Source organism: Pempheris klunzingeri, chromosome 12 (assembly GCF_042242105.1).
Source record: "Pempheris klunzingeri isolate RE-2024b chromosome 12, fPemKlu1.hap1, whole genome shotgun sequence".
Lineage (NCBI taxonomy): Eukaryota > Metazoa > Chordata > Actinopteri > Acropomatiformes > Pempheridae > Pempheris > Pempheris klunzingeri.
In genome coordinates, this window is record NC_092023.1 from 14,285,615 (window position 1) to 14,404,673 (window position 119,059).

At 40.7% G+C, this 119,059-nt stretch overlaps 8 protein-coding genes across 10 annotated transcripts; 6 read left to right on the forward strand and 2 right to left on the reverse strand.

Moving 5' to 3' along the window:
- Positions 1-20,467: 20,467 nt before the first annotated feature.
- mcm8 (minichromosome maintenance 8 homologous recombination repair factor) lies at positions 20,468-29,112 on the forward strand. Its single transcript, XM_070841012.1, has 21 exons — positions 20,468-20,504; positions 20,604-20,852; positions 21,132-21,197; positions 21,337-21,419; positions 21,547-21,696; positions 21,961-22,058; positions 22,157-22,355; positions 22,498-22,583; positions 23,431-23,576; positions 23,714-23,788; positions 23,897-24,032; positions 24,394-24,424; positions 24,612-24,749; positions 24,951-25,011; positions 25,109-25,189; positions 25,459-25,654; positions 25,790-26,003; positions 26,089-26,298; positions 26,456-26,532; positions 27,206-27,395; positions 28,025-29,112. The coding sequence occupies exons 1-21, from the start codon at positions 20,468-20,470 to the stop codon at positions 28,115-28,117; spliced, it is 2,616 nt and encodes an 871-aa protein (XP_070697113.1). The 3' UTR covers positions 28,118-29,112.
- Positions 29,113-29,644: 532 nt separating this feature from the next.
- On the forward strand, positions 29,645-35,045 carry crls1 (cardiolipin synthase 1). The gene is made up of 7 exons (XM_070841552.1): positions 29,645-30,235; positions 30,787-30,924; positions 31,970-32,099; positions 32,290-32,375; positions 32,571-32,639; positions 33,433-33,524; positions 34,461-35,045. Exons 1-7 carry the CDS (start codon positions 29,774-29,776, stop codon positions 34,552-34,554), a joined length of 1,071 nt encoding a protein of 356 aa, XP_070697653.1. The 5' UTR covers positions 29,645-29,773; the 3' UTR covers positions 34,555-35,045.
- Positions 35,046-44,522: 9,477 nt separating this feature from the next.
- Positions 44,523-70,469, forward strand: plcb1 (phospholipase C beta 1). The gene is made up of 32 exons (XM_070840626.1): positions 44,523-44,621; positions 47,515-47,592; positions 49,051-49,119; positions 50,274-50,414; positions 50,493-50,572; positions 51,708-51,761; positions 52,398-52,473; positions 53,064-53,164; positions 53,814-53,977; positions 55,385-55,531; positions 56,296-56,453; positions 57,816-57,898; positions 58,017-58,101; positions 58,227-58,392; positions 59,739-59,794; positions 61,053-61,149; positions 61,616-61,700; positions 62,070-62,194; positions 63,202-63,356; positions 63,728-63,895; positions 64,157-64,256; positions 65,000-65,104; positions 65,875-65,987; positions 66,070-66,220; positions 66,374-66,427; positions 66,823-67,000; positions 67,167-67,299; positions 67,695-67,771; positions 69,295-69,384; positions 69,544-69,601; positions 69,736-69,822; positions 70,317-70,469. The coding sequence occupies exons 1-32, from the start codon at positions 44,523-44,525 to the stop codon at positions 70,467-70,469; spliced, it is 3,486 nt and encodes a 1,161-aa protein (XP_070696727.1).
- A 3,958-nt stretch (positions 70,470-74,427) lies between these two features.
- Positions 74,428-82,685, forward strand: napba (N-ethylmaleimide-sensitive factor attachment protein, beta a). The gene is made up of 10 exons (XM_070841036.1): positions 74,428-74,595; positions 77,708-77,787; positions 78,338-78,454; positions 80,301-80,347; positions 80,439-80,516; positions 80,632-80,687; positions 81,256-81,340; positions 81,713-81,817; positions 82,071-82,139; positions 82,533-82,685. Exons 1-10 carry the CDS (start codon positions 74,498-74,500, stop codon positions 82,683-82,685), a joined length of 888 nt encoding a protein of 295 aa, XP_070697137.1. The 5' UTR covers positions 74,428-74,497.
- Positions 82,686-84,912: 2,227 nt separating this feature from the next.
- cdc5l (CDC5 cell division cycle 5-like (S. pombe)) lies at positions 84,913-91,597 on the forward strand. The gene is made up of 19 exons (XM_070841352.1): positions 84,913-85,107; positions 85,549-85,652; positions 86,003-86,164; positions 86,401-86,528; positions 86,798-86,897; positions 87,053-87,179; positions 87,301-87,392; positions 87,687-87,831; positions 87,969-88,160; positions 88,307-88,455; positions 88,538-88,709; positions 88,934-89,098; positions 89,276-89,356; positions 89,619-89,870; positions 89,978-90,085; positions 90,187-90,276; positions 90,385-90,516; positions 90,793-90,873; positions 91,185-91,597. Exons 1-19 carry the CDS (start codon positions 85,063-85,065, stop codon positions 91,296-91,298), a joined length of 2,439 nt encoding a protein of 812 aa, XP_070697453.1. The 5' UTR covers positions 84,913-85,062; the 3' UTR covers positions 91,299-91,597.
- Positions 91,598-91,650: 53 nt separating this feature from the next.
- On the reverse strand, positions 91,651-99,414 carry supt3h (SPT3 homolog, SAGA and STAGA complex component). Of its 3 annotated transcripts, none has more exons than XM_070841002.1 (12): positions 99,354-99,414; positions 98,401-98,492; positions 96,219-96,303; positions 95,198-95,284; positions 94,979-95,075; positions 94,674-94,819; positions 94,473-94,548; positions 94,098-94,210; positions 93,866-93,970; positions 92,792-92,920; positions 92,375-92,464; positions 91,651-91,755 (listed from the first exon to the last, which is right to left on the reverse strand). In XM_070841002.1, exons 2-12 carry the CDS (start codon positions 98,478-98,480, stop codon positions 91,714-91,716), a joined length of 1,050 nt encoding a protein of 349 aa, XP_070697103.1. In that variant the 5' UTR covers positions 98,481-98,492; positions 99,354-99,414; the 3' UTR covers positions 91,651-91,713. The 3 variants fall into 3 exon arrangements, with proteins under 3 accessions (XP_070697103.1, XP_070697101.1, XP_070697100.1); XM_070841000.1 differs by having other exon boundaries at positions 94,674-94,831; XM_070840999.1 differs by having other exon boundaries at positions 94,674-94,855.
- On the forward strand, positions 98,303-102,031 carry runx2a (RUNX family transcription factor 2a). Its single transcript, XM_070841003.1, has 6 exons — positions 98,303-98,351; positions 100,027-100,217; positions 100,352-100,511; positions 100,908-101,012; positions 101,103-101,168; positions 101,682-102,031. The coding sequence occupies exons 1-6, from the start codon at positions 98,303-98,305 to the stop codon at positions 102,029-102,031; spliced, it is 921 nt and encodes a 306-aa protein (XP_070697104.1).
- Positions 102,032-102,635: 604 nt separating this feature from the next.
- Positions 102,636-109,998, reverse strand: LOC139211076 (follistatin-related protein 1-like). The gene is made up of 11 exons (XM_070841333.1): positions 109,960-109,998; positions 109,599-109,673; positions 106,276-106,365; positions 106,034-106,163; positions 105,058-105,087; positions 104,797-104,927; positions 104,554-104,672; positions 103,577-103,689; positions 103,336-103,446; positions 103,098-103,198; positions 102,636-102,719 (listed from the first exon to the last, which is right to left on the reverse strand). The coding sequence occupies exons 2-11, from the start codon at positions 109,671-109,673 to the stop codon at positions 102,696-102,698; spliced, it is 924 nt and encodes a 307-aa protein (XP_070697434.1). The 5' UTR covers positions 109,960-109,998; the 3' UTR covers positions 102,636-102,695.
- Between the last annotated feature and the right edge of the window lie 9,061 nt (positions 109,999-119,059).

Below are 119,059 nucleotides of genomic sequence, written 5' to 3' on the forward strand. Positions count from 1 at the left end.
AAGGGGAGTTTTAGATATGTTTTTATCACTCCATAAATGAGAAAAAATCAGGAATCAAACTCTCATCACTCTCATCAACCTTGTTTTCCAGCCAAAGCAGGCGGCTGTGACTCCCCACGGGACAAATAACACGACATTCAGAATCACAGTCCATGACAGCGTACAGGACACAGGCACACCATCATATAAGACCAGTGTGTCAGTAAGACTCAGGAGAATACAGGTCTTCACTACAACCAAATAATACAGCAGGTGATTTCACGCTTTACTTGCGCCTTTGGTTAAGACTTAATGTCAACATAATGTAACAGCAAATAAGCTCACAGAACCTCCTTTCTGTGGAGAAGAGGTATTTTTGGCAGAGCAAGGGAAAGCAACACAGCTCCTGCTTTCTTCTCCGCACAGCGCAACATGATTTGACAAATATCCCATGATGCAAAGAGTGAAGATAGAACTGGGTTTGTTCTCTCACAAAAAAAGACCAGAGCAGAAGAGAGCAATGGAAGAATCGAAAAAAAACCCGGTTTCCAGGAAAAGCCCATTGCCATTGCATCTCATGAAAGTATGCCTGGAGCGCCAAAATGCAGAAGCCTGCAAAAGCTGCCCTGCAGCGCTGCTCCCCAGATGCCAGCTAGTAATGTGCCACCTGTTTAAAGCTGCAAATTTGACATCCGTGAGCAGAGCGCTCGGATTCCCTGTTTTAGCCAAAGCCTTTATCCACAGGAAACCACTAGCTTAGTGGAAAAGAGTGACCACCAAGGACGAGCTCTCAGGCCTCAAACACTTTACACTCCTCCTCCTCCTCGTCTTCTTCTTGATGTGTCTCCTATCTGCCAGTGTTTTCTTTTTTTCTTCTTTTTAGATCACAGGCCAACCAGCTGTGCACAAGCCAGTACACAGCTGGTTGGTCGGGCTTTAAGGAATTACCCACGTTACCTTGCCAGGTGGAGTCCAGCCTGTTGAGGAGCGAGAGCTGTAACATCTTTATCTCCGTCTCTCTCTCTCTCTCTCTCTCTCTAAATCTCACTGTCATTTCAACTTATGTCCTCACTCTCTATCACCTCGGCAAATAACACTCTGTTATAACACTGTTTTTGTGTTTTGCTCCATCACACACACAAAATGGAAATAAAGCACTCCATTTTTTATCAGACTGTTGTCTCCATTCTGCTCCCCTCTTCTCCTCTACTTCGTCTTCTCTTCATTTTCGCTGCTCTGGCAAATTCAAATTAGCATTTGCGATATGACTGCAACAAATAAACAAACACTAATCCAGCATGGTAAAATATTGAATGAAACTACTATCACAGAAGTCACTGCATCTTCTCTAATCTCCTCTCGCTCAAATCTCTCTCCTTCATTTCTCCCCGGCGTCCCTCGTTTCTACTTTCATCTCCCCCCATTCCCTCCTTCCTTGCTTTGCTTCCTTCCCATCCTTCTCTTTTCTCAGCAGGGTGGCTATTGGCAAATCGAGCGAGGCAGGATTAATTGTAATTCAATGTCTATTACCACTAGTGCTGCTTAGTTCAAACCAGCGCTGTAGGTGAAGAGAAGAAAGATAGGGGGAAAGAAGCAAAGAGAGGGAGGGAGTGGTGAGATAGGGGGGATACAGGAGGTAGAGATACAGATGATAGAGTGAGAATGGGAATTAGGGATGGAAAAACAGGACCGGAGAGGATAGGAGGCAGGTGCCAGATGTATGAAGGGGGGGGGGCAAGACACTGTACAGTGAGAGACATAAACAGATTGCACCCTGCTGTCAGCCACGATGTCCAGACTGTCCGTGCCCCTGACATTTCCCCCTTGTCTCAGCACAATCTCAGGCCTCCTGCTGAACAGCAACCCCCCCCCTTCCCATCACACACAAGCACATTCCTACACGCCAGTGTGACGAGAGTTACGCACCAAGGGCGAAACCTCTACAAACCTCCAGAGTCTGATCAAGACAAGCCATCATCTTCTTAAAAATATATATGGATGGATGGATGGATGGTGGCTGATTGGTCATGCAGTGTGCAAACCACAACAAGTTCAAGTTCAAGCTGTGCAGTGTGAACAGTACAGCAGTCTGACAACTTATTTGCCCGACCTGAAGCTCTTAGCTCACAGTCCTCAACGAACTGTCAAGCTGAGTTTCCAAGCCAACGTGGACGAGAAGTCCTAAAAGTTCCGTGAGCTGTTTCACAAATAAAACTTCAAGCTTGATGCCATACAAAAATTGTGCTTTGACACAAACCACAGGTGCCATGATGTGAGACGACCATACTTGAAATAATGTTTCACCAATAAAAATCAAGAAATAAACCATAAACTAGAGCACAGCATGTTGAAAAAATTGTATTTGATAAGATGTATCGAACATAAACTACACTGTGTGTATTAGGAAGCAGGAATATGTTTTCAACAAACACCTAAATATTCAGCTTCTTTGAAACAACAACAGTAAATGTATTTTACCATCCACTTTCAGTAATCTTCCTATAAAGCATTTAAGTCTGTAGAGTCATGAAGTGAAACGCAGGGAGAAATCAGGTGATAATAGTTGCATCTTAAGTTATTGCTCCTGGGATCTGCAGCCTGCCTTGACAGATTCTCACTCCTGCTGCGATCCAGGAAAGAACGCACAGGTTGTGCTGTCACCTGGTGCTATCAGGACCAAAATGGTCACACCACAGAGCACTGCTGAGTAATGACTGCTACCCAGGGAGTGAACCCTCACCATTGAATTACCCTTAAGATTAATGTGGATGTAAACTGCACCCAAAGCAATAAGAAAACAGGGAAGCAGTTGGAAATAGGAACAAAATTGACTGTGTGGAAGAAGACTGCCGAGCTCACTACTGAACCATCTACAGGCAAATATCTTCGAAAAAGTTTCAAAAAATGTGACTGGAATACAAGATGCAGAGGCAAATAAGTGGCTGCTCTTTGCATCCCACTCTCTGTCCATTTTATTTGTTGGCCTGTCTCATATTGATACATAAATGTAACTGCAAAGGCCACAACAGCTAACCATAGAGACCAGGAGACTCTGCTTGGCTTCATTACCTTTGGCGGTTCTGGGCAAGAAAAATGGATCAGAAAACAACCTAGGGCACAGGCTGAAGAGGTGGGAAATGTTAGCTCCAAACATCCAGCAGGAAGACAAAAAGCCCATCTCACACAAACCACTGTGTCAACAGGAAATGCATCAACAAAAAAATGTAAGAACGATTAGAGGCATAAGCTCAGAGACAGTGTCTTCCTTTAAGAGCCAATTGTGAGTAACACCAAGCAAAATTGATTGAATAAACATGTGGGTACTGTTACTGTACTCCAATTGTAGTATGTCAATGGTGAAAGACAGAGAGAAATTTGTTGTAGCAAGTAGAACATAGTCAGAGACAAACTTGTCAACATTTATTTCAAAATTCAAGGATGAACCACAAGACAGAGGCACCGTCACCGCCGAAATTGTAACTACGTTGTCCGAGTGCAAGTGAAGGCAACACTGCAGCAGTTGCTGCCCAAACTCAGAGACGGACAGTGGAAGTCCAACCAGACTACCAACAGGTAAGTCAGTCAAACAGTACTTACTTTTAGAACAAATAGTATGTGTTTGGTAAACTGTGTCTGTGCTGAACCTCCTGCTGGCTGCTCTCCGTTACTGAGCATCTCATTAGCTTGTGTTAAGGATCACCAGCACCTGTGCCGTGATGCTACGGCAATGTTCAGACAATGAAGAGAAAGTCTACGGACATCTCTTCCATACGTGTGATGATGCAGGCCAAGATAACACCGCTGAGCAAACCCATGAACAGACAGGGACAGGGACAGAGACAGAGACAGAGCAGGTTCAGGCAGCGACAGGTCCAGAGAACAGGGAAGAAGTAAGGCAGCAGGTCAGGCAGGACACAGCTGGTCATCCTACTGCTGGACCAACAGGTGAGCTGAGAACAGGGACCCTCATGAGGAAATGAATGGCAAGAGAGTAACTTCACCTGGATAAACGTGTGGTAACAAGGTGTCAACACTGAGTTATGAATCCTGGTGCAACAACAGAAAGCTTCTTATTCATGTTTACTGGTAGATGAGTTTGAACAGTCAGAACAGAACTGACTGTGGGTCCATAATACAACTGTAATCTGGGAATACTATGGACAGCTACTCATGTTATTACTGTTGTTTTTGCTGCTGCTATTTTAAATTCAGAGTAACTTATCTTCCTCATGTTTCATCACAGATATTTCCCAGTCCAAACAGCAGCATCTCAAGTTTTTCCCTCGTACTCTTCAAGGGGGCAGAAGACGAGGCTTCAAGAAACACTGGTACAGTGTGCACACACATGGCTAGAATACTTTCAGAGCTATGGTCAAATGTCTACTGTCAAAGACAATGCTTTTGTGGACATAGTCTGTTACATGTTTACAGCAGAATAAAGCTGTATTGAAAATAATCAAAGGCCTCTGTGTGGTGCTTTGAAACTTGAGTAGACTTGTTCCCTGTTACTGTTTAGTTCATTACATGAATGTACTCCCTAATAGTAAAGCTGTGTAATACAACTACCCTATTAGAACAATGTATTTCCTAACTCATAAATAAACCAACACTTAATAAAACAGGCTTGTACTGTATTAGTCCATGTACATCTAAGTAACATTAACTGTACAATTAGAAAGTAGTACTTGATTCCTTAACTCTCATACAGACACTAATCTTGACTAGCCTCAATACTTACAACAGATTTTCTTCTTGAAATTCCGTTATTGTTTTTGGTTTTGGTGTGCCACCCCAGGATTTTCACTGGCCCTATCTGGCCCCCCCTGTGAAAAATTTCTGGGGGCACCCCTGCAGTAAGAAGGCCACTTTGTTAGCTTTTCGAGAAGAGTACGGAACAGATGAAGTCACACAAGACGTAAGTTAAGTTACACAAGTGATGTAACTTAGATCAGTTAAAATAAGTCAGCGTTGACTTGTCTCACGGGACATGGACAGCAGTCTCCTGAATGAAGAGCCTTTGCTTGACCCAACTGTCCACCAGCCCTGCATGGACTTTGTCACTCTTTCTACTGCGTCACCTGACATCCCATCACAGTTCACTAGAGGTCACCTATGTCAACACTGGTTGTTTTATCCCTCTTGATAAAAAAAATAACCGCTGTTATCATTTTCAGTATGAAAACAGACATTTGGTGTGAGAGGCCTCAGTAGTTCAGTCCGTAGGGAGAGCTGGAGGGTCACCCGTTCAAGTGTTTTGAGATAATTGCTTCTTTATTCAGCCTGTGTATTGATGTCAGTATCTACAGTGACAGAATTGAACGGTTGTTGTATCTGATTATAATGTTCATAATTCATCTGCAGCTTATTGACGCACATCATTACATGTGGAGACAAACGATTAGAAAACATGGGTTCTTTTTCTTCTCAAGGCAACTGTTTCAACTTGGCTGAACTAACAGAGAGAGAGAGTGACAGAGAAATAAACACGAACAGGAGGGTCGAGAAAGGTGAAGACAGAAGAGGTGGACATGGGAGGTCAAGGAAAGAAAGACCAGAAAACAGAAAGAGAAATCAAGGTGCACAGAAAGAGGTGGAATTGGGGATACTGAGGAAAGGAGTGGAGTGGGGGGTAGTTTAGGTAAAATGAGAACAGGAGACTGATTGAAAGACAGTAAAAGAGAGAGAGAGAGAGAAATAAAGGTATAGTGGAGGCAGTGAAAGCACGGCTGCGCAGGTCCGCGGTTTGTTAAATAGCTTTTTGATGGAATTGGTAAAGCAGTGAAGCCTGTGACACTGTTAGCTGGCACACCACAGAGAGGGGGATAGAGGGAGAGAGAGAGAGAGGTCAAGAAAGAAAGAACGAACAATAGATGCAGGTCGATGGTGGGGCGTAAAAAGAAGAAATCAGAGAGTGAAAGTGAAGGAGAAAATATTTAAATGTAAAATTTTGGACTTTACTGTGGAGTCATTCTGCCCTCAAGAGGTGATGGGTGTTACAACAGCTCTGCTTCACCTGTGTGTGTGTGTGTGTGTGTGTGAGAGAGAGAGAGAGAGAGAGAGAGAGAGAGAGAGAGAGAGGTTTCTTGTTGTTGTCCTTTTTTGTTGATTATTAGTATTATATCCTATGTTGTTCTCTGCTCTCATTACAGAGTCATTACAGTACAGTAATGGTTCACTTAAGTCTTATTTTAGTGCATCTTCCCCCAGAAACCCACTGCTCTGTTATAAAAAGTTTCCAGAACAATACAAAGGATGTTATTGGCGCTGTAAATCTCTAACCATGCACCCAACAGATGCTTTCTCTTAGCACACTGTCTTTTGTGTAGCTGTATTTTAAAGACTGAAATCCATCAGGAGGTGATCAGGGTGCAGCACCTCATCTCTGCCCTACCTCTCTTTCTATTGATTAAAACATCATGTTTAGATCATAGGCCTTCATCAGATGAACATAGATACACATGCAGTTATTTAAGACAAGCTAATCTGAATAAATATCCTCCTACTGACATAATACACTTTTCCATCTGCTCTTTTATATAATGTACACACAGTAACTGATATTTTTTACTTGTCTGGGATACACAGAGGGAGAACTGGCTTGTTATCCTGGGCGATTATAACAACTGTGGCTGCACAGATGAGCAGAAAACAGCATCACCTTTATAAACTCACTGTTCATCAAAAGAGAATAATATGAAGCTAAAAAAGATATCACAGTTGCACACACACTGTTAAATGATGTCCAGAGACATCCAGAGGTTGTGTACACATAGCTGCTGTGAAACTGAAATTTACAAAGGTTTCACATCTGTTTCATGTCAGCTGTCAATGGCGCAGACAGCAGCAGGACTTGTATTTTACAGACCTAAATGAACTCTTTCCAAGAAAAGACTTTGACATGAATTTGTTAGAGGGTCCGAGCAGTTTGAGCTTTACAAAGAAAACAAATAGGCTGGAAGCTGTCAGTCACACAAAGTACTGCAAGACACTTAATGGAATTTGTCTTGTGCATGAAAAAGCACAAAATCTTTTATCTGAATAGATTTAAACTTTGTGAAAGGACCCTGAATGCAGCCTTTTCTAATTGCTCTCTGCTGCTGCTGCTGCTGCTGCTGCTGCTGCTGCTGCTTCCCCACCATAACACACAAAAAACCAACCCAATATGACTCGCACATACACGCATTTAAAAATTCATACATACGTAAGCTTCTGCTCTTTTCTGCTCCAAAGGGTAAACTTTGATTTCACCCCAAAACGCTCCTGACAAAATAACACATCACAGCATCAAAGCACTATAAAGAAGTCTATTTCTGTGATTTTTCCAATTCCCCCTACTTCTCTGTTCCAGATCGATTTGTTTCTTTGAAGACGGATTGTGAGAAGAAAACAGAACGGCTCAATCCATCATTCTGTCTGCCTGAGGCCCTGTGCCATAAACAATACATTACTGGTGGTATCTGAAAGCGCCTGTAGGAGCCTGGCACAGTTCAAAGCTATAACCACAAACAAACAGAATGGAACCACGCAACTTATTTCAGATAATTCATACTGTTATCCACCTCTGTGTACGCTTCCTCTGCTTCACACCACTTAGGCTCACACTGTGAAACATTTAGCACGTGCATTTATCTGAAACTCTTAATGCGGAACAAGAGGAGACTTAGCCGGCGTTCATGATTCGGCGTGCAGCCCAAACAAGCTGTTGTGCCTCTGCTCAATCACAGGGGGAATGAGGGAAGCCTGCAGAACAAAACAGGGACAGGTGAAGCATGGAGGATTACAGCTTCAAAAGATTTCAGACTTTAAGGCTCTGATGTTCATCTGCACAAAGGTAAGTGTTCAAAATATTGTCAACATTTTGAATGTATTTAAAGGATAAAGCTGTGTGATATTCTATATTTTTGTTATTGTCTACAAAACCAATAAAAAGACCAAAACTATATAAAAAATTGCTCTTTGCACCGTCTCCCTCTGTAGTGGTGGTGTGTCTTCCTCAAGCTCGGGCCCTCTATCAGAGGCCTGGGAGTTTGAGCCGTCTGCGCAGTATCTGTTCCTAGGATTGTGCTCTTCTGGACAAAGACCTCAGATGTTGTACCTGGAATCTGCTGGAGCCACTCTCCCAGTTGGTGGGTCACAGCCCCCAGTGCACCGATCACCACTGGCACCCCCGTTGCCTTTATTCCCCACATCTATCCTAGCTCCTCCATCAGCCCTTGGTATTTTTTTCGAGCTTCTCATGTTCCTTCTTCCTGATGTTGCTGTTGCTCAGGATTTCTACATCTATGACCTCTGCCTTCTTCTGTTGTTTGTCAGTCAGCACAATGTCAGGTTGGTTAGCCATCACCAGTCTGTCAGTCTGGATCTGGAAGTCCCACGGGATCTTAGCTCGGTCATTCTCAACCACTTTGGGAGGTGTCTTCCACTCTGACCGGAGGACTTCCAGCCCATACTCAGTGCAGATGTTCCTGTACACTTGTACACTATGCCAGCCTTTTGGTTATGGTGTCCCTTGTACACTGTTCCTGTCTGCATCTTACACCCTGCCATTATGTGCTGTGACTGTTTCAGGAGCTTATATATATGCCTTGTTCTGAAACAGATATTTGTCTGAAAAAAACAATGAAACCTGGTGGAGCAGCTGCCTGCTTCTTATTGAGGTGCCAGGTTGGACAAATTACAATGGACTTTTTTCGGATTTTTTTCACCATCATGCAATAGAGAATATTTGCTTATGATAGCAACATTATGTCATCTCTGGTATAAACAGTATCTTTCTCACCCAAATGGTGTCTTTGGTCAAATGAGAATGAGAAACTTCCTCATTTAAATGCAGGCCCTGGTGCTTTCCACAAAGCATCAGCATCCTAAACTAAATGTATTTAAATCATATTTATGATTTAAAGTTCTATTAAATAGTAAAAGGATAGCTCCAGTATTTTTTTTAACATATTTTGGATTTGAAATGACATGTAGGTACAAAAAGTTCTGGAATTGGTCCTGTAGATCGCCTCAGCCGGCAGCCAAGGACTTTTAATGAACAAGCTACGATAACTGTAATGTAATCATTTATTTCAAAGTATGTCCACTAACAGTGCTTGTTTTTGCCACTGACAGGCTCAAAGCCACCAGACTCCACTGACAAAAACAATAACTTAGCTCAGTAGCTGTTGGTCTACTGCTGTCTGGATCATTTAGTTTGTTTGCGCTGTTGTGTCTTTGGTGTTAAAAGAGTTAGTTCGGATTGAACACAGTATTTGTTTAACATTTAGTAACTAACTGATCAGGGTAGCAGGAGACTAGCCATTCCTGTATTCTCCAAGGTAAAATTACTGTTTTTGTCAATAGAGTCTGGTGGCTTTGAATAGTGCAGTACAACAAATGTTTCTGGTTCAACAAAAATGATCTAACATGTCTGTCTCTGTAGGGTGAGGCAATTTACTGGATCCACTCCAAAAGCTTTTGTACCTACCAGTTATTTAAAACCCAATGTAACCCACCCAAAATAGCCTATGATTAATTTATAAAGTTATTTAGTTTTTTCTTATCTGTGATAGCTATTGTAGTCTAGCTGAGGGCAGTAATGGTGCTGCATAGAGAGCAGAAGAACCACGAAGAATAGAAAGTATAAACACAAGATAAGAAGTCAGTTTAAAGGCTCTTCTGAATCGAATTTGTTCCAAATTGGGTTACAAGGAGTAACTGGACGACATTCTGTTATTGTGTTTTACAACAATGGCAATTTCTTGATAAGGAATTCACAAAAAAAACAATCAGAACAGCGCTTCAGTTAAATAAACTAAAGCTTATTGTAAAGGAATAAAGGAAAATGTTGGTGATGTTGCTGTGTGGTTTACTAGGGCCAGAGTTTTACATGTTCAGCAGCTGAGAGGATCGAATATATGTGTAGTCATTTTGAGGGTAATAATTTAGATTTTAGAGTTTTCAAGTGATATTAGTTCAAGATCTGGTAATATTTTCATTTTAAGAGAGTCATCAAATGTTGCCCTGATTGTGCAGGTTGGGGGTCTTTGTACCTGATGATTTGTGAGAGAAAGAGAGAAAATCACAGACAGTTTTTATTTCATCTGGCTTGTTATTTTCTCAGAGCTCTGAATTGATATTTTGTTTGTTTTCTCCTCAACCTGAGTTGGTTGAAAGGGCAAGGAAAAAACTCTTTTTCCCCCCCAAAATTAAAAGATAGTGTAAAGGAAACAAAACAAGAACTAAACTGATTAACAAACTGAACCTACCTCAAACTATTTTGACTAAGGAAGAAATTCTATTTTCTTTCAAAAACTGGTTATTCAATTGTACTAAAGGAAAACTAAGACCTGTATTATGTTCAGTGTTGCTGTTGAATGAGTTCATGTTGTCTGAAGGAAGTGCTTACACCCGAAAACGTGAAAATAGGGCCCAAGTCTAAAAATACCAGTTATCCTATATTTATTTCAGGAAATGTTCAGCCAACTTTCCAATACCAAAGTACAACACCAAGAAGGTTCCAGACATACAAAACACAATTTCTCAGCCTTACACATGAGGTCATTTCACATTTATTGTATCATAACACTGTACAGTGGATGCAACGATTTACAGTGCTGTTGTCTCTGTAAAGCCTGTTACCAAACTAATGGCTTGGTGCTTTGAGTGAAATTGGCTCTAGAAAAGTGAACTATGCTGTCACACTCCTCCACAAAGGACCCTCTGGTTAGAGGCCGGGATCAGCGCCGGTCCACAGGCTCATTAACCAGCAGCAATCCTGCCCTATTAGCTGTAATAGAAAAGGTCCCTGAAGGCGGCAGTCCAGTTACTCTCTTGTCCCAGAGACAAAAAGGCAACTATTTTCACACTTTCACACACACTGATCCACTGAGGGCTCCCTGGTCTGGTTAGCTGGCAAAGAGGGAGGGCTAGTAGCTGCTAGTATTTTTAATGGAAGCAGGTTAGTTGTATCAGACACCGTCACTGAGTGTGTCAATGCTGGTGCTTGCCTTTCCCCCAGTTATACGAACAATAAAGATGTCTGCTTCTCTGTCACCAAGACAAAAACATGCCCCTCCGCTTTCAAGGCCATAAGCAGAGACATATTCTTTCTGTTCCTGGAACAAACCACCCACTATATGTTTACCTTCAACTAACAGGCAGCAAGGTTTCCAGACGCAGAGAGCAGTTTGCAGTTTGCAGTTTGCAGTTGGTGTTTGTTTTAACAAAGGCTTTCATCGCCAAAGTGCAGGAGCTGACAAGTTTAGACCGTCAAGAAGGAGACAAGAGAGGGCCGCTAGAAATCACCACACAAATACACACACAGTGTATTCAGCCACTCGTATACACACACACACACACACAAATAGCTCCATGGAAAGACAAGTACCTCCTCAGGTACGGCCCATCTTCTGTCGTTCTCTCTCTCTTACACACATACACACACTCACTCACACAACGCACAAACACTACACACACAGCACACAGTGGTGAGTCATGGATGGACACTCACATTAAGCTACATGCAGGATGGGACCCATGATGTGTGTGGAGGACTGCATTATGGTACAAATCTGTTTTATTAGCCAGGTTTCTACTGAAATTTTAAACAACTTTTCAGCAAATCATCAGAAGAAAATTCAAATTTGCATGTTTCCATCAACTACTGTGATGCAAACATTGGGTTGGTTGGATGAGATGGGCAGTGGGTGGAGGCGCAATGTGATGATGTAGCTAAACAAGTGCCAGTCAAACCTCAAATGGTGGAGAAAATGTAAAAAACACGGTGGAAATATGACATTTCAGTTTGTGTCATGTATTAGTTTGAGCAAGGTAACAGTCTCCTCATCACTCCACACAGATTTGATGTTTTCATCCGCTGACATTTTTCATCTCTTCATTGGAAGTTTTAGTCACATGCTTAATGTATGCCAAGAGTTAGTCACTAAATCCGTTTTCAGTGCACTTTGGAACATTTTCTTTTTATTGATACACCAGCTTTACCACTTCCCCCAAGCGTAAAAACTTCTTTACGATTTTTCTGCATTTCCTCTCAGGGTTTTTGTATGCACCAATGACAGAAATGAAAGTGAAAGCTTAAAAGTAGGTGGATGGAAACCTCCCGATTGTTACTCAGCCAAAAAGTGTGTGACAAGGCCGTTTCCAGGCTGTCATTAGTGTCAGAGGGAGTTCCTAAGCAGAGGCATTTGGCAAAAAAAAGTTGGACCTGGCTCAACTTTTGAGAGGCTACTCAGCACCATCTCACAAGGTTCCGTGTTGGCCAATCCAATTCATGCAACTGCATATGCCTAGTAGATTACTTTGCTATATGAATGCCACATGTTGTTTCCATTTAGACCAATGCATCAAAAAATGAGGTAGTTGCTGTTGTGATAACTTTCCAAAGTTGCTGAATTCTGCCTCAGGGTATTATAAACTTTTTAAACCAGGGTAACTTAAACCAAATGGGGATTTTTTTTACCCCTAACAAGTTGTTTTTGTGCCAAAACATAACCAAACCATAACCGTAGCAGTGGAAGATGAGAAAATGCTAATATGAGTCTCTCCTTAACTGTGATTTGTAGCAGTTTTGGCAGCCACTGACAGATCACGTCATCCCGCTAACAGGCCTGTCAGATCAGAAAATGCTAATGGGGTCTCGTGCTCTTCATAAATAGAGGTTTTTATTCCTAGGAGGTAACAGAACGCAGGTGATCTCAGGTCTTCTCTCAGTATGGGAAATCGGTGCAGCAGCACATCTTAGGAAGCCAGACAGTGAACCTCTTTAACAGCCTGACAAGAAGTATTTACAGTATTGATATGTTGGTTTCACACATGGTCCTGGCTTTGCTTCCCACTGTGCAGCAATCAAAGTGATTAGAGGGATTATCTCCAGAATGATACAGAAAATTGAAAAACATTTTTCAGTGGTGCATTACATTAGCTTCTTTAGCCATAACTTAGACTTCCATTACTGTTTGATAATACTTCTACTGTCAGTCTTGCAGTGTTGTGAGAAATGTGCTGTATAGATATTCTTGGCGTGATCTGAAGTGATGGAAGCTGTCGTGTACTCGGCGAGGAGATGTGATTGAACGGGTCATTTGGTGGAAGCTGAGAGGTCTGAGTGATGGACTGTACACGATGTTGGACTCAGAGACTGCATGAGCAGACAGTTGGCTTTTTGTCCTCTCCATTTCACTCCTCTGGAGTGTTTCTTGCTTTCTGGCTCACAGCCTCCTCTTGATGCATTTCTTAACAATTTCAAACAAACTGTCACTGTGGTTTGTTGTTTTTTTCTTGTGTTATTTTGGAACTCCGAGTCCTAATATGGTTGATATATTTTTAGTTTTCAGTTTCTTGGCCTTTTTGTCTCCTGCGAGATGGCTTGAAGCAGCATCTACTAAAACACATGCATACAATCATTCACCATTACACGTGGGGACAAACTGATTCCCTACTCACTACTTTCTATTGAGCTGACTTGATGTAAAGGCCATGCTAGTTACATTCTTCCTGCTGTTGTCTGCATGGTGGAAGTGCAGGAGAAGAAAACAGCGTTCATTTATCCGAGCTTCAGAGGGAAGTCATTTATTCTTGTGAAGTGTGAAAAACAATTTCCACAGATTGAAAATTGCCCTGGCTCAATAATCCATCGCACCACACAAGCAGCACTAATTTAGTTTTGTCAAAGTTTTTGTTTAATCATTATTTCATTGCGCCCATGTTGAGCATTTTCATATCAGTGTGTGGATTAAGTTCAGCTCTGCTTAGTGTCAATCACCTGACACCCACAGGGGGAAATGAAAAGAAAATAATCCTCAAAACCGCACACACTCTCTGTCACTTCCATGCACTCACAATGAGCTCAGAGAAAGAGCATGGGGTGTTTTTGTCTTCAACAACACAATATATTCTTGTTAAGAGTCTTGCTTCCATTTAATCACTTACATCTAGTTTTTCCTTATAATTGTATATCATTTTAACTTCCCCCGAAGAACCTGTGCTTTCAGACAGCATGTGCTCCATTGTTTCCAGTGTGAAGTTGATGATGGCTGATCTTTTTTTTTTTTTATTATTTTGCTTTTGGTGTAACCATGGCAACCAGAGAAACCACACAAAGACAAAACAACGCAGTAATTTCACTGGTTTCTGAATTCCCTGTATTACACACCTCTCAATCAGGAATGAACAAAAAACATCTTTGAGCAACATCAGCTTTAGAGTTATCAATGTTTGTGATGCTAATTGCTCTAAACTTGCAATATTAATGTCATTTCAAGCTGCAACCCACTATATTTAGCTGTGTATTTTGGTTGGAGTAGGAGAATAGTTGGATGGATGTTTTCACTGAAACCCAAGACTCTATATGCCGTTTCATAAAGCGCAAATATTCTAGAGGTGACGCATATCTTTTCAGACACCTTTCCCACGTTTCTCCGACAAAACTGATAACTTGGTGAAAAAAGTGGGACCTCCACTAGACTTTAGAATCATTTTCAGCTGTGCCGAACAGCAGCGGGGTGCAGTCACCTTCTGTCTTATTGTCACAGAGCAGTTGGCAGGTTTGGTACCAGCGCAGACAGAGAACAATACTAGAGTCTGTCTTGCGGGCCATCTACACCAAGAAAGATGTACTATCTTTGTCACGACTATAACGATAACTAAATACATTGTTTTAAAAATCTTTTTAACAGAAATGGATGGCAGAGTACAAACCACCAATTATAACGAAGATAGTGCTTTTATGAACGATGTCATACATTTTCCTATGCTGCTACAAAAACATGTTAACATGTGGGAAAGCTTGTTTTCAAACTTCGGAGAAAGTCAGATTTCTTTCCCAGTTTATCTTTGGCATCCTTCCACATATTTTCCCACACTCCTTAGCCAACATTGTCTAGTAAAGAGTTCATTCAGAACTCTAATCGAAATTCAAATAACAAACTCATTAATGGGGAACGATTACCATGAGTAACATGTTTACGTTTCCCTCCAAAATCTATACAATGCAATGCTAATTGAACATTTAATTCCAGCTCTACAATTGTAATCAGGGTCTTGTAAAGTGGCACTTGTTGGGAGCTAATTGTTGCCTCTTGGGAAATATAAAAATCTAATTGAATGACTTAAGCAGGGGCTCATTTCGTAAATTCAGTTAAAACCAATCTATCCTCACCGCTTGAAACTGATGATTTGAAAGCAGCTCTTTTGCTAAGTCGACATGCGCGCGCACACACACACACACACACACACACACATTCCCCAACCACCCATACAAACATATGCACACATACACAATGCAACTGCTACAACTTTGTGTGTGTGTCTGTTTTTCATAATAGTCCATTAGTGTGCAGTAAAAACACAAATTAGTTGAGATGAAGAAACAGACCCACTGAGGTTCAGAGTTAATATGCAGTCATAAAACACACACACACACACAAACACACTCATACGGTTTGTCAATAAAGACGTTTAACTAAAATATTACTCAGGTCTTGCTCAGCAATCTTAAACATTCAATTTTCTTTCATAAGTGCTTTTCTTTATGTGTGAGTGTGTGTGTGTGTCTGTGTGTGTCTGTGTGTCTGTGTGTTAGGTTGGTAGGGTTACAGTACTGTCTTTAAGATGTGCGCTTGTGTGTGTACGTGCAGTTTGTATTTGTGTGTGTGTGTATATGTGTGTGTGCGTGTAACTGTGTACACCACAGAGTAATGAAGGATGGTGAAAGGAAAAAATGCAAAGTAAGAGGGGAGAAAAAAAAGTTTGACAGATATCGTTTCACCTTTTGCATCCCTGAAAGACAGAGAGAGACAGGGGAGGTGGAGAGAGGAGACAGAGGTCATTAATTGCTCTTTTTTCACTCCTCGGAGTGAAAAGGAGAGATGATTACTCGTCTCTCCTTTAAAGACAGGCATTGAGAGAAAAGCAGGGAGCAAAGAAGTGTCACAGAGTCATTTTATGTTTAAATTGCAGAGAGCTGGAGGGAAAGAAAAAAAAATCTTGTTTGCGCAATCCTTGACAGTTAAACTAAGAAAAGAGCTGCTGCTCACAGAGGGCCATAGGAGGCAGGTTCCTGTGTTTCTGAGTCACTGCTGGTGTCCTCATGCATATGTTATTCTCAGATAACAGCTGAAATGCCTCCATCTGTAATTGTAGTCTGGTGGCCTGCAGAGAAGACAGAAATGTCAGCAGGGCTCGGCTGCAAATTGCCAGAGAAGTTTTGTTTTTTTTCCAGATTGTGCGTGTGGGTTGGGTTGATATTTTTATTTTCGTGTGTGCTTATGTTTATTTGGAGGTTATTTTACATTTAATGGTGTGTGTGTGTGTGTGCAAGATAGAAGTGCAGACTGAACCTATCCTGTTGTTTTTGGACAGCTGTCTAACTGGGGACAAAACCATGGCTCTCCGTTTGGTTTTCATATTGCAGTTCCATTCAGCACCTGCAATTCATTGGGGATGCATTTAGAAACAATGCCACAGAGGATGATAAATCCAGATTAGACCATGGTGTATTTAGCCTGGAGTCGGGTAATGACTGAAAAATGTTGGCTGTATTCAATAAGTCATATAGCATCCACCAACTCCAAGCCTTGTTTCCATGAAGTGTTGTACGCTGAAAAGTTACAGAGAACTTAGCAGTTAAAACCATAATGTTTAGGATTGGACCATAGTGGTATTATCAAAAAAAGACAACATGGAACTCTCCATTGTTCTCACCAATTTATACTGTAATCGTGTCATTTTCCACAAAAAAAACGTATTCCATCAGATTAATTTGAAATATGTTTATAAGAGAATCTAGAACCTGCTTTTTGCTGTTTGATATCCACTCCCCCTGATAGCTCTATTCTGCTGTCTGTCAACTCCTGAGTGAAACAACTAGATCTTAAGCTGCCAAGTAGGCCTACTCCTATCTTTTGCCAGTTAGTTGCCAATTTTATTGATTAGAGTATTGAGCAGGCAGACACCTGTAGTTGGTTATTGTGGCTTTTTCACACAAAAAAGAAAGAAAACTGCAGGAGTACATTTAACTGAACTTAACTTACTAGCCTCCATCCAGGCGTCTCGATCCTCCCAGCTTTCAGGAATGAACTGCCTTGACTCTGACTGTTGCATAGCTGTAGTATGGCTGTGTTTTCCCAACAATCTGCAGCCCCTTCTCCCAGTTAGTCTCCACCATGGGCACCTAGTTATTGTTAAAAGGGGGGTGGGTGTAATTAATGACAGGCAAGGGAAGGTATATCAAAACAAATTTTCATGTAATTAATACCTGAAAATGCCATTTCCTACAACACAGAGCCTTCAATAATGACCATCTGCTCTGCCTGCTCCATTGCTCAGGCGCCTATGGTCTCCACACACAGAGAAAGATGTTAAAAACAATGAAGAAAAAGGTGTGACAGCTCAATTTCTCTTTGCTGCAAACAGGTGACGCCCGCCTGCCAGCACCTATCGACCTGTGCTGCAGCTCCCGGAGCGACAATTGATCACAGTGCAATGCGATACTTGTGGGGGGGCATCTTGTACCCATTGCTTGGATATTGTAATCCACATATTATTGCTTTCGTTGGCTCTTTTTCAACTACAAACCCAGTAAGGAACTACAAATACATGGTGGGCTAGCGCTATCACAAACTCAAACTCCAGGTGAGAAACTGATTGAATCATTGAGAGGAAGCATCTTCAAACAGTTCTAGAGAGGCTGACTTTATACAGAGCTTCCCTAACACACACATAAGTAATGAAGTCTCATCCTGTCACTGAGGCTCATTTAAAACATATCGATGCTCTTGTCATGTCACAACCCACCTGCAGTGATCCACGGCCTGCTTAACTTTGGGGTCACGAACACTGGCTGAAAGACAAACCGCATTGAGAAATGATCTGTTCTTGTTTGCTAAATCACCTCGAATTCTCAATCGATTTTGTGAGACGTCTGCTGTTGATTCGGGCTGAGATTAAATGCTTTGCTAAGTGGCACAGATTCTCATTGTCTCTGCATCCATCTCTGTTTGGCTCTCCTCGAGCCCTTCACTTTCTCCGTCTCTCTCTCTCTCTCCGCAAAACATCAGTTATCATCACAAAGATAACGCCACCGAGACAACTGCATGTGGAGAGATGAGAGAGAACACACACACACACACACACACACACACACACACGCACATACACACACAGAAAACAGAGGAGTCGTGATTTCATTACTCAGCATTATAAATATAACGATAAGTGGGAGAATAAGGAGAAATAGCTTTCGCTCTGCCTTTATTTCTGTTTGCCTCACAAGAGCTGTTTTTGACCTTACCAACACTCGGTGTGTGAGTGTCTTTGTGTGCGTGTGTGTGAATGAGAGTGTGTTTGTGTGCATCCATCCCTCTCAGCCCTCTGCTATGACCACTAACTACTCCAGGCCACAGTAGTTCAGGTATTGATTTTACTCCTTGTTCGTTCTATCTTTCTGTCCCCTCCAAACCACTCCCTTGAGAAGGTGTGTGTGTCTAGGTGTGTATGTTTAAGTGTGTGTTGGTGTGTGTGCTCTCATACGTTCAACTTTAAATGGACCAATTTCAGAGTCTTCGCACTTTCTGGTTAGATGCTAAACTGCATTTTGTTTTAACAGCACCCACTTTGTGCAACAACAACACAGTTAATCTTGAGCCCATTTATGTCAGTGAGGGTCCTCACAAATGTGTGTGCATGTGTGTGAGAGAGAGGAGAGAGAAAGCAGTGAAGCCACTCAACCTTCTTCTGCCCCCAACAACCCTGGAGTGTGTGTGTGTGTGTGTTTCCTCTACACTGGCCCACAGGCATCATCTGCGTTGGTCTGTGAAGAAATAAAAGCTAAACAACTGTAATGACAGAATATATCCAGAAGATGGCGGTAGATGATTGTGTCAAATTTATTTTTTTGTGAAGATCATTGTCATTAAGTTTAATGCAGCAAACATCCTTTAAATATCCCTCAGTGTTGGGTTTTATCGATTGTTAAAGACTCATGTGGTTACCTGATGAGTCAAATGGCTTTCCAGAGGTCATTGTAATGTTTTTGATTGTGAGATACAGACATTAGTTTACAATGGCTGATACACTTGTCAAGATAGCAGGTCTTTAGTGTTAAATTGCTTAACAAATGATATACCTTAAGTCGTTGATTTGTCTTACATTAGACGCCTTAAAAGTTGTGGCAGATATGTTGTGTTGGATTGCATTGAAACAGCACAGGTGAACCAAAACAACTAGCAGTAGTATTATTATTAGTGTTGTTATTAGTAGTAGTAGTCTTAGTAGTATTGTTGTTGTTGTTGTTGGTGTTGTTGTCATAATAAAATATCATATTATTTTATATTACCATATTATCATTAGAGTTGCATAACTAGAGCTGGTACATGAATTAACCACCAGGTCTATTTTCTTTAAACACTGGAGGAAAACACAAGGGAATTGTTATTATATTATATTATATTATATTATATTATATTATATTATAAATATATTATATTATTATATGTAGTACCTGTGATGTCCTCCAGGGGGCAGTAAGGGTCTGAGAAGCTACCGTGTTGGACTTAATAGCAGAAGAAGAAGCTTTACAGTCAGTGGAGGGAAGTTTGACAGGCTGGTAAGAGTTAACAACATTCACAAATCTGTGACATTTTGAGTTATAATGTAGGTCAAAAACGTGTTATTGTCTTCAACTGTTCTTCAAAAGGCCAAACGAAAGGTCTGTATCCGCCTAACTATTTCTATCAAAAGGTTTCAACGGAACATTAGATTAGTGAACTATCACCAATAACAGACATACTAGCTAACAACGACAAACGATGTCAAAACAAACCGCAAAGCAGAGTTGAACTGAGCACAATGTAGGACATGTTTCACTGTCACGGGGTCCTTTAGAAAATTCGGCATTAGTTTGCTAATTCAGTAAACCACGCAGAACTGTGTCTTAATAAACACAGTGTTTGTACATGTGTTGTTTAGTCCTGTGAAATTAAAGGGGTAGTAGCTAAAAGTACGAACAGACGCATCATAAATGTTGGAAATTTGATGATATAAACTTATTTGTGTGCCGAAACTTTAAGGGTTTAGTTCAGTCTGTTGAGTTGACACTAAATTCACAGTTTTTTAAACGGAGTTCGCAATGGTGAAAAGGGAATTGGGAGAAAGCTGCACGACCGTTTAAGCGAATGTTACTCAGAGGTACAAACAGTTTAAAAAAGCATTCAAATGTTGTCAAACATGAAGATAAAGGCGAGTACTGAAAACGGGCTAATGGTTTATTTTGACACTTGTTACAAACGAGTGCTACGTGGTTTTCAGCATCTGTGTGCTTGTCAAAGATCCACCTGTGTTCTGACGTTGCTCTGATGTGCTTGGCTGATAAAATACATGTAGCTGATGAATGTTTGACTAAAAGGAGAAACTATCTTTCTTTGTACTTTGCTATCATTCTCACTAATTCATGTTTTGTCACTTCTCCTTGTTTTGTCCTAGGAAAGAAATGAGTGGAGAGGAATCCAGGAGAGGCTCATGGAGGGGTGGGAGAGGAGGAGGAGGTGGTGGTGGTGGAGGGGTTAGAGGAGGAGGAGGAGGACGAGGGGGAGGAGGAGGTAGTGGAGGGGGGAGAGGAGAAGGAGGAGGTGGAGGTGGTGGTAGCGGTGGATGGAGAGGAGGTGGGGGAGGATGGAGAGGAGGAGGAGGCAGTGGATGGAGAGGGGGTGGTGGTGGAGGATGGAGAGGGGGTGGTGGTGGAGGATGGAGGGGCAGACCGTGGAGAGGAGGATCAGCAGGTGGAGGAAGAGGCTCAGGGGGAGCAATAGGAGGAGGAAGGTGGAGAGGTGGTGGGGGAGGAGGATCAGGAAACCATAACTTTAGCACTCAGAGAGGTGAGTTTAATTTGCTTTTCCATTTCAGAATGATGAACTCTTATATGATTATATCTGCAAACGTAATTACAATTTTTTAACAAAAAGGATTTATGTTATTTCTGTTCTGTTTTCATTTGCTGCATAATAAGAGAAAGGGGGAGAAAAACATTTTACATGAGCCGAAGACAAATATTAGCATCTCATGTTCTTACAGTTTACCCTGCGAAAATGAAATTGTTCATGAAAAGCTGCGGCATGTTATATTGTTCAATCCTGACTGCCTGTCTGCTTCTTCAGTCCCAGTCCAGACTACTCTAGACAGACTGTGTCCATACAAAGGATGGGCGCTCTACTTCACAGAAGGTACACGTGTGTGTTTATAGCTCTGTTTCACACGATGCTATGCATGCTGTGGACACAGGTCACATATTGTGCTCATGATAATGATAATGTGGCTTTTGCTACGCGTCTGTGATGTGTGTGTCTAAATGTTTATGTTCAGGCTTCATAGAGAGCTCACCTAGTGTGGAGAAGATCAAAGTGTTCGAGAAATATTTCACATCCAAGATTCACCTGTATGACAAGGTCAGTCTGTCTGTCTGTCTGTCTGTGTATCTTTCTGTTTAATAAACCTATGAAGGGCTCACCATCTTTCATTTCTGTCTCGTTTCCAGTGTCAGCTAAAGAACAATTTTTGTGTGTTTGTGCACAGGATGAGATTGAGCGTCAGGGCAGCATTCTTGTGGATCATGCAGACTTGATAGGAGACAAAAAAGTGCGTCAAGCTCTTCCTGATCTGACCACAGAGCTGAGGGAACAGCCCGAGGTGTTACTCAACTGTTTGGGATTGGCTATTCACCAGGTGTGTGCACACAGTTGCTGCAGTAGTTGTTACCTGCAAGACACAGCCTTTCAGAATTATACCATGTATGTCCATAGTTTATTTAATACTTTTAATAAATGAATATTTCATGTGAAAATGTATTCTTGGCATGTTATTTTTCACATTATCCGCCATTATGAGCAGTTCTTTCTAAATGTAAAAACTACAGAGCTGAAGCTTCGATATATGAGACCTCTGCTGAGAGATATATATCTGTGTGTGTGTGTGTGTGTGTGTGTTCAGGTGTTGACTAAAGATTTGGAGAAACAGGCTGCTGAGCTGCAAGGGGAAGAGCTCCCTGTCTCTACACCAATCATCAACATCCCTCACATTAGCGCAAGGTAATGCGCAAAGTGAAGAGCAATCAGTTGTTTACTTGGCACGTGTTCAGCTGCTGATCGTGACCGGAGGCGACTTTATTTGCGTGAATCATCCACAGGCTGTATAACTACGAACCGTTGACTCCGTTGCGGACGTTGCGGGCCAGTGTGTTTGGGCGTCTGGTGTGCGTGAAGGGGACGGTGGTCAGAGTGAGCAGTATCAGACCTCTGTGTACCAGGATGGCCTTCAGGTGTCTGGGCTGCTCGCAAACACTGTCTCTGCCACTGCAGCATGGGAAGTATGCTACACCCACCAAGGTACACCACAGCTCAGTGTGCACCAGTAATACTGCATGCACACATAAAATTTCCTCTCAGCTTACACGCATAACATCATTGACATCAGATTTACGGATTAACTTCGCAATTTCAATTTGTGTTTGTGTCTTTTATCACCTAGTGTATCCAACCTGACTGTCGCAGTCGCTCCTTCACCCCCAACCGCAGTTCTCCTCTTACTCACACTGTAGACTGGCAGATCATCAAGTAAGTATGTCATAAGCCAATGTGCACAAATAAATGATCAGTGGTGACAAGCTGTGGCAAGACGAGGCTGATTAAAATCCTTGTTGCAATTGTCAGTTCAGGGCTAGAGAGAATGTAATGTATTGGCTCCAGCACTGGTCTCAGAGAGGTGTTATTAAGTTATTCTTTCTGATCATAAGTAAGATGTGACACCATTTATACGTAGGCAAGAGCAAGGTCTCTTAAATGAAAATAATAAAAATCAAAACAGGGAAAATACATTTAGATGAGCTGTTTTTCTGATAAGAAAGTGTGAGTGGGGAAGACATTGCCTGAATTACAGGAGCATGTGGTATGTGACCTATAAGGGGTAATGTACAGGTCACTGTTGCAAAACAAACCCCTACAGGGTGAAGCAGGACTAAAATCATCCTGAAGGGGTTAGTTTTGCATAGTGACGGCCACGTGCTGGACATTATCGTGCTTCATACTAAAGAATTCAACAGTTTGACACAAAACACTTAAGATCTTTTATTGAGTTAAAAATGATTTCATGGCCTCTGCTATCAGCGCCCACAGCAACGTATGTCATACAGAAATAACAGACTGTAAGCTGCTGTAATTAACCAATCAGAATCAATCTTCAACAAAGCGATGTAATAATTAGAAATAACTTCTGCATCAGTGTGGATGCTACTGAATCCGGTCTGGCTTTATAAACTAGCAGATGGCGGGCTGTCTCAACTAAAAAGTGGAATATTGTGGAAAAAGTTTCAGCTTTTCTCAGGATGTACTCGAATGCAAAAATGCAGCAATCATTTCCAATGCCGAGTCACCATTCACGTACTTGTGTTTTGTGCTACTTCAGGGTGCAGGAGTTGATAGGAGGGGAGCAGCGGGAGACTGGGCGAATCCCGCGGACCGTGGAGTGTCACCTGACGGCTGACCTCTGCGACAGCTGCGTCCCTGGAGACACGGTCACAGTGACGGGGATAGTGAGAGTCACTGACGATGGTACGAACACACTGAAACACACATTCTGAACAGGGTGGGAGGTTAAGTTTGGAGTAAACTTTAGCCTTTAACTGGTAGTAAGTGACCTTTATAAGTTAAAAATGCTGACGCACTAAACACTTGTTATTTCGATGCAGGTACTTCTCGGGGAACTAAGGATCAGTGCATGTTCCTCCTCTACCTTGACGCCACTTCCGTCAGTAACACTAAAGGTATTAAAGCTTGTGCATTTTTTGTAAGCTGGACTTGAATTGGACAACAGTTCCATATTTTGTTTGGTTTAACAGAGCATTAAGATGTTGTTTCTTCTCAACATGTAGGTCAGCAGTCCCAGTCAGGTCCGGGGTCTCGAGGGTCATTTGAAGATCACTGTGGAGGAGAGGAGTTCAGTCTGAAGGAGCTGTATGCCATCCAGGAGATCCAGTCACAGCCTGACCTGCTGAGACTTGTAGTACAGTAAGATATTCATTACTTACCTTATTTTCCTGTTTTTCCTTCAGTTTAATTTATTCCTCTGTGCTGCACAGCTGAGCTCAAACACACCTGGAGCTGAAGGAAATACAGCTAAGACTGGTGAAATTTGAGTCCAGCCAGAATTTGTAGAGCTGAGCCTACAAGCTGACTCCATGTCCCAAAAATGGTCTCTGTCTAGAGGATAAAACCTATTGATGTAGGTGACAAAATGGCTTCTGGCACCACCTCAGGTCAAACTAGACATTTTTGCCCCATCTAATGATACAGATCTTGTATCTTTGAATTTGCCATTCCATTTTCAGTACCATGGCATATTATACTCTGATCTTCTTGCCTCTTTCAGCTCTTTGTGTCCTGTCATCTACGGCCACCTGGTGAGTTGTGAGATGCACTGCACTTTTATAACAAGATTAAGACCACCAACAGCATTTTCATCACTTACGATTTGGTTAATCACAGCAATGTCACTCACACGTGGTAAAAAGGATATTTTTTCTCATCTTGACGTGTCAATGATTATAAAAGTTGGACTTAGCATCCTGTATTCTCCTGTGTCCTCAGCTGGTGAAAGCTGCTCTAGCCTTGGTGTTGTTTGGAGGCCGACAGAAACAGATGGGCAAGAACAGCGTCCCAGTCAGAGGAGACCCACACATGCTGATGGTGGGAGACCCTGGACTGGGCAAAAGTCAGATGTTACAGGTAAAACAGAAAACACATTTAACACTTTGAATAGGGCAGTAATATGTGGTAAAAAGAAAAAAAAAGGTCAACGCGTGCTTTTGTTACTCTTTATCTGAGGTTGTAATGTTTATGTTTTGAAGCATGTGATATGTTAGTCTTAGAGTCAGTGTCAGTGTGTAAATGTAAACTTGCATATTCATGTATGCTCTGTGTGTGTAGGCGGTGTGTAATGTGGCTCCTAGAGGAATCTATGTGTGTGGCAACAGCACAAGCACAACAGGTAAATTGTCTTCAAGTTCTACTCTTCCTTAATGTGTTATTCACACCTGTTACAACATAAACAAATGAATACTTACTGTGTTTTTTGTTTTTTTAAGGACTAACAGTGACTCTGTCCCGAGAGGCAGGAACAGGGGATTATGCTCTAGAGGCTGGAGCCTTGGTGCTGGCTGACCAAGGTAGAAAGAAAGATAGTGGAAACATTTCAACATTTAAAACATGCATTTGTTCCTGTCTTGTGCATACAATGTTTATTGATTTATTATGGTGGTCTTTGGGTCCTCTCACCAGTCATAAGTATTAGTCTGAAGTCATCTCTGCCCGAATAATACACTAGAAATTTACTTTTGGCCACTGATGGAAAATACCTGCCTCTTTCAAAAATACTGAAAATATCTTTTCTCTTGGCCTTATTCTCTTTGCTACTTTCTTTCCCTGTTCTCTTCAGGCATTTGCTGCATTGATGAGTTTGATAAGTTGGGACACCAGCAGCAGGCTCTGTTAGAAGCCATGGAGCAGCAGTCTGTGAGTCTGGCTAAGGCAGGAATAGTTTCCTCTCTGCCTGCCAGAACGTCAGTCATAGCTGCTGCGAACCCCATCGGAGGACATTACAACAGAGGCAAGACTGTTTCTGAAAATCTGAAGTAAGTTCGTCAACAATCAATCCGTAAATGAATTGTGGTTTTTAACAACTGCTGGGGGGTATTCCTGTAGACCTGTGTAAATGTACATATACATGTGAGTGACTTGTATTTTCACTTGTGCATTCTTGTCTTTAGAATGGGCTCAGCTCTTCTCTCTCGATTCGATGTCATCTTCCTCCTCCTGGACATCCCAGATGAGTCACACGACCGCCGTCTGTCAGAACACGTCATGGCAAACAGGGCAGGAAAAAGCACAACCAGCAGCGCCATAGTAACTAGGACTAACAGTGAATTAGAGACCTCTGTCCTACTGGAACACTCAGACATGCCACTGTCTGAACGTTTGCAGGTAGAAAATGAACCATTACTGTTACATATTACATATCTTTGACAAATCATTTGAATCTAAGTGATATGTGTGTATCTTTGTCAAGATCTCTGCAGGTGAAAGTGTTGACCCCATTCCAGCATGTTTGTTAAGGAAGTATATCAGCTATGCCCGTCAGTATGTCCATCCATCGCTCTCTCATGAAGCAGCACAGACAATTCAGGATTTCTACCTGTCACTGAGATCTCAGGCACACTCTGCTGATTCCACACCCATCACCACACGTCAGCTCGAGTCTTTGATTAGACTAACTGAGGTAGGTTTCTATATGTTTGGTTTAGTCAGTGTATTCACCCACCAGCAACATCTTCTTTTTCTGCTGTAGTTTCAGGCGACAGCAAACTAAATGTGTCTAACCTTTGTGTGTGTGTGTGTCCCAGTACTTTGGTGTTTGACTGTGTGTTTTTATGCAGGCGAGAGCCAGGTTGGAGCTCAGAGAGACAGCTACCAAGAGTGATGCTGAGGATGTGGTGGAAATCATGAAACACAGGTGATATTACAGGAGTCTGTGTGTGTATCAGGGCAGCCACTAACAAATACTTTCAGTACTGAACAACCTATGAATCGTTTGGTCTATAAATTGTCAGGCTATACAGAATGATGCTCATCACAATTTCCTAAAGCCTGATGTTATGCCTTCAAATAGCTTGTTCTGATAGACCAACACTTCACAACTTAAAGATATTCAGTTTAGGGAACATTTGCACTAAAATATGGCCGAAATTATATACATCAATTATCAATGACAAAATTATTTTTGTCAAATGACAAATCCATTCATTGTTATATCTCTAGTGAATGTATTATCTCAAATAGATTTAAAGAATCAGAGGTTACAGTTGTCCACATGTTGTGCTCTTATCTGTGGTAGCTGTTTGTGTGTATTGAGTTCAATTTAGTCCTCTATAAAAGATGATAAAAAGTCTTAATTTTTAATAATAATAATAATCTTAATTTCATACTATATAGATTTTACTTTTAAATACTAGCACAGATAACTATATATTACTACAAAACTATTACAGAACTGATAACTGTGATGACATCTAGTAAGAGATTTTATTTTAGTCGTGCTGGCCTGGAGTTGGATTTACTGTCCTGACATTTCTCTCTCTCTCCCTCCCTTTGTGTGTGTGTGTGTGTGTGTGTGTTTTCCTTTACAGTCTGGCTGATACATACTCAGATGGTGTGGGCAATCTGGACTTTGAGCGCTCTCAGTTTGGGTCAGGCATGAGTCAGCGCAGCGCTGCAAAACGACTGGTCAACGCACTGCACTTGCATGCTCAGAGGACCAATCAGAAGCAGTTTGACCTACAGATGCTTCGATCTGTGGCAGACAAATTGAACATCAAGGTGAAAGCATTCACATGCAGTGAAATACACAAGCGCCAGATTTACAGACATGCAGGCACAAACACCTCCATGTAATTTAGTCTCACAGTCTGTGAGGAATTATCTACTTAAGCAGGGCATAATCAAATTTTGCAAATGAGGCAGAGCTCAAAAGGGCCCCAGATCAGTTTAAGACATTGCATTATTCAAGGTTGCGTGTCAAATCCACCAGAGAAAAACTGTGATTTCCATTTACCTCAGAATTTTGAAGTCAGAGCTGGGATGTCGGGGCTGGTGAAGAGTCTGAAATCCCACTTCAGGGGGCGTTCCTGTTAAAATTTCTGACTGGGAACTTGCAAATTCTGTCAAGTTCCCAGCTCTGACTTCCAAGGTAAATGGAAATCGCCATGGTTATTTGGCTATGACTCATACACTTAATGCAATAGGAGCCTCTGAAGCAAACCTGAAGGAAATGAGAAAAAAGAAGATTTCTCTGGGTTGAAATGTCTCTCCCAGCACGAACGTTCTCAGTAATTCAGGCCATTAGTTATTGTTTTATACATGCAGTAAAAAATGATGCTACACTAAAAACACTATCATTGTGTGCATGCTACATTATTTATTCAGTATCTTTGTTTGATTCCTTCCAGGTGATGGATTTTGAAGGTCTGGTGAGTTCCCTGAATGAACAGGGATTCCTGCTGAAGAAAGGAGCCAAGCTGTACCAGCTGCAGACTGTCTGATCACTGACAAGTGCGAGAGACTTAGAAAACACACCTGTTCCTTCCTGCAGACCTCACTACAAGGTCAGTGATTGGGATGTACGAAAAGGATGTCTTTTTATTGGAACAAACTTGTGGGTAACCCAACATCCACCCTAACAACCACAACAACTGACAAAGATGGGACAGATGAACTCCTCTGTCTTACAGCAGCCACAGCTTCCTGAATGAACACAAACTTCCTGCTAAAAAGAAGAACTAAACTACACTGACTCCAGTGCACACACATCTCTGCTGAAATGTTCTGTAATTATTAACTCAAAAACACGGTATGATTGGCACTGTCTGTCACTTGGCTGCACTTCATCAGTCAAGTAGGACTTCAGACATTACTTAAGACTTGAGGCAAATGTAATTTAGTGCTGCACCTCGATACTGACGAGGTGTGTCACAGATGTCAATATCTTAATAACGATGTAAAAGCTTTTTCCAAATATATGCTTGTGTGTTATTTTTACAGTATATGGTGACAATCAACAACACTAGTCACTGAATGTGGGTAATTGAGGTTGTACTTAAACAGTACACTGAACATCTGAGAAAAACAGTGATGCATTTGCATGTGACAAATAATTAATAGATGATAATACTGTCTCACTGTTATGAATTGTTTTATACATTTTGTTTACCACACAGATGATTGTTCTCAAAAAACTTATATGAATGTAGTTAAAATTTGCTATATTTTAGACGTTATTATTATTTATATGTATATAAAATTACATGTATATATTTATGTATGAATTTATGGGGTTTAGTGGCTTGGTAGAGATCAGTTTAATTGATATAGCTGCCTGTAGTGATGCAGCTTGTCCTCACTCTGTAGAGAAGCTTCTGTGTTTCAGCTGGACTCAGCTTTTGGTGGCATCTCACTGCTACTTAAATGTTGACACAGTGAACATTCACAGTGCTGATATTACCTTCCCTATAATGCAGACCTGTTCTGATGTGGCATTAAGCTGCCAGTATATTGTTATCAAATTTTTTAATGTTCACAAAAATATTGATTTTGGAATTGGCTTCAGGAATCCAGAAGTGTTCAAGGAAAAGCATGTTGATCTAAAATCCTGCATATATACAGTATTTGCCTCATATCTTTATGTTAATGTTGTCAATGTTCTGTATTGTATACCGTTTCTGGTTTCTATTTATATGGTTTGAACTTAAGTAGTTAACATTAAACATTCAGTTAATAAATAATTTAATTTCCTGTAAATTTCAACATATTGTTTTTACACTGTTACAAAAAATGCAGTTGAAACTTTCAAATTAAAATACCGCAATACATGAAATATTTACTTTTTTTTAAAATCAACAACAAAGCTCTAAAACCTTTTGATTACGGGTCATTTTTACTTGCTATCTTAAAAACCTACCTCTGACGCTTTTCTTTTGCTGATATAAAGTTACAGCATCATCTGTTTTCAAAATAAAAGCCTCGTTAGCCAAAGTGTCATTTTACGACATGGTGTCCGGTATCCGTTTACGGCAACATGGCAGCCCGCTGTCTCGAGCTGGGACTCAGTCGGCTCTGACTACCAAACTTCACCATGAAGACGAGTACCGGCGGCACCAGACCAGCAGGTCGGCAATGAAGGGCCGGTGAGGAGGAAGAAGATGATGAAGATGATGTGTCTTCGGAGGATTTCCGCTCCGTTGTGCCGCAACGCAGCCAATGTCCGCTGTCTGTCGTCCTCGAGGCGTGCGGATGTGTGCTGGCTCGAGCCTGCGTCATGGCGGCGAAGACACACACCTGTCACCGAGTGCGCGAGGCTGAAGCAGTCCCCGCTCAGCGGCTCGTGGCTCCTCAGACTCAAAGGGACGGACAGCAGCGCCGCGTGCTGCCGTGGGATCCTCCAGCAGCTCAAAGGGACACCCCGGCACGAGCAGGCAGCCCTGCTCCCGGTGGCCCGCGGAGGTCACGAGAGGTTGGTGCCGAGTTTCCGGTCTCTACTGTGCCCCACAGCTCGTGGGCTTTGCAGCGGAAACGCGAAGGAGACACCGGAGAGCCCCACGGCGGCGGACCGGAGTGAAGCCAGTGCGGTACCGGGACAAGGACTGTTCAAGTTCAAAGAGCTGGTGAGTGCAGAGCTGAGGGGCTGCAGGTACCTGTAGGAGTGAGGGGTGTGTGCAGGTACACTCACGTGACTGTTAGTGCACCTAAGATATATTATTTATTAAAGGATAGTGTAGGATTTACACTGATTCATAATCCATAAACATGGTGCAAATATTTGTATGTAAAATCTGATGTAAAACAGTATCTAGTAGCAGTGGCTGTCCATATATGAAATGGAGCAAGTAAATACATTATATCATTCTTAATGTGGGCTATAGTAGAAGTATAAAGTACCATAAAATGGGTGTATGTAAGTGAAGTAGCTAGTACAAAGTCTAGCTATAGCTAAACTGATAAGTGGGACTGACATGATGGCTAATATTGGCCCTAATGTTGTTGTTTTTCCCTGGTGGATTGGGAACTTTTCATAGAGTATCATTATTGGTGAATGAAGGGAGGCAGAGAGTCAGAACCCCTCTCTGGTTGTTCTCTCATTATTAAATGTTTCTGACTTATTTAACTTGCTGTTGATCTATGGAGTAACGCACGTGTCTGATGTGTTTTCCTGCAGTATGAGAACCCATGGACAATCCCCAACTTTTTGTGTGTGTGTCGGATTGTGTTGGCGCCATTCCTGGGTCACCTGATCATCCAGCAGCACTTTCACCTCAGTCTGTCTCTGTTCGTACTGGCCGGAGCTACAGACCTGGTAATGCAGACACACACACTGACGGACCATTTTTCATCTGTTGAGAATTTCAAATGTCTCAAAGATTCAAATGGTTGTGGATATTTTACACATGCAAACTATGTCAAAATGAAATTCTGTATAAACACATAATACCCACACTAAGACAGTTGTTAGAAAAACAGGACTCATTTGGCACTGATGTCTGTCTCAACCCTTTTTAGACTGAGCTGACTTGGATTAAAAAGACTAGACGTCATCCTGCCAGAGAACATTACCTTACATTAGCCGGCATCATTTCTGTCCTGATGTAACAGGGTCAATTATACAGAAGCAATGTGTACATATATTATAGATTTGTTATTGTTTAATTACGCAAAACCTGTGTTACCTTAAGTTTATTTTATTTATATTTAATTTAGTTAACACCTGACAGGTTGGGCCTCCGAGTCAGTATGTGGAACTTCAGTTTTAGTTTGTACCCCTACGTTCTTGTTGTGATGTGACACTGCCCCCTATGACAAGGGTTCCCGCGCTTTTACCTCGGCCCTTTTTGTTCTTGGTCTCCGTGGGAGAGGGGCATGTTTCTGTGAAGACTGACCGGAGGATTTTGTATATACGTTGCTGTCGCCAGGAGCTGCAAATAAAGCAGAGACGGCCTTCAAAAGTTATCGGCGCCCGAGTCCCTGTCTCATACACAACGCAGAGTCAGACACCACCGGTTACACTGACATCACTCAGAGTGACAAATCGGCTCATTCAACCAGCCACATTACAAGACAGCCCACAAAATGATGTTCATTAAACATGTTTGATAATGATCAAGACATCCCAGGCTCAGTAGATCAGCATGGATATTAAGGAGGGGATGTGCCGACCCTCTCACTGCACACAACAAGGCAACAAGGCTGAAATTCAGTTGGGAGTTGGGTATCTTTGACTCCAGACTAATATCACTGTCCGATGTGTGAATTTCAGTGCTGTCACCAATATTGAAACATGATTTTTCAGACCTTTTAAAAAGCATTTATTAATGTCACCATCTCCTTTTTTTTTTTAAACTCAGTTGGATGGTTACATTGCCAGAACATGGCCCACTCAGAAGTCGGCTCTGGGCAGCGCTCTCGACCCATTGGCTGATAAGATTCTCATCAGTATTTTATATGTCAGTCTCACCTATGCTGACCTTATACCAGGTATTTGACTCTGTGTGTGTTTGTTGTTGTTGCTCCCTCCTTATATCTTCTTGATTTCAGTGTGTAAGAGAGCAAAAAATGACTGACAGTTGTCCAGCTGTTGTGTTTCCATCTTATTGTATTTCATGTGACTGATCGAACAGTGATTACACTGTACACTTACAAGATTATCTGTTGTCCTCTGTTTTAGCTCCACTGACGGCTCTGGTGATTTTCAGAGACATCGGTTTGATAGCTGCTGTCTTCTGGGTCCGATACAAGACCGTACCTCCACCGGTGAGACACACAATCCAGTCTGAACAAGCTCACTATGACAACATTTGTTAAATAGAATTTGCACACTGAGACTGTAACGTACATTTGGTGCAGGACCAAGGAGGTATAAAGTACAAACAGTCTGGATTACAATAAGTGCTATAGTGGAGTAAGGAAATGAATATACTTTGAAATCTCTCTCTCTTTTTCCTCCAGGTGACCTTTAGTAAGTTTTTTAACCCCTGCTACACCACAGCACAGCTCAAGCCGACACTCTTCAGCAAGGTGACCCACACACACACACACACACACTCCCACCCACACACACTAACACAAACCAGCCTCCCACTCTTACTGTGCACTGAACTTTGAACATTTTGTACATTTCTGTTGTAGAGTGGAGGTTTAGCATCAATGGGGTCTTAAAGAGCAGGAGTTAATGTGATTTTAAGTGATTATTTTGTTGAAATGTTTTCTGGCTCTTTACAATTAGTTGACGACAGTCACCAGAATCTCCACACAGACGTTTGTTTATGCAGCCAGACGACTGATTCATTTTAAAATTCAAACCGTGTTGTTCCTGAATTTACAGATGTATAAAAAAAGCAAATATCACCATCAAATCAAATTTTACAGTTTGATCATTCCCAGTTGAATTGTTGTCGCTGCACATGTGAATATGTTGGCTTGTAAACAGTTCAGTCAGGAAAGACACCAAATCTACAGAGCTGACACTCAGACGTCAGTAATTCCTTTAAATGTTGAAAACCCTTCATACTTGGTCCATAATACTTAAACTCTTTGGCTCCACCACAAATAATTACCATAATTTATTATGGTACATTTGATTAGGTAGAATATGGGTGGCAGGAGTATTTTTGTTTGTTTATTTTTTGCTGCCAAAAACTGTTGTTTTGTTCCTTGAAACCAGCCACAACTCCTGCACAGCATGTTTTCCCCAAAAATAATGAGCCAAATTCCATTAGTTGGAGAGGCAGGTGAAATGTTTTAGTGCTTTTTTTTTTTTTAAATAATATTTTCGTTCTGAATTTGTATTTATTTATTTATTTATTGTCAGGTGAACACAGCCATCCAGCTCCTTCTGGTAGCAGCATCTCTGGCTGCTCCAGTCTTCCAGTATACAGACAGTGTCCTGCTGCAGTGCCTATGGTAAGCCACATACTCTAGATTACAGATGCACACACACGCAGGTCTCTTCCTCTTGACTTTATTATCCATAATGCCCTTTTGTTTTCAGTGTAGTGGTTACAACAAAAAGCGCTCATTGTGCAAAGGGTTTTCGAATGCAAACGGTTTCATCTCTGTCAAGCACATAAATGCTGTTTGTTCCAGCAAAGTGTTGGGGTTAAGTGCGCTGACTCATTTCGATGTACAACTCTGAGTGAGTTGGAGTACAGATCCAAATCGAGACACACAATTTATTTTGTCACAGTGACACAGATTTTTAACATATTCAGCAAACTGTTGATTTGGTCTACAAAACAACAGGCATCCCTGTTTTCGTAGCTCAGTTGTTGGCATGATATTTCAGAGGTTTATGACCAACCAGGAAAGCTTCAGTAACCAACTTGTAGCATGAACATCCAAACTAATTAGTTTTTAGCTACAAGTTAATCCCAAGTTTGCTATCGAAATGAATGTAGGCTTTTAACAAAACAATGTGTAAACGTGATGTGATTAAAGTTCTGTTTAACTGATGCAGTTTAAAAAACAAAACAAAATTGTAGTTGAATAAAACAGGAAGAAAAAAACTGTAAAATGTTTCAAAACGCTTAATATTCTATGTTATACCATTTAGTATCAAGCTTCTACTGCAGTGTCTTTCTTGATACTACCACTGGGGGCACTGAATTTCATTGCACTTTCATTTCAAGTATAATAATCCAATACATTGATTTTAGATGCATCAGTTAAATAATCAACTATAACTGGCTACTGGAGGATGGCTACTATTTCCTCACATAACACAATCATAACTATATCAATGGGAAAATGATGCATTAGAAACAAACTAATTTGGGAAGCTTTATAGAAGCTGCTGTTTGAATTACAGTATTGTACATCAGGTGTTGTTTTACATTGCAGGTATGTTACAGCTGTGACAACAGCAGCATCAGGCTATAGCTACTGGCACTACGGCCGCAAGACTGTCCAGGTGCTAAACACCAGATCACCATGACAACCACACCAGGAAATGCCCAGAAAGCAGAACAAAAGCAGCGAACGGCCGTGGCAGAGACAATGATTAGATGTGGCAAAAGTCGGACAGACAGATGGACAATCGCCAGGAGCTCTGAAACCAAGTAGCTGCGACAACCATTTATAAGTCGCCATGGCAATGACACAGGGAAACCAACCAAGGCTGCAGACGGTTTAATGCAACACTACAGAAATGCCTACCAGCCGCTCTGCCTCTGGACTGGCGGTGGACGACACACACACACACACATGCACACAGAATATAGACCACCAAAGCCCCCACACACACACTCAAACACACTCACACACACACACACACACACACACACACACTCATATACACACTTCAAGTGTTTAAGTGATCTGGCCAGAGCTTCTATTTTTTCTTAGTTTTTCAATCAAGAGCTTACAACGTCAACAAAATCATTGTCACATGATTGTCTGTTTTGTAGACCGATGATTTATGATTAAAAGAAAAAAAGGAAATGTGCTTTGATTTGTCTCTGTGTGGGTTTGCATGTGATGGGGCTGATTTTTCTTTGAGGGGGAAAAAAAAATGCGTGTTTAATCTTATAAGACACAAATCTGAAATCAGCAATCAGAGGATTAAAGATGGGCAGAAAAAAGCAGCTGCATACTACCAGTGTCGCACTGGACCAGCATGCCCTCTTGGCCCTGATATGTTTGGTGGTTCTCAGCCCTAAAAACATCATCTTAATGCTAGCGCCTTATTCAGCAGGGCAGAAATAATTATTCTGTTGATTGAGTGTAATTCTGATAATCACTTGAGTGAATTATCAAGCAAAATACTTTACATTTACTTGTTCCAGCTTCCTTTCCATTTGAAGACCTCACCTGGGATCTGTGAAACTGTGAGAATCATTGTCGCTATTCTCTGAAACTTTATACCCTGAAAATAAATGACAGATTGATCAATAGTGAGGATAATCAATATTCTGTAGTTATATTTTATTTTAAGTAAACACTGGGAGTAGTGAAAAATGCCTATTAACATCAACTAGCCTGGGAATGAAAAGTTCTAGACTAAATCCGAATTCTTTTCTTCACATTGATGTTAAATGAAATGTGCTGCCTCTGATAACCAAAGTAAAGAGTCAAAGGCGGCATGTCTTAACTTGACAACCAGTCAGTGTTTTATAAATGATGTAAAATTAGTAATTGTTGTCAGTTTTCTCTAATTGATTCAGCACTGCTTTATGTCTATTGCTCAGGTGCACTGCTCATATCTGAATCCTCTACCTATTCCCCTGCTCACTTCTTAAAAAGAACCACAGATGCTGCAGCGCCTCCTTTCAAGTTCTTCCACTCTGAAGATCAATAAACCCAATAAGCCAGAGGTTATTTGGAGACTTGGGTAGAACACCAGATACTACTGGACAGTTTTTTCTTGGAACTCCTCTGGCAGTTTTTTTCTGACTCTTGCCGCTTCAAGAAAACTAGCGCGATGAGGGAAACGTGGCTGTGTAACCTTGTCAACTCCTCCACTTATTTCCCAGCAATTTTCTGCACCGCTTGGGTGATGCTGTTTCATTAGCGAGCGTGTGCCGATGACTGCCAGGCTTGGGTGAGTTGTTTTCGTGGCCTTGTGTGGGATGTCTGCTCATTATCTCCTCGCTGAATAATTTAAAAGAGTCTCCTTCTAACATGAGATATCCATCACTGGGAACAAATTGATACATACGCTCATTAAATGAGTGTTTAAAGACGTTCTGGTGCTTTTATTTATTTATTTTCTTTATTGATTTTTTTTTTTTTTTTTTTTTCAGAGAAGAGTAACTTAAGTCCATATTTGAAAACACAGAGTGGAAGTGTATAATTTGAAAGTGCTAGATGATGCCCCACAGGCTTTTATGTAATGTTTGGGGAAAGCTTTTTAATTAGTAGTGCCTCAGAGATGAAAGCTTGGGCTCTTTTCTTTGCAAGCTCTCGTGGTGAACGTAACTTGTACTGTAGCAGGCTGCATGCGATCATGTTTGACAAATATTGGCAGCTTTTATTCATACACTTTTGGTTCAGTCCCAGTAAAGTCATTTGTTTGGAAAGTACAACATTTTTGAATTTACTTGAATATGAACTGCAGCTGGAAAATAAATAAATGTATTTCAAACTTTTTAATGCAAACACGTTTCCCATAAGATTCAGTATTTCACTTTTAGAAAACATCTGATAGGCCCGTTTAATTCAAGTGAAATGTACAACTTTCACTGGTCATAAATTAGCAGCTGCCGACCAAAACGCATGCAGATCTGACATTTTCTGCTCCTCTTGCCTCTTCTGAAAGCCATCAGTCAGAACGGCACATTCTGAAATCATATTTGGTTATTTTAATAGGACTCCATTAGCCTAAAACTGTGCTGATGATGTTCTTTTCCGGTGTTCTTCAAAAAGAATTTATGCCCTCATCTCTGGAAATGACTCCCACTCGCCTTTTTATATTTGAGTAGATTGAATGTGAAATGGAAATATTTCCTGGTCCAAAACTATTGTAGGTTACAGGGTGTCCGATCAGGCAGCATTGCACTTCACTCATATTCAGTATTTGCAAAAATGACATTTTTGTGTACAGGATACATTCATAAGAGAAAAGACATACAATGAGGTGAAGTTAAGCTTAATTAGCATATGATTAATAGTGTGTCATTGGACTGGTGAGTTCCTCCAGTGTATAATAGAAGCCTAATTCACCCTCACCTTTGCTTTCATTGTGGAGGAAATCATATCATGGCATTAATCTTGTGTAATGATGTTATAATGTTATTAAATTAATATTGGATTTAGTCATATTCCATCACCAGTATTAAGGTTTCTATCTTGCCACAGCTTCATAGCAACAGTTTAGAAATCAATAAAATATCATTTTGTCAGCAAATTTAGCAGCAAAACTTTGTTGAATCTGTCTTGATTTATCTCTGATGTCCAGAGACCTTTACAACACAGTGGGATGAAAATGTGATTGTTACTGATGCACACAATCCCTGTTTTTTGTATTGAGTTTATGTTTGTATCAGTGACTGGCAGTTTCAGAGTAACACTTGTGCTGTCAGTCAGTATTGCATAATGTGCCTTATTGACTTGACTGAAATGCTTCCAAACTGCTATTTAGTGAGAAAAGCTGCAGAAAAACATGTTTGTCTAACCACAAAGAGGCTGCAGAAAGGAATCGAGACAACCTAAAGGTGGAAATTATGTTAATTTGGCCAAAAATCAGTCTTCAAAACTGTTTTCCAAAACCATATGATTATTTCTTGTTTTTAAATGTATTATAAATGTCTTTTGTCTATTTTCATACATTTCTAATTATGTTTCATTTCACTTCATGGTCCTGTGTTGGTATCATGTAACGTAATTGTTTTTCCATTTTCGACAAGGCGCACTTTGGAGGAAAAAAAAGATTTAGATCTCTCCAGAGACCGTCCTTGTTTTGGGAACAGGAGACAAGATTTTGAAGCGGCTTCAAGAGCCAGTTGGGTAAGACACTTTTACAGATGATTTAGTGATGGAGGCGAGAGCAGCCAGTGTGTGCCTTCACACTTCACAGCCCTGCTCTCCAGAACCCACAGACAGGCTGAATCACACTAACAAGGACAAACTTTGGATCTGTATGCTTATGTCAGCACGGCCCTCGGGCTACCATTCACTGTTACAGTCAGTCCTGCATCAAGTGAGAGAATCCTGTCTCCTCCAGCGCTAAAGTGAGCTTATCTCCTGCTCAGCTACATCCCAGGATGGACTCTTTGTTATCCCTCTCATGTTTCTGAGCAGGATATATAATTAATTTGACACAAGCACTTGCAGAAATGCTTTATTTTGCTGCTGTACATTGTTACACAAGAAGCTTAGCCAAAGCTCAGTCAGGTAGAATGCTTTACATATACCTCTGCTCTATTGTTTCTACATTATTACTTCTTACCAAAAGCTGACTTGTTTTCTTCGAAGAAACCAAACATTCTGCACACTGTTGATCTCTTTATCTTGTAGCCACACTTCATCTTACCTGAAGACTATAATACTCAATGTGAGGGATTTCGGGTTCTTTTTTCCTTGGTCCTACACACAGAACGCCTTTGATGATTTTTTGTCTTAGTCAGAAATCGAAACCATCCCTTATATTACCACGGCGATGCCTTGGTTTGCTCTGTTGCCTCGCAGCAACGCGGTTATGGGTTTGAACCCGCCAGCCAGCTGTTGCCTTTCTGTGTGGAGTTTGCATGTATGGGTTCTCTCCGTGTGCTTCGGCTTCCTCCCACAGGCTGTAGACACGCATTAATGGTGACTCTAAATTGTCCATGTGTGTGAGCGTGAGTGGTTGTCTGTATCTATGCGTCGGCCCTGCAATTGACCGGCGATCAATCCAGAGTGTGTCTCACCTCTCGTCCGATGTCAGCAGGGACTGGCTCCAGCTACCCAGTGGGCCTCTAAGGACAGGTCATATAGATAATGGATGTCCTGGTCAGTATTTAAAACCATTCCTTACCATTTCAGTCCTCAAATGATACTCCAGCATTCATCAGAGACAACACCCAGGTGTTATCCAGCTCTCAGTCCAAACTTCGGCACCAACGTGTCTTTTCAGAGGCTCTTACTCGAAACACGCTTTGGACAGTTTCTTCAGGGGCTATTTTGAAACAGCCCCTTAATACGTTTCCCAGAGATCAAATTTAGACAGATTCAGGGAGGCTTTTTTTTTGGAAGAAGACTGCGATTAAAAGAAAGCTTTGGAAAGGCTGTTATCAGAGCTGTGAGGGAGAGGATGCTGCTGCCACAACATCCGCATGCACTTGACATGTCTGTGGCTACAACAAGTAAACATGTAGGCAGTTTACAGTTGCTATGCAGCTCATCGGGATGGCTGCTTTTTAAATGTGTGTGCAGGCACCTCCGGGGTGTGACTGAACGCGTCGTAGGCACAGAGACTCTCCGAGCTGCCAGAGGTTCTGAGCCAAACTTCACTTCAAACTTGACTGGTTATGAAATCCACTGAATCAGAGTCCTTGTGGTCCTTACAGCAGGCCTACACACACACAGCAGCACCAATACAAATCCATATGGATACGATAGCTGTACACACACACACACACGCACACACTTACGTCTTTTCTGGTCCTGAAATAGCTTTCAGCCTCCCACTCTCCCTTATATAAGCTCCCAGCACGGAGATCTGCTGGTGAAGACTGGGGTGTGTGCAAGTGAGCGGTGTGTGTGTGTGTGTGTGTTAGTGCATGTGCCTGTTTATGTTTGTGCAAGCGTGCGCCCCTGTCTGTGTGAGTGCCAGTGTGTGGGCAGTAGGAGTGTCTTGAGTCTTGTGTGTAAGTAAATGTGTGTGTGGAAACATTTGTATGTGTTCCTGTCAGTGGGTCTATGATGGAAAAGCTGTGTACGGCAAATTAGAAAACAATTTCTCGAGGGTAAACATGCCTTTTTTTGTCATTTTGTCCATCGACTGTTACGATACCACTGAGATTTGGGACATCACCAGAATAAAGTCTGTCAAGAAGAGCAGCAGATTCAGACAGACAATGATACAGGCCCCTGACAGTTATCTAAACCAAATTGTTCGGAACCGAAAAAGACAGGAATAACTCTCACACATTCGTCCTTTACACTGCAACAAGTTCTGCTGGTTAAAATCTCTGTAAAATCAAAGTGTAATTAAATAGGACTCATGATTTTCTGCGTTTGTTTAAAAGGAAAAAAAAAAAACAGGGATTTTTTTTAGCTTTAAAACAAACAAATGAATAAATAAATAAATAAAATCCAGATGTAAAAAAATGCTAGTTGCAGTAAAGTCAGTCTGTAGTTTAGCTGTTCTACAGAGGGACTCTGGTGCATACCTGTCTCTTTGTATTATCCCAGACGTATTCTGAGCTGTCTTTGTTGCAAAAGGACCTTGATTCTTGACAACTGTTGTAACCAGTGTCTTCTTGTAGACAGAAATGCAACAAATCTTGTACATTAGCATATAAAGAACAAGTGAAAATCAGTTTTATCCAATCTGCTCATTTTAGAATAATTCTTTGTTAAAGGAGGCAAAAATAAAAAAGAATGATTAATTATATGATAAAATTTGGGACTTGACTTACTGAACATCCGCAAGACATTGCAATTAAATTATTAAAGTATTTTTATATAAAAGGAGTCTTTGCTCCAAAACTGCCATAAACAGGCAGCATTTGATTATCAATGCTGTATGTGAACCGGCTTTTCTAAACTAAGCAGGAAAATCCTGAACTGAATCCACCTGAGACTAAACCTCCCTCCTCTGCTGTGGGAGCGCCTCAAAGCCTCCGTCTCACCTCACTGGGGGGCAACACAGAGCACCTTAACTGCTCTTTTGTGCTGACAGCCATAAAACTGTTCAGTGCCTCCCCAGTATTCACTGAAGCAAAGCCCCTGATGCGTTGATGTGAACAACACTGGATTGTTATCTTGGACTCAACAGCGTTTTTGTTCTGTCTCTGCTCTGTGAGTGAGCTTCATGTTTGGTCTGATGGTGACAGATGTGCCTGCGCTCATCTTCTTCTCTTTTTCTATGCATCCATCTCTTGGTGTCGTGCCAAGTTTGTTTTAAAGAATATATTCATTTTGGATGCTTGCCTTTGGCTCTGGTACTGACAAACAGTATCAGGTACAAACTCACACTGTCATGGCAACATGGGTCTCTGCACGTGTCTTTTTATGCATTTAAGTGTGAGCGTGTAGGAGGCTTCAGCCCGATAATGTGGGCCTTAAAAGAGTGTGTATCAAAGAAGTGATGCATTATGTTTGTGTGCATGGCAGTGTGTAGGTTACGGGGTCATACTGACACTGGCAGAATGCTGTATGTTCTTGTGTCTTCCTGCATGCTGGTTCATAGGTACGTGTGTTAAGGCAAACAGCTATAGGTTGGTTAGCAGTGTGTTTGGTCTCTAATGACACTTAAAGATGCTTTAATCGATTTCAAAAGGTGACTGAAAAAGAAAGAGGGGTGAAAACATAGTACATAGTACATAGTACTTTTCATCATAGAATGAGGTAGTGCTGAAATGATCAGTCAAAGTCAGTTCAGTAACAATCTCGGCAATATAATAATCGTTTCAGCCATTTATCGAGCAGAAACACATTCTCCGTTTGCAGCTCTGCTGATCTGAAAAATTGCTTTTTTTCTCAGTTTTATATCACTGTAAGTTGAATATCTCTGGGTTTTTGTTAGTCATACAGAAACAACCCATTCAGAGACATCAACTTGGGCTCTTGCAGATTGTAATGAGATTTTTCTCACCATTTTATGGCATTATTCTGGCACAATGTTAAACCATATAATCAAAAACATAACAACAGACAGAGGGTTAATTATTTCTGTACTGGTATCTCACCATGCAGAGTTCGTTGCTGAGTTTTTGTCTTATTTGCTCAGCATTTCTTTCCCTGAGATTTCTGCATACACTACAATACAGCACACCTCCACTGTGGAGCTGAATGCTGATGAATTTGTGGTTCTTTCAGTATTGAAAAATGACAATTAGAAAATTCAACAGCAACATCTTCTTACAGAAAGAAAATGCATGCTAGATTAAACATTTATGACACAGACCAAATTATGAAATGTGAAATCCAATTTATAATCCACAGACCGCACTGTGAACACTTTATACAAAAAATTGTTCTAATGAAAATTGCATGCTGTGAATAATGATTTGTGAATTAGTTGCGTCCCTTTAAAGAAAGATAAATGCATCAGCTAACAGACTTTTCCACAGATGTCTCTGTGGCATCAGTGAGGACGCATTGTCATGAGCGTTTTATTGTACTCATGTATCCTCTTTCTGTCATCCGCGCTGCAAATGCTTAACGACATGTTTTGCTGGGATTGCTTTACAGAAAATACGACTGGATTTGACTCCACTGCTTTTTATTAAACACAACGCGCAGATATTACACTCATTCACAGGGTCGTGTCCTCAGATGTCCTTATTTGTCTCTTGATCCACTGAATCATAACATACATACTCACACTCCAACTCTCCCATTTACTGGACTCTTCATGCATCAAAACTGCCAATATCCGATTCTTCATTTGGAGGCTGAGATGCTTCGTTATCGCTTTCTGCCCGTTTGTCATTGACTGTTTTTTTTTTCTTTCTTTTTTTTTTTTAACAATATTGTTCCAATATTCAATTATTCAATCTCCACTGCCTCGCCCACTCGCCTCCTTCCTCTGTTATAATTAGTCTGTAAACATAAAAAATCGAATTCCAACTCCACGTATTTTTTAGGTTGTTTGTCATGAATTGAACTAAGCCTCACAATGCTGATTAAGGATAACATAATTTTTACAGCATTAGATTATATTTTAAACAATAGTGTACTTAGAACTTCATGTCAACAGTTTAGAGAAGGCCCTTTCTTATTTCAGCATAATGATTCATTGGGGTGGGTGATAACACAAAATTTGGTTTTGATCCAACACCAAGTAACACAATGGACAGAATCAACATTATCAACAGTAATTCTGATATGTATCTGGCTTTTTCTGATATGATACACATGTCTAATATTTTATTATGTAGGGGGAAGCCATGTGTTATGAATTATTAAGAGGTGAAAGCATCATTAACTTCCCAATACATTTTCATTACCACCAGTTGATGTGCCAGACATGAATATTCCTTTTTGCGATTTTCTGTAATCAGATGCATTTTAAAACCCAAGACAGGTTTTCAATAGTAGTACAGTAGTTCAATAGTAAACAAGGTGACGACTGCTCTCACGCAAAACATCAGCAGCAAAGACGTGAAGAGTATGCGAACTACAAAGATCGTCATGTGACCAGAAAATGATCTGATGTGGGACGGATTCCCTTTGACACTAGCATCAATGTCCAAAACGAGACCTGGTGTCTGTAGCATCAGCCCCCACAACCCTAAAGGGATGAAAACCTCTTTCCAGTTCGGTCTGAAACAACCTCACTGGCCTGCAAAGACCTCAAATGCATCACACCAACTCTGACAGCACGCCAGGTTTTATGGTCCAACATCAGTGCCAAATCACACTAATGCTGACCAACAGCAAATCCCTGCAGCCAGGTTCCAAAATCAGATGGAAAGACTGAGACCAGTAGAGTGGAGGCTGTTATAGCAGCAGATTGGTTTAGGAATCACAAAGGGGTGTAATGTTCATAGTCCACATACTTTTGGCAACGTAGTTTATATTCAAAAGTGGCCTCATTTGACCGTGATCCTAGTTAAGGTTGATTCACCCTCCACTAAATCGCCCACTCTCTTTCCCTTTTCTCCCACTAGCTCTTCATTCGCTCCCCTCTTCTTTCCCTTCCTTCCTCTTCATCCCTCTTCATTTCTCTCCATCTCTCCCACTCTCTCCTTTCTTTCTCTCCATCTCTGCCTGTCGCTCCTGCTCTCCCTCTCTCATCCCTCCCCCATCTGTGGGAAGCTGCCGTTGTGCGCATGTCGCAGATGAGTCAATTTGTGGAGGCAGTGCACGCGTGCACACATACACACGCGCGCAAACACACACACACACACACACACACGCATCCTGTCTCCCACGAAGGCATCTGTTTCAGTCTGTCTCTGTGAGATGCAGCACCAACAGAGGAGAGAGGGGGAGACAAACAGAGGGAGGGAGGGAGAGGAGGAAAAGAGGGAGGGATAAGAAAAGAGAAGAGAGAGGAAGGAGACACAGACCACAGAGAAAGAGGAGAGAGAGGAAGAAGGACTGACATTAAAAAGAGTGAACAGAGAGAAGGGGAAGTGCCGCCAAGACAGGACAAAATCTGAAGAGGAGGAGAGGATGCTGCTGCAGCTGAGCTCCTCTGTCTGACTTCTGAGGAGTTTGGGCTCGGACATGACAGAGATGCAGCATCCAAGTGTCTGAGTCTGAGCATCTCCAGTTTGTGTGTGTGTGTGAGAGTGAGTTAATGTGTGTGAAGCCATGGCGAGCGCTCAGCCGGGGGTCCACGCATTGAAACTCCAGCCTCCCTCCGTCTCTCACACACTGAGGAACGGAAGCAACTTCATTAAATGGGATGAGGTAAAGAGACAGATTCTCTTAATGCAAAATGCAGATGCTCTAACCAAAGATCTTTATCATTTTTTGCTTTTTGATTTTATTTCATTGGAGGTTTATTTTTATTTTTGTAATTAATATATACATATGTTTTAGCAATGTCGAAATATTGTCATTATTGTGTCCATCGAACTGGAGTGAGAGAAATGGAGGAGGAAGAGGAGGAAATGTGCCATGTTGTCAGATGTGTTTACTATTCATTTGTTGATTGAGCTTTGGCAGTAAGTACCTGTAGATCAGTTGCCAACAAGGCAGAGACGAGAGTAACAGTGTGTGTGTGTGTGTGTGTGTGTGTGTGTGTGCGTGCACGGATGAGAAACGCAATTGTGGTCAGTTTCTCTGTTGCCACCTGTTGGTGTGAAACACATTAGAATCCATTGCTATGCATTTGCTGTACTGTGTGTGTGTGTTTCTTTGAATGTGTATAAAACACAAGCATGCAGTACTCCAGTGCTGTCATGTGCACAGTCAAACACATAATTGTAGGTATTTGTGGAGCGTGTGTGTGTGTGTGTGTGTGTGTGTGTGTGTGTGTGTGTGTGTGTGTGTGTGTGTGTGTGTGTGTGTGTGTGTGTGTGTGTGTGTGTGTGTGTGTGTGTGTGTGTGTGTGTGTGTGTGTGTGTTGGTATGCTGAAGTACAGGCCCTGAGTATGAGAAACGTGCTGTCCGGTTGCCATGGTAACTGGCATGGTTACCACCACCTAAACAGATCTGATGTGTGTGAGAAAGAATGGATGTTTGTTTGGCAGTGTGTGTGTGTGTGTGTGTGTGTGTGTGTAAATCAATGTATTGAGCCATATGATATCATAAATCATACTCACGGAAGAGCTAATCCAATATACTGTTGAATCTATGCACCATGATTGAACCTTTTGTATGTGTGTGTCTGTGTGATGTTTGAATTTCTCGAACATGTAGTGCTGAGCTTTATGAAAAATAGAATTGGTTGCCATGCCAACAAGTGACAACCGGGGATCTAGTTTACCATCTTCTGAGCGTTTTTCCTCTAGTTTTTATTCTTTTGAGTGTCGGCTGCGCTATTATGCGCAAAGCAGCTGAATCCATGACCTTTTCAAAAAACTTTATAAGCACTGGCAGCTATAGAAATATTTTAGTAGGCTATTTCAAGAGATCCTGAGATCCTCCATTAAATGACGACTGGAGTCCTAAAGCTGGTTACCATAATATGCAGTTTTCATGTGTTTTTATCTCTTTCATAGAAACTGTAGATTTATTTGTAATTTCTAAATAATCCAGAAGTGAATTGAAAAACTCTGTCGTCTTCTCTACACAGTCCATAAACAGCATTTTATGTAGAATGAGATGTGCTTTCCCTCTAATGTTTAGAATGACTGTTCCAACAGCTTGTTTATGTTCAGAGCTAAAACAGAAAGTAGAGACCCTGGCTCACATCCCCTCTCCCCTCAGTTGTCAACATGGTTTTCCGTTAATTATGACAACAATCTTTCCATAACCATAACTTTACCTTAACAGTTATTTATTTGTTATGACAATTATCTTTCACTAGCCTTACTAGGTTAGTGTAATTTCCCAATATAAGCTCACAGGATCAGAACAGATGTAGACAGGTTGTTAACTTTTTATCTTTGCCCTGGACATTGACCTTGGGAGCATGTGTTTGCTTATTTTTTGTTTGAAATAGCTATAATATAACCATCAGTCTTTTTGGAAAGATCATTTTTTTGGCATTTTCTACATTTATTTTGTAGTGACAGTGGAGGCACTCCATTATCTGTTCATTTTGACTTCAATGTGGCTGCACTGCCCGATTCCTGCCGCAACCAATTACAAACTGTCATGGTGGGTTACTATAGCAACTGAGACACCAGCTGGATGTCATGACAACTTTAGTCTGTTGAGCTCATGGGACTTGGTTTTACAATCCTATATTATAATTAGCAATCATTCCTCGAGTCGGGCTAGTGGTAATCGCTTCTCTGGGGTCATCAGGTGAGCCCTGATCCCTTCTTGGTGTTTCGTTGAGAGGCCGACAACACCTCCACAGGGCTCAACACTGACCCTCTCCTTTTCAGTAATGTTCATTCTGCGGTTCCAGCTCTTGTTCTTTCTTTTCAGCCAGAGTCAGTCACTGCTTCGCTCTGCAGCATCTACCAGTGAGTTTGCCACAGGGCCTGCCCTTGGTCTCCCATCCCTTTCAGCAGCCTGGTGGTTGACATGTCCACGAAACCACTGCAGCCGACCTCCACAAGGCGCACCTTTTTTTCTCCAGCCCTTTGCCCTGCTTCAGTTGCTAGCTCAGAGTACTTTTTACATTTGTATGCTTCACCAGCTGCATCCTCCCAGGGCACTGTGAGTTCTGTTATGAACAGGACCTATTGCGAGGCAGGATCGGATCAGGTCTGAGACTGGTTGTAACGATCTCTGGTGGAGAGGTGAGCTTCTGGTCTAGATCAGCCTTCATCCTCCAGTCCTGGACTATGTCCTGTGGGCTTGATTTATTTTTTTGCAGGTGTACCTTTCCTGCTGGCACAAAAGCCATGGTGTTAGGCGGCTGAGGGAAGGGGTCGCTCTGTAGCATGTAAGAGTTACACATCTAAAATCGCCCCCTTGTTCATTCACTCATTGCTCCCTGTTTGATTAGCACATTTAAAAGTGGACTAAGAAAATTAGGTTTTGGACATTTATGAATCATCATCTTTTGAACCACCACTGATTTTATGATCTTATTTTTAGTCTAAAGTAGTACTTTCTATTTTTTTGATATATTGTCGGAATTTTTGCAATCTGCTATCATGTTTGCCATTTGAAAGCTGTTGTCATGATTTTTGTGCTTTCTGACTGTTTTCACCGTTTTCACTGTGTCTTGTTTGCTCAGGATCTGTCTACCGTGACTCCAGTGACTCTACACGTGGATCCACATGGATTTTACCTCTACTGGATTGACCAAAATAAGGTTGAGCACACATGCACTGTATTCAGTTGCCTCTGCATGTTGGCCTATACTCTTAAGTAGTAGAAGCTGAGGAACCCATTTACTGTAGCTTTATGCTGAAGTTATTTGAGTCCAAATTTGATTCATCAATATTTAAATCTGAGTAGTCAAGTCATCAAAAATGGGACATGAGTCAGACACAATTCTGAGTCAAGGACTAATTACATCAGTTGAAATATTCCTCTCTCCCTGCCCTCTTCTTTTATGCACTCTTTCCTAAATTAATTGACATTTGAAGAGTGCAGGTTGCTATTTTAGTGATATCTCTCCATTTTAAATGAGACATAGCCAAATAGCCTCTGAATCATTTTCCACTTTCATATTTTAACTAATTACAATCATCCATCATCCCATCCATTTTCTGACACATATCCATATGTAACAGTGGCAGCACGCTAAAAAAGATAGTCCAAACCTGCCTTTCCCTACCGATGTTTTCCAGCTCCTACTGGGAGAACCCAAGTTGCTCCTACTCCAGATTAGATATATTATCTCTCCAGTGTCTCTGGGTCTACCTGGAGGGCTCCTACCAGTTGAACTTGCCTGGAAAACCTCCAAAGGAAGGTGCCCAGGAGGCATCCTGGTCAGGTGCCCGAACCACCTCAACTGGCTCCTGTTAATGTGAAAGAGCAGTGGCTCTGCTCCGAGCTCCCTCTGGATGTCTGAGCTCCTCATCGTATCATCTCTAAGGCTGAGCCATACTCTCCCAGATGGCAGTGCACCTGACCCCACTGTCTATCCCTGCAGGTAGTGGGTCCACAGGGCTGTAGCTCCACGCCGCTTATCGGCGAGCTTTCCTCTCAGGTCTAGCTCCATCATGGGGCCATGCAGGTTCTAAGAATCGCTCTTAGTTTTGGAACCGGCTTTCCTTAGCCAAGAGCTATTACCCCCGACTACAGTGTCACAAGGATAAGCAAAGGATATGCAAACCCCTCCACCACAATAAGACAGCAATTTACGTATGCTATATCTGGAGACTACACCTTGTATTGTTGTAGTATTCATTATATAATACGACTAAAAAGTTACTGAGGAAGCAGTTTCACACATCAGACACATCAGATAATTATTTTGTAGGTCATTCAGTATGCATTTATTTTTCATAGATGGCAATATTTATTAAAGGGTAACTTGTTTTAAGTATCTGCATACAAAAAGTACTGGATATTTGTATTGTACCTGTATAGGAACTGTACAGAATAGATATGCCACAACGACAGGCTGTAGGAAAAACTGAAATAGATATTCCAAAGAGCAAGCACATAGACAGCATGTGATCATTGATTGTCACAAACACACAAACACACACACACATATACACACACTTTCTCTCCAAGTGGGCTGAAATCCCTGGCAGGAAACAGGATGAAGCACCTCCCAGATAACAGCTGACTCTGTGTGTTTGTTTGTTTTCTGTAGGAGACAGAGTTGTTGGACCTGACCCATGTAAAAGATGTCAGAACAGGGAGAAGCACCAAAACACCAAAGGTACTATATGTCACCTTTTGCCCTTTATGCGATCTCCTGACTGCATTATTCCTCCCCCCTGGAGGAGTAATAGACCTCTTCACTTCTCTGGATCTCTGTGAATTATTCTTGACCTCGCATTCAATCGGTGCTTCCCTTATGCCGAGCAGCTAATATCTTAGAATATGACAAATTTAACATTTAACTTTTATTCATCAATCTTTGATGACATGATAACATTAAGTATGTTACTTTTTTTGATTACATTATATATAATTAGATCAGAGGTATCTGAGTTTTCTTTGTAAATGACTAAATAAATGTTGTGTATTATGCATGATGGATAGTGCAAGGCCAAACCTACGTGCACTCCCAAACCCAACACATTGGCAGTTTGCATGAGATCCACACAGTTTCCGCATGAAGTGGCACGTGTCACTTGTGCCAACTTAAACAGACAGCCAAGAAATAAAATACCATGTGTACCATTGGCACGGTAAACAACATGGTTGACACATGTCTCTCAGATGCCAAAATGAAATGAAAAAAAGATATTGGACCATCTTTGCCAACACTATCAAAAAGCAGTTTAAATAAGGTTTTTTTATGTTGAAACACATGATATCTCCCCAAGTTTTAGTAGTTTAGACCAATTCCTTCTCAACAAGAAGCATTGCAAATATATAATTTCACATTGGATATAAATTTGATTATCTTTGAGATATAATATACACTGTTGCCCATAAAGTTGGAATAAAATGTTTTTTACCTCTTCTCATGAAATGATTGTGACAATGTGATTTATTCTTGATAAATAAAGTGTATATCTTCTCAACTTTATTGATCAAACTCTTCCAAACATATCACAGTGAAACTTAAACCACAACTAACCTTTGCAAACTGTGTATTCAGGCTTTAACAAAATTGGGGGTATTGAACAATTATTCTAACTTTATGTGCAACAGTGTATATATATATATATATATACATTTATAATGTTCTCATGACAAGAGCAGTACACTTTGTCAATAGGCTGAAATCTATTTCTTAATGAATGAGAAGAAAATAAACAGCCGCAAATGGCCTCCACCTCCCCTTCCCTCACCCGTCTCCTTTGTGTGCCTCCAGCATGGCTCTGTTTCAGCAGACAGTTTTAATTCTGTGCCATCCAATAGGAGGCCAAGCTGCGGGAGCTGCTAGATGTGGGAAACCTGGTTGGCCGGCTTGAGAACCGCATGGTTACCGTGGTTACGGCTTCAGACCTCGTAAACGTCAACCAGCTCAACTTCATCGCTTCACAGGAGGATGAAGCTAAGGTACTGAACTCACTACAGTGATGATGCCAGGGACTGATGATGATGATGATGATGATGATGAGTGTCTGATTTCGGTAGGTGTGGTGTGAGGAACTGTTTTCTCTGTCTTCCAACCTGCTGAGCTACAATCTCAACAGAGACCAGGGTCTGTTGAAAGCGTGAGTACACACGCACGCACACACACACACACACACGTACAGTTTATCCTCAGCCTATTTAAAGAATACGTCTTGTTGCATTCTTTTTCTTTCTTATTGTCAACAAATCCCAGGAAAAGGCCAGACCCAAAACTGAACGGATCCTTACAAGAAGTATTGTTTGATTGTATCGTTTGTGTATCCAGAGCCTGATATATTTTATTCCTCTGTGCCACAGAACTTCATTGTTGTCCAAAATGTATTAAGAAAACGTTAGTGAGCCATATTGATACACTGGGTGACATGTTTTGTCACTGCCCGTCAATTCCACATTCACCATCCTGCTACCATAAACACACACTGGAACAGTAAATGTGTGTTAATCTGCTGCTGAAAATAGTCCCCAGAAAATGCACTATTTCCTCCTGTTTTTGTAACATTTACATAAAACTATAATAACCACCTGTTTAAGGAAATTACTGAGTATTTTTCAAAAATACAGCTATGTAATTGTGACCCGTTTTTACAGATTTACATCGTCAGCAAGAACAAAGAGGCTTAAGCCAAGGCATTGTTCTCGTGCATTCTTTTCATGGGATTTACTGACAATAATACAAGTCATATCCTTTAACGGTATTTGATAAAGCTTTTAGATTTTATCCTGTATAAACTCATCAAGTTACCTCAGTTTTCAAGTAAATCTGTACCATTGAGTGACTACGTTCAACCGAACATTGAGTCCACTGTGAGTTTACATTAGATTACAGATGAATTGTCCCATACTACTGCATGTCTGCTGGGTGTCTGCGAAATGACAAGGAAGTTGTTTGTAGCTCTTTAAAGCGTATGGCTTCCAGGTTGAAATAAAATCATAAAATCTTACAAATATCTCATTCTCTTATGTAAAGGGTGCTAAAACACCTCCATTTGATAGAGTGAGATTTTTTTGATCACAACCTCCAACAGGAGTTGCTGTCTGTCTAAAATTCATGTGGGAGGATTAAAAGGAGAATCACTGAAATCTACGATCACAATAATCATTCTCATATATTCATTGTGAACTTATGTATTATTAAAACTCTCATTTTGCTGCATAGTTACCTTTGTGGAAAAAAAAAAGTTCCAGCACTGAACTTTTGTGCTCTCTTTGTTTCAGGCACGTCAGGTTAACTCTCCAGCTGAACGCCGAGGGGAGAATCCCTGTCAAGAAGTGAGCTCCTGATTATTATTACCTTCCTAATCTTTAATCAATGCTTCTGTCTGAGTGTTAACTTTGAGGCACACGCTACAGTGGATGATTGAGGATGTGTGAAAATAGCCCGGCCAAATCTGCAGAGACACGCACAAACTGAAACTTTGCTCTTTCCTGTCCCTTGCTTCCAAAAATAAACTTAATTCCATGTGCACTTGGGAAAGCAAAAACAGGGACAGGATCCATGAAGGTGCTTAATTCAGCACTGACCTGGTAATCAACCACCGCCAGAGCATGAGATGGATAATACAGTTAGGAGGGACGGCTGTCTTTCAGAAGCAAAAGAGGAGTGGAATTAAGGCCAGCTGATATAACTTCAGGGGAGGAGAGGGAAAGTTTTCAGGAAGGAAAAGGGATGTTGAGACGTATGGACAGTCGTATTGGTTCGGTAAAATTTGTCGAAGGGACATTTTGGGACATCATGAGGTTTGGGGAAAGGAATTTGGGATTGTGATAAAGAAAATTTCATGTTAGAGGAGTAAATTTAGATGAGTTAGAGGGAGAAGTCTGGTGAAGCTGCTTTACTACAGGCTTTGGGTTGGTGACATGTTGTGGTTAAGCATGACGCTGATGTGATGTCCTTGTTTATTGCAGCATTGTTCGACTGTTTTCATCAGACAGAAAGAGAGTTGAGAATGCCCTGGAGAACTGCAGACTGCCCTACAGCCGGGTAAATCATTTTGTACTACTGTCATTAGTGGCACTACACAGTAGACACACACAGATATTCAGAGATAGTTAGAAAGCTAGTTAGAAATTACCAGCGATTCATGCTTTGAGAGGGCTTCCTTTTGGATAACTATGTATATAACACACACACACACACACACACACACACACACTCTATTTCAACGTTATCCCTCTTTTTTCTCTATTTTCTGTTTGCTTTTATCTCGTGCGTTTTTTGTGCGGAATGACTCACAGTGCACGGAGGGGTGAAATGAGCTCAAATATCTGGGTCACCAAGTTTCGAAACAACCAGTGAAAAGACCGAAGTGTAAGAGTCCGATTCTCTGCTCACAATGAATCTCACATTGAATAATCCTGTGAGCACAGTGGGAGTCTCGTCTATTAGAAAAGAAGATGGAGGAGAGTTAAATCAAAGATGAGCAGAACTAGATGATTATTTTTAAGGCATTACAAGTGGAAAAAGGATCAAAGATAAGGAGACACAATGCCTTTCACATTGGCAGTTCAGTTCAGTTCTTGGAAATGAAAAAATGTGGTTGCGTTAACATCCGTGTTCTATATATTCGATAGGGTGACAGTATCAAACTGGAGGACTTCACGATTGAAGTTTACAGGAGCTTTTTGGACAGTCTGTGTCCTCGTCCTGAGCTTAGCACCATCTTTAAACTGCAGTAAGTATTAAGAAAATCCCTCACATCATTTACAGCCACAGTACCTGACCTCTGATCAGCTCAAAGACTTCTTAATGTTGAACAAGCTACTCTACAAAATAAGCTTTTTTTTTTTTAAGTGTGTTGTGTTATTATATTGGCTTCAGGCTAGTTTCTTTGATATGTGAAGAATGATGAATATTGATTCATCTTCTGTCCCATTGGTGCACAGAGGAGGCTTAAAGAGAGAGCATGTATTTTTAATTTTAACTGTTATGTTCGGCAAATACAAAGTCAGGCTGCGAGTAATGATTGATGTCATTAATGATACATCAAAGGGTTATTTTCAATTAATTAGTCTATGAAATATCAGAAAATAAGGACAAATGCCAATCTCAAGTCCTCAGAGCTACTTCATCATCTCCCACTCGATCATTTTGTTAAAAACTCAAGGGGATTCAGTTTTTGATGATGTGAGATAGAAGGAAAATGAACAAACCAACAACAAACGATTTGTCAGAAAATGTATATTAGCAGTGGAAAAATCTAATGAACTAAAGTTGCACTAATCTGCACTAACGTCTTCACATGCCGCTTGTTATGTGAAAATAACAAGGCAAAACCTTGTAGTGTCCTATAACCTAAGCCCTGACCGTGCCCTGTCCTGTAGAGGAGGGGATGATGGGACGCTGTCACTCGATCAGATGACAGATTTCATCAACAACAAGCAGAGAGACCCGCGGCTGAATGAGATCCTCTACCCGCCTCTTCGCCCGGCACAGACAAACACTTTGATGGAGAGGTACCAACACGACCAGGCACAGCTGAAGCAAGGTACACAGTCTCACACACACACACACACACACACACACACACTCACACACATGATGATACATACATACATAGTGAGGATATTCGTTATTCTTCCCCTATAGTACTAAATAGCTTTATTTGCTATCAACATGTACTGTTATATGTGTCCATGGGTTGATACCAAAATACTCTTCTAGCACGCCCACATACCAGTTTAGAGTGTAAACTGCTAAAATGAGCAAAGTGTTCACATTTGTGTTGGATCCTGCCCGAACAAAATTTGGCACCTACTGTTTTTTCTATCTGCAAGATAGAATAGATAGATTTGTGCCTATATGTATATTTTTGGCACATGCTAAAGGCGTCAGTAGCCAGCGATGCTATTTGTTCCCGGGGTGGAATAGCCAATCTGGCTATTTACACCCAGTTGGAATATATTTTGTACCCTTTGTTTAATGTACCCTAACTTTTACTTTTGTATTAGACTTATTATTTTAACCCAAATTTTGGTCTTTTCCTAAACATAACCAATTTGTTTTGGTATTTAAGCTGCATCCAAAAAATGGATGATAGTAAAAGAATACAAATGTGTACTATATGTTAAAGAAGTCTATGAATGAAGAAATCTATTTTGACAGCTCGAATCACACAGGACTCAAACACTCAGGTGAAAAGTCCTTATTCTAAATCCATGGCGTGTGTTTAGAATTTTTTTTTTTAATGTAATTTTGTATTTTTATACTGAGTGTGTGTATGAAGTCGAAATGAAATTGTTATTCTAGGCAGAATTTATTGGAAATGACCTCGCTCACATTGATTCAGGAACTGCTCTAAAGTATCGAGATCAAGACTGAGTTGCCTTTATTTAAAAAATCTCCCCCTAATGTAATTTGACACCACTGCTCATTTGTTCGAACAGCTTATGTTTGCATTCAGAGGCAAAGAGGAAAAGTTTCATGACGTTTTTATTCCTGATCTCTAAGTCTGAAACTCTAAGCCTAAATGTAACAACAGGGTCAGCGGATCACAATACAGACTTATGGGTTGATTTGGAAGGCAGTGCTGTTTAGATATTAGGACACGGTGGGTATGATTAAACTTTACTATCAAGTTTAATTGGATATTTTTTCAGATCTAAAATACCAGACACCACACGGTGCATGGAATATTCATATCAAGGAAATACCATAAAGAGTAGAACAGTTTGCTCACTCTGATGCTTTATCCTTTTTTCTCCTTTTATTCTTTTTTTGTTGGAATGAGTTTCTCATAATCTCCTTATCATGTGTCTGTATGTCTATGTGTGTGTGTGTGTGTGTGTGTGTGTCTGCATGTGTGTGTGTGTGTGTCTGCGTGTGTGTGTGTGTGTGTGTGTGTGTGTGTGTGTGTGTGTGTGTGTCTGCGTGTGTGTGTGTGCACGTTATGTAGGCCTCATCTCTCTCCAGGCATTCTCTAGTTATCTGTCCAGCGATGAGAACGGAGTCATCCCACCGGAGAAACTGGATCAGTCTGAAGACATGAGCTTCCCCCTGTCTCACTACTTCATCAACTCATCACATAATACATACCTGACAGGTACGCACACACACACATCAGCCTGTCTAGCTTCAAACATGAATATATTGCACATTCTCCTTTTTTCATTCGATGTTGCATCCAAAATCTCAGAGCAAGATGACAGTTTAAATTTTGTCAATTCAACAACATCTCAGAAAATCACCTCCCCTGAATACATGACATGCATTTGTGGTGTAAAACAGACTTTTCTGGTATGTGAATTAGTGTCTGGCCTGAAAATGATCCGTGATTTTGTCCAGAGATGTGCTCAACACACAAAGCTCGACCAAACAGCAGCTGACCTCAGTATGAGGGGACCCAGAGGATTTGAAACACAAGTGGCTCTCACTCGAAAGGTTTAGATCCAGTGAATGTTATACGCAGACCTAAGGTGTTTGACTCGAATCTAAAACAAAATGGCGTAGACAGTGAGGTGCGGGTTGTGTCCTGGTTTTAAGGGAGATCGGAAACATAAAAACAGACCATTAAATTTGTTATGCGTATGATGCTTTTTTGAGTTTCCTCAAAAAGCTTGTTTGTTTATCATAAAATCAATGAAAACAATTGGGCAACAAAGCTTTTCCACTCTGGTTAGAAGCAGGAAAATAAACTCATATTGCGAGTTAAATCCCCTAAAATACAGTTCAAATATCTTTACAACCTTTTATTGAGTCATCCAGCAAAAAGTGTTTCCAGTCATTGACAGTGTGGACATGAGGTAGCTTTGTAGTTGAATCTGTCATTAATATGCTGTATTTTTATTCCCTGTTCTTGTGTCTTAGCGGGACAGCTGGCAGGGAGCTCCTCTGTAGAGATGTACAGGCAGGTTCTCCTGGCTGGATGCCGCTGTGTGGAATTAGATGTGTGGAAAGGACGAACTGCAGAGGAGGAGCCTGTCATCACACACGGCTTTACCATGACGTCAGAAATCTCTTTTAAGGTACTTCCCCTCCACTACTTTACAAATGGAAAAACTGTACTTTCTACTCGGCTACATTTATTTTTGACAGGTACACTTACTTTTCCTTTTAATGTGTCACATAAAGAAAAATACTTTATTTTACATTACACCAGTAAGATGAAACATGCCGTACTTGGTATCAAATTAGATTAAAACTAGATATGATTTATCTATTAAACAGTAAAATACCCTTTTGTTTAGTTTACATTTATCTTCTAATAATAACCCTGTAAGAAAGTGAAACTTGAATAAATAAACGTACTGTCCTCTGGGCTCTCAGTGTTTTGTCCGACTATGTCCAATATAATAGGGCAGTACATTTGTCTAATTACAGCCTGCGTTGTCTAATTAAGCTACCATAGGATCATGTTGATAGCTTTAAACGTGGCACATAAGTACAGCATAATAGAGCCGAACAGCATCTAACTGTACCATATTTTGGATCTGATATGGCATTGATTTCTAATTAGACTGTGATCTTGTAAAATGGTGTCTAATCGTGCTTTAGGATCTCCTAGCTGGTTTCAACAGTACAGTATGATTTGGTATAATAGTGTCATTTAAGTGTATTGTGTCTAATGAGGGTATACATATTTTTATTTACTATCTAATAAAGAGCATTATTACTAGTTTTTGCACAGCTTGTTACGTCCTATTAGTAGATTAGATTTTCTTATTATAATAGAAATTACAAGGCATCGTTAAAGACTGGACTAAACTACCGAAGTTAAAATTAGCAACACCAACACTGTGATGCCGCATAATTAACAGTAACAATATCAGTCACAGGGATGAAACAAGTACTTTTACTTTAATACTTAAAGTACATTTATTCTCCTTTTTTTTCTGAATAGGAAATCTCATGAAGGATTTTTAGTTGTAATGGAGTATTTTTACATCACTGCTGATGAATGAAGGATCCAAATACTTCTTCCGCTACTGTCTGTGACTAATGTGATCGCATTACACCAGTTATCAGATGTATTCTCTCTGCATGGGCTTCTCCACAGTTTTTAAGCTGATGATAACAGTTGACTTCTTAATGGGTGCTCTGGTGCCTTAGGGATTTAAAGCGCTGGGGATCTTGGTTGCACACATTCCCCATCTCTCTCCTTCCTCTTTTCATCTGTCTCCTGTCAATTCCAATAAATCTTAAAATGCCCAAAGTAAGCGTTGTTTAAAGGCAGACTGAAAACGTCCATTTTCTCCTGCACATTTGAACAGCTCTGTTTAATATGTGTGTTTTTATGTTTTAAACTGGATCTCCTCTGGAATGTGCTATATCAGCGTTTTGTTTTTCTTTTGCTTGGGACTGATGTCATTTTGTTTCTTCATTTCCAGGAAGTGATTGAAGCTATTGCTGAGTGCGCCTTTAAGACGTCACCTTTTCCTGTGATACTCTCCTTCGAAAACCATGTGGACTCGTAAGCATCTCAGTCATTACTTATTTATTTATTTATTTGTGTCAATTGATTTATCTATCTATCTATCTATCTATCTATCTATCTATCTATCTATCTATCTATCTATTTATCTATTTAGTTTGAAGCAGCAGGCTAAAATGGCTGAATATTGTCAATCGATTTTTGGAGAAGCAGTGTTAATTGACCCTCTGGAGAAATACCCTGTAAGTAACACACACACACTCACACACACACACACACACACACACACTCACAGGACAATATTAAACCACTTGCAGATTGTGTGTTCTTTGCTAATCACGGTAATCTGCGTTGCGCGTGTCTGCAGCTGGAGTCAGGTGTCCCCCTGCCCAGTCCTCAGGAGCTGATGGGAAAAATTCTCATCAAGAACAAGAAATCCCACAAACCCGCCAATAACACAGACACCAAAAGGCTGACGGACCAACCTGCCAATCAGAGCAACGAACCAGTGTCTCCTAGCAACAACACAGGAGGTAAGACACAAAGACACAAGGACTTGTTTTCAGCCCAGATATCCATGTGAAATGTGCTCAGCTGTGACTGTCTTTGTGTCAAAACACAAAACAGGCCATAATGGCTCTGCGGTTTCTCAGGCTACCAGACATGGAAAATATTAAAACCAAAGAGTACTCAGGCTTTAATTTAGTCGCACTAACTGTCAACGAGAGTTTTATTGTGTGAAATTGTTTTCATAAACAGCAGATATACGTCCTCACAATATGAGTCACCACCAATTTCTCTTCATTTTACAATGGTTGACGGTTTATAGAGATTCAGATGACCAAGATTTATTTTACATATGTATTGAACAATTCGAAGGAGGAAGACGAGAAGGATTTGGAGGAAGAGGGTTAAACGTGACAAAAATCACAGACTGAGCATCATTAATTAAGAAGAATATCATGAGCATAGCACTTACAGAGCTTATCTTACGGTAGCTTATAAAAACATGTTTCCATTTGAAGTTAAAACATGACAAAATTATTTTCAGATTTTCTGGATTCAGACTCTCCTCAGAAGCGCCCCTGTGAGAGTAAACCTCTCATTATTCATCCATTATTTCCATCATGATTTTGGCCAGAGTGACAAATCCGCTCCGCCTTCTCACATTGATGTCTTTGATTTTCCTCTGCAGTCCTCTGCACCTCATCAGGGATGTCTCAGTAATGAGCAGGACATCCCAGTAGAGGTCGGGAGCTCATGGCAGCAATTAAACAGTGGTGCAGGGGGAAATTAGGCTGCCTTATTGACGCGTCTGATGTGCAAATCCTGAAAACAGGTCTGGGACTGAGAGCCCAGCCGGAACACAAAGCACAAAGACTCGAGGCTGTGCTGGAGTACATACTCACACACTGTCCACCGTGCTGCATTCAGTGAATCACCTGCAGAGAAGTTAAAGCAGTGGGTTGCTTACAAAACTACAGGCATCTGTTGGGTTTACATTCTGATATTTGGTCTGCTTTCTACTGGAAAGTCCAGCACAGATTTGTCATGTATCACTCAGATTTTCTGCGTAAAAAATCCTGTTGGTTTATTCGTGGATTGATTGTAATGAACACCTAAAGCAAAAACCTCTCATTCTTGCAGAATGTTTTCTACAGGAAATTTAATCAGTTATGTACCATGTTGCCATGTAGTGTCTGGATGATCATTTAAATTTTACCTAAACTTCTCCCTTTGTTTATATGATGGTGTTTTATTTGTTGTGAGACTGCAAATCTAGTGGTTTGAAAAAAGCGCTTTGAAAAATATTTGGAAAAAAGAGGCAGGGATGAAGAGACGATGAGGATGAAGACTTGTTTAATTTCAATTTTGACAGAGATGGAGGCTGAGAGTGAGGAAGATGATGATGATGAAGATGATGATGGTAAAAAGGTCAGTGGTGACATCACACAAAGCTGAGGTTAACGTTTGCAAGCATTGTTTATGTTATATTTTGTCGTTTATTCTTCATGCCATCGTCCTCGTTGATCTTGTTCTGTAAATGTTGTCACTCGTCAACACTCGCTGCTTTTTGCTGTTGTTTCTGTTTGATTGTTGTCTTTGCAGTGTGTTGTTGTTTGGTCCTCTCGCTGTCGTCGTTGTTGTTGTTTATTCTTAATGTCTACTGTTCCTGTTGTTTTTTTTTTTCTGCTTGGTGTACACAGATGGCCTGAGCTTTAGCCTTACAGGTGATGATGGTTCAATGTGTACCGGTTAGACTTGAGATTAAAAGAATAGTTCACCCATTCAGCATCATTGTCCTGTAACATTGCCAGACTCGTGATGAACAGGTACAAAAAATGATCAAAATTGATGTCACAGAACCAGATATAGTGTTTTTTCATTCCTAACTGTCTCCCACATCTGGGGCCTACATTACCCACAATGCAACGAACGGAGAGTTTGGTCAGAGATTTTGGTGTGTCATGCGGCAAATGTAGCTTTGGGCTGTTAGCCTCAAACAGAGATGAGGAGCGTTCTGCAGAGGTCTGGTAGCCTCTCTTCTTTCTAACTTGACACCAGCACATTTTTTGAGTTTGCAGCCCCAGCCAACGCTGACTCAAGTGAAATCATTTGAGGCAATTTATCAGGTTTTGCATAGCCCCCACCGGAGCCACAAAAGGCTTTATACAGCTTTTTTTCCCCACATGTGCAGTAGTACACCCATCCATCCATCCCATACCGCGGGGGGCTAGAGCCAATCCCAGCTGACATTCGTCGAGAGGCGGGATACACCCTGGACTGGTTGCCAAGCCAATCACAGGGCTGAGACATAGTGACAGTCACCACTCACGCAATTTAGAGTCACCAATTAACCAAACCTGTATGTCTTTGTATTGTGGGAGGAAACAACTGTGAGAAGGAGACAACACTAATACAAACATTAACAAGAAAAGCAAAAAACTGAAGAACAGGCCTGCTGTGAGATCTGTTAGTGGGAGAAGGAGGACAGATGATGATGCTGTGTTTTTTAAATGTGTGTATCTCTCCTGTGGGTCTGTTGAACCTGTTGTGTTGAACTGACAGCTGTCGTTTCCTCCCAGTGTTTACCCAGTACATGTTATTGGAACCGACACAGCCATCCGACCATTAAACTCAGCCGCCCGACTTCACTATATGTAAACTTTGCCACTGTTGTTGTTTATTTCAGGGCTCAGCAGAGCGGGAGGCGGTGGCTACAGAGGAAATGTCAACTCTGGTAAACTACGTTCAGCCAACCAAGTTCAACTCCTTCGAAGCCTCCAAGAGTAAGAATCAGAAGCGGACATATACTGACACATGCTGCCATTGTTTGAATCATTTGTTTCATATTTCTCTCTGCGAAAGATAATTTTGGGAACAAAGCTCGATAATCCTTCAATTTCGTGTCAGGCCTCAGCTCTCTGGATACAGGGATCAACATTTCATGTGTTGGGGTTAAACTTTGATGAAATCTAACACTGATAGAGCAGCAGTTTATCCAGTTTATCATTGGGCTCAGTGTCTCTTGAAATAATGAGATTGTGAGTAAAAAAAATGTGATCTGATGTGTCATTTTGACTCCTGTCATGATTTGGCACAAGACATGCAAAGTTTCCCTCTTTGTATTTTGACAGAAGCATAAAAATGACTAAAAGGCAGCAAGTTATTGCAATTATTATCCCAAAAAACGTGGAAACAATGTTGAAACCAAGATAATTACTGAAAATTGTCTGTGTGTGTGTGTGCATGTAGAGGCAGCCCGCTGTTACCACATGTCGTCTTTTGTGGAGACCAAAGCTTTGGAACATCTCACAAAGTCACCAGTGGAGTTTGTAGAGTATCCTTGGCAACACTTACCACAGTTGCATCATGCCATGGCAACCGCTTCTATACTTTGTGCTCTTCTTTCCTCTTTTGATGCTTTTATGTATTAAAATATTTCTCAGTTAATTTAAAAAACAGCCTTATTATCTTTGGAGTCTCTCTGCACCAGTTATAATACATTTTATTTGAATATATGTGATGATGTAATGAGTGTAGAAACAAGTGTATTAGTGTTTTTTTTTTTTGCAGCAACAACACATATTACCTGATATGTGCATATAATGTCTAAGTTGATGTCTTTCTTTTGGTTTAGCACGTGTGCCGCTGGAGGGAGTCCTGCTCTATTATTCTCTATAATTGTTCTTAACCATGTATAAACCAGATATAATAAATCCCAGTTGAGTCGCATCTATCCAAAAGGAACCAGAGTTGACTCGTCCAACTTCATGCCTCAACTCTTCTGGAACGCTGGCTGTCAGCTGGTGGCTCTCAACTACCAAACTATAGGTGAGGGCTCGGGCTTTGACCTCTCTCAATCAATCAATCAGTCAATCAGTCAATCAATCAATCAATCAATCATTATTTATAGATCGCCAATTCACAATCTCATCTCATTAAAAGCATTTCACGACCCTTTTGACATGTGACTCCTTCTAATCAAAGTCTACTTTCTTAAAGGTCGTGTGTTTCCACAGGTTGTGACTCTTCCTCTCAGATTGTTTTATTCAGACAGGTTTTTCTTTTAGGGTTTAAGAAGGACACATTAGAAGAAAGTTCATAAGAAAGGTCATAATTGCATGTTAGAGAGGTATGTTTTTCTGTTTTCTTTTCTTTTTTTTTGGCTTCGCTGTCTTGTTAGTCGTCTTGTTAGCCATACAGATTGATTTTGCGATGGTACCTACTGTTACCCCAAGGTCGAACACCACCGCGTTAACGCAATGCAGCGGCAGAGCCACAGCTCTGGAAATGATCTTTCCCGCTGTGAATTTGCATTTTGATGTTACTTCTGTGATTAACAAAACCGAATTATCCTGGATAATTTAATGCTAAATCTTCCGGCCAGTTGTTACAAGTATAACACAGCGCTCTGCACCAAGACAACTCAAGAGTTGCTCTAATTAAGCCATCGGTCCAGGCTCAAAACAAAGGGACACCGAGCTTTTTCCATTTTTGCTCCAAATCTCTGGAGTCGCCTCCCGCTCTCTGTATCAGGTCAGCTGAGTCGGCTCCAGTTTTTTTTTAAAAACGTACTTGTATAGGCTGGCATTTTGCATTATGGTGGAAGATTGTCTGTAAGGGACTCAACACATGTGAAATACTGCAGACAGATGGTTGAAGATTTCAGAAATAGAAGACAAAGATATTATTGTACAACAGTTGATAAGCCTCCATGCTGTCTTGCTGATTTACTGAGGCTGAGAGTATGTTTACTTTACTCTTCCTTTACTCTGCTACTCTGTAGCTGAACCTTAAGCCTTTGTAGCCCTGAGCTTAATATGGGCTGTTTGTTTCAGATTTGTCCATGCAGCTGAATCTCTTCATGTTCGAGTACAACGGTCGGAGCGGCTACAGACTGAAGCCTGAGTTCATGAGACGGCCAGACAAACACTTTGACCCCTTCACAGAAAACACAGTGGATGGCATCGTAGCCAACACCCTCTCTGTGAAGGTACTTTTGTTAAAGCCTGTTTTTTTTTTCATCTTTCCAACACATTTTAGTGGTTTTATATTATTATTGTTCTTGTTCTTATCTGAATTTTGGGGTATTTTAGTCTGTTATCTTATAGTAGGCTGAGTGTCTGTTCTGATTCACCACATTTCCTGAAATGTAATTAATCCATTTAAAGCTACTTTCTTGTAACTTTGTTAAGTGCTGTATAAATAAAGCTTATTATTGTTACTTATTGTTTTCTGTGATTGTTCCATCTTCCAACTTGTGTGTAAGAACGAGACAGTCCATGTGACTGATATTACTTCATATATAATATAAACTGCGTCTGCTGTAGTACATGTGTGTATTTATGGCTCTGTGTGTCGTAGGTGATTTCAGGCCAGTTTCTGACTGAACGGAGGGCGTGTGTGTATGTGGAGGTGGAGATGTTTGGACTCCCTGCGGACACGAGGAGGAAGGCGCTGAAGACCAAAACCTCTCAGAACAACAACGCCGTCAACCCGGTGTGGGACGAAGAGCCGATTGTCTTCAAAAAGGTGAGACGCAGCAGAGTGACAGGAGGGTGGTCACTGGGTTTATTCTGCCGCTGTATCATAAGAGATAAGATAGGAAAGGCTTTATTTATCCCACACTGGGGGAAATGTACTTGTTACAGCAACAGAGGAGACAGAAAAGGTGCAGAAATAAAGTGTCAGTAGCTGAATTAGTGCAAAAACAAGGTATATTACCAAATATAAAGATACAAGAGAAAAAAAAGTCATCTGTCTGTTAATGGTGTGACGTCAACTCTCTGACAGGTGATTCTTCCTACTCTGGCCTCTCTGAGGATCGCTGCTTTTGAGGAGGGAGGGAAATTTATCGGCCATCGGATTATTCCAGTGTCTGCCGTAAGACCAGGTGCTCATTTTAGTCACATTTATTGAAACTTAGATTTGGGTTTTTTTTTTTTAAATATTTTTGGGGATAACTGCTCAATGCAGGGGTGTCAATGCAGCGCAGCTCTCAAAGATCACTCCACAGTGGTGTCTTCATCTATTCATGTCAGTTACATTTGAGCTACTATGAGTTTCACTTTTTTTTTTTTTTACCACCCTACATCTCAGTTCTTCAAAGGATTATCAGCTTAACAGACAATGATTGTTTGAAACTGACAAAACTTTCCTGAACTGGACCTATGATTACTATTACTATGAATTACTATTGTATTATGTGAAAAAGTTGCACTGGGTAGCAAAATGGACATGCCTTTACGTACAAATGCCTCACATTATTACGTTAAATGCTAGCTTGAAAGATGAATACATGCATGCTCCATCTTCTTTTGCATTTAATGGCTGCATAGTCTTTAAATCTACTAATGTATTTGTCACATTACTCAGAAACTGCCAGCCTCTCCTGTTTACCTCACATGCTGGAAGACAAGTCCTGTGGAGACAAATAAGCTGTTTTCATTTAAAGCAGCTGAAGACATGCTGCTGCTTTGAAAAATGTCACCCAGCACTTTAAATGAAATTACAGGTCATTTTCTCCCTACACGACTGAATTTGGTGTAAACCCAAGTGAATCTAACATGATTGTTCACTCTAAATAACCCGAATGATGGTAACGTCAGACTCTGTGCTGGTAAATGCTTCATGTAGGTTATCGTTACATCGGCTTGAGGAATGAGAAAAACCAGCCTCTGATTCTACCAGCTGTGTTTGTCTACATCGAGGTCAAAGACTACGTCCCAGACACATTTGCAGGTACAAATCTCGAGTCCAACTTTCTCCTTGGCCAACACTTGTGGTATTGTGTGGTATCAGAGACACAAATGGCGAAATTCCATGATCTTTATTTTGCTTTTTTGAACATGACAAAACAAAGTGTGACACAAAAGTTAAGACATAAAAGAGCATGAAAAAAGAACACAGCAGAACACTCTCAATAGAATAAACCTTTTTAACCCTTAATGTCAGTAATGGCTGGATGTTTAAACACAGCACAATACAAATACGTAAGTATTATGGTATATAATGTTGCTGCATAGAGGAAGATGTTATACTTTCTGTCTCTCAGTTTTTGAGCCGCCATCTTGCCCCTCCAAATCACACACACAACACACACACTCAGTATTACTTACGTGTCGAGACACTCATACTGCTCTCCCTCCCCATTGTCTCTGTTGGACTGATTTGAGCAATCTCACACAAGAGGATGTACTTTACGGCCATTATTGGCACGACAGTGAAGCGGTCAGGACCAAAGCGCTTTAAAGCGTTCTAAATGTTTAGTTGACCAATCAGATTGCTTGGTTGGAACTTTTTGCTGCTATTATTATTATTATTATTATTATTATTATTATTTTTGTTGTTGTTGTTGTTATTGTTATTATTGTTATTATTGTTATTGTTGTTATTATTATTATCATTATTATTATCATTATTATTATCATTATTACTGCATTTTATCTTATCTTATCTTATCTTACCCATTTGACAGCACCAAATTAATCTATTTCTAAATATCTATATAGATGTGATAGAGGCTTTGTCCAACCCTATTCGATACGTCAACCTGCTGGAGCAGAGGTCTAAACAGCTGGCGGCTCTGACCCTGGAGGACGTAGAGGAGGACACACAGACTGAGGTGAGCGCCGCTTCTTCTGGTTTTCTGTCTTTGTCTTGCAGCAGAACATTTGGCTGTAACTCTGGTTGGTGTTGTTTTTCAGGATGAAGCAGACAGCTGTGCGGAGCGTAAGAACGATCTGAAATCAGCTCCACTGGAGAATGGACTCAGCCCTGCCTCTGGCCCTGCCGGACACACCCCCATCGCCACGACGCCCAAAGCCTCCACGGCCAATCAGCAAGCAGCTACGGCAGGTAACATCTGCCTACAAAGACAGCCACACACTCTCAGTTTAAGTAAAATAGATCTTATAGATGCATTTTTTTTTTAAAAAAGCTCTAGTACTTACAGTATCTTTAATTCTATTGTTCTGATTGAATGTTGATTATGTCTTTTCTACATTTTAGATGCAGCCAAACCAGCAGCAAAGAGTGAAGATCTTGTTTTAAGTGTTTTGATAGGTCAGAATTTACATAAATCATTTTTGAAATCCCCAGCATGCAATTATTCCATCTTGATTAATTAATAAAACTGAATAAATGTGTAGCAGAAGCATGACGCATGAAACCATAAGAGAGCACAAGCAAAATATTTTGAAGACAACAAAACAAAGTGTATTATGTAAAGTATTTAGTGTATTTAGTATATGGGGCTCTGCACTGTAAAGTACTATATTATTTTTGTAGCAGGGCATCTGTTTGGTGATGATTGATTAAAATTGATATTAATAATATATGATAAATGCCATCATGAGACGCTCTGGTCGTCCAGGCCATAACAGACGTAACCAGAGGAAGGTTTATTTGTACCTCTAAAGCTCTATTAAAATATACTGTACGATCCCTTGTGGTGACAGATGTCCCAGTGTGCACCATAGAGAGTCTGCAGCAGTCAAAGGTTTACCAGAAGGAGCAGAGACGTCAGTTTAAAGAGCTGAAGGAGTTAGTCAGGAGGCACCAGAAGAAAACCTCAGAGCTCCTCCGGGAGTTCAACAACAAGTACAAGAAGATGTCCAGACAGTGCAGCAAGAGCAGGTATACACATGTGACATGGCGCTAATTTAATACTTGTTCAGTATGAAATGAGATATATGTATAATATTGGTGGCAAAGTCAAAGACATCAGTAGTAGTCTAGACTTTTTCCTGTATTTTCATATAATGCACATCTGTGTATTTATTCGCGTGTGTTTGTTCTTCAGGGGTTCGAGTTCGGACAGCGAGAAAGACGGACGCCTCCAGCAGCTGAAGGACGAGCAGCAACAGCAGCTTCTGGCTCTGAGGCAGGAACAATACTACAGTCAGAAATATCTACAGAGAGAACATATTAAAATGGTAAAGTCTAACCAAACCAAATGCTGCTGCTGACCCTGACCTGAACCCTAGCGTGTGTCTAAAAGCTGTGGTAATGTGATAATCTTTGTTTGGATGAACTAATTTAAAGCTCCCTTTCTGTTGCAGGCAGTTTCCTCCATGACACAGAAGAAGTTCAAAATAAAATCTAGGACTAAATGCTAAATATGTGTCATTGACAGTAATAATATTTTTACATCACAAAAAGCTTAGATTTTGTGCCCTAAAATTAGGTCCAAACCAAGGCTCCATGCTCTGTAGTGACTAGTTTACGTTCTACAGGTCCTGTCTTACGTTGGCGCAGTATCGGTTGAACATGAATGTGAATGTAAATGTGAGTGAATGTAGAATTGAATCAGAGTTTCTGTTTCCTCCAGCTGACAGAGCGACTGAGCAGTCTGGCTGAGGAGAGACACAGCTCCCAGATGAAGAAACTCAAAGACATCTGTGACAAGTAAGTGACAAATCTGGGACTGAAAAAAATGGCGTATATTAGGATGCTTAATCTCTCTGGGGAATTCCATAAACAATTCCACTGTTAGAAGGTAACTCTGGTATTTTAAACCCGGGACATGGCTGGTAGGTACAAGCACTTTTGGAACTGGTCCAGTGGATTGCCTCAGCCGCAAAATTGGCTGCAGTGTAATCCTTTTGGACAACTGCGCCCAATCAGAGTACATCAAAGTAAATCAAAATGCTTTTTTGGCCACTGACAGGCTCAGGTTATTATTTGAAGGGTCTGACATTATTATGGAAAGAATCCCTACAGAAATCGACCCGTTTAAACAGGATGTTTAGGCAAACAGTAATTTTACCTCGCAGAACATGGGACTTTGTGGTCTGTCTTGATCAGTTAGTTTGTTGTTGTTATTGTCTGTTAAAATAATATTGTGTTGGATCCGCATTAACCCTTTAAAACACCAAAGTCACACGATAACACAAGGAAGCTAACCGATCAACAGCTCCCGAGTTCTGCAAGGTAAAATTACTATTTTTGTCAACAGAGTCTGGTGGCCAGGAAGAGAGCACTATAATGGATCCTGGTGAAACAAAAGTATCTTATAGGTCTATTTCCTTAAGTATCCTTTCCATAATGTTGTCAGTCATTTTTAATGGACATACTTTGATAGGACACAGTTGCCCCAAAGGATTATGTTGCAACCATTGCAGCTCATTCAGTCAACTGGACCAATCCTAAAACTTTTTTTTTTACCAACCAGTCATTTTGAACCCAAAATATGTAAAAATGGGGCCCAGGTTTTGACATACCAGACTGATCCTTTTAGAGCTGCTTTGATGATGGCTTAATGCTTCACGTTACGCTCAGGCACAAAGTCAGATGCAATGAAACTGAAAAAATAAAGCTTTAAGAAACAAGTCCAATACATTATTATGTTTGAAAGTTTGAAAGTTCCTTTTGCATTGGCCTGAGATTAGAAGCAGAACTGGAAAGCTACAGAAAATGTTGACTTTCCTCGGGTCGTAATTGCTACGACACAGCTCTCTAAGGGAAAGGGAAGCAGCATAAAACCAGATGGCTATTTACAAATGACAGAAAAACAGGCGAAAAAAGAAAGAGCTCCTGTGGATTCTGCTAAAAGCAAATAAATATGTATAACCAAAAGAGGACTCCTAAATTAGCTTTTGCAGAAGCAAACAAATTCTATTTAAAAGTAACAAAACAGAAAAACTTACCTCTCCAAAGAACATACAACAGAACTGTAGATAACAACAATCACACATCTAATCTGTTCATTATCATTCTCTGTATTTAATATTTTGGGGTGATAATTCTAATAACATCTCAGAAAGATGCCAGAAAGCATCTTTTGCCACTTTTTCTGAAACAACTTTATGTTTAAGGCGACTACCTGCTGCTGCAGAGGCAGCCATTTTCAACACCTAAATGCACATTTTGAACCACTTTTTCACTGAGCCCCCCTGCTGTGAGCTCTAATGTTTCTCCCGCTGATTTAGGGAGAAAAAAGAGTTGAAGAGGCAGATGGATCGAAGGAGAACCGAGAAGATCAACCAAGCGAAGACCAAAGAGAAACATCTGGCTGAAGAGTACGATCCATAAATGCACAGAAACTTGCCGATACTAATCCACACTGCACCTCACCCTTGACAGCTGCTGTAGCTCCTTCAACTACTTCATGCACTGATCCATCCCGCTTTTGTTGTCAGAACATTTCGCTGACTGACAATCTGACTGTGTGTTCCCAGGGAGAAGATTGAGATCAATAAGTCCTACGTCAATGAAGTCGTCCAGAACATAAAACGGGTGAGCGGAGGACGGAGAATCTGTGTTAAAGCTGCTCAGGATTTTTTAAATGGGTTTTTCTATAGACTGAATACTGCCGAGACGATGATGAAAATTTAATGTTTGCAACGCTATCTCTCTATTTCTGTCTCCAGCTCGAGGAGACTCAGACGAAGCGCCACGATCAGCTGGTGGAACAGCACAACGAGCTCCTGCAGGTGATACAGGACCTGAAGCCAAAGGTAAAACACTAACACGAAATGTCTGTCCAGCCAAGTTCTTTTATTCCTTGTGTTGCCGCGGTGAAATTCACCTCCCACTTTGCATACTTCACGCTGAAATGCGTCACACAGTAAGACATTTCTTGTACACAAAAACTCCAAGCTGCTGCCGTCTGTGGCTCCACACCCACACAGTTTAGGATCACTGCTGACGTCAAGCCGGGGCATTTTAGTGATGCGTTGTGCTCTGGCAGCCATTTTTGAGCTGCTCATCAACTGTTGGCAGTAATGGCTGACAACAGCTGGCTGCTTCTCCAAATGTACAACCCATCTGTCTCAACAGGAGGAAATAAAGAAGGCGAATTTCTGTGTTGTTTTTAACTGAGAGCTGAGTCATCGCTGATATATTTCACTGCTTCTGGGTTTACATCATCACAGTTTTGTTCGCAGCAGTAGCTGATGGTGGTACCTCTAACCTGTGATCACGGGTGCCGCACTTCTCTGTCTTTCCGCAGCTGCAAGGGGCCGTGGAGGCCGATTTTCAGGAGAAGTTCCATTGTTTGCCCGGAGAGATCGAAGACTTCCTGCAGGACAGGAAAGCAGAGGTTAGAGGTCACAGCAAGTCCCGACCGTCAACGCCACACGAAACTCTGTCAGAGGAGGACTGAAGAGAGAAACGTGCGGAGCAGTGAGGGAGTACGAGCGCATCAAGAGAACAACGGATCAGTCAAGGGAACATCTGAAGAAAGGGCAGCGAAAGGAGATATCAAGATCATAAAGACTGTTACTTTTCTTTTTAATGGAAGAATGCTTTAATGATTTAGTTTTTAATTCCAGTCAAGCATGCACTTAAACAGAACCCATTTAGTCTTAATCTATCTATCTATCTATCTATCATCTATCTATCATCTATCTATCTATCTATCTATCTATCTATCTATCTATCTATCTATCTATCTATCTATCATCCATCTATCTATCTATCTATCTATCTATCTATCTATCTATCTATCTATCTATCTATCTATCTATCTATCATCTATCTATCTATCTATCTATCTATCTATCTATCTATCTATCATCTATCTATCTATCTATCTATCTATCTATCTATCTATCTATCTATCTATCATCTATCTATCTATCTATCTATCTATCTATCTATCTATCTATCTATCAATCTATCTATCTATCTATCTATCTATCTATCTATCTATCTATCTATCTATCTATCTATCTATCTATCTATCTATCTATCTAACAGTACTTTTCTGAGCGGTCTTCAACAAATTCTCAGCAACTATTCTATTGTTTTATTTGTCAAACACTGGATCATGACGACAGCCAGAATCAAAACCTGTAATTCTAATTTGCTTTGAAAGATCAGAAGCAGCATCACTGCTCGAACCCCAGCTGTAACTTTTGAACAGTCATTCATCGTTATTAGCAGTGCATAGCACATACCTTCCCACGCTTTCCTCTGTCTGATCTGCTGGCTTCCGAGCTGCTGGAGGTGAATGGCTTTGCCCAAGGGCACTTCAGTGGTGGTGATGGGGGCGGAGGGGTGCATACAGTAGGCTCCTCTTTCACTTCTCCCACCACATCACGCTACTCTTACATTTACAACACATAGAATTAGAAATGATGTCGCATGTCACATGCAGCACATGGTTACACGCACACCACATTAGTGACATGTGAATACTGTATACTTTTCAGGATATAGGAAAATACACACACACACACACACACACACATACACACAGTGTTTTTCAGTGGTTTTATGTTACATCAATGCATCCGATGTCATGTGATATTTCAAAAGCATATTATCTGCAGTTTTGTGCTCATTTAGAAGCTGAGACTCGTCCATGTAACAGAAAAGACCCGAACAGGTGTGAAGCCCACGTTCAGAGTATTAATCAGGGCGTTGACACAATGATTTTGAATGAAGGAAGCATCCAAACAACTTCAGTGTGATTACAGAGAAACAGGCTCAGTGAAGAACTGTCTGTACATTGTATTTTAGCTCTAGACACAACACCATGGAGTCATTATGCACTTATTTCTTTCTTTATTCTAGAGATTTTAGGAGAAAAATGATTCTCAGTGGGAATTTCTGTTCAGTTATTAAAATGATTTATATAGCATGACTGTTAGCCTAAGACATTCTGGACAAATGGGCATTTTTACTTCAGTAATGTTTTGGGGAAGCATGAGGATTTGCACAGAAGGATTATGGGATGAGTACAACATTCTTGCATATTCACCTGTTTTTGATATCTCTTTACAAAGAAATGATCAGAGTTTTCTGACCAGTAGCAGCAACATCCCATCGGTTCCCTACTTGCTACACAAATGGTCTGACAGTTGGATGTCCTGTTAGATGTGGAAGGGCCTCGAAGTCACTGCATGATTTATTTGTTTCGGTGTAATCGTTGTTTTAATATAGTTATCATTCTGACCGTCTATTTATTTATTAAGTGTTATTTTCATGATAGTTAACGATCAAGAACAAAAAGCAATTTATAAAACTGTCAAAATTGTTTCAGAGTGCAAAGTCGACCTTTTTGTAAAAAATGTAAAATGAATGGAGCTTGTCACTCTTTGTACAGTGAGCTTCCAGAAAATATCTGTCAGAGCATTTTCCATGTTTTGCTTTTCTTCTGGAGTTAATACAACTAAGGCGTAAGCTGTGTTCAACAACACTTTTTGCAGGGAACCAATACTTCAAAATTTAAACCACTGTCGATTGACACTGAACAATCTTGGCCTCGGCCTGCACCCAACCTCGTAAAGGAAGCCTACTCTGCAGTTTCAGTGGCAACATTTTAGACTCAGCTGCTAACTCTGTGCTAACATTAAAGTACCTCACTATTCTACCACAACTTAAGCTAAAAACGATTTGTTAATAACATGTTCGAGTCTGCAGAGTGGCTGAGGTTCTCCAACAAAATGCATTGTTGAACGCACCCCTGCTTTAGCCATTAAACTGAGCATGCTTTATTGTCTTGGAGTTCTCTCCCAGTTGAATCGTTTCCTGGGTTTACTGAATGCTATTTTATTTGAAAGACTATTAAAAATATTTGATCTAAAAAGGAAGTGTGATCAGTTTATATTCCCAGTGCCACTGTCCAAGGTCTCAGCTGTATTTAACTTTTAAGATGCACCGATGAGGCGAGTGAGAGGAGGCAATTACCGTTGTCAGTCACATCCACGCGGGCCCCCTCCATTCGTGTTCATTTGCTGTGATTTTGTGTGCGATCACGATAGTGTGGGCTTTCACAGAGAGGCGGTGTGCTGTAGTCATGACGGGGGAGGAAGGTGGAGGAGGGTTTTCAAGCTGAGAGATGGTCTGTCATTATTCTGTTGGACTACAATGAAGTTTCTGCCTGTCAATGTCAATGAGGACGGTTATGTGTATTTTCAATGTCTTTTGTTTTTTCTGCTTGTTGTGGGTGGTGTGTTTGCTCGACTGCTCATTTACCTGGCAGTACAATTATTACCACACTTGCACAATATGTTACTAAGTTATTTGCATTTTTCTTACTACTTTTTTCACTGTTTGTGGCTCAGACAAGCATTGCGCGAACTTATTTTTTCTTTTCTAACCCATGATTACAAGGTTTCCAAAGATACCACGTATGTCAAGGTATTTTCTAAAAAAAAATGTGTTTATACAAAGGATGTAGTAGAACTCTAAATGTAACGTAATTATATAGCCAATGGAAAAACCTTTAGGATTTAAAGCTCCTTTGTTATTACATAAAATATTGATCAATATTTTATGTAATAAAAAAGGATCAATAGCTCTATGTAACATGAATGGGTTCCTCGTTTAGTCTCTTTTAGCTCAGTGGGGGAAAAACCCCACTGATCACTATGTGCCCAGCACCAAACAGCCACCAGGGGGCAGCAGAAACAAGCTGTAACCACAACACAGACATCATCGCCTCACCAGCTGACAGAGTAACATTATCATTCACTCAGTCGTCTGTGTGTGTGTGTGTGCGTGTGTGTGTGTGTGTGTGTCCATCTGAAACGCTCCACAGTGCTGAGATCATAACTCTCTGTCCCCCTTGTAGAGCAGGCGCTGCACTGCTGCAATCCACCGTTGCCTTAGAAATATTGATTACTGCTGCTTTAAGGTGATTATATGTCAGAGATGTTTGTGTTTCAGCTTGATCTGGGGCTCTGTTGCCCCCGAGGGATCATTTGTTCATCTGTTCATTGTAAAGAGTGAAACTAGTTGGAAATTTCAGGAAAATGTTAATTCTCAAATATATAAATTATACTGAAGAAACAGGTCCTATTTAACAATAATAATTATTATTATTGTTGTTGTTGTTGTTGTTGTTGTTGTTGTTGTTGTTGTTGTTGTTGTTGTTGTTATTATTATGTTATTATCATCATTATTAGTTGTAGTAGTAGTGGTATTATTGGGTATGGTATAAGGGTTTGTATTTGAACTACACATTTGGTTTCCCTGTTCTTTCCAGCAGATGGCGGCAGTGAGCCGCGTATGACCTTTCTCTCTCTCCGTAGAGGAAGAGCTGCAGCCTCTCAGCATCAGCACCAGCAGAGACGTCTCCCTCCTCTCCTCATCTCCTCATCTCTGCTCTGCTCTGCTCTGCTCTCCGTCCACTGCGGAATATCGGCCTGTTCTCCTGTTTCCCAGCGGCAGACCCAGCTCGCCATGGACAACTCCGGCAAAGAGAAGGAGGCCATGCAGCTGATGGCTGAAGCCGACAAAAAGGTCAAAGCGTCCGGATCCTTCCTCGGAGGGATGTTCGGGTAAAAGATGCTCTCATTTTCTTCTCTGAGTCTGTTTACCTCTCTCTCTCTCTCTCTCTCTCTCTTTCATTTCGGCACGGAGGGGAGATTCCTGCACGCAGGGCCCATCGCAGCCTGCCAAGTGCTCCTGCTCTCATTGTCGGATAAATCTCTATAATATAATTATGACAGCACACCTATAACAGCCACACTGCGTTTCTGCGGTGCCCTAATGAGCATTAGAGGCCTGATCAAACCCTGTATGTTCTATTTCATCTGTTACAGGCTGCTCCTATAATTTATTCAGTGCATCCCTATAGGAGCAGGCAGCTCTCACTATGACACTGTGTCCTTCTCAAAGATTTATCCAAGGATTATCATATAGCGCCTGTACTCGGTGGCCTGCTGCATAAAATCTGAGCTGTCATCGCAGATAATGTGGCCTGCGTGTTGTGGCCTGTCACGAATGTAAATGTGGCACCTCGCCTCCTCCTCCTCCTCCTCTTCCTCCTCTTCGTCCTCCTGCTGCTGCTGCTGCTGCTGCTGCGGGATGTGAGCGGGCTCGTACTGAGCGAGAGGCCGGGAAAGAGATGCAGGGAGGCGGCGAGAGCAGCGCAGCCAGCGGCCGGTGTGCACGGTGGTGGTGGTGGTGGTGGTGATGATGCGGGGGTTGTGTTTTTTTGGGTTTTTTTTTCGTTTTGTTAGGTGTGTGTGTGTCAGCGGATGGGAGTAGGCTGGTCGCATTAGTGAGTGGGAGGGGCGGATGTTTACAAGTAAAACATAGATAGATAGATAGATAGATAGATAGATAGATAGATAGATAGATAGATAGATAGATAGATAGATAGATAGATAGATAGATAGATGGAGCCATCATCTATACTTCATCATTATGTTCAACTATAGTAAAACCTTATATTTTATATTTTATACAATAATGGTTTAAATGTTGCATGGAGAGAAATTGAAGATAAAGGTAGAAGAGTAAAATCACACAAAATAGATCCCAAACATTACTGAAACAGATTTTAATGTGTTGCTTTTCTTTGTCTTATGTTATAATAAACTGAAAATATTTGGTTTTTTGATTGCTGATGGGCCAAAACAAGACATTTGAAGATGTCATTTTGGGCTTTAAGGAACTGTGATGGGGCATAACCATTAACCACTTTCTGACATTGTGTAATAGTAAACAATTAATTGTTTTTTTGTTGTTTTTTTTAATCACCAGATTAATCGATGAAAGTAATTATTGGCTGCTGCCCTAATTCAGTTTATTGATTCTTACAATCGTAGAACTGACAGTGCTCCATTCTTAAAGATAACCCATGATTACAAAAACATACATTTTCATGAATAACAACAAGCAAATATGAAAGAAAACCATAAATATAACCTCAGACAATATATAATCTATTTTGCAAAGAGATAAAAGAAGTCTTTAACCATGACAGAGTAAGTGTGGTGCACCATGAGCAGCAGTAAGAGGCTCCAGAAGATGCAGATATAATGAAGGTCTCAGACCTTTATATGCATCAGGAAGACAGTTCAGATAGTTTAGAGTTCATCAGTTTGAGTTTTTAAACCCCAAACTGGTTTTATACAGATCTAGTTGCTGCATAATGTTCCCCTCTATCTTGAAAGTCCCCCACCACCTCCACCTTGTCCAAATCTGTGTCCACATTTGACCTCTTCATGATATAGAAAATCACTGATATTGGTAATATCTTCCGTAAACAGGCAGTTGTCCTCAAACCTGAAATGGGTCACATCTGTTTTCCCCTTATGAGGACCAGCATGTTTATTTAATGAGCCTCAGCCCCAAGTGAAGTGATGAGGCAGACTCAGTTGGGGTCATTTAGTGGTTTTGGCAGGTTGTGACGATCCACCATATATCATGGATAAAACCAATGGACATGCATGATATTAGAATATGTGCAGATTCATCGACATATTACCATTTCTGTGTTCATCTTGACCGACGACATTATTTAATTTAACTTGTAGAAGCTAGAAATGTACTTTCCATGCTGTTTGTAACTGTGATGCCTGGTGCAGGAACCAAACACTGAGCTGCGATACTCAACCTGTCTCCTCTGGAGGATGTGGGGACCCTTCATTTAACACACATGTTGAAAGCATGTGATATTTATTCTGTTCCTTCGTAAGAGGAGCTATGCCAGCCTTATGCAGCATCATCCTCACTGGCATTAAATGTCTTAATGTCTCTGTTGGGTCATGATGTTTTTCTCCGGCAGACAGAAACTTTCCAGCGTAAGATGCTGACTGTCACACTTTGACATGAAGTAAAAACAAGTTCTCGTAAACAACAAAATGGAGTAAATCAACATCCCTCAACCCTTTCTAGGACTGCGCAGAGAGCGGGATGTTAACCTCATCAATTCAATAATGGCTGTAAATTACATGAAACAGACACGGTTCTCTCAAGGCAAATGAAAACACACGTCTATGCAGTGCAATTGAAAATGTCTCTCTTCCTGCTTGATTTACTGCCCTTCACGTGTTTCTTCCTCATCAAATGGACTCGCAGCTACAAAGCCTGAGCTCTGTCCCATGGAGGGTGATGTAAACACTGTGTGAACTAGTTCATGCTGCAGTCACACGGCCACGGATCAGATGTACAGTCGCCTGGATTTGAGTCAAACAAGAGTTAAATATGAAACTGAAGTCAGTTTTAGTTTTCTTTCTGTTCATACTACAGTAAAAAAAAAAAAAACACCAGATTTATTCGACAGAGGAGGGAAAATATTAGATTTTAGAGTTATAGCTGCAGGGTGAGTGTATCCTCAGCTGCCCTCCCGGTGTGGTGGTGTCCTTCAGCCAGACGACCCGGCTTGTTAGTTTAAAATACTCTTTCTTACTGGAGGACCAGTGGTGGAATGTCATTAAGCACATTTACTCAAGTACAATTTGAAGGACTTTGATTCAGTATTTCCATTTTCTCCTATTTTATAATGTTCAATTTGGAATCTAATATTGTTCTTTGTACTCTGCTACTTTTATTTGACAAAATACACGATGATGTATTGTTATGGATTAAGCTTATGAAGTTATTAAGATCGTGTGTGTGTGTGTGTGTGTGTGTGTGTGTGTGTGTGTGTGTGTGTTGTAGGGGAAACCACAAGGTGGAGGATGCCTGTGAAATGTATGCCAGAGCAGCCAACATGTTTAAGATGGCAAAGAACTGGAGTGGTAGGTGACACACACACACACACACACACAATATATATATACATAAGAAAAAAGAAAAAACATACAAATCTGTACACAAATAAACAAACATCCCCCACAAACACCCACACACAATCGCACACACATTTGGACGCTTTTTTCTATCCACATTTTAACAGGATGTAAATGATGCCACCACCTGCAGAGAGCATCATATGACCACGTATAGCGACAGGAGTTTAGACACACTGTACACATACGGTGGATTCAGATAAGAAAATTCAGGACTGTATGGACAAGTAAGACATTCGACAATCGCTGCAGAAAACAGTGTGCGCGCTATGTGCTGATGTGACTATTAATAGCTCATGCTGAGCAGAATTTAGCCGTTTAGATGTGTGTTTTGATGGTTCTGCTGCCTGATGTACACCAGAGAGGATGAAAATTAAAAAATGAGAAATGTTTGGTCAAATGCAACTAGAAACTGAATTTGGATCACACTTGCATTCGCTTAAAGTTGGCCTATTCAAACTGTGCCTGTGTGTGTGTGTGTGTGTGTGTGTGTGTCTAGCTGCAGGGAATGCATTCTGTCAGGCCGCTCGGCTCCACATGCAGCTGCAGAACAAACTGGACTCCGCCACCAGCTTCGTCGACGCCGGCAATGCCTACAAGAAGGCCGACCCACAGGGTGAGCACTGCTGTCCTACACACACACACATAGTTAGTTCAATTATCCAGTCATATAGTTTCTAATTAATCCCAAATGGGACCTTTGATACTTGACCTAAATCATGTTTATCACTATAGGACAAAAACATCAGACATTGTTTGGCAGCTGAAAGTGTATAAACGATTAGATACACTGATGACTGGGCTGATTATACTTTGGGTTTGGACATCACATCTTATCAGACCTTGTTGGACGACGCGAGTACCAGTCTTGGCAGGTTGCTGCTGTCAATCAGGAGATAAAATCATAGATTTATATCAACTGGGAGTTAAAATAATGTGTCTATGTGCTGTTGAGGTACTTTATTTGTTTGCCTTCTGATCCAATCTCCATCATTTAAGATCATTGCAAACACAATGTTAGTGGGATAATGAGTCTCACACCACCAAGTTCACTTACTGCAGCTCCAGCTCTCTCTGCAGGGTTCACTGTCACGTCTCTCCGCCCATCATTTCACCCACAACTCTTATTTTCTCAGTTTCTTCATCCCTTCCTCCTTAATGGAGGAGACGAATTGTTTATTGATGGGCGTCCGTATCTGCACTGCTACAGGCGCATGCAAGAATTAGCGTGCTAGCACTAACTGTGGTCCGCTCGTCGTTCACTGTGTTGTCCTTCCTCTGCATTAACTGCATTGTCCAGTTGTTAAAACTAAAAGCACACTTGTATGTCGACAGAAATCATTCTCAATGTGTGCTGTGTCCAGTCTGTGCAAGTTTCACTGATCTTCAGGTCTGTCTCTGTCTGTCTTTAGTGATGCTTTAAGATATTTTTTTACATGCAGATCCATCCAGCATGTGGACCTGGTTCTGTGGCGGTCCTGATTTCATAGTTATCATTTGTGAGGAATGTGAGAGGTTTGAGGTCTGGAGTCTCGAAATATTGCGGCAGGAACATGTGGAATGAATATGGGACGAATGACTTTGTCTAACAATACATAGAGGAGTTTTAATTCTTTGTTTAGTAGTCATTTCAGATGTGGTAACAAACAGGATTTGTCTGTCATATTTGTAGTTAGTTAGTGTACTTTGCCCGTTGCTCACTGACTTTCAATTTTTTCATTATTATATTTTATTTGCATCCCAACAACACACACAACATTCTCACAGTGTTGATCATAGACCTGAGCTTAAGGAGAAGGAAAGAAACCAGTAATACAATTATAGAAAAATCACCTTTACCAGCTGCAACATGGAAATGATGAACACAAGAATACATCAATAATTATAATCCAAAATTATCATATATATCATTGTGAAATTGGCCATACTGCACAATGAGTACTTTTATTTTTGGTACTTTCAGTACATTTCTGCTGCTTGTACTTTAATGCTTTTACTTCAGGACTTTTTCTTATAACAGAGTATTTCTATACTGTGATATTACTGCTTTTACTTAAAGTGAAAGATCTGAGTATTTCTTCCACCGCCAGTGACTGGCTGCCTCTTTTTCTTGCTAACTACGACACCGAGAAGCCTCACACGATGAGAAGAGGAAGCCTCTATTTCACTTCTCTTCTCAGTCAGAGCAGGACCCTGAGGGGGCATTGTTGGAGGATTTAAACGAGTCCCTGGGTTGCTCTAGGAAAATTGATATCTGGGTTATGTTGCAACAGCCCTCCTGCCTCCCTGTGATGAGCTTAATAAAATACTGAGGGTTAGCAGGTTAGCAGTCACAGGGGGAGGAAACTGAGACAGTTTTAATTCGACTGAGCAGACTCGGAAGCTACAGCAGACTCTTTTTGTTTTCAGTTTTCTTTGTGTTTCTAACATCCCTCCTCTCCCTCTTATCTGTGTCCCTCCAGAGGCCATCAACTGTTTAAATCAGGCCATTGACATCTACACTGACATGGTAAGCTCTGCCTCAACCTTTGAACTCCTTCCTGTTACAATCACTCTTATCTGTGAAAAATACTGTGTGTATGTGTGTGTGTTGGTTACAGGGTCGGTTTACCATCGCAGCCAAACATCACATCACTATAGCAGAGATTTATGAGGCTGAGCTGGTTGATATCGAGAAGGTATGCCAAGAGGGAAATAAATCCCTGATTTAAAAAAAAAAAACGTCTTTGTGTAATATAATATAATTTTGTGTAGTGATGATCGTCTGTGCTGACTTGTGTGTTTTGTTGTCAGGCCATTGCCCACTATGAGCAGGCAGCAGACTACTACAAGGGAGAAGAATCTAACAGGTACATGTGCCAAACTCAGACATACAAAATGCACACACACACACACACACACACATATATATACATATTTGAATTTGAAAATTGTTTAAGTCAGTTTTTAAGCACTAATTGCAAACATTTGATTTCCACATTCTCCAATCTGCTTTTCCTTTTTTTTACTACAGTAATGTTATTTCTTCTAAGTGTTGGACTGTTGGTCAGACAAAAATCAGAAAAAGAATTGAACATGTCCCCCTCTGACTTTTCTAAACTAAAGATCAATAAATAATTAATTATTATTTAAGAGTAAATGAGAAAATAATTGTCTGTTTACAGTTGATTGATAATGAAAATGTAACTATGACAGTGCACTAATAAATAGTGTTGACTGGTGCAGTGAGGTGGTCACTCCCGCTCCCATAGATTTATTACAGCAAAGCCTGGTGGCCTTTACAGAACAGTAATACATCATCTAAACAAGACTTCTGTGTGGAAGCTCAGCCTGGCAAATAAGCCTCTTTGGTGGACACACAAGTAAGACTCATGTTAGCTGTTAACTGAATGGTTTCCTTGTTTGCGTGTGTTTCAGCTCAGCCAACAAATGTCTTCTGAAGGTGGGACACTACAGTGCTCAGCTGGAGCAGTACCAGAAAGCTATTGAAATCTATGAACAGGTAACCGCTGAATACACTAACACACCTCTCTTTAATACATCCCTTTAATAATATTTGTAAATAATAAAAAAAGTTCGACTCAAAATCACACAGTGACTGTAGTTTGTGCTGTCATTTTATTTGATCACATTGTAAAGTGTAACGGGACAATTAAGGTCTTTGCAATATGAATAAACCTGATTTACACAGAAGTTTTGTGAAAGTTAAAGGTGACAAGCGCTTCACAGTGCAACCATAATAAGTATGTGCTGTACGTGTTAAAGCCTATAAGATTATGAGAATGAATATGTCAATAATTGTGTGTGTGTGTGTGTGTGTGTGTGTGTGTGTGTGTGTGTGTGTGTGTGTGTGTGTGTGTGTGTGTGTGTTCAGGTTGCTATGAGCACCATGGACAATCCTCTGCTGAAGTACAACGCTAAAGAGTATTTCTTCAAGGCTTCACTGTGTCATTTCATTGTGGATGAACTGAACGCCAAGGTAGCACATAGACACACACACACACACACACACACACACACACTGTCACACAGCCACTTGTACACATGCAAGCCGATGCACACTAGGGCTGCATTTACTTAATATTTTTATTTAATGTGCCCATTGTTGTCTGGTCTAGTTTGTTCTGTAAAATATTAGAAAACAATGTAAAATGTTCCCATGTCTTGCATGATGATATTTGGAAATGGAACTGATATGAACACACTTGTGTGCGTGCCTGTGTGTGTCTCAGTTGGCCATAGAGAAGTATGAGGAGATGTTTCCAGCCTTCTCAGACTCCAGAGAGCTCAAACTGTTAAAGGTACATGTCTCTTCGTCTTTTCTCCCCATTTCTATTCTAACATCATTTGTAACCATGCACGGCTCCAGCTAACGCATCAATGTATTAAAGGGTGATTTAGGTTGGCAAAGCAATTATAAAGTGTATTTATCATGTCATAAAGAAGATGATTTTTTCCACTTAATGAGTGTGAATAAACATTGTATTAAAGAACCTGTTTGCTGCTATTACCAGCAGCCCATGATCATAAAATTGATCATAAAAATTGATCATAAAAAATTAACTATTTCCTTTAATTAAACATGTGAGCATTTCCTCGTCCCAGCAGTAATATGACCATGTGGGTTTAAAACACTGTGCTGTTTTCAAAACATCACTCGTTGTCCAGTGAAGTCTCATGTTGTGTTGCCACAGAAACTCCTAGAAGCCCACGAGGAGCAGAACAGCGAGGCGTTCACGGAGGCCGTCAAAGAGTTCGACTCGGTGTCTCGTCTGGACCAGTGGCTGACCACGATGCTGCTCCGCATCAAAAAGACCATCCAGGGAGACGCCGGGGACCTGAAATAGACACATTTAGAGACAGGGGAGAGAGGGGGAGGGTGGGGGGGGTGTATAAGAGACAGGAAAGATCAGAAATGAGTAATAAGGAATTAAAAGAAGGGAAGGGAGTGTAAAGGTGTGTTCTGGTGAGCAAAAAGTCAAAATGAAGGTGGAAAGTGAGGCAGTGAGATGAAAAGGGGAGTACAAGGGAGGGAGGGAGGGAGGGAGGGAGGGACTGAGGGAGTTTACAGATGTACATATCAGTCTGCATGTGACCCCCCAACTAGCTAAGCATCACCTTTAAACCACCTTTAGATGAGCCTGTGCCCCTGGTCCTACAGTATTACTCCTGTAACACTGGACAGAATTGTAGTTACAGAGAAAGAGTGGGAGTGAAAGGTGTGTGTGTGTGAGTGTGTGTGTGTGTGACAGAGAGAGAGCGTGTGTGCGAGTGTGTGTGTCCACTGCAGTACGGTAAATAATACCATTTGATGGGAAAGTGTGCAGCTCATATCAGATTTAAGGATATATGTTACTGAAAAGGGATGATAATGTTATTTATGAGATTATTGATATTTATTGTCAATACTGAAAATATTATTTATTGTTTATTATGGTGCTCAGTGTTACGACCTGTCTTAATATTTTAGGTATTAGCCCCTCTCCTCTCCTCTTTTATTCTCCTTCTTTTCCTCTCCTCATCTGTTCTTCCCCTTCCTCCTCCTATTCCTCTGTCTCCCCTCGTCCTCTCCTCACCCCTACGCCCCCGTCTAATCAGTACTATCACCCTTCGTGATTGGTTGGTTCTTTGTGTTCTGGCCAACGGTTGGTCGGTGCAGTCAGCCGCCCGCGCTTACGCCCGTCTCTGCCTTGTTTGTGCATGTCTGTTGTCATGTTGATGTAAATGTTCTCCGTGTCGTGCTAACGTGTGAAGAACATACATGTAGCCTGGTATCATTTGTGTGTAATCAGTAAATATGTACCTCAGATACCGAGTTGAAATAAAAACATCATCGCCCCAGATATCTGATGGCTTTTTCGTGTACTTTCAGGCATTTAGTACGAATATCAATAGTTGGTTGGACTTTATTTGAAGTAGTTACATACAGCAGTGAGGGGTTGTAAAGCCATCATGACTGTAGCACTGAATGCACTTTGTGTAATAAAGGCCATGTTGTCATGCTGCAGCAGGGACAGTTCAGCATCAGTCTGGACTAAACATGACTGATTGATTGATTTGAATACAAAATAAACAACATTTAGCGCTTTTATCCCTTAAAATGACTTAATCCATGTCTCATTCAAAGGGGGTTTTAGTTTCATAGGGGTCGTCCAGTATCCTTAACTTCTCCACTGAAAAACTGTGAGCAAAGAGATTAAAAGCAACTCTGACCTGTAACACGGTAAAATAAATCTATGATTGCTTTAGCGTGGAGTGCATGTGAGTGGTGACAGCAGCTGGAGCCTCTGGCTGAAATGAAATATTGGTCAAAATGTTTTTATGTAAACATGAAACTTTTTTATACTGCAGGGCCAAGTTTTTGGCAAGTGCAGGTATATTTAACCACTTTAACCACAAGAGGGTAATATTGTACTTAATAAATGAGGGTGAAAACAGGGATGAGCATTATATCAACCATGTGCTAATTTTATAAACAAGAATGGTGAGGAATAGAACTGCTGTAGGACTACATGTACAACTGTATAATACATAAAGTAATATGGCACTAAATGATTGTGCTGTGATATTTATTTCAGCTGTATGTCATCATTGTGGCTATTAATTTGATTTTATTTACCTTAACTCCCCAAAATTGTTTCAACACCAATTAGGGGCAAAGATATGTAAATCTTTATAAATTTAACACTGTGTTTGCTAGAATAAAGCATTAACAAAGCACATCCTGAATCTGATAACTTGTGCCGGTTCATCCAAACAAACCCTCGTCCCACATAGACGGAAACAGCGTCCACACTTGAACAAGCCTATTTAAATTCATAACGCTACGTCATTGAGATGCTGTGGAGTTGGTCGCACCAGGATTTAATCCCACATCTCTGATCTGATCTGATTTGAAGGGTTTTATGGCTCAAAGCTGAGTACTTTAATTCCGGTAGTTTTCTATTAGCGTTGTTTTGCGCCGCTAATTTACATTAAAGTCTGCAGCGTTTGTTTCCCTCCAGAAAGGGCCGTCCCTGTGGAGAGTTGAAGTTCCCGGATGTACCGATCTAATCTGTGTGCGACGGGAGCTTCCGGTGTGGTGCACGCTCGTCGATCCCTCACATTTCTGTGTGTGTTGGCTTTAGTTTTACTGTGACCTGTGAGCGCCCGTTTTCTCCAGAACGGGTCGAGAGTTCTTTGTAAAAGTTTTGCCGTGGGAGTGAAGAGCAACAAGCCGCCAAGATGCCACGAATTATGATTAAAGGAGGCGTCTGGCGCAACACCGAGGTACGTGTTTACATGGCTAGCTGCGTTAGCACGATGCTAACCAGCAATAGTAAATCTACGAGTCAGAGTTAGCACGAAGCTAGCTGCTAACTTTACGGGATTAAGACCTCTTAGCAAGTTTTGTTTAGTTGTGTTACTTCCAGCTATGTCGAAAGAGTTAGTGTACTGCGTTTGTGCTGCTGAATAAGTCTAAACAGTAACGTATGTATTCATTTGCGATGGCTTTGTCATTGGCAAGAATTACTGCAGCTTGCAAGACTTGTTAGCAAGTGAGCCAGCGTGAAATAAAGAGCATTTGTCAATGTGCTTCATGTTTTTAATCTTCTGCCGAGCATCAGTGTTTATGTGCATTTAACCTGACCGCGAGTGGGTGATTGGGTCAAAGACGTGACAAGATAACGCTCCTGAATGTGTGTTTGCGTTTGTGTCCATCTAATCAAGGATGAGATCCTCAAGGCAGCGGTGATGAAATATGGGAAAAACCAGTGGTCACGTATCGCCTCCTTGCTGCACCGCAAGTCTGCCAAACAGTGTAAAGCCAGATGGTGAGGCTTCATAAAAACACATGCATCGGCAAACACATTTCCTAAACCTTAGCTTCATTCAGTTTAAGGTGACAGCAGGACTTCTAGAAGTAGGTATTATCTCTAGTCAGTACATGATTATATTGTATTAGCTATAGAGTCCAGCACTTGAGAACACCTCGGATGGATTAAAACTTAATTTTGGAACCTTTTTGAAATGTCTTTGATTTTTCCTGATGTGTGTTATGTGTCTCTCTGTGCCTGTTTCTTTTGCTACACTGAATCTCTCCTGCACAACAGTTGTTGATCTCAGTTAGATTACCCGTTTACTTTGGGTTCTGTGCCCTGGCTTTGTGTCTGTCTGTCTGTAGGTACGAGTGGTTGGACCCCAGCATCAAGAAAACAGAATGGTCCAGAGAAGAGGAGGAGAAGCTGCTTCATCTGGCCAAGCTGATGCCCACTCAGTGGAGGACCATCGCTCCTATCATAGGACGCACCGCCGCCCAGTGTCTAGAGCACTATGAATACCTGCTGTAGGTTTTTTTTAATGATTTTAGACACGTTTATACGCTACATACGTTTAACTTTCCTGATCATATCATTAAGTTCCAAGAAGACTCCCCCAGAGCCTTGATCTTGGATGTAGGAGAACTGGAAGCAATTTCAGTTTCAGTGTAGTGTATGAAGGTGATTGCAAATACTACTGATTCACAATGTACGTGTCTTTGTGTTTATGTGTGTGTGTGTGTGTGTGTGTGTGTGTGTGTAGAGACAAGGCAGCGCAAAGAGACAATGAGGAGGAAGTGGGAGACGACCCCAGAAAGTTAAAACCAGGAGAGATTGACCCAAATCCTGAAACTAAACCTGCCAGACCCGACCCTGTGGACATGGACGAAGGTATGTTAACACGCTTAAGACCATGATGGAGAGACTGACTTTTCCAAACACTTTTATTTGAACTTTATCCAGCACAAGGGACCATATGAACCCTGGGTCTTAGAATATTTACTTATCTGCTCTAACAGTGGTATTTTACATTTCTAGTTGTGATTGTTTTCATGTGCTCTTTCATGTCTGTGATTGTTGGAAACCGCTATTTTAGCATAACTGCATCATACGTGTCCTAACAAGATCAAATTTGCGTGTGTGTGTCTCCTTATCTGTAGATGAGTTGGAGATGCTGTCAGAGGCCAGGGCTCGACTGGCCAACACTCAGGGCAAGAAAGCCAAGAGGAAGGCCAGAGAGAAACAGCTGGAGGAAGCCAGGTTAGATCTACACACACACGCACACAAACACACCATTTTTACCAATTGAGTCTCTTTTTTTCATGCCGGCTGTTCGCAGCTGTAGCTGGATGGAAAGGCCTTCAAAGTGGCTGACAAGTACTAAAAAGTATAACTGTCCCCACTCTCTGCTGCAGACGGTTGGCAGCTCTGCAGAAGCGCAGAGAGCTTAGAGCCGCAGGGATCGATGTTCAGAAGAAGAGGAAGAAGAAGAGAGGAGTAGACTATAATGCTGAAATCCCCTTCGAAAAGAAACCTGCACAGGTAGCCACTATCCATCTCATTCAGTTTTCATTCATTTGCACAGAATCCCACAACACCACTTCATCATTTGGGCTCCATTTACTGTTTTAATTTAATGATTGTGTATTTTCTTTGCTTTAAGGGTTTCTATGACACCAGCATGGAGCAGTACGTCCCTCTGGAGCCAAACTTCAAACGACTCAGACAGCAGCACTTGGATGGAGAACTACGCAAGTTAGTAACATTACATACTACACTTTATGCACACATACAGTCACAGGCTTATCTATACTAATACAAAAGTACTGTAAATGCACAATAAAGACGTATCCATAAGCATTAAACAACGGTCATACTTTATATATGTCATTATATATTATATACAGATCATTGAGTGACAAATACAATGTTAAAGGGTTACACACATAATGAGCATGATTGATGCATTGATAGTGTGCATCACAAGGACAAACACAGAGACAATTAAATTATGGTCGCCCCTCGTCTGTTCTGCGTGTGTGTGTGTAGTGAGCAAGAGGAGAGGGAGAGAAAGAAAGATAAACAGAAGATCAAGAAGAAGAAAGAGAGCGATCTCCCATCAGCCATCCTTCAGACGAGCGGAGTGGCTGAGTTCACCAAGAAACGCTCCAAACTTGTTCTACCTGCACCACAGGTAGACACCAACACTTCACCTTTATTGTTCTATAAATCTCCTCCAAATGTGTAAGAGTACACTCAGTATTTTGAATGAATCCTCTTTTAGCAGATATCATATTAATTTATTTTTATTTAATCTAATGTTCTTTGTAGATCAGTGATGCTGAGCTGGAGGAAGTCGTCAAATTGGGTGTCGCCAGTGAGGTCGCTCGTCAAGCTGCCGAGGAGAGTGAAAGTGGTAACTCTGCCTCCTCTGCCCTCCTGTCAGAGTACAGCATCACCAACACCATGGCAACGGGGCTACGTACCCCACGCACCCCTGCTGTCCAGGACAGGATACTGCAGGTAACAGACTCGTAGAAAATGTCTGAAAAATAATTCTTTGTTTTCCAAATCGCAAGTGTCCTCATGATACTCAGTTTACATACACTTCTTTTGATGTTTGCATTTTGTGTTCACTTCTGTGTGTGTGTGTGTCTGTGTGTTTTCAGGAGGCCCAGAACCTGATGGCTCTGACCAACATTGACACCCCCCTAAAGGGAGGCCTCAACACTCCGCTGCACGAGAGCGACTTCAGTGGAGTGACACCGCAGCGCCAGCAGATACAAACACCCAACACCGTTCTCAGTACTCCATTCAGGTGACTGTGACGTCTGTGCCGATCCAACACTGAGCATTTAAACACCAAACGGTAAATGTTAACATCATGGTATCGCTAACAGAACCCCAGGACACGGACAGGGGCAAGAGGGCATGACCCCTCAAGCTGGAGGAGGGATGACCCCACGCGGGGCTGTGACCCCGGGTTTAACCCCCAGCCGCACGCCGCTGAGAGACAAACTGAATATTAACAGTGAGGAGCAACTGGCTGACCCTGCATACGCTAAACACCTGGTAAACACACACACACTCCTTACACACACATGCAGTGCTGTAAATACAAAACTAACATCTGAATATATGAAATTTAAACATTATTGTAAGTTTGCCATAAAGTATGTTTATATAATAAAGAGACTTCTGAGATTATTATTATTACATATTATGAGGATGTTGTTATTATTATTATTAGTAGTAGTAAAATGAATAAACTGCTGTCTCTCTCCCTTCACACACAGCAAAGGGAAAGCCTGCAGCAGCTGAGGCAGGGCCTCATGTCACTCCCTGTTCCCAAGAACGACTTTGAGATCGTTCTTCCTGAAAACGCAGAGAAAGAACTCGAGGAGACGGAGACAGAGACGGGGTTCACAGAGGACGCTGCAGACATAGAGTCACGCAAGCAGGTAAGAACACACACACACACACACAACGTTGTAGCACTTCAGAGTTACGGTTAGGGGACAACATGCTTTTCTTAAGTGTGTGAAATCATCGTTAATGACTTTAACCAAATGTATACCCTTGTGTGTATACCTGTAGTTCAAATAAAGCTTTAATATTTTACTGCGTGTGTGTGTCAGGCTCAGCGGGATGCAGAAAGGGAGAAGGAGCTGAAGCTGCGACACACTTCTGTTCAGAGGAATCTCCCCAGACCCACGGAGGTAACAAAACACACTCATCTGCAGAGGGTTTCATCAAGTTGTTTAATCATGTTAATATAGAAAAAGAGGTTCTGTTTTGAGGTTGTGTTGTTTTTTCTGTCTCACCTCAACTAAAACTTGCTGTAGAAATGTAAAACATCCTGTCTGTAATTGTTGTCTGTTTTATGATTGTTTCAGTGTTGGAATAATCCAGGATATGACCTTTAGCGCTTTCATTCCTATTACTATAATGTTACCACGTCGTTACTGCTCGTCTCTGCAGGTAAACGAGTCCGTCCTCCGTCCCGCCTCCATGGAGCCGCTCCTAGACCTCCAGCTGGCTGAGGAGCTGATCAAACAGGAAATGATCACAATGCTGCACCACGACTGCCTGCACCACCCGTCGAGCAACTCGGCCAGTCAACTGCAGCGCGGCAAAACCAGAGGCCCAACCTCCACATCTAACAACGCGTCACATATCGCGTACCTGGAAACGCACACCTACAAACCAATCAGCACAGAGGAGATGGAGCAGGTACAACACACATCGCCAGCATCGTTTTCTCATCAGAACCGTAGACTATTATTATATAACTATGTTATTAATGATGTTGTGTACCTGTGTGGCATGTTAATAAACAGGCAAAGGCGATATTGGCAGCCGAAATGGAGGTGGTGAAGGCAGGAATGGGCCACGGTGATCTGAGCATGGAGGCCTACAGCCAGGTGTGGGAGGAGTGTTATGGACAGGTAAGCATCCACCCTCAGCTACCTTCATCCTCAAGTGAAATCAACCTTTGGTCACTGGCTGTTGATTCATCTGGTCGGCCTCCCTCTCTCTCTTTCTGCAGGTTTTATATCTGCCCACTCAGAACAGGTACACCAGAGCTAACCTGGCATCAAAGAAAGACCGTATTGAAAGCCTGGAGAAAAAACTAGAGGTATGAAAGCACATAAACACACGGAGAGCTAACGGGCCTTTTCCTTTTTAACACTGCTATATCTTTATGATTACATAAGAGCTCTAAACGTTATCCGTCTCCGTTCAGGTGAACCGTGGCCACATGACAGCGGAGGCCCGTAAAGCAGCTAAACTGGAGAAGAAACTCAAAATCCTGCTGGGCGGGTTTCAGTCCAGAGCCCTGGGGCTCCTGAAGCAGCACAGTGAACTCTGGGAACAGGTACTGACCATGAAAATCATTTCAAATCTGATTTACTTGTGTAATAAGGTCCCACATATCTTCACATATTTATTCTCCAGTTGCATGGACATGGAGTGCCGTATTTCATTCATAGTTTATCTGTGATTAAATATTAAACACTGAACTGATGGAACTTTGTAGCCAGTTTGCTCTCAGGCTGTAGATAACAGTGGTGTTTAAACTGTGTGATTCTTAGAAATAATGATAAGACTATTGTATGAATAATACTAATGTTATATTCATGGTGGCCACCAGGTGGAGCAGTCAGCCACAGAGCTCCAAACCTTCAAACAGCTGAAGAAGCAAGAGGATACTGCAATTCCCAGGAGAAAAGAGGTAATACAAATACACACACTTCCCAAACCGTTGGCTCCATTTTCTCTAATGTGAAAAATTCAAACATCGAATCTCTTTGCAAATTAGTCTATTTGTGAGACAAAACAAGCATTTTGAAGACTAAAGAAACTAGGAATTTTCCACAATTTTCCATCCTATTATAGACTGAAATCCATTAATTAAATGTTTGTTTGTGAGGGTGAATTGTGTGGAAGGAATGAGCAGATCAGAGATCATAAAAAACCATCAGTCGATTATCCTCTTGCAGTTGTTTAGGTTTTAGTGTGACAGTGTTTGATATCTGGTTTTAGGCCCTGCGGGAGGACGTGGAGAGGCAGATGGACAGAGAGAGGGAGCTTCAGCAGAGATACGGAGAGCTGCTGATGGAGAGGGAGGCGATCGTCAACAGTGTGCAGAAATATTGAGAGACACACACGTTAATCAAACATCAGTCACACATGCCTCACATACACACTCACTCATCGAGACATTAATATCAAGAGCTAACAGCTGCTCTGAGAAACACAAACAAGTTTCCTCGTTCTTCAGACCTTTGAGTCGTCTTATTGAATGCTTCTGTCATTTGTCGATTATCGCAGAAAATTCCAGAGAAAATCCCTGCCTCCATGTTGCTGTGATATCACAAGCTGAGTTTCGAGCATGCTCGGTTGTCCTTGTGTTTCTGTATTAGTGACCAATAAAGTTTCTTTTCAACAATGACAAAGATGCAGTAAGTGTGTGTCTGGAAGGTAACACGGGACAGTAACAAACACAGGCTTCTTACTGAAAAGTCTTTATTACAATAACATATAAAAAAAGAAATATTTACATGTTGCACCCTCAGCAGGCGAGGAAGGTCATCCCGCTCCGACAGTAAGCACTCTGAAAGAGAGAGGGAATCTGTTTTAAAATAAAGTTTCAGACTGTGGACGCCCACTGAATCCGGGGTGTGGTTTTAAAAGCAAACATGTTTTATCTTAATGCTGTGCCTGCTCGAAGAGAAAAGGTTGTCCACACTGAAGTGATGCAACATTTTGACTTTCAAGTTTTGCTTAATAATGTAGTCAAAACATTGCATGAGGAAAACTGGTGGTTTATTCATCACACTAGCTGTGAAGTGATGGGGTAGCTCCAATGTAAAGTACAAATCTGCAGTTTAAGTTAGAACGGTTAAGTATTTTTAGTATGAAACGCACTCAAACCTGCGTACATAAAACCTGTTCCAAGATTTTATACGCTGATGGCAGAAAAAAAAAATTGGTCAAGACTGTTCATTTAAACACAAATTGATCTTATCATTTATAGATATGGCCTGATGTGAACTGGGTTTGATAGTTTCTCATTTTTAAAAAGTGGGTCAACAGACAAAAAAAAAATGTTGGGGAAACAAATTCCAGTGTCGTCACATCATTATTTCAGGAGGAATTACTTAAAAACTCTTGAAATAAAGAATATAGAGTGAATGAAGCCTGACATGTCGTGTGTGTGTGCGTGTGCATACCGTGTGTCTATAGCTGTATCTTCTAATAGCCTCTCTGATGTGACAGGGCTGGATGGCACCACTGGGAGGTTCCACCGTAGCCGGACAGCTCTGAAACAAACAGTAATTATACATATAAAATATTTTCAAATGATCTTACAGTATTCACACATTAGACTAAAAACATTTTATATTAACTCAGATTCATCTAATGGGTAAAAAAAAAAAAACAGTGTGACAGAGGCTTTTCACAGGGGCCAATATATATATATATATATATTTTTAAAGTGGAACAGGACTTTCCAAAGACTGGTCACTACTATAACTGGTACTGTGTCGAAGCCTCTCAACAACTATGTTTCTGTGTCAATTGGAAACACTCAAGCTTGAAAACAAGGGGCATTTCACAGGTAAGGAGGCTGCACACCAAACACACACCTTTTTGCGTTTCCTCTGTCTCGCCCGACCGTCCAGACTGCCGTTACCCTGTAGGAGGGGCTTTGAGGAGTGGGAGGAGCCTGGAGTGGAAGGGGGGGTGGCTTCAGGCGAGTCTGGATCCTTCTTTACCTGGTGGAGATACATGGAAGACAGAGGTTATTTAGCTACTAAAAACTGAAAAGAGAACTCAATACATGACTGGCAGGTACTAAATATTTAGATCACCTCAGCCACAAATGGCCTACAAATAGCTGTAATGTAATCCTGTGGAGCAACTGTACGTGATCAAAGCTCATCCACGTCCACTAAAAGTGCTTGTTCTGCCACTAACAGGCTTAGTTTGTTATTCTAAGTGTCTGACACATTATTGAAGGGATCCCTACAGAGAAAAGACCTGTAAGAACCCTTATATCACTTGGTTCAAAGTAACTCCATTGCCAAAAACAATGATTTTACCTTGCAGAACATGGGATTTACTTGTCTAATTGCTGTGATTTTTGGTGTTCATCTGACTCTTAACTAACTCTTTAAAATACCAAAGTCGCCCAGTAACGCAAACATACCAACCCATTGAGGCAGCAGTAGACCACCAACTCCTGTGTTCTCCAAATTTGTCAATGGCTGACGGCTTTTAATACTATAACAATAATATAATAACTTTATTTGTATAACACCTTTAAAAACAGAGTTTAAAAAGTGCTTTGACAGACGAAGCAAAACAGGATCCAAGAACATCAGAGAGCAGCACAGAGAGGCCAAACAAAAGCATCGATTACAGTGAATTTAGAACAAGAGGAAAATAGGAAAAGACAAAAGCAGGAGAGAGAGAGTGGGAGAGAGATAGAAGACAGAGCATTAAAAAGTGCAAATATAACTACCAAAAAATAGCAAAAATAAAAGCATTAATAAAAACAATGAAAAATAAAAGGACTAAATGAATGAATGAGTGAATAAAAGAGACCGGCACTGAGTAAAAAGACATAAAAAAGACAAAATCACGTAAAAGCAAGTCTGTAAAAATAGGTTTTAAGAAGTGATTTAAAACCAAGTAATATAACAGCTGATTCTCAGTACCTCAGTGTGAGTGTTATAGTGGATGTAACTGGCAGAGATCACATGACTGATGGGATTTGTCTTCGCCGCCATTTCCTGCTTCACCAAAAGAGACAAATCCACGATCTGTAGAATGATGGAAAGAGACAGGAGAGACTTTTTTTTAAAACACTAGAAAGTTTGAAATCACACAGCCATGAATAAGACAGGGACATTAATCACATATGTGCAACATCGTGCATCGACACGTTACCTGGGCAACAGTCTCATAGGCCAGGTATGACAAGATCTCCATGGCGATGCTGTTGGGTTTCAGCTCTAAACTGCTGCAGTCGAGCCAGTCCCGAAACTTTGATGCTTTCTTAGCTGGAAACACACACACACACACACACACACACACACACACACACAATGCATTTTTTATGAGTTTAACTGACATTCAACTGAAACCTGGTGCGTCATTAAAGTTATGAAGACACGAAAGAGGACCACTGGCTTTGAAACTAGTCTACAGTCAGGCATCGTAGGAAGACAAAGGCTATCCGTGCAACCTTCTTCTCTTTGGCTTTACTGATTTTCTAAACGTAGGATTATGAAAGAAACTTAAATTAGTTGATTAGAAACTTACCAAAGCTGAGCTGTCGACTCTCACAGAACTCGGAGTATTGGCCCTGGTCCATAGTTCGGGTCTGACGCTCTAAACGCTGAAGATACAAAAAATAATGGTTAAAAAACACCTTAAATCGACCATCTACAGTCAAATCAGTGTGCCCAGAACAGAAAAAGTGTTAAGAACAAAGTGACTGATGTGTTGGAGACGACCTCTGACCTCCATCCGTTCTTGTTTGATGGGGTCTACTTCCTGCCGCTCGGCCAACGACAGGAGGTCGCCGGTCTGATCCATCCACACCAGAAAATCCTGGGCCAATCTCTGCCTTCGCTGGTTACCGCCGGCAACGCCACCTGCACCACCACCTGCACCGCCACCTGCACCACCACCCGCACCGCCACCTGCCCCACGCAACCGGTGTGCAGTTCATATTACTGTGATATTTGGCACATTTTCATTTTGATGTGCTCCAATTTTAAAACTGCCATGTATGTGTGTGTGTGTGTGCGTGTGTGTGCGTATACCCGTTTCTGGCTGCATGTCTTCATCCTCTAGAGTTTTGAGCAGTTTGGATTTATAATCTCTAAACTGGAGATATTTTAATAGCCTCGCCACCTTCCTCTGGTCACAAGAGAGAAGAACAGATAAAGAAAGGTGAGGAGAATCAGTATTCATTGTTTAGTGTATATAACGTCTTTTTTTCTGTGTGTTTTCTGTGTGTGTTCTGGGTGTGTTTTGCTTGCCTTGTCCCTCCTCATCAGGAACAGGATGTCCTCAGCTGAAATGACCCTCGACCCACGAAGAGATGCCCCCTCGCAGGCCTGATGCAGCTGAAAAATAAAGCGATCACATCAGTTAAATGCGTCATAGAAGATTAGTTACACTAATTTCCATGTAATTTAAAGGTTAAGAAATAATTATGGGGATAATCGAACTATCAGATACTTAGATCATATTTTGCATCATAAGTTACATACAAACATGTAGAGAATATTTACATTGAAGCAGAGTTGTCTCTTGGTGAGAATTTTGTCCTGCAAAATTATGCTGATTTCTAATCATGTGTTTGTTTGGCGTAACGACAACCTAAAATAATCTGTTAACAGATCTATGACTAATGATCTAAGGCTATAAACTGAGTTTTCCATAAAGGAAAATGACAAAGATTCAGTGACAGATTATTGAACTTGTGGAGGGTAAAAAAAAAGATTTCAAGCTGCAGTAAAATCTTCCAAAACAGATCTTAAATTGTTACATTTACACTTTGCTCAGGCATTAAAAAAGTCTTACTTTGATGTGAAAACCACTCATTTTCTTCTACTGTTCCCTGTCTGCAAGGTGTGTTAAAGGTCCCATATTATGCAAAATGTACTTTTTAATGTCTATTCAATTTAAATTGGTGTCCCAGGTGTGTTTGGAGACCCTCAAACGCTGAGAAAAGACCGTCCTCTCTCTTTTTCCCCATTTTTCTGTAAATGTGTGTGAAAACTCTCTGTTTAGCTTTGGCTCCCCTTATTATGTCATAAGGGGATCTGTGGATCATGTGACCTCCTTCAGCCCTTCGACTGTCCCTTTCCAAAAAAACTTCCTCCTTGCTGTCCGCCATTGTTTTTTCCTCACTAAACACCAGCTCCTGGTTACATGAAGATGCCAAAAGTGAGAGCAAAGCAGCAGATTGTTCTGACTGTCCTTCATGTAAACCTGCTCTAGTAGGACCTCCAAAAAGAGCAGAATAGGCATATTAGTGTTCAGTATTTATATTACCATAGTAATGAGCTGCGTGTGCACAATGTCCTCCACCAGAGCTGCTGTCTCATGCAGAGGCCTGCGGGCGTCTCCCAGAGCAAACCTGACACACACACACACACACACACAAAATATTAATCAGAGTCTAACTGAGTCGACTATGTCATTATTTTGACTTCTCATCATGAATCCTCTGAAACACCTTCAGTTAGATTGAGAAGCTAATTGTTAGCTACGACTTGAAGCTCGTTAATAAATCTTTTAGTGTTTATAGTTCCAATTCTTTGGCTTTGTTTTCGAAGCAACTGTGGTGCTGATTTTTATACACCAGAGGTGTAATCTACTGTTGTCAGTCTACTAGTTGGCATATTGCTTTTTATTGATAAAGATGATGCGAATGATGAGATGAGGATGCAGTTTGTTTAGGTTGCAGCTGCTGATTTAAATCTAAATTCTTAAGATTTTAGTAGAAATTTTATCTACAATATTTGTTCGCGTTAAACACATCACGAAAACAAAACAATAAACAACATGGTTCTGTCAAATGTGCAATCTGCAAATGTACATGCATGTCCACATCTGTCTCTCTCTCTCACACACACTCACACACTCACACACACACACTTTGACCACAATTTGGTCAAACCTCAATTTGCATCCAGAGAAGCCACTTCCATGATGGCAAACTAGCCCAAACCCACATCCTGGAGCTCTTTCCATCTCTCATTTCTTCTCTGTCAATCCCTCCGTCTCTCTTTCACCGGACAGTCCCCCTTCTTGTCTCTCTGCCCTCCCCCATCTGCACTGCGATTGGCTGTTTTCAGCCGTCAATCACACAGGTGAGAATGGCTTTGGTTTGGGGTTGTGGGCAGGTTGGCCTCAGGTTCAGAGGTTGGCTGAGTGTTGGTTTTAGGTTTTGGGGTTTAGTTGGGTTTCAGCCTCTCTGACCACCAACATCGTCTCTCTGCAGCCCACACGCAACACAAGGTGAGTACCCCAAAACACACACACATGAACCGACACACGCAAATGAGAGGCCACACCACACATGTTGCTTCTTTTGGAAAAAATCCATAAAAAGATTTAATGTGTGATAGAAAACAATTCCCTCTAATCGCATAGTGTGAATGTAGTGCAGGTGCACTTTGAAAATAGCGTATTTCATTTAGATTTCCAGTCATCTTAATATCTCCGTTGCAATATAAAAGGTTGTATAACTGTCTTTTTTCCCTTTTTTCATTGAATATTCATAATCTCAGTTGATTCTTTTCTCAAAGATTTTTTCATGTGATAAACGTCAACTGATTTCAGGAAATATACTTTATTCTGTTGTTAAACTATATAATATTTTTGGTGTTTCCTCGACTGCAAAGTGCGGCTGCAACTATTTTATTATTGATTAATCTGCAAATCATTTCCCCGATGAATTCATTAAGCATTTGGTTGACAAAATGAACGGTCAATGATGTGGATCACTATTTCAGTCAGCCCGAGGGCACGTCTTCCCATCAAGTGTTTTATTGAACAGACAGTCTAAAACCCAAAGACATTCAGTTTAATGCCACATTAGACAAAGAAAAACAGCAAATCTGCTGAACTTCAGTTATATTTGCACGAAAATGCCATAAAAGATTAACAGATATTTTTTGTCCATCAATTAATCAACAAATCGTTTCAGCTCTAATGTAAAGACAGATTAGGCAAAATGTGGCCATTAATTTTAGTGACACTTCGTGTTAATCACCTTTATCATGTTTTAATGTTAATGAGGACATTTTAAGGGATGATGTTATTGTAATGTTTACTTATTTCACATATGTGACTTATTTCTAGTTCATGTAACACACCTTCACAACACCAGCAGATTGGGGTGTTTTCCTATAATCAAATTATTATAACTTTCAATAAACTTTCTCTAAACTTTTAGAGATTTCAATGCTTTTTTTAAATAATGCTTTGAATAACACAATGATTGAAAACAAACAGCTGAGGAATGATTTGAAACATTTGTTTTACTTTTTACTCTTTTAGGAAGTTTGGTTGTAGCTGAAAAACCTCAGCGTGTGATTGTTGTTGCTCTGTCATTTGTTAGGCAAGTTTCTATGGCTTCAAACAGTCTGTTCAGCAGCACAAGCCCGATGCTGTACTGGGGTGAGTCTCCTTCCCAGTGTGTGTGTGTGTGTGTGTGTGTGTGTCTTACATCATGCTCTGTAGCTCTGGAATGAAACTGGTCCTGGAAACAGGCCGGTCTTTAGAACTGGAGGCCATGGGACTGCTCATAACCACATCCACCTGACGGCAACGGCAAAGCAAAGAAACAGAGCTGCGTTAAACTGGGAATTCCAAATGGACTGAGGAAGTATTTCAGCTCATCGTCACACCACATCTATACTTTATGCTCTGCATCCATTTATCCGTCTAGGAGGGTTTTAAAGATTTTACCTGGTTTTACTTTAAATCATGTCAACCTTTGCTCTCAATGGAGAGTCTTTGATTGTTCGTAATTCTACTTTGCTAAGTCATATATGGAAAATATGATTCCAAACTAACTAATATTCATAGTTGGGCTGCTCATGGCGAAGATATACTCTAATTTACTGGCTTATTAGGTACATCTACTACAGGTAAAACTAATATAGTCTAATACAACAGTCCTGCAATATTCCCTTTGTGGAAACCTTTTCTCCTACACACAAATACAATGGTCAGTGTCAACAAAAAGACAACCACTGTTCTAAACTGTAATGTAAACTTTGGCATTTAGGACCATTTAACCAAAACAAAACTAGTCAGCTATGAACAGAGGCCGAGCCAAGAGCCTAAAATAACAAGGTAGCCGAACAGATCTGCACAGATATTTATACATACAGACAGACACAGTAAGCATGAATACAGAGGGAACAGGTGGTGTGACCGCAGTAACTTCCCCTCCGGCAGTGAAATCTGAATGATAATAACAATGCAGTTGCCTCCTATTCAAACACTGCGGTCAACGCAACACAATGCAGGAAAGAGTAAAGAGAAAAAACCCGGAAAAGGAGGAGGAACAGACAGACAGAGAGACGGAGACAGAAAAGAGAAGAAAGAGAAAGGGAAAGAGAAACGGAAGCGGAAAGAGACAGAAAATGCCCCTAAATAACTTCAAATTCTCACCAGAGTGGATCAATAAAACGCTGTCGCCTCTCGTGTTGACACTTTTCGATGTCGTCTGTTTTCGGAGCGGGTTGATGACGTATATCGATCCAGGAAGTGCATGGTGTTGGTAGTTGTAGTTTTCTAAACTTTCTACTCTCGCACATGATTACTGAAGTAGTTAGCTCATTACATGGGTGCTGTAGGGGAAAAAGTCATGATTTTTTCATAAATATATTCACATTACATAACAACCCTTTAAAATCAAATATGAACAAGTGTGTCCTATTTCTCTGGTGTAATGATAATTTGTGGTATTGATTTGGAGTGACAGGGTCACATTCCATGGACGCTATTAAAAAGATTAAAAAGATTTAAAATATAATTAAAATATTTTTATAAGGTAATTAGGTGACACATTGGAAAGCTAGATTTCTAAATTAAACATTTAACTAAGTTTTGAGGGTACACCATGCCTTTGCCATCTATAAGCAACTGTACTGGCTTAGAAAAGCTATTTTTTATTGATAAAAACTGGTGTTTGGTAATTCACATGTCTTAGAAGTCTTTATACAGTCTTTTACTACCAAAAAAATTTCAATTTCAGCAACAATGTACTTGAAGAAAGAAAAATATAGATAAATGAAAAAAAAGGTAGAAAAATCTTTTCTGTCTCTCCCTTGCTTCCTCTCAGAGCCTGTGGTGAAGCGCAGGCCATCACCATCATCCACCGGTCGCCAACTGGACAACCAGGAGGTGAGGTCCCTCCACCAGCGCAGCACAGCGCCACCCAGAGGCCTGGTACAGACTGACAGTCCCAACTTCCTCTGCAGCAGCCTGCCACTGCATTGGAGGTGTAACAAGACCCTGCCAAGAGCCTTCACTGTAAGGAATCTATTTATCAATCAATCAATCTATCTATCTATCTATCAATCAATCTATCTATCTATCTATCTATCTATCTATCTATCTATATGATGTCAAAGGTCAGTAAAAGTCAAATTTTTTCCATCTTCCAGGTGGTTTCCCTGAGCAACGACGTGCCAGATGGCGTGGTAGTCACAGTGATGGCAGGCAATGAAGACAACAGCAGCGCTGAGCTACGGAATGCCACAGCAACCATGAAGCAAGGCCACGCCCACTTTAATGACCTCCGCTTCATAGGCCGCAGCGGGAGAGGTAGAGAGACAGATACTCTGCTGATCCAGTATGGACTATCAGAGGCCCGTGAGGGGAGGATTCAAAGAAAAGATAGTAGTCTATCATCCTCATGTCCTCCTCCTACACTGTGTTCCACCTTTTGTAACTTACATGTCTTCACTCACATTGAAATTAAGCACTTTCTTCATTTTGTCTTGTTGTCTTCCCCCCAATATGGTGGATCTCTTCTTGTAACTCACATGATAATATTAAAGTTGGAAGGATAAATGTGGCCTAGAGATTGAAAAAACCCTTTGACATAAAACTTTATCTGAGTTGAACTACTTAAACTGCTATAAAACTAGATTTGTTGTTATCTTAAATTACCTTTAAAGCCCTTTAATGTCTCTGTACATGTGTCTCATTTTTTTTCAGGCAAGAGTTTCACACTTTCCATCAATGTGCTGACCTCGCCCCCTCAGATCGCCACCTTACACAGGGCCATCAAGGTGACGGTGGACGGGCAGCGGCTGCCAAGGCGTTAGTACACACCAGAGGAAACGATGTGAGTGTTTGATCCAAGCTTTGCCTCAGAGTGACTGACTTTGTCCCTGTGTGTGTCTCTCTCAGGGCAGAGGCAGAAGGAGGTGAAGTCGGGAGCGTTCAGGCCATCCAGCAGCATCACCGCATCCTCAGGTATGAGAAGAGGGATGTTATTTAAATCAGGTTTAAACTAGAAATGTTCTCATTTTCTCATTCAAATCTGAATCAAAGTGATGATAGTAGAGTAACCATAGTTGTCTGAAATGTTTTGTGAAGCAGCATAACTTGGGAAAACTTCACATGAATATCTAGTATAATTGAGGAAAATGGAAAATTGATAATAGTAAAATTTTATGTACATTTTAAACCAACTGGAAAAAAAAACTGTTTGACATAAAAGGTCCACTTACTAGCTTTTTATCCAAGCTTTCAACTGCATCTCATGTCAGTGGATGGACTTTGCTCATCTGTCATAAAGATCAGCCATGACAGAAGTTAAGTACTTAGGTCATAACTCAGTTCTTCTGTGGAAGACCATGTAATGCAGCTGAAAGCTCTGGAAGAAGTAAGGGGAAACTAGCTCTTTTTGGGCTAACTACTGTTTCCAAGATCAAGAATGGACTTCTATGTTCAATATTGCTATAGTGTTATTGTCTCTCTCTGCAGATTGCAGATCCTTTTCCTCCTCTCTGTGGACCAATGAGTCGTCGTTCCTGGGTCAGGTGACCTCTCTGACTTCCTCCTTCACTCCAGGTCCCAGAATGCACCACCTGCCCGCTCTCTCCTACTCCACTCAGCCCACGCCTTACAGCTCCTACCTGTCTTCACCACCTCCTCCTCCTCCCCCTCCGCTGAGCCACAGTGGTCCCTTCCAGCCCACCAGCTTCTACTACGGACCCAACCAAACGCTCCAAACCACGGGGGACGACCGCAACATTGTCACAGCGCTTACCAATTACATAGAAGGGGCATGTGTTTCTATGAGAGGGGAGGATCCTGTCTGGAGGCCTTACTGATGATTGGATATATTGTGTTATCTTATACATCATCTTAAATGAAATATTTTGTGAGTTTCTGGAACTTTTACTTTGTTTTCCACCTGTAAAAAGTAATCTGTTTGTAGTTTGCAGTTCTTATTTATTGCATTGTTAGTATTTATCATTTTGCTGCCTTTGATAATTATATGCACACATTCTTTAAACAACAAATAGATAATGTAATTAAATTCACATCACAGTTCCCCCTTTTCTATGAAAATCTTTCATGAGTTGACAATTAATTTATTATACAATAAAGAGTTTATTAGAGCAATATGTGTATAAAAAACAGCATTCATTTCATGTCCCGAATAGAGAAAATATAGTATCTCATTAACAATTAAACAGTTAACCCTGAAGCACCATGTTGAGCATCATCTAAACCTGATGATCAGTATTTGGAATTTTCTTTGCTGATTCATTGCACCTTGAATTTTAAATACTCTCTCATAAGCAATGAAGAAAATCAAGGTCTCGACAAGTTGAACTACCTGAAAACTATGAGAATTACATGTATATACAGAAAACTGTGAAATGCAAAGTTTGAAACAATCTTTGAATATGTAAAACAACTTAATCTGCAGTAAAATCCAGATGGATATGTGAAAATATAGGGAGCTAATTGTTGTGTACAGAAATGGTCTCAGGTGTCCCTGGCGAAGTTCTCCTGTAGGAACAAGTAAAAGAGTGTGTTGTAAGCAGAAAAAGGCTGTTATATCACTTTATTCAAAGCCACCAGACTCCATTCACAAAAACAGTAATTTTACCTCTCAGAACGTGGGAGTGGCTGGTCTACACAATCACAGAATAACACAAGCAAGCTAACAAGTCAAGACAGCAGTAGATAAGTTTAGAAATAGCAGAGTTATTCTTTAATAAGAAATAAATTGTGTATTTTGTCATTGTGGTCTACGCTTTTGAAAGTAACTTATAAGTAATGTAGTGAGAATACTTTACTCTTTGAGTAATGAGTATAGTTATCTCATTAAAATTTTAGGAGACTATAATGGATTATATTCCCCCTTCACAGCGGTCCACCATTCACCTGTAAAGAGTTGAGTTCAGCCACTCTCCTGCTCCACTCCTCCTCTGTCATCTCCTCTTCTTCTGCTCCTTCCTTAACGTCCTCCTCTACCTGATGCTCTCCTGAAATACAGGTCACCATGTGACAGAGATGAAAAAACCCCACCAGCAATGGAACAACAAAAGCCTGTTAGCCCTAACGGAGGGGAAACAGATAAATCTATGAAACAGGCCGTCATTACAACGTAAACCTCACTCACCAGTGCAGGTGAGAGCGGTGCAGACCCAGTTTCCACAGGCACACACACACTTGTTACACTCCATCTGAGTTTCAGCTCCGTCCTCAAACACTTCATCCTCCAGAGCGCATTCTTCATACACACACACACACACACACACACACACACACACACACACACAAGAAAACACGCATATTATTAATCTCTACTGATAATACACTTGTTTGTGTGTGTGTGTGTGTTTGCGTGTGTGTGCCATTACTTCTCTCATATGGATGGTAGGTGGGTGTCAGACAGTTGATGAACTCAGTTAAACTCAGCTTCCAGTCTGCGTTTTCATCTGACAGCTCGATCAAAGCATCAGCACACAGAGACCTGAAAGACAGACGGACGCTGGGTCACGTTCATGATAACGATTTATTTACAAAATCAATCCATCTATCTATCTATCTATCTATCTATCTATCTATCTATCTATCTATCTATCTATCTATCTATCTATCTATCTATCTATCTATCTATCTACCTATCTATCTATCTATCTATCTATCTATCTGTCTGTCTATCTATCTATCTATCTATCTATCTATCTATCTATCTATCTATCTATCTATCTATCTATCTATCTATCTATCTATCTATCCGTCTATCGATCTATCCATCTATCTATCTATCTATCTGTCTGTCTATCTATCTATCTATCTATCTATCTATCTATCTATCTATCTATCTATCTATCTATCTATCTAGAAGTAGAAGAAGTGAAATAACTGCAAATGTTACTGTAACTTTATATTCTCCCACATGTATTTGATAACTTTAGTTACTTTCCAGATTACAATTTTTCATTATCATCTTGTCCAAATGATCATAATATAATGAATAAATAAATATACTATTATAGTCTAAGATGAGACATTACTGAGGGAAACCAAGTGCCTAACAGTATCTACGGGAATTAAACTTATTAAATTCTACCTGCTGTAAACTGAAAGTGGTGAAAACATGAGTGCATCAGTAATTATAATCCAATGTATTTTCAATTTTTATTTATTTTATGTATTTATACACTGTGGTGTTACTACTTTTAGATGTGAAGATCTGAGCACTTCTTCCACCACTGAACACCTTAACAGTATTGAGTTGAGCCCAACTTTTTTCCAGATTGTCGTTATTAATCAAGTACCATTAGTACAAGGATGTGTGTGTGTGTGTGTGTGTGTGTGTGTGTGGGTGTACCTCAGTAACAAGTTAGTCTCCAGATTATTAGAGTATGTGAGGTTGAGTGCCGTCTCATTATGTTTCAGGAAGTTTAGGAACTCGTTGGACTCGAGCTCGGAGTCCCCGTTGTCATACGTCTGTAAAACAAACACATATTATTATGACAGGCGGCATTTTAAATATCTCATCCAGATATTCTCATGTATGTTTACATTTTTCATGATTTAAAGTTCACGGTTAGTACAAGTTAGGTTTTCTGACCGTGAAGTATGTTTGCAGGAGGTCGTTGGCTGAGGACACATTTGAGGCCAGGTTGTCAGATTGGACCTCGTCCTGAATCCACTGGATCACTCTCTCTCTCAGCCAGTCGCGGTCAGACAGGAAACACACGACTACATCCAAAATAAAAGGATTAGTGAAAATAAAAAGGCATTTTTTTTAAGGCTACAGTCAAAACTTAGTGTTGACAAACAGACTATGAACAAAGTCAGGAACTGATCATTTATATCTGATTTTACTTACTGGGGCTCACATCTGGCTTTGTTGGCTTCTCTGTGAATAGAAGCACACACATCACATCACACAACTCACAAACTGTACACAGCGTCAGCTGTTTGCACTGCCCTTTAAAAGGCAGAGAGCAGCAAATACAAAGGCAGTGAAGCTGAGGAACATTTTCAGTCTGAAGGACAAACTGTGAAATAGATTTTCATTTCAGCTGTTTTGTATCAGACTGCAGCTACTGATTATTTTCACTCTGAATTCATCTTCTGACTATCCTCTCCGCTAATCGTTTGATTGTTTGGTTTGTAAAAATCCTGAAAACAGCGAGAATTGAGAATCACAAGAGCCCAAATGGACACCTTCACAGTGCTTGTTGTTGAATTATTAATACTGTTGAATTATTAAAAAGAAAAGCAGAAAATCACATTCAACCATGATTTTTTTTAAATACGTAAAATGATGAAACGATTATCAAACTAAAATTGCAACCAAATTTTCTGTCAATCAACCAGTTGATTAATCTGCTAATTTACAAAATAAATAAAGCTGTCAAATGAATTTAGTGAAGTAAGAATAACCATATTCCCCTCTGAATTGTAGTGGAGTAAAGGTAGAAAGTGGCATGAAATGAAAGGATTTAAGTAAAGTATCTCACATTTGTATTGAAGTACAGAACTTGAGTTAACGTACGTCTTGCACTGCCTACAGTACACAGATTACATGGCCAGAGTGCAGATACTGCATTTTGGATTTTGATCCATTTCTGAGTTACGGCATTTCAAAAAGCAGTTTTCGTGAAAATTGCATAGTATGTCCATAATATGTCATATAATAAAACAGATGTCAAAAAGTTAGATAAGTCAATTTTGAGCGATATGTAGTTGCTATAATTTTGTTGGGCAATGTATGAGAGTGAATGACTGTGTTTAGTGTTTTTAAAAAGTGTGTGTGTGTGTGTGTGTGTGTGTGTGTGTGTGTGTGTGTGTACACTGACCCAGACAGTGTCCTCTGTGCTCCACATGTATCTTGGTCTGGGTGATGCAGGCGTCCCTGTGCAGCTCGCAGTGATTTCTGTAGGACCTGCCATTACTGCCACACACCCAGTGCTCTGTCCCATCACACCGCTGCAGAGAAACAGGAGCGTCAACACATGTTTTCATTAAATCACCTGCAGAACAGAACTAGAGAGCTCAGTGGAGTTATGGCAGCATAACGAGAGGTGTTCAGTGTCTTCACCTGTAAGCAGCGACAGACTGGTTCTCCTCTGTCAGTCGATACACACTCTCTCCCTGCACCACAGGATGTCCTGGCGCACACTGAATGGTCCTGAGACACACACACACACACACACACACACACACACAAATAGGAAGAGATGTATCACATGTTTATGGTTTTTCTGTTTTATAAAGTAAACAATGAAAAGAAACGAGAAGTGTGTGTGAGTGTGTGTGTGTTTCAGACTCCAGATGGCGACCTTTGACATCTCACTGGGAGAGACACATGCCGTTTTGAATGACAATGACTGTCTCAACACACACACACTCTCACACACACACACACACACACTCACACGCACTCATTTCGCATCATGCATTTCTGATTGTGATCGAGGCAGCTGCACAGCGGTACTGCTCATTTCGAGGGGTTTTTGTTGAGGGTTTAACTCTTGTTTTTTGCTTTGGTCATCATTCCTAAACACCAGCTTTATTACTGGCTGCAGTGTCCTTTAAAGCGGGACAAGTGATGAAACTACCAAGCTTTAAACTTCCTGTAATACTTATTTTCAAGTGAAATCAAATTACAACACACACAAAATGTGAATGTTACAATAACTGTATATTATAAAATCTTGAGTACACTTTGGCTGAAGTTGGTGAGTAAAATGTCATTATATATATGAACACTGTTTGAAAACTATGAAAATAAACAAAATTGTCCTTTAACTCATCGTTGGAAAAAAATGTGGAGATAATCTCATTGATATAAATGGAGCAGACGAAATAATAGTGTATGTATAATGCAATACAATTCTATAGCAGCACAAACTTCAGCCTCTAAAATGATCATACAGTTGAGTGAACACCTCTAAAACAATTTCAACAACAACTGATCATTCTAATCTTCATAAACTTATTGCAGGGCTGTTGTATAACACTGCATGTATTTTAGACAGGTGTACCTAATAATCTGGAGTGTACAACACACACTCCAACAGACTCAAGAATAGAAAGATAGATCCTAAACAGATGTTTACACTCAAATTCCACACATTCCTCTGTATTTACAGGTCACCAAACCCAACACACACACACGTTTGTACTTGTGAGGACCCTCAGTGACTTAACGCATTCCCCGACGCCTCACTTTAACTTTAATCATCATAACTGCATGTCTGGCCCTGACCCCTACATTAATCTAACACTAACTCTAACCTGCTAATCCAACTAAACGGCCTAAAGAGAAGACAAGACAAAAAGTCTCTCCAAAATATTCTCACTTTTTAAAGGATGTCTTCACAGCCAGGGTCCGAGACTCCAACCGTTCCACACAAAGATATTCATGAATGCACACACACACACACACACACACACACACACACACACACACACAATAGATACATCTGTTGCCTCCAGCTGACATCTGCTGTGCTGCAAACCTGCTGTTTGCAACCATCTGACTGGAGCAACACAAACACACACATACACACATAATATGTGTCTTCATCCTCCTAACCTTAACTCCAACCATGACCATTACCAAACAAATATTTTGACACTTCTGTTTTATCAATAATGAAAACATAGTTTTAAAAAAAACGGCGAGACACACACACACACACACACAGAGAGAAGTGGTGTGTAGATATAATCAAAATAATAAAAAATTCATATCTGAACCTGTTTAGTTTGCAAAACAATTCTCTCTTCACTCTGTCACTTTTCATTTTGTCTTTTGTCTTTTCCTCTCCATTCATCCTTATTATTCTCTCTATTCTTGCCTTCTTTTTGTTGCACTTGTCCATATTTTCTTTCTGCTGGCTTTGTTTCTTTGTTTTTCGCTCTCTCCCTCTACTTGATCAAGGTCTTCTCTGATGGGTCATTGTACATCTAAACATGCAATTAATCCTTCACGTGTTCTCTATTTGATCTATTTTTGCATTTCATTGTATTTTTGCCAGGGTATTTTTTTAGTGTAAGCCATATCAGTCATTGTGCACCATTAGCGTTTTAGCATGTTAACATTTGCACAATTAATATTAAACATACTAAAGTATTGGACAAGTTGAAACTTTGACCTGGTGATGGCGCTAGAGGGACAGTCAGAGGATCACCAAAGTTACAACTATTGATCCTGAGGGGAACACGAATGTCTGTGCCAAAATTTCATGGTAACCCATTCAATAGTTGTTGAGGTATTTCAGTCTAGACCAAAGTGGTGGACCGACAACAACAGCACCATTAAAAGCAACCTCTTCCCCCAGAATTAAATCTCTGTTTGAAAGTCACACAAAAACAGAGGGCACATTGTTTTTACATGTCTGAGCCCAGTGTCATTTCAGTTTTAACTTACTGCTGCTGCTTTTCTTTTATGTTGTCTTAGTTGATGATGAAAAGGTTCAATTCAAAGAAAAGAGTTACTCCTTTGATTTTCATTTTTGACTGACAGATGATAAAACAGCTGCAGAGGAAACAAACGAACACACAGCAAAGTGTGTTTGAAGCAGAATTACAGCTGGAGGTGCTGAGATTAGAGATGAGCTGCTGACAGGCCCAATCACACACATACCTGAAGACCTGCTCACTGTCACACACTGTGTGTATGTGTGTGTGTGTGTGTGTGTGTGTGTGTGTGTGTGTGCGCAGCTTCCTGAAAAACATTTGTAAACAAGTTTGTAAATAACAAACACCTCACGTCCTCCTAAATCGTGTTCCCCTACACACACACACACACACACACACACACTCACACTCCAGGGGATATTGCATATTTAGCTCTTTTCCTGCAGTCAGAGGTCAACATCAGTCGTTTTTGAGTGACTTCTTGCGAAGGATTTACACCTTTCTTGGGATGTGTAAGTCAAGAGTGAAAAATGAAAAGAAAATTGGAAATGTCACCAGTTGAAATATTCCTGCCTTACCCAGAAGTCAACAGGGGTTGTTTTTTTTTTTAACCCAAATTCCTCTGTGTAATCTTGGTTAAGATTTAATGTTTGTGATGTGTGTAGCTGCTAAGAAATACAAGACGACATAACAGAAATGTACATTTCCTCGTTTTGAGATTCTTGTATTTTAGTTATCTCATTTTATGCAACTTCCTACTTCTACTGCATTACATTCACTACTTTCAGATTACAGATTTCAACCCCTTCATGTCCAGTATCTCCAGATTTTGTGATTTTGAACGTAACTCCCAATTTCAACTTGACAGGTAAAGAAGGGAAAAAAAACAGCCTTGTTCTTACAGAAAGTTGCATATGAAAGTTCAATCCTGATTTTGAAAGCAGTAGGGGTAGCATAACATTATCGTTACAAACATCTCCAACAGTGTAAATTTACCTTGGTCAGAGGAGAGGAGGAGACGGGAGAGGAGGAGAGGAGCAACGGCAGCAGGAGCACAGAGATGGTCAACATCTGGAGAGGAGAGGAGAGGAGAGGAGAGGAGAGGAGAGGAGAGGAGAGGAGAGGAGAGGAGAGGAGAGGAGAAAAAAAAAGTAAAATTAGATTAATTGAATTGTCCCAATTTAAGACAAATATTTACAAGTTTAACAATAGTAAAACTTTTAGCACTTTTAATCATGCTACTATAATGACTGCTACTGTTATTAGGAATACAACTGCTACCACTAATACTATTAAAAAGAAATACTACTACTACTACTAGTATTACCACTACTACAACAATATTAAATCAGCGTACCGTGCCAGTCAAAACACAGTTTGTCCAGAAGCTGTTGCTCTGTAATCAAGCAGTCAACATTAAAACAGCCTGTGAGACTCAGTCAGTGAATCAGTCAATCAGTCAATCAATCAATCACTTAGTCAGTGTATCAGTCAGGTGGTAAAGTCATATCCAGATGTCCAAGACTGTCAGTATGGATCCATTTAGATGAGGAGTTTATGTCCAGCCAACGATCGGTGAAGCCGTCTGCTTTGCTCTGCAGTGAAACAACATCTGAGCTACAAAAAGAAAGAGGAGGAGGAGGAGCAGAGGAGGGATGCTGGGAGAGAAAGGAGACTAGCTGTCCAGGCCCCCCACCCCCAAACACACACACACACACACACACACACACACACACATACACACACACATCTGTCTTCTTGGAGAGAGGCACGCGACTGGTTGACATGTTGAGACAACGTTACACAGCTGAGGGGAGAGAGAAGGTGAAGCTATCGATTCTCTGACTGACACAGCGGAAAAGAAATCATTTGACATGCTGTACAAAACCTCTCGACATTTTGCTACATCTTTAAAATGTGCAAAAAAAACAAATTTTTTACAGAATGACTACATAAAACAACGGCAAAAGCTTCTTCTTTTTGGTAACCTAACTTAACAACAATGGAATTAGACACAGAACAATCTGCATTTAGCTGAAATTTAGGTTCAAACTGAACTGATTTGATGTAAAAAAAAAAAAAGGTATTTGTTGAGCGTGATAAGCAAAAATGATTGATTGATGTAATCAGGGCAAATTTGAATCAAATTATTATCCATGAAAAAGGGACTGTAAACACAATAGATAATACAGTAAATGTCTCATCATTGGTTTTATATACAGATGCAGTAATACAGTTGGAAAAGAGACCGTTGTTGTGTTTCAGTCTGATAGCTCTCCCACAGCAGGCTTTTGATGCTCTGCCGTAGTGCTATACTGTGACCAGCAGAGGACAGAGGTGCCATGTTGCATTCATACATACAATTAAAATATTAGGGTGGTGTATCGCTGCCTGGCCCCAGGTTCTCTGTCTTTGAATTAATCTGTTGTATGTGTAATTAAACACAACTTTATGGACCACACAACCTTATACAAAGAATTTTAAAGGCTTTAGAACTAAACTTCCCTGTCCTAAAGTCCTTTTAATAAACAGGATTGTAGTTCATATTTTACAGATATAATCACACATCACCTTTCAATGACCCACACAAAGGATCACTCTGTTGTCTCTCTAAATTTAGGGAACACACACATGTATCCATCACTGTTTTTGTTTTAATCCTGTGAAGTTCAAAGTTTTCCCCACTTTGTCTCTCTTTCTGGTGTGACCGTCAGCTGTGTGTCAGAGGAGGTGCTGAGGTTCAGATAAACCCACCCTGCTGGTGTGTGCTGTAACGCCAAAGGAGCGCCTCCTAGAAATAGAACAGAGAGGTCAGCCAGAGTGTGTGTGTGTGTGTGCGCGCGCACGCTCTTTTAAGGAAAGGTATGTTATCATTCTTCTCATGAGCTAAATGCAAGACGATAGCAGAGGTGTGATACATGCACAGACACACTGAAATGCACACGGAAACACACACACACACACGCCTGATGCGAGGTGTGAGAGCAATAGAGATGATGACAAGAACTAAATGTTTGCTCACACTCTCTTCGTGTCTCTACATTGTTGAATCTCTCTGGTTCTTTCAGGGCAGAATAAGCTGCATTATTAGCATAGGATAAAATGAAGTAATAGTGAAGTATAACATGTCCAAAAATTGGGGAAATCGGCCATCAGAAGTTCCCAGCACCCAAGCTGATGTCTTCAAACTGATTAACATATTAATTTTAAACAAAAAGCAGAGACTCCTCTTGTCCTAGAAGTTCAAACCAGTGAAAGTTTTGATTTTACACACTTTAAATATATTTTGGTTTCCTCTCGAATATAATATATCAAGAAGAGTTAACTTGATTATGTCATGAATTGGAATCAGAATTAGATAAGATGCACAAATAAAAAAAACTGTGTCAATATCAGAATTAATCATCAATCAGAGTTTGACTAATACTTAGATCAATCATTACCATCCCATCAGGTTCTTATGAAATGGAAACGTTGTTCACTCCTCCAGTAAATAGGATGGATCATAGATAAGAACTGGCAACAGGAGATATTTCTAGTCCGCTCAGCTCCTTTGGCTCTGCTGTTAGCCAGAAAGCTAACATTATGCTAACCAGATTCAACATAAATGTCACAGTGTGTTTATCAAGTTACAGTTAAACCACCTACAGCATAAAGCTGCTGTAGTTCAGTGCCAGAGACCCTCATCACCGTTCAATAAGCTTCTACTTTTTCTTACATTTGGTGCAAACTGCAGATCTTAGAATATTTAGGCCCATTGATGTTCACCACCAAGTGTCACATGGTGTTGCCACCATTTGAGTTGAAATGGGGGGAATTCATTTATTCACTGATAATGGCCTGGAGGAAACCACTGTACATTTGACACTATCACAAGTTCTCTGAAAAAAACAGACACAGCTGATAAAGGAACCCTCAAGCAAAATTCTGTCAAACTAATTAACCCCTATCATCCAATAGCGATGAAGTGTTATTGCTTTTCTACACAACAATAGTCAGCAGTGACCTAGACTGACATGTTGCATCATTTATCTATTGAGGAAATACACTGTTCCAAACATTATACCCTATTACTATGAAATATTAGCTTTTTTATTTTGAATTGAATTGATGGGGGATACGAAAATAATAGTATAGCTGTTCACACCCAGCCTCTGCAGAGGACAAACCAGCCGAGGACATGATCCATTATGTTGCATATATTGCGATGGATGATGTGAGGTGTTTCTGCTGTCCTGGAGCTAGCATCATGGACAGGGTGGGCCATGACAACTTGGGTAGGTTGGGCCCGAGCCATTCGCAGCACAATAGGCAAGTACCAGAGACTTCGATCGGATTCAAGCAGCCACCGGTAGCCAGTGCAGGTTTGCGGAGGAGCAGTGTAGTGTGTAAGGACTTGGGTAGACTGAAGACCAGCTGAGCTTCTGTTCTTGGATGAGCTGCAAAGTTCAGACGGCACCAGCCAGGAGCAAGTTGCAGTGGTCCAGATATGAAATGACAAGAGCCTGGACCAGAACCTGCTGGTCCAGGCCTCTAGAACCGGCTCTTGGGTGAGGAATGGAAGTATACTCCTGATGTTGTGGAGAATAAATCTGCATCCCTCACTGGCTTCCCACATCATAACTTACAGTTTGCTGTAATGGAAATCATACAGTCAATGGAAGCAATGCTGCTTACACTGTTAGTCCAAATTGAATTTTCAGGTAAAACCTGTGACAGGGTCAACATGATACTTCAAAACTATTGATAACAAAAAGGCTTAGTAGACAATTTATACCTCCACTACACTTGGAAAAAAATGAGGCCTACAGAAACTTCACATCTAATCATGCAAACAAATACATAAGTTCATGAGAGTAACAAAGCATTTCATATTAGATGAATAGTAGAGAGTTAAATGAGAGGATTGGCACCACTCTCATGTCTATAAGGTAATTATGAAGCTACAGCCTGTAGCTTAGCTTAGCACAAAGACTGGAAACGGAAGAAACAGTGAGCCTGGCTCTGCCCAAAGGGAACATAATCAGATTAGGGCTCTGCACATAATCAGAGCCATAAAAATAGTCCAGCACATAACACCCTATCAAAACTGCAGCTTCTTGTTTTTTTACGCTTAAGTTTTTCAGATATAACAAACGAGTTTAAGAGATGCTGGTAGGCATTATTTTAGACGGAGCTGTTTCCCCTTGTTTCCAGTCTTTATGCTATGCTAAGCTAGCTGCTGGCAGAGTGATATCAATCTTCTAATCTAGGCCCAACTCTCAGCAAAGGCATGAATAAATACGTAACTGTCCCAAAACTATCTCTTGAGGTGGAAGGCAGTAATGAATGTAACGGGTATTACAGCAGAGTCGCTGATCTTTAATAGTTCTGTTTTGCGTCACACATGGCAGTAAGAGGGAATTACAGGAATTATTTTACAATGGCCAAAAAAAGTCTGTGAGATAGTGTGGAAATCGATGAGAAAATGATTTTAGTTCACACCTGATTTATTACACCAGTAAACATTTTCCTAATGAGTTTATTTTCTCAATTCCTCGTTTCAATCAATCTTTATTTATATAGTGCTAATTTCTAACAAATGTTATCTCACCGACACTTTTCATAAAGAGCTGGTTCAGACCAAATTCCTTATTTTAAGAGAGGGGCAACAATTCAAGAATTCAAAATTAACGATTCAAGAATCCCCTCATGAGCAAACACCAGGCAACAACGGTGAGGAAAACTCCCCTCTAACAGGAAGCATCCTCAGACAGAACTTTTCAAGTCTTCTTCAATACAGCAGGATGTTCATTTTGTAAATTATGATCCAAGTTAGAGTAATATGGACAATATAATAGTGTATCCTTCAGGGTGGGGCTACCTTGTGACTAACTATTTAGACACACTTATTTATCTGAAAATCCTAGAGATTACAATTTAAATATCTGTAGTTAAAGGAATAATGCAGCAATTATTTGACAACTGGTTTGCTCACTTTTTAGAAATGTATTTAGACACTATGTTCTATTTTCTGGCACACAGTGTGGATGGATGGTAACCTCTTGTTTGTGGATTGTAAATTTAAGTTTGTTCTCAGTCACACCAATAAAGCGGCCGAACAGCGAGACAAAGAAACACATATGAACATGGAGGAATGCAGAACTGGGACCAGCAGCCATTGTGTCCTAATACAATATCTGACTTCCTTTAGATGCCAGACACCAAAAACACACAAATGCACATACATAAGAGTTGAATAGCAGGCAGTGAGGCACCAGGCCCACTTCCTCTGCTGTAGATGGAGATGGAGATGAAGGGGGAGAGAGAGAGAGAGAGAGAGAGAGAGAGAGAGAGAGAGAGAGAGAGAGAGAGAGAGAGAGCGCTTGGGGCTGGTACAAACTTCAGTCACACATATTTCAGTTCAGACCTCTGGACCCAAACTGCTCTCATCTGTCTGCTGTTGGAGCGACTGTCTCACTGTGAACTCAACCGAGCGAACTCACCTCAGGATTCCTTCATAAATTTAGTACATTTGTTCATCTGTCTGTCTCCGTGTCTCTGTGGCCGCTCGGCTCTCTGCTGCGAGCTTGTACCCACCTAAAGTTCAGATTCAACTTAGGTTGGACAGCAACATGGCAGCTTGCTGCTAGAAGAGGACGGTGATACACTTTGAACATCTGGAAGACGTCTGGACCCGTGCTGCCACCTCTCATACAAACTCTCCTGCTGCTGAGGATCAGTGAAAGTGGAGGAAGTGCTTTGCTCAAGAGCACTGCAACAAAAGCTGCCAACTTTATTGAGATTGTCTCGGTCCTACTGGAGTCCCCTTCCTCTGTATCCTAAATCAGGTAAAGTGTGTGTACACGTTCGTTGGGCGGATTATTTTCCATAATGTACTGCCAACAACTTGGACTTTCATTTAATAACTAACTAATATTTATAATATTTGATATTTTAGTCATCAGTTCAGTCTTTTCCTATTAATTTTATTTTTGTCATGGTGAAAAGTCCTCTGAAAAGGCCAGTGGTGGAATTTAACTAAGCACATTTACTCAGTAGTAACTTCTACTCCACCACATCTGAGATGCAAATGTTGTGCTTTTTACTCCATTACATTTGTCTGAAAGCTTTAAGCGCTTTATTAGATTGTAATTTAGCATCCCCTTCCTGTCCAGGGAAAACCACATATCTCCAAATTTGGTGATTTTTAATGTTGGTGATATACCGAAGGATGAAGTTCCCCCATGGGTTGAGAAATTCTCCTCCTATTAAGCTAAATAAACTATTTAAAACCCTTTTGGAGCAGCTGGAAAATGTGTCATCACAAAGCTGAAAACGGGACGTTTTTCTGAGATCATGAGAAGAAGAACAGAGACACAGCAAACATAAGATGATGTTATAGACCATGATGCATTGCTGCAAATTAAAATATCAATAAAATTGAAAATGATAAAAAGTAGTAAAAAGTAGCGCAACCATAAAAATCTACAGTAGTAAAACACAACATCCCCATTAATCCAGACAGACAGACAGAAAACACTGACAGAAAACACTTCACCACACAATGAATACTTTTACTACTTACCTTTAATACTTTACTACTTTTACTTTTACTTTTTATACTTTAAGTAGACGTTGGTGATAATACTCAAATATTCTTACTTGAGCTTTTAAACGTGTTGTTAATGTGGTATTGATACTTTTCCTTAAGCAAAGGATCTGAATGTTTCTTTCTTCACTGGAAACAGAAAACTGTTAGAAAAATTCTTAAATGCATCTTTCATTGATTAACGACATACAGGGTTAGACCTGCAAATGACTGAAAAAAAAGAAAAATCCATCGCAGGTGTAACAGGCAGAGTGTCTCTGATATCTGATATCTTATTAAAGACCAGATGAATTTTCCTTCAGGACAGATAAGTGGACAGATTTTCACAAGATCAGATGTGTTTAATAACGCTCAGTTCTGGCAAACTATGTCTGTGGTTTTAATAGTACTTTTTTAAGAGTACTTTATAAAGTAGAAAAGCATCAAGAACTATATTACTATTAATGTATTTGTTATGATTTGTTTCTAAATTAACTCCCCTGTGATTTGTCTTACATTTCTATCATGTGTGATGGATGCTTTCAGTTCCACCACAATATTAATAGTGTAGGCTATAAATAATATTTATCATTATTAACAACATCCTCAGATCTGATCTGATTTATCACTTCGTAGTGCAAACCAGTACAGAAAATAGAAAGATGTCTTTGGATAAACTGTGTGTGCGTGTGTCCGCAAATGTTCGTGTGTGTGTGTGTGTGCGCGTGTGCGTGTCCATGTTATCAAGACAGGATGCAGAACAATAACGAGGGCTGGATAATAGACACACACACATACACATACATGCATGCAAAGGTCAGACAAAAGTCTATACAAGGAAGTAATATTGTTAATGATGCTGAGGGCACTTACGAAAGACACACATATATACACACACACACACACACACACACACACATACACACACAAACGGTTTGTTCAAAGGGTTTCATAAAAACAGGAAGGGAGGGGCATTTAAAGGCAGGGTCTGCAACTTTTTGTAGAAGCACTTTTTTGTTATATTTGTTGCAGCCCGACAGTAAACAATAACTCAAATAGTTTCACCAAAAAACAAAAAAAATCTGGTTTCTTTGGTTGTTACAGACCTGTAATAAACTCATGCAGTCTGAATGAAATGACTGGACAGCCTACCAGTACCTGCCTACTTGCACTATTTGCATACACACTGCAGTGCAACCGTTGTGCATGACCAAAGTCTTCCACGAGGCCAAAGCTAGTTAGCCACACAAGAATAGCAAAGAGTTTGAATTAATTTAAATCACAGCTCACAGCATCTGAGCCCAGTGAGCAGGGACTCTGAGCTAAAGGTAACGTTCCGTTCATGACGGCTGTTTTGCTCATGTTTAAGTGATTGTGGGGTTTCACAGAGTTGCTCATTTGTCTGAGTGAAAACTTAAGAGAGGTTGTCAGTCAGCGGTTGTGTACAGAATGAACATGTGACCCGGTGCCAGCACTCTCCTCACCACTGTCGTGGTCTCGTCCTCCAGCAGTAACATTAGTCAGGCAGGGCAGTCATGTGTTGTGGGGGACTGGCTTTGGAGGAAAGCCTCAGGGCAGTGGGTGAGATATTTTCAGTTGGATGCTTTCAAAATCTGGCTGCTCGTGCTCCAAATGTTACAGATTCTGCCTTTAAGTGACATTTGATAAATAAGGGGTCATGAAAAAAATATCTTTGTACTGAATTTTATGTTTTAGGTTTTGTGTCTTTTTTTCTCCACAGGCAAGGAAAGATGCAGATACACAGCATACCCTGAATCTTATTCAAATATGTGCAACCTTTAATAACTCCAAACAAATCCCTAATGAAAAAGTCGATTGAAAAAATGACTTAACAGCAACATTATTAATTACTTTACTGCCAAATGAGTTATTACTATGAACAGCCCTTAAGCAGTGTTTCACATCATATGGTGGACAGCGTGCAGGATGACGAGTTGGGAGCTCTGGCTGCAGGCAACACAGATGAAAGTTAAACATTGTTCAATCACACATACTTTGCACATTGCAATGATATAAAGCCGGTTGAAAATCGGCAAAATATCGGTTTAAATAAAAAATAAAAAGCCAGTATGTGACAACTCAGTGAAAAAGCTAAGGGAAAATGTCATAAACACAAAACATAAATATCTCTGAAACTTACCAACATCAGATGACCAGGAAATTTCTCTCAGGCCAAACATTTACTTTACTTTTTTATTTTACTGTTCCAAGAATAGAAAAATAGTAACTGTGTTGAATTTTCTTAACAACCAAAGCATTCATACTGGTATGTGAAATGAACATTGATGCCTGTGGGAAATCCTGGTCGAGCTTTATTCTTCTAGTTCTATTTGAATTTTGCAGACAAAGCATAGTAGTACACACACTGCATACATATACACACACACCCATACATATCCCCATGGACATTGAGACACTAAGCGAAAGAGATGGCAGTGCATGTGTGTGTGTGTGTGTGTGTGTGTGTGTGTGCATGTGTTTACAGTAGAGGTCTAGTGTTCCTTCCCCAGAGACAGCAGACAGACGGGAGTGTGGGAACCGAGAGTGAAGCTAAACTGAGACACTCAGACACTGTAATTAATGGGGTCACGGCCGAAGTGGAGAGAAGGTCGTAGGGTCAAGATAATACAAGAAAACATACACACACACACACACAATCATCACACACAAAGCAGGCAGGTTACAGCAAACAACCAGTACAAACTATATTCTTGTGCGTGATCGTTGTTTTTGGTTTTAATTGGTTCACGGATGCACAAGGAGAGGGCACAACAAAATACTTAAAGGAATTCCAGGCAAACCTCAAATCAGTGCAAACATAATGGAAATATGGACATTCATGTCCGTTTCATGTAGTAAATTTGAG

Bases quoted from the DNA above. Each gene is read 5' to 3' on its own strand.
- mcm8 (XM_070841012.1), top strand. From the start codon at position 20,468: ATGAGTGGAGAGGAATCCAGGAGAGGCTCATGGAGGG. The intron at 22,584-23,430 runs GTAAGTATGTCA...GTGCTACTTCAG, and splicing joins GTAGACTGGCAGATCATCAA to GGTGCAGGAGTTGATAGGAG. The intron at 26,533-27,205 runs GTGATATTACAG...TTTCCTTTACAG, and splicing joins GTGGAAATCATGAAACACAG to TCTGGCTGATACATACTCAG.
- crls1 (XM_070841552.1), top strand. From the start codon at position 29,774: ATGATGAAGATGATGTGTCTTCGGAGGATTTCCGCTCCGTTGTGCCGC. The intron at 32,640-33,432 runs GTGACCCACACA...ATTTATTGTCAG, and splicing joins AGCCGACACTCTTCAGCAAG to GTGAACACAGCCATCCAGCT. The intron at 33,525-34,460 runs GTAAGCCACATA...TTTACATTGCAG, and splicing joins GTCCTGCTGCAGTGCCTATG to GTATGTTACAGCTGTGACAA.
- plcb1 (XM_070840626.1), top strand. From the start codon at position 44,523: ATGGCGAGCGCTCAGCCGGGGGTCCACGCATTGAAACTCCAGCCTCCC. The intron at 63,357-63,727 runs GTACTTTTGTTA...TGTGTGTCGTAG, and splicing joins CCAACACCCTCTCTGTGAAG to GTGATTTCAGGCCAGTTTCT. The intron at 66,221-66,373 runs GTAACATCTGCC...TCTACATTTTAG, and splicing joins TCAGCAAGCAGCTACGGCAG to ATGCAGCCAAACCAGCAGCA.
- napba (XM_070841036.1), top strand. From the start codon at position 74,498: ATGGACAACTCCGGCAAAGAGAAGGAGGCCATGCAGCTGATGGCTGAA. The intron at 77,788-78,337 runs GTAGGTGACACA...GTGTGTGTCTAG, and splicing joins GATGGCAAAGAACTGGAGTG to CTGCAGGGAATGCATTCTGT. The intron at 80,348-80,438 runs GTAAGCTCTGCC...TGTTGGTTACAG, and splicing joins TTGACATCTACACTGACATG to GGTCGGTTTACCATCGCAGC.
- cdc5l (XM_070841352.1), top strand. From the start codon at position 85,063: ATGCCACGAATTATGATTAAAGGAGGCGTCTGGCGCAACACCGAG. The intron at 87,393-87,686 runs GTTAGTAACATT...GTGTGTGTGTAG, and splicing joins TTGGATGGAGAACTACGCAA to TGAGCAAGAGGAGAGGGAGA. The intron at 89,871-89,977 runs GTACAACACACA...GTTAATAAACAG, and splicing joins GCACAGAGGAGATGGAGCAG to GCAAAGGCGATATTGGCAGC.
- runx2a (XM_070841003.1), top strand. From the start codon at position 98,303: ATGGCTTCAAACAGTCTGTTCAGCAGCACAAGCCCGATGCTGTACTGG. The intron at 101,013-101,102 runs GTTAGTACACAC...TGTCTCTCTCAG, and splicing joins CGGGCAGCGGCTGCCAAGGC to GGCAGAGGCAGAAGGAGGTG. The intron at 101,169-101,681 runs GTATGAGAAGAG...CTCTCTCTGCAG, and splicing joins CAGCATCACCGCATCCTCAG to ATTGCAGATCCTTTTCCTCC.
- supt3h (XM_070840999.1), bottom strand. From the start codon at position 98,480: ATGAGCAGTCCCATGGCCTCCAGTTCTAAAGACCGGCCTGTTTCCAGG. The intron at 94,549-94,673 runs GTCAGAGGTCGT...TTGTATCTTCAG, and splicing joins TCAAACAAGAACGGATGGAG to CGTTTAGAGCGTCAGACCCG. The intron at 91,756-92,374 runs GTATGCACACGC...TCTCTCTTTCAG, and splicing joins GATACAGCTATAGACACACG to AGTGCTTACTGTCGGAGCGG.
- LOC139211076 (XM_070841333.1), bottom strand. From the start codon at position 109,673: ATGTTGACCATCTCTGTGCTCCTGCTGCCGTTGCTCCTCTCCTCCTCT. The intron at 106,366-109,598 runs GTAAATTTACAC...TGTGTGTCTCAG, and splicing joins CCTCCTCTCCTCTGACCAAG to GACCATTCAGTGTGCGCCAG. The intron at 102,720-103,097 runs GTGAATGGTGGA...TTGTTCCTACAG, and splicing joins CTGAACTCAACTCTTTACAG to GAGAACTTCGCCAGGGACAC.